Raw genomic sequence first — 144179 nt, forward strand, 5'->3', positions numbered from 1 at the left:
TACTAATTGCGTGGGAAATGCCTAAAATTTGCTGTCTCTAGATCTTATGGTTTCCGAGATATAGGTGATTATACGATCGGCGTGCCGTTCCAGAAAATCCCCATTATCAGGGGAGTACGGCAGAAATAATACAAACTTGCACAGCGTACACAAAAAAGACATCTTTCAGCAAAATTTAAAGTCTCTGAAATCCAGGTGTGCATACGGACGGATAGACGGACAGACAGACAGACATAGATCGATTCGTCTTGTCATGCTGATCAAGAATATATATAGTATACTTTGTGGGGTCTGCCACGCCTCCTCCTGCCTGTTACATTTTCACCTCCCGCAAAACTAATATACTCTTGTATATTTCATGTACAGAGTATTACTAAAAACAGTATAAGTTAATAATTCAGTAAATAAATAATAACAATATGATGGACTTTGTATTATTACAAGTATTAGTAGTTCAATTACCCCTCCTTCGCATTTCTTCAAACACTGCGCATTGCCGTCAAGGCAGAACGCACTTTTAATTAATTAACTGAGCAACAAAGTTATTTCAATGGCGAGTCACGCGTTGCAACAGTTGTTAGTCTGTTGATACGCGAGCCTTGCCACACAACGAGTTCGCCGCTCGGAATCATGGTGCACCACAAGCTGGTAATGTGGTTGAAAATCAGCTACTTTCATTTGGCCATGTTTGCACTGCTGCCGACGACGCTGAAGTTACGTAGCCCTCTTAGCAGGCGATTTTGGAGACGCGTCAGGGCGTCCCGAATATATGTGCTCTACAGTTTCTTCTGCACCTGCCTCGTCTTTATTGAGCTGCCGTTCCTGGTGCCCCACAATATTTTCACTGGCTACATGAGTCGTAATATTGTGCTGCAGTCCGGCTTTTTCGTAAATCTATCCATACGCATGTTGGGAATCTTGGGGTGCTATGGCTTCGTGTGGCTCTTCCGTTCCAGACTGTTGCAGCTATTTGGCGAACTGGCCGCCCATTGGCGCTTCTACGGACCCTTGTTGCAGCGACTGGTTGGGGCACGGGCACTTGAACACTTGGAGCTCTCGCTGGCAGCTCTAATGCGTCGCAAGCTGGGCGTTATCTATGGCCTGCTTGCGGCCTCCGCCTATGTGCAGTATATCTTGATCCCGGCCGCAACAGGTGCGAACTTTGTAGCGATGTGTATGACCCTATCGCACATGGTTCTGCTCAATGTGGCCTCAATAGGCTTCTACACGATACTGTTGCTTCTCTATCATCAGTTCGAGAGCGTGAATCTGGCGCTATTGCGGCTCTACGAGACTCTTTGTTGCTATGAGCGCAGTGGGAAGCTCTACTATTCGATGGAGGAGCAGCGTCGATGTCTTAACCACCTCCGTCGAACTGCTGACCTGCATTCTGATTGCTACTGCCTGGCACGTCGCTTCTTTTGCATGTATGACGTGCCAAATGCCACGCTTTTTCTTAACATGTTCTCCACAACTATTTACATTCTCTACCATGCTGTTCAGTTCTCCAACTCGACGATCAACCCCAGTATTTGGGGCATGCTTGCGGGTCAAACTCTGGTCACGCTCAACTTCTGGAATAGCTGCCTTTTAATGAACATGGTGGATGGGGTGCTTTGTGCGTGCAACGACACGGGCCAGCGCCTGAGGCAGTTCACCGATCTACAATTGTTCAGTAACGAATTTGAAAAGGAGGTGTGTGTGGCAACCTTAGTGATAAATAAATTCATACTAGATTGTTTTCGATTTCAGCTGCAGCGATTCGCCAGCAATGTGCGTGATCATCGACTGGTCTACAAGATATGTCGCTGTGTTGAGCTCAACAAGCCCGCCTGCCTGAGCTTTTTGTGTACGGCTCTACTCCAAGTCATTGTTTTGATGCAGTTCGATATGGGGCAGAAACGTTTCGCGCCCCCAAGTCCGAGCTCTATTCCAATGTTGCCGGTGCCTAAGCAGATCGGGAGCTAAAGCTGTATACTCATTCAACATCAATCGATCAGCTTATTCTATGAATTATTGGGCTTTGAGAATACAATTGCCAGTGAATTTGATTTTGCGAGTAAGATTGGAATTTAAAATCCTGAATCGAATTTCATTACCTTTCTATCTCGAATTGCTTAAGACTTTATGATTGAATTGGACAATTAATAGTTTCGGGTTGACAATAATTGGATCATCACCCCAGCGATGGTACACTGGATCTTCATTAGAGGATTGTGTGCAATTCTCCTGTACTTACCTGGCGGTATATCTTTGGTGATAGGTGAACTATAATTAAATGTACAAGTCCGTGCTGCACATATAAGCATGTGCATGAACTTATGGGCACACGTACATACTCGTACATATGTGTTATTGAATATATTTGGTATACGCGTAGTTTAAAAAAATTTGTAGTAAACTTAAAAATTGTAATTTGCACTCAAAAAAGTAATTATTAATTAATTAAATTAAATAAACTAGTGGAAATTCTCTGTACAATTTAAGAACATTTAAAAAGATTACACTTATGGCTTTAACTTCCATTACATTTGACCTATCGTGATGAAATGAGGACACATTAGCACTAAAGGGGTTTAATTCTCAATTTTGAGTTAAAAATTCCAAGAGGTACAAGAGTTATGGTAAATTATTATATTGTTAAACGTTTAGCGCTTCTTGCTAGGCAGAGCAAGGTACAATTTCTATATGACAACGATTACTTGTCAGCTGCGGACGATTACGCTGGGCATAGAATTGGATCAAAATTATTGCAATAACAACGGAATAGGACGAATTTTGAAACAGATGTAGAGAATTACTCGTATTTATTACATACCATTTTTGGTCAGTGTAACCGCAGCCGTTTCTGAAATACAGGCGTTCATCCAGACGGACATGGTTATATGGATTTCTCTCGTCATGCTGATTAAGAAGATACATTTGCTCTATTCCCAATAATAGTAGTATTACAGATCGCAAATATTGAATAAACACTCGCCCTTAGAGCAAAGGATGGTCTACCACAAACAACAAGTATAACAATAACGAGCTCAAAAAGTTGCTAACATGTTTTCCACACTGTTTAACCCGCTTTACTCCTTTGCTGAACACGAAGTTTTCCACAAATCTTTCTAGGCAAGTAAGCAAACGACACTATGGCCTCCTTTGTTTGCAAGGAAATTGAATCAAAATTAATAAACACAATGCCGCATTCATTGAAAGCCAGACCAAACAGCTGCCAGTCAATGCCTAGCTTAGCCATTAAATATGCCATTCAACCGACATCAAATGTACAAACTATCTGTCTGCTACAGCCAAACCCACCAAACCATTCAAATCGACCAAGCTGGCAGCCTAAAGCCTTCAAATCACCACCCGATTGCCAATATTTCCCAGCTGCTTTTTGTATTAATTCCAATTATACGCACGACTGGGGAATTTTCATTTGGGCTGAAAGGATTTGCCATCATTATAGACCGTGCCGTGCCGTGCGTCGCTCACATAATCAAAATACGTCTGCCTTTTCGCAATGGACATGAACACATTAGTCCCGTTCATGCTGTTGCTCTAGATCCCGGGCTATAATTGGACTAAGCATGTGTATCGATTGCAAAGTTTTGTCCGTGATCTGATGGCCGAGGGCTAGGGGTAGGCGTAGGGGAATCGCTTGGCAAATATGTATGGAACAAATGCGATTTCTTTGAAACTAATTAGCAACTATAATAGTTTATTTTCCATGGCTGACCCCGGCCTGCAGCACAGCTAATTAACCCTTTGGAGCTAGCCATAAACTAAATTAAAATTATGAAACTGCCAAAATTTATGTGCGTTGCAAAATGTGTCGTCGTCAGCAGCTTTGTGCATTGCACGTCGCCTGGTCAGGGGACAGCGGCTCACGCACGCAATATTGCACGCATGCTGGCATGTGGCGGCTTTCGACACAACTATACCGACTGCATGCAGGCAATGCAGGCCTGGCCAATGCATGCAGCTTAAAATGCAATTAATTTGTTACAAAGTTATGGCAATAGTTTTAGTTTTAGTTTTGGATACGGCCGCAAACAGTTTACAAAAATGCTCGAAATCCATTGCCCATCCCAACATAACTTTCTTTGCGGCTGCTGCACAGTTATCAGCACGATGCACACATACAGCCGCACGCACACACGCACACACGCACGCTCGCTCACACTCACACACATCAACACAATCTGGGTCAAGTAATTTTCAACACTTAAATAAACTTCTGCATACTGGGAAGCGGCTTGCGGCTTCGTCGGCTTCGTGGGCTTCGTGGGCTCCGTCGCTGCCAAATGCTCGGCCATTTTCTTTAGCACTCCTTTTTCTGGGTCATTTTCGAGGCTAGGAGCGTCACAACGCACAACGGAGTTGCCGCCTGTGCGCATAAATATAAATTGTATTGTTTCAAAAAGTTTTTCTACTGGGCTGACTGCCGAGTTTTGAGGGCAGCGGAAAAAGTAGTTAAAGTTTTGTTTTCGCCGGTAGTTTATTGCGTGATTTCCTCCGCTGCGGCAGCGAAGTTGATGATGTGGGTGACAAAGAGGGTGAGAGGGTGGTGGGTGAGAAGGTGGAGGGTGAGGGTGTAGTCTAGTGTGGACAGCGCTGTAAAATGTTGTTAAAATTTTCCACTGTGAGTGGCAAATGCTAACAGCCTGGGTTGTTCGCCATGCCTCACGTAGAGAGACAAAATTATCTAAACTGCGAGGGGAGTGTACGAACGAGTATGTGAAGCTAAAACTATTTTGCAATACAACTTGCTTGCTGGTTTTTGTGGTTTTCAAAAAGTTATAGCATGCTTCTAGGCGTCGCTAGTGAGTAAATTGTCCAAATTGTATTAGCAAATACGGTAAAACAATTTTGTTCAGACGACTACATACAAGTACAAGCGTATGTTCAACGCCTTAAGTTCACTATTGAGTCATGTATCCTTGCGGTTTTTGTCAAAGTTATAGTCAAAGCCACAAAAATAAATGCTGAGGCAGCATAAATAGCTACTACTAAAATAGTATTTCGTGACCGTGTATCTAATCTGATTGTGGCTCTATCAGCAAATGATTGTTTTTGTTTTTTTTTGTGGACCTAAACTAATATTGCCTTTACTTAGTACTTAAATACTTGCCTGCCTACAAATGAAAAGGAATAAAGGCATATTTTTAAGGGACAGCATAAATAAAACGAGCTCAAAAGCTAGTTCCGAAGCGCGGAAGTTTACACTTTTAAATATCATATAGTCAAATGTTTTTATAGCGGCTATATGATATCAATATTAAAAAGGTAAGAACCATAGTGTCTAAATAATTAAGTTGGTTTAATTATATCACTATGGAGGCCAGAAGGCAGAAAGGAAGAAATTTCTTAGACATACAAAACTCGTTCACCATTTAAAGAATCATGCTATTATAAATAAATTGGATAGACTATAATGTTTTTGCTTTATACCGATTTATGAATATGCTATATGATATGGCTTCATGATATGGTGATCTAGATGTGGTGATTTAGATGAAACATAATGAGGGACTATTAATATTCATATATTGTAAATACCAAGTTCTTTTATTTGGGATATAATAAAATAGTTCCCAACCGATCAGCCCATTGGTAGGTGTATAAAATAAACAGGCTATTTAAAATTTTCAATAAGTGTCTGTGTACATATTATGCTATTATGATTCAAATATGCAATTTAATTCAATTTGGGTACAGAGTATATAAATTGGGCATATATACAAACGTATATTAGAATATGTGATATAAGTATTGATATAATATGTATATAATATGTAATATCTATAACATAAAAGTTGAAATGCAGATATCACCAATGCATTATCAACACGGAGCAGAAGTTGGGCCGCAAGGCTTCCAATCACTCCGCATCCATGACTTTTTCCTGCCATTTATAATTGCATTTATAGTTACTTGGGCAAGATTGTCACGCCCGCGTGCGCCTCTAAAGTTTAATTAAACGTGCATGATTTATGACTTGTTGGTCACCCGCTGCCAACGGCTGCCAGATGCCAGCTACCATCTATCCAAATAGCAACCTGCAACGTGCAGACTTCTGACTGCAGACTGCAGTTTGCAACCGCAATTCCGATTCTAATGCTTTTATTTGGTCCCAACACGTTGTTGCCATGCTGCGTTCGTCGACGTTTTAGCTAGGTTTCTATTCTTGCCATAAAACCGAGGCACCTTTATGGGCGATGCAGCTACATATGTACACATATGTTTGTACACACGTAGGGTCTGTCCCACCTCCTATGTTTGCACTTCAACACACAACTTTTGAAGCAATATGCAGTTTTACACGCCTTGCTTTACTTGGCGCTGCGCTCAGTGGGGGAAAATTTCATTCTGGGCTTATTGTTTTAAATGCCGTTAAAGCTACATTTGCGCCCGGGCGAGTTCATCGAAGTTACATTTATCTCCGGCAGAGCATTCCATCCAAATCAAAACCACAGTCAATCCATGCGCAAATCCCAGAGCTTACGCCTAAATCAAACCAACCTACAAAACAAGCGAATGAGCAATCGCAATCTCATGCTCGACGCCGAAATCCATGGCGGCCGTGTCTAAAATATTCTATGATAATCAACTTTGATACATTTTCCGATGGGCCCGAGCCCACGCTTAAACGTCGCACTGCCTCGGAACGAAAATGCCGAAAATGATTGAGCAAAGCACAAACAAAAACCAAATCCGCAAAACAAGCGAAGCGAGCGAGCGAGTGGGCCAAGAAATATTCGCGTTACATAATACGGCACGTGTTGTGGGCCCTTTTTCATATTTTTATGCGAATAATGAAAATGGAAAAAGTTTGTGTTAAGCAACTCGCTCGCCCCTTTGATGAACTGCCGGATAATCGTGTCCTACTCCATGGGAGGTGGCTTAGTTGGATTTGGTCTAAGTGAGGCAGGGGAGGTTGGTGCAGGTGGCATCCAAGCTAGATGAGAAAAAAGCGACGAATAGGAGGAGGAGCAGTTGTTTAGTGCGAGTCCATCGTGCAATAAGACATTATTTCTTACGAGTTTAGATTGGAATGCGAAGTTAGGAAAAGTAACCCACATAACCGCTATTTTGCATTTTCTCTCAGATAACCATCATCGTAATGATTTTCATTTTGTGGTAGAAGCTGTGCATTTGTGAAATAAGTGGACGGAAGGGTCCTTAATCCGTTTTTGCTGCCTTAAATTATGTCTGCCCCTCTACCCTGTGCTATGCATAGGTATGTTGATGTACTCGTTTGAGTTCGAAGTAGTGGAGTTGAATTACTTCGCTACATCCTCTCCTTAATAGTAACTAATTGGGATCAAATTTTAAACAGATAGCTGGTACTATTTACCTTAGGAAGTTTGTTGTCTATATAGACGGAGAGAAAAAGGAAGCGAAATATGCATTTCTTTCATGCTGATGAAGCAAATAAATACTTTTTGTAATCGGAGATAGCTCCTTGCTTATTCTCCTAAGTCGTTAAGAACGAAAGTTAATACTTACACGTACTCTCTCACACCGTCCACATCCTGTACCCAAAGGCTATAAAAATGTACATATGTAGAAGGAGGCGTGGCAGACCCCAAAAAATATATATATTCTTCATCAGGGTTTTATTTTTATATTTTTTTGTATCCCCAGTTTTTTTATTTCATAAAAGCGTTCAAAGACACTGGAAAAGGACACCGAAAGATGCCGAGGACGTTTAACTGATAAAAGATAGACGTTTTTTAGAAGCATTGCATTTTCGTCATCTCACCAGGCTTACCTGGTGTGAAGGCCAAACGACATCTTTAAGTCAATCGCACATTTTGATAGCAATTGGGATGCCTTTGGATTGAAATTTTTCTAGTACCACGCTGTAGACATAGGAATAGCCTTAGCATATCTAAGCTTGTTCACTAAACTTGTTCTAATCGGATTAGCAAAGCTTCTCTCTATCTAATGCAACAGCTTTTAGACTTGCAATAATGCGATCACATCCAAACTGGGATGGTGCCCATATTCGGTAGCTTTACCACCAGGTCCAAGACAAGAGGAAGTACTTATCTCGTTCAGGTAAAAATACTTGCAGCCTCTTACGTTCATTTCAAGGTTGAGCATCAAACTCGTCGTATTCCTCCGGACTATCATGCAGAAGGAAGTTGGCGTTCCGTGCACGATAATGCGCCATCACATCGATCGATATTGGCATGCCATTTGTTACAATATTCGTCTTCTCGGAAAAATGCATTTGCGACGAAGGAAAAACATTATGTAGAAGCTATCTTAAAGACATGTATGAACATCCTGAATTTTTTATATTTTACAAAATCGCACTGAAATAAAAACGCACTCAAATTTGCATTTCACCGGAAATATGTGTCTTTAATTTAGATATCGCAACCCCAATTCCGAACTGTAAGACCACACTTTCGTAAAGTTGATAGTGTTTTTAGTTTCGCAGTAGATTTTGTACCATTTGTCAAAAAAAGCGGGTCTGCCAATGGTTTTAATGATCAGTTTGGATTTTGTGACTTTTCTAAAATTATTTCTCTCAATTTTACCTCAATTTGGTTCGAATTTCCGGAAGTCATTAGTAAAATAACATTTTAACAACACTATATAAAGGACAAAAGAAAAACCGCAATGCATTTTTCTAACTCATATCCTAATATATTATTACTGGGAACATTGTTTGACAGCCGGCCTTAAAGGTTGTGATAACTTAAAAGCTATTAAAAGTTCAAATCGTTCCGAAAATATGAATGCAAATATATGAGTTGTTGCACATTGCAGAATATCGTAGTCATAATCCCTTTTCAAACTGGTCCGTACACAAATAAATGCATAATACCATAATTTTTTTTTTGTAAAATAAATTTACCATTTAACATGAGCAATTAATGTGGCAAAGCCGCAAATAAAACCGCTTAATTACGTGACTCGCAGCAGCAACAAAAACGCAGATGAAAGTTTGCATGACATGCAATGAAATGAAATAATAATATGGTTAATAAAACCGAGGCCGCCATGCCATTGCTGGCATCGGTGGCATCAGATTCATGTACACTGCGGCTGGGACGTGGACGCGACCTCGGGCCAATTATCGCACTTGCCTCGTCGCTAATTAAAATGCAATTATTTGCTTTAAACAACTACAACAACGTAATCCCAATGACAGGCATTTTATTTGCAATATACACGTACGAGTATTGATGGAAGAGTAACAGAGTTCCGTAAACCTAAGCCTCCACAATGGACTGCTGTTGCTCTTCCTCGTCATCGTCCTCGGCGGTGATGTGGACCCGGGGCGCCACAAAGCTGGGACGCGCCTGTGCAAGCGGGCGCACAGCACGCGGACTTTGTGGTAAAGGGGGAGCCGTATATTGATTTCCATTGGCGGCTGCAATGCGTCCGGCCTCCTCCACAAAATCGCCTATGATCTGCCAGAGCGGCACGCGTTCACTAATGCCGCGGGCGTTAGCCTGCATCAAGGCAGCGGTGGTAATTAGCGTAAAGTTAAGAATGCCTGCATTGAAAATGTGGAGCCATCCAAGGACCTGTAGCTGGCTCTCTGCGGCCTGATTGAAGACCTGCATTGGAAATGACAAGGGCTGAGGCAACGCATGCGCAGCCGAGGACATCAGCATGGTCACAGATGGGCGCATGTTTCCGTTAAAGTCACGCTTCTGTGGCAGCTTTAGGGACTGCAAGGCTAACGGGGTGCTGGAGCTGGCCTGCAATGCCGAAGCACTTTGCTTGGGCCCTGCTTGAATAAGATGTCATATTTCACAATTGGAATGCAATGTTTTCCATCCCCCGCCCCTTCACCTACCTTGCTGATCGGCGGCTTCGCGAGCCAGACGCTGCTCTGCGCGCTTGACCCAGCCACGAACTGTGGACTCGGGTACGCCCAGCTCCCGGGAAATGCCGGCCTTAGTCTCGCCGTTACGTATGCGGGCAATGGCTCGTTCCTTGTCGTCCAAGGAAACCTGAACGCGAGGACGCTTTCCACGAGGCACTGCCGTCTTCTCCATAGTCTTGAGAATGATGAGCGCTTTGAGAATTAAGCTGGAGCAAAGAATTGATTGCTGTTTTGAAAATCGCTGAAATGTTTCGAAAATTTGACTCGCGTTGCTTTGTGTCTGCTTTGCTTTATACACAGAATCGGGTTTATTTCTGACAGTCCGTTTTGGGGCAACGTCGTTACGAGTGAGCGCTTGGCCAGCTGACATATAAATCGACGTTTTCTTCACGCTTTCCCTCTATTAGCCTGCTCTTCTTCTTGCCATATTGCATACACTCGTACACCTCCTGGATAATAGCGCTGCCAACTTTGCGCGAATAATGACGGACTTTTCTGCATTCTTATTTGGTTTATCATATTTTTTATTTGAATTCTTTCATTTCTCTTTATTTTACATTTAATTTTGACGTACACTAAAATATGTGTCCTAATTATTCATTTAAATTTTCCTTGTGGGGTATTTTCTTTTTCTTTGGCATGGAAGCGGCATTAGGCTCCTACGAGGGACTGTACCGGGGTACAGTTTGTTAGGACGTCCCAATAAGTAATTAAATTAAAAGCTAAATAAATAAGTGGAAGACTTCAAATTCAAGATGAATTAAAGAGAGATTTTACAATTTTCGATTATGGTTCCGAGTGATTCGTGTATCGTTAAAGCGTTATCGTTATTTCCCTGGAAAGCTTAAAAGACTTTAAAATACGTAAGTATAACATTCCACAAAATGATAATGATACGGATTTTTTTTAAAATAAATGTAGCGGTTTCAATTCGAACGATTGGCACTGAAGGAGTACTATCTCAATAGCAATTCTAAGCTGCCGCTATGGTATAAACTGATTTACCAACTAAGAACTTGCCGCCTGGCCCAAAAAAGCTAAAAGTAGACACTGTTAGTTTAATTACAAGTAAGTTAGTTCGATACTAGCCGTTCAACTGGGCTCCTTATCCAATCCCTTGCTCGCTCCCATGCCAGTTCTGCACATCTTACAGTTTACAACTAAACGACTTATGTGCTATATTTCCATTAACCTTTACAATTTCATTTGGGTTTTTGCATCGAGTATCGTATTTGAATTTTCATGCCAACGATTTGTTTGTTTTCGTTCCTGCCAACATTTTACATATGTACTTTCTAGTTTTTTTGGAATTTTATTTCTCATATTGTTTATGTACTAGATAAAACTATGTGCAAAAAATATATAATATATATATGTATGTATTACATTGTATATCGTACATTATATACATATACATTTTTATTTATGTATGTACTTGTATATATGTTTGGATTTGTTTGACAATCTGCCAATAATAATAATCGTAACTAATAATACCAGCAACAATTGTACGAGTATTTGTGTATACGTATTCATTTTTTCTTTGTGTCACTTGAGTTTTAATTTCAATTGTATTTTGTTCATTTATGCGTACGTATGTCTACCTTAATTAATATCTAGTGTCCTTTTATCAACGTTTTGCGTTTTTTTTTTTTTTTGTTTGTTTTTTACTTCTTTTAACAATTATCACGTGACAATTTTACGTTTTAATTAAATATTCAGGGCAGTATTTGTTGGTGTGTGTGTTTTTTAAACATTTATATGGTTTCCTTATATTATAGTACAGTTATTATTTTTAAATTAGTCAAATATTCATATCAGTATGTACTTGTATGTATACATGTACACGTATATAGTATGTACGAGTATGTCACGTAGGGTTTTGAGCATATAATCGGAGCTTGGAAAACTACTTACATATAAAGTGTGTGACCACATATTTTTTTTAGAGTTAGTCAAAAGAATATAACATTTCTTCTCTAGTCGCCCTTGACATAGGAGTCTGAGATTATTTCCAGAAAGCTGGTAGCAATATCTCAAGTAAAAATTGCGAAAGGACTCAACATGTCTCTAGTAGTCCTCTTGCAAGTGATGTCGCTGATGCTTCGGCGTCCCACGGCACATCCGCTTCAATATGGCAAAGAGCAGGGCGAACATGAGGCACAGACCCAGCGCCATGAGCGCCAACTTGCCATAAGGCAGTTCGGTGAGATCGCGACGCAGGCAAATCTCCGGCGACTCGTCATGCAGTACCAACTGACGATACTGCGAGGCCTGATGCAGCAGGCCGAGCTGTTCCAGATTCCACTCAATGTGCCGCGTTAGTTGGGCTAGCGTCGACGAGTGCGTCACATTTGGACAATTCGCGATGCCGTTGCACAGCAGATGGCGCGGGATGCAGACGTTTGTGGCGCCCGGACACCTAAAGTCGCAGCCATCCTGCAACAGCGACGCGGCCAGACTACCATCGGGATTGCGTGGCAAGTGGAACAACTCGGTCCACACCAATCGAAAGAGGTTCTTGCCCGGCTGCCCATCTCCTGTGTACTGTATCAGTACTGGCAGCGGATCCTGATCGGCGCCTGTAGCTCCCAGTTCGGCAGTGGTTAGTATGGGAAGATCGCGCGCCAACGAAATGTTCTCCGGACAAACGACAAAACGAGGCTCCAGGCGTCCGGCCAAATAAACTTCGATCTTGGCGCTCTCACAAGTGCGATCCCCAAAGCGGGCCTTTTCCAGATTCAGCCAAAGATCACGCTGAGCCGCCACCTTCAGCTCCCAGATGCACTTCTCGCGTCGATAATAATGCTCTGGTGGCGCCATCGGACCCGCTACCATAGCAAGCGCCTTCTTATAGGGAAAGATCAGCTCACCGTCTGGCGAGGGGCCTAGTGTGATTGGTCCGCAGAGTGGTCCGTGTGCGAACTCATAAGTTGCCTCGAACAGGGGGTTGGGGTTCTTGAAGTAGGAGGTAATGGCATGCTGACCCTGTACAATCATCTCCAGATTCATTTGATCCGCTGACGAAATTACGCGCACGGCTCTTGGAATGTTGTCGCAAAAGCATGCCAAGTTGTTTTGGAACTTATCCCGCTCCTCCCAAATGACCAGCTTGTCCACACGCTCCTCATGGCAGCGCGTGCAGGCGTTGCTGTTATATGGCAGCTCCTTGAAGGACACGGAATTCACCTCGATAATAGCACGGGCGTACAGACGTCTATCGGTTACGAACTTATATTGACAACGCACATCGCTGCCACCCGTCCGTTTGAAGATAAGCGAGTTGAGAGGGGAGCGAAGACGACCACCAGTATGCTTCCAGGCGTACATCACCTCGTCGCAGAGGGTATTTGGGACTGGATCGCCAAAGCGAGTGTTGTTAAAGAAATCGTAGTGGGCCCAATAGTAGAGCGAGCTGCCACTGTAGCTTCCAGTCTTCGAGTCGAACTGTACGTATAAGGAGGGGCTGGTGCTCACAAAGTCCACCTTCTCCATGGGACGAGAGAAGGTATCGCAGAAGGTCTTGATTATGCGCGCTGGGTCGGGATGATCCGAGTCGTATATGGTCAGCGATTCTCCGCAGTCGCCTTCGTACTTCAGAATGGGTGACTCGATGCGATTGATGCGGAAGCTGTCAAAAAAAAAAAAAAAAAAAAAAAAATGGAAGAAAGGAATGTAGAAAGGTCTCGTTAGTTCGTTCATAGTCGAAGCCTAATGAAATTCCAGTGAAAATGTTTTTGGCTTTTTGCCAGCCTGTAGGTTTTGGCAGCCACAGGCGGCGCCTTGAACTTTACGGCCAACTGGAACCTCTCCCCTGGCGTCGAGTGCAATTTAATAAAAACGGTGAGGCTGCCACATTGAAAATGCACAAGCCAGCCAACAGCAAACAGGTAAATCTCACTTTTCACTCGCACACGTAGCCTCGTTACAATTTCGGCGCGATGTGAGGTGCATTTTTTGGTTGCCCAACGCCATCCACGCGCTGCCTTATAGGCCATCGTGGGGACTACATGGCTAAAAATTTGTGGCAAATTACATGGTAAAATTATTTTTGGCAGACTCGTTGAAAATCACAAATTACACAAGTCGCTCGTTTGTTACACTCGTATTGGATCCCTCCATCGCGGTGTTGCTTATGTCGTGCAAATATTTACGGGATATTGCTTTGAAGTTGACCCTTAGGAAGTGATGAATTTATTGAACATTTTTCGATGGGTTAAAGACCTGACTGCTGTTGGTATTCAAGTTCCCGCTAACATACCCATACTTTTAACGTACTTTAATGTTTATGATGGTTAAATTCCTTTGATTTCGTTTTTGTTGGAAAACTGAGACCAAACCCCACAGGCGAACCCTAAAAGTATGCTGCAATTTATATCCAATTTCATGACTTTCTTTGGTGTAATTAACCGGTAAAGGAATACTGGAATTTGGAAACACTGGGAACACTGACATTGTAAACGAAACACAATCCGAAGATGTGGCGACAGTCTGTGTGTCCGTCTATCTGTTTAAACTATACACATGACCAAATTTGATAACCAGCTTCGATAAGGGACAAGTTTAACTTTTTTTCTGATGTTTTGCAACTGTAGTGATTTTTCAACTCATGGAATTTGATAGGAAAATTTTAAATTACATTCATTTGCGCTTATGTTAGGTTATGCTGTTGCTGCTGCTTCGGAAAAACTTCTTACTGTGCGTTATTAAAGAAGTAAATATTATGTTATATATTATATTTGGTTAATTTTTAAAATACGAAATTTGCACTAAAAACCGCAAAGACAAAAACTGAAAATATATTAAAGTTCTAATTACGCCTGAAATTAGGAGTATCGTAGAGTTTTAAATTTTTAAGCCTTCTTAGAAGGTAAGAGATTAAATTTGTTCCTTGACTTAATACCCGATTACCGTAAAGCAAGCATGCTAAAACATTTTGAATACAAAAATATAAGTCCATGCCTATTGTATAGTAATTCTTAGCAAAGATAATAAAGACATATGAAATAGCAAAAAGTTGGTGGAAAATTTTGAAAATATTATTAGTATATTAGTTTAACAAAAACTGATCTGTCTCTACAATAATGCTAAAATTATATTTAATCAAATGTAAATGAAAAACTATGCAAAGATATTATCTTAACTTCAAAATGATCTTTTTTTTGCAACTGTTTTCACAACTGTGGTGCAGTTGTTATGTGCTCGCCCTTATATGTATGTATTAATGGGCAGCACGTATCCTCTATTGCAAAACTTTTGCAATTATACTTCAGCTGCGGCGTCAGCGTCAGACGCCAAAACTAACGTGGCCCACAAAATTATTTACGGTACAGTCGCAGCCCTAAGCATTTCATAAAATTACATTTGTGCTGTCGCTGCCCCCAAAAATATGACATAATACAGCATTTTATTAACCCAAACTAACTTTTGCAACAAAAATAAAAACAACAAGGAAAACAAATCGGCGCTACCAACGCGATGGCGATGGCGATGGCAGCACAATTTCATTTCATTTTTTATTCGCGTTCCACTCAGCTACAACTTTTTTCTGTTCGCCTTCTGCGACTGTTCCATACACCCATATACCCGTGTGTGTGTGTATATGTGTACCTACTATTCCATGTGTGTGTGTGTGTGTATGTAGAACAGCGCAGTTGATTCTACGTGCCCATACTGTTATTCACGTATTCGCAGAGGAAAAGTAAGCCTGACGCCTAGCGGCATGTCCTCATAATCCGTTTGTAGCCTAGTTATGTGCTGACTCAGTGGGAGTGTATTAAGAGAGAAACGAATGGCAGGGAAAGGAAAGTGAAGGGAAGCGAAGCGAATCGAAGGGAAAAGGGGGCATCCAAAAATACAAGTATGCAATGGCTGTCGCAGTTGTCTGCCAGTTACTGTCGATTGGCGACGTCAGCCTTCCAGATCCTGCCCGTCAGTTTATTTGCCTCATAAATGGCTGATGTGCAGCTAGAAGGCATCTTGTGCATAGTAAATTGTGGGGTATAGTTTATTATATATACGAGTAGTGCACGCCACATACACACACAGACACACATATACATATATAGTTGGTTGTATTTGAAAAGGTATGCGGCGCTTTAAATTATCTTGGACTTAGTGCTGGCCTAGCACTTTAAGCTGCGCCTCGGGCCAAACAACATCTGGTCAGCTTGTACGCTTGGCAGAGAAGAAAAAATTTAAGAAAATGTTGCCACTAAAAGCCCAGCCGTAAAAAGTATTGTGGAGCAAAAAGCGGGAAACATGACATGTTACTTAAATGAGCAACTTTGTTGGAAACAATGTCGACAGCGTCTAGACGGCAGAGCCAGGCAACGTCTCACACACGCCGGCTATGCTGGAGAGCTGGAGAGCTGGAGATGGTAATAGAGATGGTGCTGGTGGCAGAGGGAGATGAAGAAGACGAGAAGGTAAACGCAAACAGACAGCTGGATAGACGGACAGAGAGCCAGACAGACAGATAGACAGACAGACAGACAGGCAGGCAGGCAGGCAGGCAGGACGAACAGAACGGAACAGAACAGAGTGGAGCAAGCGACTGCAATTGTTGTCGTGGGCGTTACAGATACAACAGCAACAACATCAACAACTTGAGTGAAGTTGGCAGCAAACAACAACACCAACAACAAGTACAATAACAATGAAACAAAGACAAAACTTGCACAGAAGTACAACATTTTCGAGTTTGCCATTGCATTTTTCGTCTACTTTGAACTTTAGAAAGCGTCTAACGTCTAACGCCCCCCTCTCTTGGCTCCACAAGTCCTCCCGGTGCATGTGTACTGATGCATTTGTGCACTGTAATCACGCAATCATGTTCCCCACTTCTGAACTCTTAATGGCAATCGGTGTAAACGTGCGCACAAGTTGCCAACTCTGTTGGCCACTGCCAGGATTGTGGCTGTCGGGGCTTACGGGGCTGACGGGACGGCTGGGTGGGAGCGCAGCAGAAGCAAGGAGCTGCGGGAAGGTTGTCTCGTTTTGTAGGTGGACATAAATATTTATCTTTTGGCAAAAAGTTGCCTGATATTTTCTATGTAGCCATAGTTTTCTTTTCCACTTTTCGAACAAAACTTGGCCAATGTTGTGCAACATTTTCTGCATAAATTATAAGAAACGAACGTTGAGCAAGTGCTCTACATTTTAAAGGGGACGGACTTTACAGAGATATGGTGTACAAAAATTTACAAGAGCACACTTCAAACTTCTCAAGTTGAAATAAAAAAGAGAAGAGCAGAATGCTCGAGTCGCGCGGGCTCAACTGTTTAATAAATAATATATGTTTTCAGTTTAATTTTTTAAAATTAATTAATTAAAATGAAAAAAAATTCACAAGTTTGTGTCAAAGAAGCAACAACAACAGCAACTACATGCATAAAATGAGAAGATAATACATTTATGGCTACAACTTCCTTTAGAACTAACCTATCACTATGAAACTTGACCTAGGTATAAATAAGCACTGTCAGTGTGTAAATATTTAATTTAAATACAAATTTCAATATGAAGAGTGTAATGGAAAATCAGTAATAATGGTGGAGGGGTGCACGTAAAACACATAAACTTCTCTTTCCTCAGACCCAGGAGTATACTAACAGTTGAGGGCAGTTCAACCTGTTAATAAAACGTACGAATATATGATAACTTTTAATTTTTTCTAATCCAATGCAATACCTAATATATTGCAAGCAATATGGGAATCCATTTTTAACTACCAGTATATAAACAAATATTGTGTTTTGCAATCCCTAAGAAATTTGCGGATTTTCGCATTTGAACCTGTTTTCGTTTTAGTCTCCATCAATGGATTCTAGCTCTCAGAACTTTTTGCCGCCTACATAAAACTTGTTTACTCAAACAAATCACCATAAAAATGTGCGCCAGTCAGCCAAACAGTTGAACCACAACAGCGTAATAAAGTTGCCATGTATATGCGCCTTGGAATATGCAGCACAATACTGCGTCTGTGCCACAAAAGTTGAGACTCACTCACAAACAGCAAGTAGGACCCGGCATTGGCCCGACTGTCGAAGCTAGTGTTGGTGGCGGCGATGGCGTAGAAGGTAAAAAATATAAAAAACAACTTCAACTCGACACGTTAAATTAAAATGTCACATAAATCTTTGCGTGAAATTTCATTAAAATACGCTTACAGCATCAGCCGGGCTGAAGAGCTGTGAGAATGGAAATGGAATGCAAGTCCTTAGTCCAGCAAAAACTTTGCACTTAAAGGCGGAGGCAGAGGCATAGACAGAGTTAGAGGCAGAGGAAGACTCGGATCGCCCCGACCCTTTCCCCGACTAACCAACGACCGAGCCAATGCTTTTTGTCAGACAATTTACAATATTAAAATGGTTCATGGCAGGATGCCGGACTGTTGTCCTTTATGCAAAACTAAACAATAAGCACAGACAAAAGCTGGGCTCAAAACTGTAAGTAACACAAGCAGAAGCCGAACAAAAGATTTATGGAGAAGTGGGGGTGGGGAAACGGGAGTGTGAGAGTGTTTGGGTCATACAATGCCTAATGCTCACCTCGGGAAATACAAGCGCACAATTTCACCGACGCGTCCTTTGATGTGATAGCTGCAGGATGTATTTGGTGGATACCAGTGCGCTATGCTCAGAAAAATGCCCTCGCTGGCGCTGCTGTCCTTCAGCGAATCGGAGCTGAGTAGCCAATCGCACACGCCGTGCTTGATGCCGGCCGTTTCCACATGACCTGGCCAATTGCCAACATTGAAATGGAAGCCGGTATTGAGTAAAGGACCCGCGGGCGATGTAACGAACTCCACGTACATGTATTGTGATGTGCCTGTGCATAAAAACAAATTTTTTGAGTAAAGCTGTGTAAAGCGCGAGGGAGGGGGGGTTAACATACGGCAGGCCTGTGGCACAATTGGCTTTCTCTACTCACCAATAATGCTGAATGGGAACTTGCCCAGGCCGCAGAACTTCCCTATAAGCGGTGAATGCTCATCGCGTCCATCATACACGGCCAGCCAATCGTAGGGACAATGTTCGTTGCCCGAGCCGATGGGACGTATCGGACAGGTCATGACGTTTTCGCATCTGCAATAAAGTTTAATGAATTCAAATGAAAAATGCTGCACAAGTTTCCGCTTTAATGTTCGCGGCCTGTCGTTTCATTTATTTGAAGCGGCCAAAAGGTAAATTCAAATGTCGACAATAAAAACGAACAATTAAAAGGCGCGCGCATCGTAAAAAACTCAAGTGTAAAAATCCAGACGAATGGCGTCTAAAATTGAATGAATGGGTCCATGAGTTCATAGGCGAAGAGAATGGAGCAGTCTGAAGTGGTGATCAGGGACGTACTTGCTGACTGAACAGCTGAAAAGGGTGAATACAAATTCCGGATTTAAAAATATGATGCCATCATCCTGGATCATCACAAAGTTATAATAAGTAATTTATTGCTTCTTAAAGGCACGTCGCTATCCCATTCATCAAATTTCAACAAACCTCTTACCGCACATACCCGTAGCTGTGAATTTGAGCCGCTGGACTGGCTAAAAAACAATCCCCCGACGCGTCTGAGATTAACTTAAAAGATTTATATTTCAATATTTTAAATTAATTAGGTATATTCATTTTATTTTTGTAGTTTTGATTTAATTTTTCCCGTTGTGTTTATTACTATTATTTCATTTTTATTTAATTTCTACCACTCTATTTTTCGTTACAACTTTTCTCTGACTATTCTGGGCATAGCCTTTGAGCAAATAAAACCCAACAAATCGGATTCTTTATTAAAAATTGATGCAATTTTAAATGCTCTTCTGCTTTTTATTTTTCTTCATAAGTTATCTGTTGTTTGAATTTTTAGATGAATAAATGAACAAAATAATGCTGTTCTAAGTTCTGAATAAAAAGGGGAATCGAAAGAAATATAATCTCTTCCTTTCCAAGCCTGAGCAGGTACAGTATGCCAATGTTAGTGACTCTAGTTCTTATACTTGCATTCATACAGACAGACAGTTGGACTTGTCTAGGACGAATTGTTTTGTCAACTGATGAAGATTCCATTTACGTCTCCTTTTGATTCACAATAACAAATACTTGTATCGTTTGGATCGCAATTAATTAAGGTTGCAATGAATCGAATAAGTTTACCTTGTATTGGAAAGAAAAACTAAAGGCACATTATATCTGTACACCAGTTCTAATTGAACACACAAGATTCAATTAATTAAAGTAAAAAATTGCTGATGAGTTACAAAAATGGTGCACTTATCATTAATTAGCAAACGAACAGTGGATTCTTCCTGATGAAAGGAAGCTGCAAACATGAACGATAATTAATTGAATACTTAGCTGGGCTCATAATTAAATATGTGGAATTGTAATTGCCTAAGAAAACTAACTTCAAGAAGCAGCACAAATGCCTTTAAATTGACGCTTCTTTATTCTCCTACGTCCCTGTTCAGTATTTTTATATGTAAGAGTACATTGTGGTAGTGGGGAAAGGTTTGAAGTGTCTGCTTTGTAGTCCCTTCTAATTTCTTATGGCTAGAATTTTTTCTCCAAATCAGCGGTCTGGCTTGAACCAACGAAATGATGAATTGGACGCGAAGCAGCATTCTCTTATCCTTGACTGTGTGACCAGACAAAGAGTGACCTTTTGCAATTGTTTGTCCCTCCACTGTGGCTATTTGTGGTGGAGCGTTCTTTTAACGAATGCGAATACAATTTGCTTTAAAAGCAGACAAACAAGCGACTGATGGGGATCGAGCAGACATCTAGCCTGGGGGCGCAGTTCAAAAGGCAAATAAAATTCCTTTCACCTGTGCACGCGCCCGTGTGAACTTTCTAATTGAAAGCCAACTTTGGCAATTAAGTTTCGGACTTTAATCAAATACAAATGGACAACTGCATCGAGACATACTACACATGCTTGTACATCAGAGTCTGGACTTGATGAAAACGATTCGATTTGAAATTGCAATAAAAATACAATTTTAATTGACATTTTATTGAGTCTGCGAGCAAGCCGAAAAACTTGCAAAAAACTTTGTCGAGCAGGCCAAGTTTGTATCTGATAGGTGGTAGTATGTCCATCGGTTAGTCTGTGAGTGAATCACTCAGTCACAGAGTTGCTTCTTTTCAGTCAATTTAATCACTTTGTCAGCAAGTTGGGATCGTATAATGTCTAGGCACTGCCGCTCATGGTTCAATCCTAATCTAACTTATTGATAATAAATGCGCAGGGCGAAAAGTTTATTATTTTTTTCTACTCACATTACTTTACTTTTTGTGCTTGCCCCAGAAAAACTTGCAAAAACTTTTGGCCAACAGACATATCAAAAATAACTGACTGGTAATAATTTCGGCATATTAAAAAACTTTTTTCTCGATGACTTTTGCATTTATTTGGCCCAGGCAAAGGCAAAGGCAACGCTACCCAAAAGTTTCGATGAAGTTTGTTGTGTGTATTCTGGTGTTTGTTGGGGTTTCCAAACTGCTGTGCTGGCAAAATATTTGCTCTGGTACAAGCTACAAGGCACAGAAAATTAGAAAAATGTTTTGGAAAACTGCCTGAGAGTAGGGGGAAAGTAAAGCGAGCTGAGCTCGCAATAAAATGAAGTGATTTATACGACGCACACAGGTTTGAAATTGTAACACAAGTTAATGCTAAGTTAGCGCATACTCGAACATACTAGCATAAGTGGACTGCTTAACGGAGTTGGAAGGCATTTTACCATTTGATATTATGAATATTTTAGTTATTAATCATTTACATTAAAAACATTGTTAACAGACTTCGATTTCTCAGGAAATTTGAATCGGACGACGAATAGCGACATTAAACGCATCCTACAGGAATATCGAACTTTTGAGAAATAATGTCATTTCAAAATTAGAGTAAAGGTTTGTTCCGTGAAAAACTTCCTTAATTACATATGTATGTATATTTGCTGATTTCCAATTTATTAGTCAATTCATTAATATACATATGTCACCTTTAAAAAAGTCTCTGTAAAATTTTTGATTCCCAGAACCCAATTTAAAAATCATGTTTCGTAGAATTACGAGTGCTTTTTAATAGTATTCATGATTGTTTCCTAGTTTTGAATCATAAATCTGTAAAGACCAGGCAACGATTATGATTTATTATTTGCGTAAATCGACTGCCATCTCCACCAGCGGCTTTACGCCGTCCGCCAACCTGACGCGTTTGTGAGGCTTGATAACCACAAGCGATATATTAAGAGACTTGTCTACACTCATCATAGCACCTGCGTTATCATATTCTCCACAATAATTAACAGCGGAGAAGACAGTGATCAGTTGACGCTTTGCAAAGAATTCATAGCCATCCTCAGCAACTTGATGAGCCCTACAAACTAGGTCCAGAGAATGCCGCGATAGGAAATTCTGTACAATATCGGGACCAAATTTGAAGCTGACTCCACGGTCACTGTGCGCCCAGCCTGTGATGGCTCCATCGGGATCCGACCAAAGCAGGTCGCACAATAGACCGGCCCCTCTTACTTCTGCAGGGCGCTTTAATTTTCGTATGTCTTCCATTTCGTAGAGCACCGGGCTCAGACCACCATGGCAACAGAAGATCTTACCGTCAATGAGGGCCGCCACGGGCAGGCAGTTGTAGCAGTCAACGAATGCCTTCCACAGCCGTACGGTAAAGCGACGCTTACACTCGTCGTAGAACCCGTAGTGCTGATTGATGGAGGCGGATTCGTGGTTTCCCCGCAGTAGGAACACATTTTGCGGATACCTCACTCGCAAGGCTAGTAGAAACGTCATTGTCTCCACGCCATTTGGGCCACGATCCACGTAGTCCCCCAAAAATAAAAAGCTCTTGTTGGGTGGGTAGCCGGACATTTGAAAGTAGCGCAGTAAATCCCCGAATTGTCCGTGAATGTCACCGACCACGTTGACCGGTGCATTCACTTCTAGGAGCATGGGCTCGTTCATAAGGGCTTCTCGTGCTAAATCCAACAAAGCAAACATATCCATTTCAGGAATCATATCATAAGGTTTGTTTTGTTTCCAGAGCCTTAGCTTGTTTATCATATCTTCTATTTGTGTTACCAACATTGCCAAGAAAGCTTGAACAATTTAAGACTATTATAAAATAAACATCTGAACTACATAAGGAATAAGAAATAAAATAACTATGACACTAAATTCACAAAATTTCCTGATAAAAGGAAGACTGAATAAGAAAGCATTCTTTCTTAGATGTATTTATGTTCATGCAAAAGATACTCAAAATAAATTTACTGATAAAGAAACTTGTCACCAATAATAATATTAGTATATGTCAGTTGACAAGAACCAAATAGGGTGTTTTTCTTCTAGGCTGTTACTTATTTAATCACAATAGTGGCAGAAGCACCAGAACATGGTGTGAGCGCTTTACTAAAATATTAAAGCTTACTTTTAGAGTGTGAATGTGTATCAAAAATGCTGCAAGTAGTAGTGTGGCTCATTGTTCCTCATAAATTGGTCTAAGTAATGCTGTGAGTTGCAGTCTAAGTCTAGCCGTTAAGATATTTTCCGCGCCAAAAGTTCTAACTTGGAGTTAATATTTCCCTAAAAGTTTGCAGTTATTTATCGTTTGGAGACACCCAAGGAAAGAATCATCACATTACTCCAACAGCGTTGTATTTTTTATTGGTAACGCCTTTCCTGGCAACAGGAAGCTCCTTCTCCGTCTCCCAGAGCTTAAAGTAAACTAAACGCCTATCGCGTCCTGCTTCTTTGTGACGACATCCTGTGGCGGTCACCAGGGCGTCGTTACAATCGTGATGTTGCTGCTTTGGCTGAATTCGATTATGCTATTGAAGCTGCATACTTGTATAAGCATATGTCTCTAGTTATATTGTTTTTATTTCATTTTTTTTATTTATAGATATCAATTTTTTAAATTTTACTTCCTAAATACATTTAAGTAATTCGAGATATTTTGAAGGCTTGAAGGTTACTGTGGCATTAGTAATAATTTTGTATTTGTCTATAAGAACTAACTTTAGATCATGAATAACATAACGGAGTAAAAATACTTATAGTACGTGCTTGATTTGCTTGTACGAACGTTGGCAGTAGGAATCACAGACCTTAGTACCTAGCCGCTAATATCTAGAGAAGTACATACGTAACATTCAAACGGGGTTTGTGAAACCCGAAATAAAAGTGAAGCAGGTGAAGTATACCAGTAGCTTTCTGATCCCACCGATTTCAATGCATTAACTGGTGGAGCACTTAAAGCTACATATAAAACAGGTAATCGAAAGTGGAATTATCTAACCATTTATGTTTCAATAATATTAAAAAATCTGCGATGTTAATGCCCTGAACATGAACTGTGGCAGCCTCCAGAAAGTACATATTATACACTTATATATTCTTAATTAGTATGACAAGATGATTCGATTTAGCCATGTCTGTCTCAAAGACTTTGGGAGCTAGAGACACAATTACACACAGATGCCTTATATGTGTAGGCAGTAAAAGTTTCACCCCTCCACAGAGACTAAAGGAACTAGCGACACATTATTTTGAACACAGATACTTGTAGATTACCTTAAGCGTGTACGCTGTAAAAAATGTATCTCAAAATGTTGTTCGTTATCCCAATATTCCTACTATCAGTAATTTTCCATAACTCCGACAGTTCTTGGCATTTTTACCCAACATTTAGCAATTAGTTCCGGTTAAAGCTTATGTGTCCGTATGTTAAGAAAGGTTTACCAATAACTGTAATATCTGACTGCTTTCAGCCGCTGTTGCCGCTCAACTCTCTACTGCACACATACGACTACTCACACAGAGACACGCATAAGCACACGCAATACCTACGTAAATGTGCAGTTATATACCTTTCACACGGTATTTCAAAGAAGGACTTATCATATGCTCCTTCTCTTTTTTACTGACTTTGAAAGGCAGCATTTAGCACATGATATCGTAAGAGGCCCAGTCCGCTTGTAAGATCAATCACAGCACAAATATATTGGGAGTCTTTAAGTGTTTGTTGTTCACACCCACACACTCACACTTTTACACTTGTACTGTATAGACTTGGAACATCTGGCCCTCACAACAGCTGACAAATACAATTTACAATTCCAGCCATGACGGCAGGCGCAGGCACAGGCACAGGCACAGGCACAGGCACTTGATGACCTTTCACAAATGCTGAGGCTGCGTCTGTGGCTAGGACTACGGTCAGGTCGTAACATTTGCACAGCTATTGCCATTTTCTGCCTTATCACTGTTGGATGGGGATGCCATCCCCATTAGCTCTGGCACCCTGCGACGCTGAGCAGCTTTCTTTTTGCCCTTTTAAAGTGCTCAAATTACGCCACAGAAACAGCTCAGCAGTGGCCTCTTAACACTTCTGCAGGGAATGGCAGGAGAGTCCAGGCACTTACTCACTGTCAGTCAGTTTACGGTTGCAAATGGGCGGACAGAACCAAAAGTATCTTAAAGTTGTTTGATGTGCAAATTCCAGTCAGCATATTTCACTTTCCTCCCTTTTCCCTTTAATGCTCATTTCCCATTCCCGCCTGCTGCCCGCTTGAATCTCTTTGTGCATTTGCGCGTACACATCAATGTCCGCCAACTTTGAATTAGATAAGCAACATTCAATTTATTTTTATAGATTCAATTTGAATATTTACCTTTTGAGGTAGAAGGACTGGAATTCTGCTCAGACACTCTGCTGTCAAAGCCGGCTCTTTTCAAAGTGGCAACCAGTTCGTGTAAATGTCCTGAATAGCCTTTGGGTCGGCTTTGGGTCTGGGATTGCGCAAGCCTGACAATCATCCCAGCATGTATATTAATTTGCAAGTCCAGGTCCGTCTCAGCGAAAATGAGTTAAGTGAATGGCACACGCCTTATTAAAAGGCACGGGTTGCACATTTCCCTAGTCTTAGCAAACCAGCATAACGAACTCATTAATAATTTGAGTTGAGGTCGGGTAACTTCTATTAGCACCAGGATTGCCTCAAAACTTAAATGGTTTTTGTGTTCTTTATTGGGTGAATGCAAGGCAGATATGCCAGAGAGGCATTTGTGCCTTTTCCTTTTTGAGGTACGATATATACTCGTATGACCATACCAACAAGTGTCGTGTGTGTTATTTATAACTTGTACACAAGCGATAAATGGGAAATTGTCTTTTCTCCTTCTTGCTTACGCTGAAAAACTGTTCATTCTTTCATTGTCTCAAATGAAACCTTCACAAATCAGCTATCAACCTAAATGCAAAGCTGGAGTTGAATAGGCCGAACCCTTAGATACCCTGACTCCACTTCTAAAAGAAAAATAAATTTAAAATATTTTTTAAACAAGAGAGAACGCTACAGTCGAGCAAGACCGACAGTGTAATACCCTGTATTCCGGTAAACTTCCGTCACTGAGTTATATGCGCCCATAGCAGAAGCAAAAAGAGGAAGAAGAAGAGCGAACTTGTTGCTGCAGTTGGTGGGGGTTGTACTGGCGAGAATTTGTTTCGTTAATAACTTTTCTTAGAATTGACCGAATTGGATGCAATTTCAAATAACAACAGATAATTATATATAAATGATGTGTGCACGGTTTGGTTTAGGTAGCATTTGAAATGTGGACGCTATTGACGAAATTCTGTAGCGGGGGAAGGGGGGAAAATTCCAAAAAATAAAATAAACTCGTCCTTTCTCGGACCTGGATACCAACTTTGGTTATTCTAGCTTTTATAGTTTCTGAGATCCTTGCGTTCATTCAGACGGACGGACGGACGAACATGTCTAGATCGATTTCTTTCGTCATGGTGATTCAGAATATATATACTTTATGGGGCCGGAGATGCTTCCTTCCGCATGTACATACTTTGCACAAATCTAATATACCCTTTTTACCCTACGGGTACAGGGTATAATAATGTTCTAATATCCTCTAATTAAAAGGGTATGTAACACACAGATACATCTATAAATATATTTATGTTCAGTATGAGAAGACGAGTCGATATATCCATGTCCATAACACACAATAGCTGCGGTCAGAGCATTATCACAGATTACACTTTTGGCTATACGCTTTTATCAAATGATTTATCGGGATGGAACTTAACATGAAGATACATGAGCACGTGTCAAAGTGTAGGAAAGATTACACTTTAGTCTTCCTTTGAAGTAAGGCTATTAAAATAAAACATAACATGGTTAAATACGCACTAAAAGAATGCGATTGCAAAATATGACCAAAACAGCTAGAATAACCGGAGCTTTAATGAAACTTCTTTAGCGGGTGAATGGGGACTCGACGAAAAACGGGCACATGCCCTTCTTTGGATAAAGATAAACCTAGAAAAACATTTGGAAAATTCACATAGTTTTCATATTTTCGCTACACTTGTATTCAAGGGTGAACGTAGATTTTTCCAAAAGGGGGTTGGGAGCCAAATGAAAATTTTGATTAAATAATGCATGATGCATTTAAAAAATAGTTTATGCATATGGTCAATAAAAAACTTCAACAAATCTAACTCAGTTCCATTTTAGGGCGAAATATGCGCCATAATACTGAATGTATGGTCGACATCATATGGCGAAATTCATATTCAAATGATGCTTTTTAATAAACGAGGTCCGTCGAAAAAAAACCGTAAACTTCTTATTTAGAAGAACGAAGAGATGTACATCAGCACGTCCAAGTTCACCTTCTCATAATACTGAATAACAGATTACCTTTGGGTACAGAGCATAAAAGGTAGTAATTTTGCTGAGCACATACGTCATTAAGGAACTTCCTATTGTGCATTAACAAATCCTTTTAAATTGTTGCTTTAATGATTTCTTGTTGTGGTACAAAAGGGTAAATCAGTTTTGTGCTATCTCGTAGTGATTTGGCCGCGACATACTCTCAGGCCGATGTAGGTGAATTATATTTGTACGAATTAGAATCTCCACAGCATGTGACAAGTTTTTATTAGCTCAATCTAACTCTGCCTACTGACTAATTTCTTAAAGGGTAAATACTTCACTATTCACATGAATTGAAAACAATTTAGTAAGACCTTTATTTAATTACCGAGACTTAGTCTGTCTTTAATATACAAATTTCCAAAACAACTTGTATACATAAAGTTCATTGCATAATTAACTTCCCGATCCTGCTTATCAAATATAAAGTGTGTCGGCAACAGGGTCCGTCTTTCCCAAAAGCATTCATTCAAATTTGTGGAAAGTGCGAATATTTGAAATTACTATTATTTCGATGTTTTAATTACTTTAGTTCAGTCCTTCGCAAGCCTTCCACATAAATGAAGATATGTATTCTGAAGTAACGCAGATGTTGAACTTGTGTGTGTCATGAGGCCTCAATTCCTCATTACTTGCTGTCAGTTTTCAAGCAATGTTCCAACATAAGCAAATAGATAATGTTTACTTACTCAATTTTCTTGGATGAATTCATATTGAACTTGTCAATATGGTCATGTTTCATCATATTGTTCCATAAATATTGTTATTAGGTTTTTAAAGCTTACGTAGCTAAATACATAGTCAAATGAAAGTCTAACATTAATTTCTTTTTATTCCTCGCTTTCCATTTTTAGATTTGATTGCTATCCAACCCAAAGCAGTGCCTTTATCAGTATACTTGTATAGTCGTATACACTCTACTTTCTATATTCAGCACATAACCTGGTCGTGCTGGGAGGCATGCCGTAGAGTACGGACAAACATTAAAGAACACAAATACTTGCTGTGTCTGTCATTCTTGTGCTCTCCCCCAATACTGCCAATCAGACTAATTCCCAACTCATCTAATGCTGCACCTTTGAAAGCCAGACAATTTCATCATTTTCGCATTAATAATACAAAACAGCAACGAACGGCAACTCTTCCATTTCTCCAACTCAGCCAAAACATAATCCCTTAGTCCAATTCAATGCAGAGGGAGACAAAGAGAAGGCTGATGCCACCAGCGCCATCGAGAACATTGAGGACGAGGTCTGTGTGACATGTCGCCAACGTTTTGGCTGGAAATTGGTGCCAATTTTTCCAGCGTACTGTCAAATTGTCATTGTCAGCATGCCAAATGCATTGCTGCACTAACAGCAGCTACAACAAATTCGACAGCAACCCAAAATAAAGAAAAAATATATGTATCCCTATATAAAAAAAAAATGGTTCAGTCGCCATCGCTGCATTCAAATGGCAAACGTGCCAAAATGACAAATTGCTGGGTGTTAACTTGGCGCTAATTTCTGTGTCTCTACGTTATATAAAAGCAATTTGCATCGCATGTTTCTATGCTACATGGTTTATGCTTTTTGCTCCATACTATGTCCTTTTAGATGCTCAGAGCATCGCTCTTGCCTCACCTTTGCCCGTCGACCGCAAACTGTTCGTTCTGCAGATATAATTTGATGTACGGCTGACGCGTATGCAATTTATAACGACAGTTGAGTGCACGTGGATATAGTCCAGGATAAGCAGGAGATTGTACGTAGCAGGTTTGGAGCCGACAATCGCGGTACTCGCGTTCGCAGTACGATCTGAAAAGAGGAAAGAACGGGAGATGTTGAGTTGGCGAAATGGAATTAAATTGCTTTTCGTAACAAAAATTAAATTAGTTTTTATATTGTTTGTGGTACGCCCAAAAAGTTGCCAATAATAAATGTCCTTTGTAGGCCTTAAACGAGCCATGAACCTCGCGTCCACCCAAAAATCAAAACGTTCTTTTCCCCTAGTCCGTAATCCGCCAAATTAATAGCTGGAATTGCCTGCAAGGCAGCAAAGTAGAAACAGAAACAACAAAAGCAGAAAATTGTGTTCACTGATTTGGAAATTTTTCTTTTCTCTTTCCTTTCCCCCCCCCCCCCCCCACCCCTTGCGAGACGTTATAAAATTGTTGTTAAATTACAATAACAACTGTAAGGGCCAGTCGAGCGTTAGGACCGGGCGTATAATTTTCAATTTGTTTAAGTAAAACAAACGCGCCTTGTGAGGCAAATCAGTCAGTTGGTTAGTTGCATAAATATGTATTATATATATTTGCCTTTCTGTTTGCACTTTGTTGGCATTTTCCTTTGTCGTTTTGCGCACTCAAATTTGCCTTTTCATTTGCGCTGCGGTTGGCTCGGATGAGCCCGATTGTGACCACAAATTAGCATAAAAATCATCATTGGATGGCCATGGTTGTGTAAATACAAGTTAAATGGATAGTGCAGCTGTTTAAAATGTACGACTATGTATCAAATTAGGAATGCTCGAACAAAACAATATTGTAATTTGGAAAAGGGAATATTGCATTGTTGTTTTATGTATTTAAATCAAGCGTTTGTAATTTCTAATTGACTTAAATAATTATTATTTAAATTTGACAAATTGGATGATTATAATGATTGGAACAGTTCTGAGATCTGATCTGGCTGTTGTGGATTCTGTCAAAGGCTGCAACTACTATCAAAAGTTCAAAGCTATATTTTTACTCGTATTCTTATGCATGTGCTTATAATATGTGCTTTATTACCCAAGCTTGTCTTTTAAAAGTATGTTGGCCTAACCTGTAAACTCCTTAATGGGGACTTCAGTTCGACTGCAAGCATTGAACCCAACAGAAATCCGATGCATCGGATGACAACAGTATGGCTACCCCTTTTTCTGGATGTTAAAAAAAAAATCGAAAAAAATGCTTGGGTGGGCTTTTGGCTATCTGGTGGTGGTGGCTTATGATAAAACATTTTAAAATACCACTACAACGAAACAAGCTTTTCCAGAAAACAACCACAAATACCCGATGCTAAAAACCAAACGTCGATGAACGTAAAAAATCTTTTACAAAAATTCATCTATTCTTTTTTTTCACACTCAACATGTTGGTAAAAGAATGATAAACCACAACAGCTTTAGCTTTTTGTCAATAAATGGAATTTTTGTGCAAATATGGAAAATTGGACGAGGTAGAATCTTAGTGCCGTAGACAAACAAAATCGAATTTCTGACCGCCTTACGCTTCCTCTAGCGTAGCCGAATTGCATTGCTCTGACATTAACAAATATATTTAAGATGTTTTTATAAAAATCAACAACATAAATTTACTTTATATTACAAATCGACAGACATATTGAACTTCAAAACTTCACCAATTTAGTTTCTGAATTGAATTACTTATTAAGTACTTTGTTTGGAATCGAATAAAAAGGGTCCTTAGGACAGATCTTAAATAAAGAATAAAGATTTAAAAAAAAAATTAAACACAACATTTTTTGATGCAACAACATTACCATATCATATTACTTCATATTGGATCTTTAGCTCAGCTATCGGCAACGACTTTTGTTCCTTTTAGCTTGACTTGCCATTACTCACATAGCGCTCCTTTACGAACATAACTTTCAAATTAACATATCATCATTCACAGATGGTTGTGATGCAAAACTTAGTGTCATGTCAGCCATAAACTTTAACATCGGTTGCAAATTAAAACTGCCTAGTCAAAAGTTTTGGCAGCTCACAGACTGCGCGCATATGCACAACAAATGGCTCCAATAAATGCCGCACACAGCCTATATGCCCCAGCTCCAGCCTAAGCACTCCCCCGCACACGCCCTCGCCCAATTTTTGCCCTGCAAGCAATGCTGTAAACTTGCAACTTATTTTATTAAGATAAAAGTTAGACGTCAAATCAAATAAAATTTAATGTCTGCAAAGTTTTATTCGCCTCCTTTTTTCGCTGAGAATCGTTTGCCAAAAGAGCTGGCTGGTGTTCTGTGCCTGCTCATTTTACGCGAGTTTATTGTGTTGCGCTGTCTCTACTTGCTTTCCTCTCGTGCTCCTTGCTCCGAACGAATTGTAATTCAATTTTATGCGACCTTCTGGAGGGGACCGCTTGCCGCAGCCATCTTACCACCCTTGCCGCCACCCTTGCCCGCCTTACAGCGCTTTCATGCGCATTTTACATTCCGCTCAAAGCCTGCTCGCATATGATTATGAAATGTCAGCGCGCGGCACGAGCGCCGGGGCATGCCACTTGGAAATTGCCAAAGACGCCGATGCCGATGCCGATGCGAATGGAGGCCCGCAAAAACCACTCAAGTTGCGTGCAACATAATAAAATTAAATTAACGCGTCGCTGGCTACAAAGTAGTAACTGTCTGTCTGTCGGTCGGCAGGGCTGTCCTTGAGGACCCCACCCCCACCTTCCCAAGTCCTCAGCCCACTCATCCGCAGGGGCAACATAAAAGACGCACAAAGGCGCTAAACATTATCGATAAGCCGTAGAAGGCGGTCGAAGGAGCTGTTGTCAATGGCTCAGCTTGAGCTCGACCAGTTGCCATCTCATTTGTGGAGTCTGGGATTGGGCGTTCGTTCTCTTGTCACGCTTGTTGTTTTGCACATTGCGTATACGCACCCTTGCACAACTTCACCGCGACGATTTGGATATAATTCCGGATGTTGGCCATAACGCAAATAGACTTCGGTTTGTTGTTCGGCACGTGAATCGAATGTGAAGTAAGTCTGCAAAGATAAACAAGAAGGAAGGCAAAGGGATATGAGTAAACAACATTTTATTGTATAATTTAAAGCAAGCACGCACACACAGAAAAGCCCTTTTCAACATCACATAATTTTATCATTCCCATTCAATCGGAATATTAATTTTTACATACTGCGGGCACGACTGTGATTTAAATTAGTAAACAAAGCAGTTTAAAATTATCTTCGATTTAATGCTTAACCTCTGAATATATAATAACAACAATATAGATACAGTTACAAATGCTTAAAAAGGATACACAGATTGAAAGTTTTGGAAGTGAAAAATTGATATAATTTATATGTAGAATTCAATACCCTATACAAAAAAAAAACCAGTTTAATTTCTCATATTAGAGTTAGTTGATTCTTGCCAAGTTATATTGTGCTCAAATTAATCCAAAATAATACAAGTATATAGAACAATTGCTTCAAAGATAATGAAACACCGATCTCATAGAGCCAGCTTTTTTCGGTGCATACTTAAGCACCTCTGTGTCGCCGGCTGCGGCTAAGCTCGTTACCACTGGGGCTGCAGTTGATGAATTTTGCCAATTTCCTGCCTTGTAAAAACAAAGCGTCCAGCAACACTGGAGACAGCGGCGTGTACGCACTCGTCCACGCCACGCATACGCCTCCACCCACCTACCATCTCACCACCTCAGATTCGGCGCTGCCTTGCCGTGTTTTGCCAGTTCCTGGGCCTTGCCGCACCGTCGCGATCACGTCATGCATGAAAATGTGCACTGTCATTCATGGCATGGCCACATCAGTGAATTAGTGTGTGTGAGAATGCGTGAGCTGCACGGCGCACAAGACAATCAGGTCTGCTCCCGATTCCGAATCCATTTCGGAATCACAACCTCAGCGCCTTATTTGGCTTATAGCGGCAAAAGAAAACGTTCACATAAACCACTCAATAATGAAGATTCTTTTCATTAATATATTTTTAATAATTATGTAAAAGAGAAGGAGGCGTGACAGACCCCACAGAGTAATGTTCTTAATCAGTACGACAAGGCAAGTCGATGTTGAAATGTCCGTCTATCCATATATCTGCCTGTATGAAAGCAAGAATCTCAGATTCTATAAGAGCTAGAATTACCAAACTTCGTATAGAGATTTTCGGAATTTCAAGAAAGGAGACTCCATCGTTATACATAATTCTTGAATTTTGTATGTTAAGTTTGTTCATGATATGCCAAATGTTAGGAAAGTTATAGCTATAAATAAAATCTCGGCCCTAGCTCTGCCCACAGCTGTTGTTGTAAATGTATGCTATTGAAACCGTTCATAAATAGCTGTACATAGTTGTACATAAATATTTTGGGAACTTTGCTTTCTTGTTTTTTTCTTGTGAGACGGTAAGTTTTAAAAATGAATCTCTTGTTATTTTCTAATATTGAATTAAAAATTAAGTTTAGTTCTTATTGATTGAGATTTTAATAAGCATTATGGTTATCACTTTTCAGAACTTTTTTGAGTTTCCCCACTGAAACAGGATCTTTAAAATTCAACAACTCTGACATTCCGCTACTGCTACAAAAATACCATTAATTACGATGAAATTTGTTATTTAATATAGTAACGAATTCTAAGTTTTTTAAATTTTTTTATTGTGAAATGTGAATATTAGTGCCAGATTAGATATGAACATGTTCCTCTGCTTTTCTATCCATATATATAGTAAATAAGTGTATGTACCTAGGCCTAATAAATTAGTTGTTCATGTATTTTATCTATTTCCATAAGCTAGTTTTCCCCTCGAATGTGCAAATTGATATCGAATTGGAAATGGCGAGCATCCCTGATTGTGGTTTCTACCCCGCCCACCACCTGTTTGCCAATGCGTCTCGCTCCCACAATGCGTAAATGCCTGACTGGTTGCTCCTCTGGCTGTCAGCCTGCCTGCCTGGCCGTGCTCATCAACGCTAATGACGTGCTGCAGTGGCATCGTAGGCTCAACAGTGTTGTTGCCGTGCAATTGCTGCGACTCCCTATTAAGCCCAATTGGAAATTGGGTTTGTAGAGCACGGGATATTGGCAGCAGAGTTGCGTTGATTGATACATGCGTGAATAAATACGAACGTAATAAAGATTGGACAAGCGTTTTTGTCGCATTGAACGCTAAAACGACTCTCAAGTAGTCTCACAGCAATGTGCACAATAAATGTGTTTATGTTTGGCATAAAAGCTTGGTAGTGAAAATAAATTGAGTTGGATTACTATTTTAATTATGTTAAATCATATTTATCTCGTTGAACTTAATTGCATAAAAATTAAATACGTTTCACATTATAAATAAACAGTTTTGACTGAAAGCATTCTTAAATTAAATTATTTGGTATGTACATGAAGAGAAAATAAATATTAGAAAATAGTGAGCACACAAATGTTAGCGGCTGTTATGGTAAAAAAATCTTCCTGTCCATAATGAATGAATAAATTAAATTTTCAAAAAAGTGAAACAATACTTTCGGTATGAAAAGAAATGTGAGCAATAAAAGCACAAAGAAACACCATTAATGACACACAATGAGAACGCAATTTATTTAGAAATTAAAATAATAAATTTTGCTTTCAAAATTCAATTGTGTCCACAATCTGATCTAAATTTTAACACAATAAAGTTAATTTTAAACAAATTGTTCGCCCACACATTGTTGGGCAGCGAAAGGTTCTACAAAGGGTAAAAGTTTTTGGTTTGAACATATTGAATTGGCTTATATTTTTGAAACACTTTTTATACAGGTATTGAATTTAAATTATCATCCCAAAGAAGCTTATTATCAATTTTAAAAAATCACAAGATTAATCTAAGCATTACTCGTAAATTATGTGGCTCTTATGAAATAAAAGTTGTCAGAGGAGTCATTGTTTGTTATCTACATTTTCTGAAGAAAATGAACGACTTTTCTCAATACTTTTTGAAATATCCAGTGGAACTGACTTCTGCATTGACGGCCCATTTCCAAGGGGGTCGTCAATCGCTGTTCGTGTGTGTGTTTCCGTGCGTGCGTGAGCATGAGCGTAATGCACATGTCAATATTAAATGCGTTACCGGCGTCAATGACGTTAGCGCCACTTAACGATGTGAACAATGGTGGCGTGTCGGGCGACATCGGCAGGGCAGGGCAGGGCAGGCAGGAACAGGCAGATGGTACAAGCGGAACGTGTTACGTTTGTTTGCGCTTGCACGGGTATGCCTCTCTAGGACCCAACCACCCAGCCACCCAACCACCCAGCCACCCAATCACCCAACCGCCCAACTGCCCTGACCCTCAGCCGTACCTATGTATCTCGTTACGAGCATGTGACTTTAAATGCATCGCATATTTCCAACCATGATGACAATGATGATGACGATGGTGATGGCGATGTGGATGAGCATGAGGATGATGTCCTTGACGGCATCGCCACTGCCTGGCACTGATGTGGATGTTGTTGCAATGCAGTAATGCGTATTCACCCGCCTTATCACAATGGCTAGCATTGTTAATATTCTGGCAAATTTGTGATCGAATAAATTAAAAATCAGTCAGCATAACGGGACAGCCGCTGTCGCATTGATTTTTGACGGCAATTGATTGTTGCATCCCCCCCTGGCCGGCCTCAATCTCCACCTACTACACAGCTTTTACAATTTGGGAAATTGTTTTTGATTTATTCGGCCATTTGCCAACATGATTTTACGTTATATTAATGCGGGAATTGTTTTTGTTGCAGCTGTCAAAAGTTGGTTTTGTTGTAGGTTCTCATTATATACTATATTGTATATTCCAAGTTATTGCATGCCAGAGTCAGTGATAGCTCTATTATTTTTATTTATTACAGAGCGGAAATAAGTCACCCGTCGGTCATCCCCTCGCCCTTCATCCTCCCACTGCAGCTGCTGCAACCCATTTGCCGACGTACTCGAGCAAAATACGAGTAAGTGGCAAAATTTTTGCGCATTACAAAAAACAACAGCGGTACAAAAAAAGAAGGAAAATGTTGAAAAATCTGCGTGGAAAAACAAAACAACAAAAAAATAAGAAAAACAAAGAGCGTGCCCAACTTTAGCAACTGGCAGCTATGGCAACGGCGTCAACGGCAGTGGCAGTGGCAACGGGCAAGTTTTTCATAAATATTTATGACTCCATTAAGGTGTGCATAAGACACTCTGGGGGGTGCCGCGCCACGCCAGCGAAGTCGTCTACAGACTACTCGTGTGCATGAGTGTACTTGTATATGAAGTAGTCCCATTCACTGCTTTAGTTTGTTGTATTTGTGCTCTGCGCTTAAAGCGGGACTGCAGCCGGAAAACTGGCATGGAGTTAAACTAAATCAGAACACCGTTTAGCGTATTTCTAAATGCTGGAGTCGGCTGCGGCGAAAACTGAAAACCACACAAGTTACGGCAGTGGGTATTGAGAAATAGATATAGGGTATACTTGCAAGAAGTATTCCATTTTCGTTACTTGTTCTAGATTTTCGCCTGTACTTTATATACTCGTATGTGTGAACACAGTGGTTGCTGGCAGCTTGAAACGCTTCTCACATGATGTAGGTGTAAATTATTTTTCAGAAAATAAAAAGGAGAAATGGAAGAAGTTTATTGATTGCTTTTATTGTTAAATATTTTCAAATATTAGCCTAATATTTTAATTCTCTTTTATTACAAGGCTTCATAAAAGAATCACTCGTATGAATTTTTAAATATGTATGTTTCATAAAATTTTAATTAAAAAATGTTGCGATCTTGTTTATTGTCTCGAGATCACCATTTAATCTTGTGCAGCAAAATACGATAAAGTTCATTTTTTAATTATGTTCTTTTTCATTTTGATTGTTTAAAATTATTTTGCTCAATTTCTTATTGATTGCTTATAAAATAGTTACTGAGAGAGAGAGATAAAAGAGTAGTAATTCGGCGATCATGAGAAATGGGTAAAACCAATATTTTCCAGCTGATTTTTTCCTTTGATTCAATACTTAAGAAAAATGCATAATTCTCTTAGTTATCCAAAATTCATTTATCTAAACACAACCACTTCAATTAATTTTGGCGCAGCCTTTCCAGGCACTTAAAACTGTCTCTCCTTTGGACCAGAAATTTAAAATTGTTTTGTGTCTAGTGTATCAGAAATTATTGATTTCGGAAGTGTTTTTTAAAATAATCTCAAAATCGTTTTTAGCTTTTTATGAACTCACATGCTGCACTAAAAGTTCAGCACCGCTCTTGACAAAAATCAGAGAAATTGCGACAACAACAAAAACAACAAACACGACAACGGGAAAAATACGAACTATATGCAGCTCTAAATAGAATTCAACTTTTGAAAAGCATTGCGCATAAAGTGCAATGGCGGAACTTTATTTTGGGGTTATGGGGAGGTGATTCCGATGACGTTGGCGGCATGGAGTCGCTGAGTAAACAAGGGCAGAGAACCAATAGAGCCGCACACACACACACACACACACACGCACAAACACACAGACACACCGACATGCTAACGAACAGACAGACAGTCAAATGCATACTATACTCGTATAAAGTATACGTACGTAGAGACATATGGACTGACTGACAGCAGACGCGGCCACTGAACAAAACGCCAGCGCTCGTCGCGACAAACAGACCGTGGGGCTTACCCCCCTCTGCCTACACCTACTCCCACACCTACACCCATCCCAACTGCCATGAAGCAGAAGGATTGGGCCAGCCAGCGAACACTTGAATAATGCATGCATGCAAAAAATTCTATACATATATATACTTGTATGTATACATACAAGTATAAGCACGGGTATGTGCTCTCGTGTGTGGACGGTCGCTTGTTTGTGCGATACTAAGTGCGAAAGTGAGTTGCATAGATGCAGGAGGAGTTAAGCATAGAGCAAGTGGTCGAGAGCTGGCAGCCGGCAGCCGGCAGCCAACAGTGCACGGGTCAGAGCAGACGAAGAAAAACGAAATAAAGTAAGAGCCGACAGCACAAGGGAGAGAAAAAGAGCGGCAGGCGAGGCAAGCGAGCGACACCAGCGTCGCCATCGACGCCAACGAACCCACCGACGACGATGACAGCGAAGACTTGTGTGTTGTAATATTTTCTTTAAATTATGTGATAAATATAAATTCATATACACGTATAGTACATGTGTGTCCATGTATGTGAGCGCCCTGTCTGGGTGCGGATGCGTGGGTGTGCGGGTGTGTGTATGAGTGTGTGTGTGTGTGTGTGTGTGTGTGTGTGTGTGTGTGTGTGTGTAGGTGACTGCATGACGCATAGATCAAGATCGGAGCTGGCGGCGAAGCCTTAGCTGCACCATGGAGCTGGGTACTTGTTTATTAGGGTAAGTGCGTTGCTGGCGCTTCTGCAACTTAGACATGCTATTTGCTGTTGTTGCAGTAATTGGAATTCTCTGGAGTTTGTTTATGAATAAGTGGAATTTACGTGCTTCTCACACCTGCAGCTGTTGATACACTCCTACACCCGCATGTATATGAAATTGCACTTATGTATGTATATAATTTTATGAATGTGCTCACGAATAAAGGTAGTAATGCGGGATGGGGCGAATCTAATTCAAAAGTCTTTATGCTTAATCAGAAATTCGCAGATATTTTAATTGAAAATGCGCGAAATTGGCTACGAGTATGTATTTATTTGAATACCGTTTCATAGTTTTTGCGTTCAAGAAACATAAACATCCTCATAGTTAATGGCATCTGAAATATGTACATTTGTGAAATTTCTAATCTAATGTCCACCTACTCTAGGCAGTAAATATGGAAGGCTGTATTTGAGAAAAATAGCTTAATAGCCCAAGCACACTTACATTATACAGTCATTTCGATCAAAGTCATCTTTTACAAGTTACTTACTTGTAAGATTAGAAACGTTTCAAAGCAATATCCTGATAAAGTCGCCATATTGTACATACATATAACTTGGTTATTTTAATCTTCTAAAATAATAAATGTATTTCAAATTCGACACTTAAACTTACAAAAAAAAAAACGAGTCAATTGTTAAAACTTAAATTAAGCTAGATAATATTTTACAGTCGGCACATTGTGTTTACGAAATACTGAGGGAAAATATTCATTCAGAAATTAGCTGTGAAGATCTTTCTGCAGATGCTCGAGCATAAGCGGTTCACTAATCTCTTTTATTTTAAACTAACATTTCAATGCCACTCACCTGATCCGTAAAATTATCCGTGTGGAACAGGACCTTTACATAACTAGTTTCGCTGATGAAGGTCTGCGGCTGCTCAGCCTCGCCACAAAACATGCCGGGCTCGCGGCGGTTGGAGACGTCCGTCTTCGCATTGCCGTCAACAATCTGCAACAAAGATGACCAAAGTTGGGCCATAAGTAAAGTCATGTGATAAATAAGACAAAGGACGCAAGTGATGTGCATAAATTGTCTACAAGACGTGGAAGACATGACATTTTGATGCCCATGTCCATATCCATATGGCCATGCATGCGTATGTTGGCGCTCCGCGGCTATAAAGCTGTCAGATGGCACATAAGTCATCATTTAGGCGCACACACTTTAACAAAGTGGCACTGGGTGGTGCCATGTTGAAGGCCTTGGCTTCTGCCACCCATAAACGTAATTTGATTGCCTGTCTGCTATAAATCAGTTGCACAAACATACATATTTGTACGCACCTGCAAAAAGCCGCCCTCGCAGTGTGTCGCATTTAGGAGTTGGCCAACTTTGAACTTCTTGAAGCGCAGTCGGAGAACGAAGTCGCGCGGCGCACCTTTGAGCGTGCGAAAGCGGTACCAGCAGGTGAGCGGCCGGCCCAGATTTTGATGGCTAACCTCCGGTGAGCTTATGTCCTCAAAAATGTCCACCGTCTTATTGCAGTGATCCTTGGATATGTCTGAAGAGCTGCCGCCTCCGCCGCCCCCGCCTCCACTGCCACCGCTACCACTGCCACCTAAAAAAAAACAAAAATACAAACGTGAATGTTTTTGTTGTTCTTATTAAGGTAGAAAGTCAGCTGAAGTCAAGTTATTAAGGGCGAAGGCATCGGGCACACATATTTAAGCAACACGTACTTTACGGCCAACGAACACGGCATTAACTTAGCCAACTTAAGGGTAGTCTTGCAGGAGCTAGTAACAAGAGTGCCCATCTTTTTAGACATTCAAAAAAGAAGGGAACAAACATACTCCACTGGATCCGTTTTTTAAAGCTATTTATTTATTACTTTTAAGTGTAATATGCTCGCTTAGTGTAATCAGTACCACAAGGTGTGACTAAAATATATTTTTTGTTCGAAAATATGCCGCCGAAAGACAATAATGTTTCACACCCACAAATCTTTAAAAATGTTTAATACATAGTAAGTACTTTCGATTCTCGATTTTATATCATTTGTGGTTGTTGGATACACTGTATTGTTGTAATAACCTTCTTCTTTCTGAGAATGCTTAACATATATTCAATAACGCATATTAAATTTAGATTAGGAAAAAATTATTTGTCCACCCGTTTGAAAACATAATATTATTGCTCCCTAAATGGTGGAACCCTAAGAAAGCCCACTTGAAATCACAATAATCACACTGGGCACCAAAAGTTGAACATTTTTTACAAAAGAATTAAAATCCGGGTTGATAAAACCCTAGGCCAAGCTGAAAGGGAATAAACAGAAACTAGAAAATAAATTATGATGGCAACGATCGTGTGGCTGCTGATGCTCACATCTGCACAATGTCCTGCTTATTGTGTTGCTCTATGTGCTACACAATTGCTCAGTGTTTACATTCTGCTCATGAGCATTATCAGCACACATTCTCCCATTGCTGAGTGGTGAGTGATCGCATTCCTCTGATGCCCATGAGCAACTTCGAGCATCAGTACAGAAATGGCCAGACTTCGAACGCTGACCAAAGAAAATGTCCACATACTAATCTGATAACCATTTAACTCTGGCTCTAAAAAACGGCTATCGCCTCACAAATTATTTTCCTCAAATAAAAGATCTTAATTGCAGCTCATATCTTTCTTTCAGATATTGGAAAATTAAATTTAAAGACAGCTTAGCTATTTCTAAGCTCATTTCTAAGCTTTTTGTGTATTATATTTTGGGTAATGGAATTACAACTCAAGGTTTTCTTCAAAAATCGAATTGAAGTCAAATAGTTGGGAAGCAAATATGTTTTGAGAGCTCTATAGCGCTAATCGCTTTATTTATGCCATTATCCTTTTTAAATATCAAGTCATAAATTAAAAGAAAACTGTTTTATACGTATTTCAATCTTTAGCTATCCAACAAATTTTATTTTATTTATTTTATTTATTTTTTTTATTTTTTTTTTTTAAATAATAGGAAGTATTTCGGTGTGATATTAAAAACAATTAACCTAAGCTTGCAGAGTATTTAAGTCTGATTTACTTTAAACAATCTAACAAAATTCTTTTCACTAATGTTGCCTTAGATCTGAATTAAATGCTGCGATTAAATAATAAACACCTAGTCAGAAAGCCAAAAAATAATGGTCAACATCTGGAGAAAACACTGAAATACTAAAGACTTTGTGTGATATGAAAACGGTCACCTTGACGGCTACACAGGCACAGGACGGGGCGCTGAAATTCATTGTGCTTAATTTATTCGGCGAATGCATAAATGACAAAAGGACATTGTGCTGAATTTGTAATTCAAGTCTGGCTGTCGACGCCCCCCAAAATGCAAAAGACGCAGACGTAGACGATGTTTGAGACGACTAGGACGACTGTGGCCACGGCCCTGACTGTGGCAAAGTGCGTCCTTTTAGTTGCCGTCGCTGTCAGCGTCCTAGTCCTCGTCTTCGTCTTCGTCTTCGCCTTAGTCGTAACTCGGCAAAATTCAACGCGCGTAAAATTTTGAGCACGCAGTCAAGCAGTCGTGTGTTCGTAGATATGTGTGTGCCGGTTTTTATGAGGGTGTGTGTGCCTTTATATAAATTACCCGAAACGCAGTAGAACTCTGGCAATGTTAGGTAAAGCAAAAATGTCCTAGCTCCTCCTGCTCCTTTTGATACCAATTTTGCTATGACGATTGCTTTATTTTCGCAGCGCGCAACTTTTTAATCATGGGTTGAACCAAAGAATTTTGTCTTTCTTGGCTTGGCATTTCTTTTGTCTTTTGGCACAGAATGCAAACAAACCGTTACGTGACCAACATTTTTTCTCTCTTATTTTCTTTTGCATTCCCCTGATTGTTTTGCTCGCTCTTTCTCGCTTTTAGTTGCTATCTGTTTGCCTTGTCTGATTTTGTATTAAGTTGGAAATTAGTCCTGATTTGTGACGGCCTGCAATATCCAGTTATGAATATGTATGCAAGGCAGCATTGGTTTTTATTATTTATGGTTTTACATAATTGAATGTTAAAACAATAATGAAATTATAGAAAAATGAAGAAAGCACGAAGCTCGCAATTTTTGCACATTTTATAGACAATATGTGTCCTGCAGCCTTTCTCTTAACCATAATGACTCTGCTTCTCATATGGTCGATGGTAAACTTTTAAGTTTTTACCGGTTTTAATATCGTGTACCCAAAGGGTCAAGGTTTATCATCTCTTATGTTAAGTTTTATCATGATAGCTTAAATCAGAAGGATGTTATAGTGTATGTAAGTGTAATAAGTGTAATCTCTGTAGCTGCTGTTGTTTATTCTGCATTGGATCAACTATGTACTGTACACAAACACGCGGAAAGATACGCATAGACACAGATAGGTATAACATTCAGGTAAATGCATTACTATATATTGAAACAGAATTTATTTTAAACTTTATTTTTAAAGTATAAAAAAATGTTAGCATTCCTTTCTTATTACTACTTGGTGCGATCCACCTTTATAATCTTTATAGTTGGCTTGGTTAAAATTAGTTACTAAAAAAATATTTGTTTTAGTAACAAAAAAAATTATATAATTCGCAGTAAAGTTATAAATGCTACAAAACTACACCTCAAAGCCTTGTGATTTCAAAATATCGGAAAAGATTCTTAAGAACAATACAACTTTTATCAGATATAAACAAAAAGAATATTGTACTTAGAAACGTCAATTTAGTCAAATTAATATTAGGCCTCGGTGTTTTTAAAATAATCGTACATTATTCCAATCTACTACGATATCGCCACTTTTATAACTATATAATAAGTATGGTGAAAGCTCATCCACCCATTACAACCTACCCGTATTTACTCAAATTAATTAGCGGAAATTTCTTTTCTGTTGCTGTTGCTGTTCAAGACACAAAGTAAATTGCAAAATGGTCCACGGACTCAGCATCGAGCCGCCCTCACACACCTGCCCAGCATTAATTACAAATCAGGCTGACTTTGACTTTGGCTTATTTGCTTTTGACAGCGCATCATGACTGAATTGAGTCCCAAGCAGTTGGACTGGCATCCGTATCAGTACCTTACGTATTATACATATAATGAATCGCTGATAAATTAAACAGATTTATTACACGGCGCCTCCTCTGACTCTGCCGGCTCCCACCCTAGGTTTCCCTTTGCTTGACAAAATGTTGCCAAATGGAAACCGACTTATAAGAAAAGTGCGCAGTTTTCCCCGCCGTACAACTCTGTAGCTACCCTGCCCTGCCACTGCCCCTGCCCCTGCCGCCACCAGCACACACCCACGACGTTGTTGTTCTGCTCGAGCGCGTGCTGCGTTTGCGGTTTAGACGATGTTGTGGTTACGGCGGAGTAGCGGTTGTTTGCGGCTGCCTGTGAGGCTGGAGGGGAAGTGGGCGCTAGAGATGGACTGAGAGCGTGGGTGAGGCTGTTCTTGACAAGAGCCTGCAGCTAAGCTTAGTGTGTTTGCCAAATTTTGAGTGGAGCCCGTATCGATTTGCAAAAGAGTCCTTTGAAATAAATCCTATGGCAAAATTTGAGCATCTTTTGGATCAATTAAAATACTTATAAAAGTCAAAGCACCTTCTTTAATGAGTGTAACTTTGAAGCTTATGCTGATTAAATTGGAAATTTAATTAGGCAAACGCAAAATCTTTTATGCTTTATGCTTTCAAAGTCGTTTGAGCTTGCTTCGTGATGCTTTAAAGTTTTGTCTATCACACGCGGTACCAAAATACACGTACATAAGGAGGAATATCAATTCAGAATCAAATTGCATATCCTTTTCTATCGTATCTTTACTTATGTATGACCGAAAAGCAAGCGCTTTTTATTGAAGGGCTTTTATTTTATAGATTTAACATTATTACTTCCACAATTATAATTTGCCGCAATACCTGGTGAATTAAGTATCTATTCTCCGGCCCCTTATTTTTATAACAAACAAGCAGAAGACTTACACATATACGTAAACAGTTAAAAGGTAAACTAGATTAGTTGGGAGGCAGACCCCAGATAGTATATAAGTATAATCAGGATAGTCCGTCTATCTAAAAGAATGCAAGGATCACAGAAATTTTTAACAGTAGATGTATCAAACTGGATTTCTAAGCTCTTTTAGGAACATATGTTAAGAACAAATTTACATGGAACGACTCGTCATGTTATGGTAATCATGAATATCGTAAATGTATACTTTACAGGCTGTGGAATGCCTTATTTTGTATAATCAGGATAGTCCGTCTATCTCAAAGAAAGCAAGGATCACAGAAATTTTTAACAGTAGGTGTATCAAACTGGATTTCTAAGTTCTTTTAGGAACATATGTTAAGAACAAATTTACATGGAACGACTCGTCATGTTATGGTAATCATGAATATCGTAAATGTATACTTTACAGGCTGTGGAATGCCTTATTTTGGTTATTTTACAAATTAAACAATTTCAGGATTCTGCGCAAGATATAATCAAATGTTAATAATAAATTATATTATGTATTACCATGAGCCGGACATAGGGTATATAGTAATTCTAGCATTCGCATCGTTTTTTCTTTAATATGTAAACTATCATATTGATATCGCAAACATTTTGCGTCACGTTTGCGAAATTGGTGCCATTTTTCGGGTTTTCAAGAGGCACTCTTTCTGCGGATATAGTTTTCGTTCAACGGACTAAGCTGGAATAATATAATATAATATATTGTCAGCAGAATTGTAATAAGTAAAAGCATTATGTAGTGTGCTATGGAACCTATTTAATTGTTATACAACTTCTTGAGACTATCATTAATATTCTTCATTATCGGATGAAGCTGCATTGTGCCTCTCCCCACCCTATTTTTAAACGTAATCTACCAACAACATATCGGTAATACCCATTATAGTTGGCTTGGCTCAACCGTTCGGCAGTCGTGATTTACGGTTTCTAAAGAACTTGCAGACAAGCGCAACTGGTTAGATGTACATGGTAGGCCTCCTAACTATGAATCCATTCATCCGTAACCTCTGCTAACACTTACTGCACGCACGCACACACATACACAAAGAAACAACTATTGTCACAGGCATAGCTGATGCCCACCGAACGAGTTAAGAGTGCATTGAAAACGAAAACAAGATAGCCAATATAGTTTAGCTGCAAAGTGGAAGGATGGTCCTTCCAATCCCTGTCCCCCCAAATGCGCCTATTTGCTGAATGCGAATCGATTAGACGCGCTTGCTGCTTTTGAATGGCGGCGCCTATCAGTGGACCAGCAGGCCAGACAGGCACCCTTACATATGTTGTGTGTGGGGTTTTGGGGGCCTCTTGACCTACGTAACACACAAGCGCAGAGTGAAAGTCAAAGTCAAGCAGAAAAATTGTGCGAGCATCGCAGAATATAAAGTCGACTTGTCCTCTGAATATTTTTGAATAAAACAAGCGCGACGAGCTGCCACAGCCCCCGACTTCATTTTCTCAGTCTTACCATCATCCGCCCTCCTCTCATACTTGTACACATGTTGATATATTGTCAACAGACGCATGTCGCATTTGTCTTGGCTTTGTTTTTGTCCCCAGGGCCCCAGCCACTGGCATACATATTTGCATAGCTCTTGTACATGTATCCCTTTTTTTGATATAGGTTGACAAGTATCTACGCAGTCAGCCTTCGATTCCTCCCTTTTAGCACTCCGTGCCAACATTCATTGGGATCTTCAGCAAGCATGAAAATCGATTATGAAAATCGTTTGTTGAAATTTTTCACGCATCCCTTTTGGGCTGTTTTTCCTGTTGCTGTTGTTGTAGGCTTAAATTGTCGCCTCGTAGATTTTTGCAAAAATATTTTAATAGAATTTCGTGCCTAAGCGATTCCAACTATTTGAGCTGCCGAGCAGCTGAGCTGTTGCTGCCGCTATGTACGTGCGAGGACCCACAGTTAAGATTGATGTTTAATGTGTCCGTTGCTTCCTTCCTTCATTTTTATGGCTTTTGCCGCTTACTGCAATTCAATTTACATATACGACTATGTATGTGTATATACTTGCATGTAGTACGAGTACTATATGTACGAGTATAACGAGCGATAGAAAGAGAAAACGAGTTTGGTGCGGACTGAGACTCACTTAACACTGACTTTGGTTGTTGGCTGGTGTGGGTTGTGTGGGTTGCGTGGGTTTTCTGTGGGTGCGCACAGTTTGGTTTGTTGCCCTTCACAAAACCCAAAATTGAAATTGACTTATTCAAATAAGTGATTTAACAGCATGTGCCTTTCAACAACAACAACAACAACAAAAACAACACGCAGCATCAACAGCTTGGACATGCCGAGTATGTTTATGTACATACATGTAAAATCGAGAATTAGCATATACTTGTATGTAGGTATTGACCGACGGCAGCATGGCAACTTGTTAAAAGGAGATTCATGTGCCCCATTTACAAAATGTTATTTAATACTGCGGAATAGTGTCATATTTGCGATAAAATATGAAGGCATTTATACAGAATTTGTAACGCTTAAAACACGATTAACCTTTCGGTAGCTGGAACGTTCCAGGCTTAAAGCGAAAGACGTCATCAGCGAAGAAATGAAGAAATATCTAATAGATAGATATATAGAAAAATGTCCGATTTCTGTGATACTAATATTTTTAAATAACTATATTTACTATATTTAACTATATTTTGCCTTACATCTTTGCACATTTGTTTGTCTACATTTTACCGTACGAAACGAGTAAACACTCTAAGCCGGGTTGGCCGCGTACAGTCAAGTAAATTTAGTTTTAGTAGTAGTAGTTTTTTCAGCAGCGGGAACGAATACTATAATTATTTCTGGAATTAAAGTTGAAGTTAATGGAAAGATGATTGCTTGTTTCGCCTGCACTAAATAATCGCTGCCGCCTGGACAGTTCTCCCGCACAAAAGTAATGGACTATAAGTTACATATACGACTGAAGATAAACATCATCTTGTATGTCTTTCTTGCACCAACGGATAGTTGGTGTAACTTGAAATCGCGTGGGACATACGCTAAGCAAAATACATAGAATAAAACGCATACAGAACTCATTATATTGTTGGAAAAGGTACAGCAACATCCTGTCGAAAAAACTAATTAAATCGCCCCTTTGAGCAAAAATATATGACATTGATGGCAAAGGCCAAATTAATTTTTAAAATTAATATAAGGCGCAATATTTTGACATATTCACAGCTTTCGACGATTTTGATTTATGATTAAATGTTGAATTAAAATGTGACATAGGAGTATATGCTTCTTGCGGTTTGTTGTCAATACGAAATGACACATAGGAAATGAAATTGAGAAATTGCAAAGGGCTTTTTTTATATGTACAAGTATATACTCGTAGTTACATTGAATACAACCCGATTTGTTATAAAAAGAAATAAAACGAAATGAACGAATATCATTGCGGGAAGTGAATAAACTCTTTTCACGATCCCAGAAACAAAAGTTATTATTAGCACGGCTAAAAAAAAGTCTGTTATATAAAACTCCTGTAACTTCTATAACTTATAAATTCTAGGTCACCCAGCATTCTTCAACATTTTTTCAATAAATGCCTTTTGTGTACCTTTTGCTCACATTAAAATATCCTGAGACTTTTTAAAAGAGTAGTACATACATTGCGAAATATCATCGGCAATGGCCCGAATCTGAGATCATTTGTACTCGCACTCAAGGCACTTGGACAGCAGTTGCAGCCAAAAAGCCAAATGAATATAAATGACTTAACGCTTTAAATACTAATGGGCAGCAAATTTTCTTATCGCAAACAAACACAAGCACTTGCCAACGTTATTCCATTCACTTTTTATCTTATTTTGGCCAGGGCCTTAAGCGAGAAAGCAAAGCGAAAACTTTTAACAAGACAATTTGTTAACGGTCTGTATTGCCGCTCGGCCATCCGTATCCGTCCGGTCGGCTCTCAACTGTCGTTGATAGATTAACTGTAACGGTGATGGATCATTTACTTAAATTATTAAAATTGCCTACTCAAATTTCAGACACATACAAACATACTCACCCAAGCACCAAACAAATACACAATTTACTTCACTGCCCACTCGCCAGAATGATTGACTGATTGACTGACTGGCTGACTGTCTGAACTGTTTGAACAGCTTCAACTGCCTGCCCATATTGAAAGGTATAAAAATTGGTAAGAGCAACAAAATCGGCTAGAAAATATATGCGAAAGCAGACGTCAGCAATAACAACGGCAACAACAACTAAAAGTGATGGCCGCTTCAGCAACTTGTTTCGTTGTTTTATGTTTCCCTCCTTTTTTGTAATAATTTTATCAACATGAAAATCCATTAAAAAGTTTTCCGTTGTGCAGTTTGGCCAAATTTCCCTGCCGAAATGTTTGCGGCAGTTTCTGCGTTCGAGTATTGGCGGCTTACTTTGACCCTGGCTGTGGCCGCCTGCCTGTGGGCGTGGCAATACTGACTGCCGGTCAATTTATGCTGCGATGCGTAAAAGTTTTTTTTATAGATTTTGTTTGCCAAAGCCAATGTTTTATATTGCGGCCTTACACTTTTTGCTGATTTTTGGATTTTATGCTGTGCGAAAAAAAAACGTTTTTATGCGACAAATAAAAGAAAATGTTGTGAAAAACTGGACCGTCGCGCTGTGGGGCCTTCTGGCTTGTTTCGTTGCAAAAATCATATTTCGACACGAAAATAATGACTGAAACAAATTTAGTTTCAAAGAGAATATCAAGGAATTTGTTGCCGGTACAATATTTGCATAAGAAAACTGCCAAGTTTTATATTTTTTACATAAAAAAAATATGTATACTATATATATGTACTATATATGATCTATTTCTCTTAAAATAGTGTTGTGTTTGTAGTTATTCATTTGATCTTACATTTGATCTCAACATTTTGCTGTACAACTTTTTTCCAATTTATTAAGTTATTATTGACTTTTTAAAAAACTGGTAAGGTAAGGGACATGAATAGCTCTCTCGTAATAAAGAAAAGCTGATGTTAATTTATTTTGGTTTTGCCTTATTGGTATAGTTATTTAAACTAATGCGTTATTTGCTATTTCAATTCATGGCTGAAATGTTCAGCGCCTTTGAAAATATCATTACTTTTGCCGATATTATGATTTATTTCTTGAAGGCATTCCCTTCCATCCTTCTTTCCAACATTGATTTCATTAAAATATTTTGCTGCACAAAAATGTGGACAATATATTCATTTACGTACGTAATATATGACTAGAAGATCCAACCAAAACGACTTTTGCTAATGTACTATAAGTTTATGAATTAGTGGAGCGACAAACATGAACGGGTCGAAAAATTGCAAATTAAACTACCTAAAATTCTACATTTTACACATCATTTGAGTTGTACATACAATATTAATTATCCGTCAAGTAGGATTTCTTATGGACAATTTTGTAAACAAAATGCATAAAGGAATCTTTTTAAAGACAATAAAAGCTAGTATAGCGAGTCTATCAGCAATGCATTTTTCTTCCTTTATGCGCCATTTTTTGCGAAGCTGCCACCCATTGTTTGGTCTAGAAGCCAAAGTCGGAATATGGGCACAATTTTATTGAATTGTCCGCCAATGTTGTAAAATACCCTAATAATATATGTAGTAGTTTGAAAAACAAATTTCCTAGATAACTAACTACAAATGCAAAAGGCATATTTTTATGAACTAATGAATACAACTAATTCACCTAGGAATACTAATGAAAACAACAATGATTTGTCACATCATTTAGCTAATATTATACCTGAAAGATTCAGTATATGCATAAAATTGAGTATATCGTTGCAAACCTTAAACAAGGGTGAACGTATAATATATGCATTATCTCGCATTTCCCAAAGTATAATTCCGATTTCTTTGAGATATTCGATACTTCAATTCATATTACCGACAGTGTTTTTGTCACATATTTGGGCCTAAGGCCCCACAGTGCGTCGCCCGCATTAGTCAAATGAAGCCATTTGACTCGTCGTTTTCTATCTGTCGCTCTCGACGCCTGTCCGGCGGGCATGTTGTGCAAATGAAGGGTTCAAAAGGAAGCTAAAATTGATTTGTTGGATTGGCCAGTGCTTCCTTCAGACTTTTTCTTTTTTAGTTAAACAAACTAGAAACATAACATAACTCCCATATCAACAAAAAAAATACCTGCGGAGCACTCTATCACAAGTAAAGGCGCCACACATTCTCCATCAAAGTTTTTATTGATGAATTTAATAAAGGATTTTAATGAATTGAAGCTATTGCCATGTTGACAGCTGAGACTATTTATGCCCACTTAATGCTGTAGATAAAGCTATAATTTTAATCGTTCAAGTTACAATTTAAAAGTAAGTAAAATTCGTCTTTAAATGCTCAGCGACCGTTGCTTCGACATGATTTTCTTAATGCATCACAATCATTGTGCTTTTCCCGATTCATGTCTTAATTGAACGCGTCATCCATTGGTATTTATTCTTTTCTCCAACACAATTCTGTGGCATAGGTTACATATTTATTTTGTAAAATGAATCTATTTTCTACTCAGTTTTTTAATTCTCTTCTTGGCGTTCGTAATTTAAATTTTACCGCCGATTCGCTCTTCTACTCATATAAAATCAAGGAAGTTTAGTCCCCTCAAAGAAATCCATTATGCGAATTAAAGGGATATAAAGGTCATTTAATAACTTTAACTGATCAGAACTATGAAGGGTAATATGACTTTTTATCACATATAGTTTTATTGTTTACTGTGAGTAGTCTGGTCGATAAAGCAAAAGGAAACTTCACAAATTTTGTAGAACAACAACAACAACATAAAAATCAGTATAAAAATCAAGAGTGAAATACTCTGTGCCCAAACAAACTTCCGGAGCTGCAGCAAAAAGAAGGAGAAGAAAAGAGAACCCCCTCCTAAAGTTTGTGGTCATAGTACTGGCCTGAAATTGTTTCGCCAATAACTTTTCTGAGAATTAACCGATTTGGATGAAATATAATTAATTACGTGTGCAAAGTTTGGTTTACGAATTTTTGTGACTATTGGCAGTATTGACGAAGTTCTGTAGTAGGGGGAGGTGGGGAAATCAGAAAAATAAATAAATAAGCTCATGTTGACTGGGAACCAAACGCTTAGACAACGTGGGTTCAGCAGTTTACGAAATCCAGGCTTTCATCCAGATAGACGGACAGACGGAATATACTCTGTGTACCTTTCGGGGTGTACTTTAGGGTGTAAAAACTAAGTATCACTGCAAGCTAAAAGATATAAAATTTATATAACAAAGCCATCAAATAAAAACATTTACTATTGAATTTCTTCTTCTTACAGAAATGCATGTGTATATGGGATTATCAAAACAATATAAATATACTTACAATGAATACAACGCTTAGACCAAAGTTAGTCACATAATAACCGATTTATACCAGCTTAAGCTGCATGCCACAGTACATTTGGGAATGTGGGAATAAACGAAGCATTTTTCATTTTCTGCCCAGGACGAAATCTATATATATTATCATGTGTTGCAACTTTGCAAACATACACAAACATTTGCAAATAAACGTGCAAAGCTTTTAACAAGCACAAATTACATTATAAATATCAGCGTCGTCCAAAACAAAAACACAACATCTCGGACCTTGCCTTTGAGTTGGGCAAGCTATCAGAGATTAATTGCAAGGCATTGGGAAAAATTCGATACGCCATCATTTTGAGGTACCAGAAAAAACAACAACAAACACGATATTCATTGAAAAGGGCCGAAGGAAAGGTTTAAGGGAGGGAGACAGGCGGATGCTAAGCTAAGCACCAAATCAATCTTTTGACCTTGACCATTCCTACAAGTATGTACATAAACATGCTTATGTTTGTAGCTATGAATGCCCCATCGAATGCTCAAAGAGCCATGAAATGGTCAAACCACATCTTCTGCCAACCTCAGCCTCACGTCGCCCATTGGGCCTGCAATTAAAGTGCTCAAAATGAATTTATACACAAATCCATAAATTATACCTCCGACCTGGCCACACACATACACACACACACACCCCACCTTCACCGCTACCATCACCCTCGCCCTCGGGCATTAGGCACGATTTTATGTCTGTACATTTGTAGTCTTCATTCATTTCATTTAAGTTAATTAGATTCAATAATTTTGAGGCCTAAAGCGTCTACAGGCTGCTCGAAATGGCCGCTCCGTGCCCAAAATGCCTAAATAGGCAACATAAATTGAGATTTATATGAGGCCATTGGTGGATGGCTCGCCGCCTGTTCTTGGGAGTGTGCCTGTTCCTGTGCCAGTGCCTGTGCCAGTTCCAGTTCCAATGCCCACGTCTAAGTCTGTGTCTATGTCTGTGTCAATACTTGTAGCTCGGCAGCAATTGAAATTTGCCAATTTCGTAGATTTTATGCTGGTACTAAAAATGAAAATTTAATATCCCATAAAAGGACAAATATCTGTTATATAATGTATATTTTTCGCTGACTTTTTTCGTCTGCACTCGCCGGCGGAAATAAAAAAAAGAGAGAAAAAATTGCCCGTATTAAGCGCTGCGGAAATTGTTTCATCAATTTGTTAATAAAACGCACAGCGACACAAAAACACACACACACACACACATACACAGACAGGCATGCAGGAGCACGCACACTCATACGCAAACGTTTGACTTAATAAAATAAATTGTATAAATTGAAGTCTGTCATTTGGAGATTCCCAAGTGGGAGAGCAACCCTAGCAGCAGCGACTGCTGGCAGATGGACTGACAGACAAACAGACAGGCATACAACAAGGCAGGCAGACAGGCAGGCACATAAAACATAACAAATTGCATGAAATTTACGTGAGGCATGTGTGCTCGCCTGTACTCCTACTCTCGACTCCTGCCCAAGTCGAAAAATTGTAATGCATGACGTCGACTCACATATGAGTACATCAAATTTGTGGCAACTTTAGGTCCAAATGCGAGGCAACGCAAGACAATCAGAACCAGGCCAAGACGAGTTGCCGTTACCGCTACGCTGATCTACGTGTCTGCGGGGGTATGACATACATTCAAGTATGCGTACCTATTAAGATGTATATATGTATGTGTGTATGGTGTGTATGTTTGTATGTCTGACAAACATGTCGGCGACATGCTGCCAGCTGGAATCGTGAGCCTAGAGCGACATATGAGATTCTACATATAACAGTTTGTTGACACAGTTGTTGTTGAAAGTTCGTGGACAATGTATCTCAAACCGAGTGACAAGAAGCGATGCAATCAAAGATATAGCCATATGGCCGCCATATAGTATAATAGTAAATACTATAGTTTAATAGTAAATACTAACTAACGTATTGATTTAATAAATATATAATTCAAAGTAAATAAATAATTTTTTTATGCACCTTAGCTGATCTGCTAAAATATTCAGATATTCGATTTGCATTTAAGACTCAAAGCTGGGATAAAATGAAACTGATCGGCGATCAACGCACAAGTTCCCTTTCACGGTATAGCTGAGCAGCAGACAAGTTGACAAATTCGGTTGTCAAATTGTGCAGTTTTCAATTCTAGAAGTTACTGAATATTTGTACATACATACATGGTATGTACACCTAGCACTCGCTTAACACGGGGGTCACGTTTCTTGAAAATGTCTTGTTAAGCGAAATCGTGTTAAACGAGCCATGTACTCCATACAAAATAAGGGTTACGTTCCTAGATTTTGTCAAATGCATAAAAAATAGGCTTACGAATTAAATTTATTAGTTTTAAAAACATAAAAAGGTTTATTCAAATGGCAAAAGTTTTCAAAAGTAAAACGAGAACACATACTTGTACATATGTATGTATGAATTAAAATGAAATGAAAGTTCATTTGGCGGCATTTATAATCAGAGCAGTTTTATATAATTTTTTATAGTTTAGTGGCTCCTAAAGCTTCATAGCTTTTGCTGCCATTGTAGAAAGTGCAATTTCTTAAGCGATGGCTAGGTGTATTTAATTTACTATATGTCTGTATATACTAAAGTAATTAGCTATTAGATAGTTCCTATAAAAACTTTTCTGGCATTGAGCCTGGAAAGACGGAGAAGACCTGCAAGTATATGTACAACAAATGCATTTATACTTGTAAGCAATTCATAGCCCAGCAAAGAGCCCGGGAAGATCTGCTTGTATTACATACATACATACATACATACATACATATATAAAAATCTAAAAATCTAAAAAAAATAGTTTTCTTGTATGTTTAAAAAATGTTGGCTTCAAATATTTATTTGAATAATAAAACAAATAACATAACAATTTATTGAGCTGGAGACCATTTATTATTACTTTTATTTATTATTTTACTTTTTTAAAACCTCAGAAGCTATCCTCGATGTTTTTTAGTATTTACAAGTATGAACAATTTTTCATGTTATTCTTCCTTCTTGTGTACATTCGATGTTTTTTAGTATTTATGAACTATTTTTCATGTTAGTCCTCGTACTTGTGTACATTCTTTTCGAAGTCACTATACGGGTATGCCACGATTTCTGTTCGTTTTTTACGTAAAGACAATAAAACTTATTGTAGACAATTTAAGAGACAAAAACAACAATAACAACAAGAGCCGAAAAGAAAAAACAATGAGCACACATGCTCACGTGAAGATAAAAATAACGGGGGAAAATGACAAAAGTAACAAAAACAACAGCGAAACAACCACAGCCATAGCCCCTATGTGAGTTCGCAATTTAATACACAGATAAACAGAAGCACACTCACACTAACATAATCGTTAGTATAGTATGTATATGTATACGGGTGCATGTATGTGTACATAAATATAAATGGAGACAAGCATGACAAAATTTTCTCACGAGCAACTGGAGATAGTCGAGAGACGCAACGAAACTAAGCAATCCCTCATTATTTCTCTCTCTCTCTCTCTTTTTATTTTGAGAAAGTCAATCCCTTTCCAAGCCTACGTCCACCATACAGATCAGGAGACATGCATACGTATGTATAGTGTGTACATAAATATGTATGTGTTTATATGTATGCTTAGCGGGTGAATGACATGCGTCTGTTACGCGCATGGATGCCACATCATCATCATCGGGGTTGTCCCTGCCAAAGCCGTGGCTGATGATTTTGTTGTTGCTGCGTGATTATGTTGATAAATGCATGTTGTTATGTTTTGGGGCCAGATACATTTACATACTCGTACATGTACAAAAGCGGCACAAAGTGAATGCAATTTGCCGCAATTGTAAAACGCATGATATGCGTACAACGTGCTGGCAGGAAGTAGCGCAGCAAACAGAATTCAGCATACAGAACGCAGCAGGTAGCAGCCAGCCTTGTTTGTGGAGCTCTTGAGGGTGAAGGGAAGACAACATCTGCTTCAAAGCCTGCACCGTTGAACAGTCATAAATATTTACCCAACACTTAATGCGGCCCACACATTAATGGAATCAATTTAAAATGTCGCATTTCGTATTTAGGCCATCCAACGGCGCGTATACTTAATGGGCTCAAGCGGTAGGTAAACATAGCTGAGTGAGTCATATGCATAAGTTATGTCATTTTTTAATAATAGAGTTTATTTTAACGTTTCAAAACGATTGAAATGTATTTCGGGGGTCCACAATGAGCATAAAGAATATATACCCTTCGTACGCCAAACTTGATGTCTCTCCGTCGATTGAAAATCACAAGGATCTTGGTAAGCTATCTGTCACAGTGGCAGCACTATTATCGTATTGATGCATAAAAAACGATGCACTGACTGGCGGTATTTTTGTACCATGTTAAGCCGTTTGTTCATTCCATGAATGGAGACATTTGATTACATGCCTCATTTCTTTATCAATGGAGTAAAACGATCTTTGGAAAATTCATTTGGCTCATTTGTTTTGATTTAACACATAGGAGATAGTACACAAATAAGAAGAAATAAGGACTGGGTAAGCCGATTTTGATGATGATTCTTTTGTTATTTGAAAACTGTAGAAAACAATATGAGTTATAAATTTGCATTATGTACAAGTATGTACACGACAACCGATTTCAAAGATTCTTTTTTTATTGGAAAGGATGTACTTCACAGGTAGTTTGATAAGAGGAGGGCGATCTCAATTCGGGTGTATATTTGATTGTTGCCTCAGAAGTGTCGACTGAGTGAACTGATTTTGATGATTGTTTGTATTTAAAAGCTGATGCTTCCCCTACAGTGCCATTTCAATTTGTTTTAGTTCTGACAATACCTTAAAAATAAGTACATTTAGCCCAAATAGCTCAAAATTCTATTCCTGAAAAGGATGCTGTAACTTCAGAATCATCCTCAAAACATTAAATCACTTTAAGTGCCAGAAAATTGCATTCACTGTATTAGACTTCTACTTTTTGATTACTTAGCCAGTCACTCAAATATAATTTATTCCAAATTGCACACTCAGAAGATAGTGGCCAATCGTTAAAATCTAGTTGTATTACTTATATAATGAACAGAAGGATAGATTTCAGACCATTTGGTCATGGAGGAAACTATTTTATATTGTAGTAGATAATGAATAGTTTATAGTTTCTGTACATTTTTAATACAAATGCCAATATAAATCGAGAAGAGATAAACTTTAAAACTTGGTATACATTTAAAAAATTTCATTTAATATTTGTTGTGTCATTTTTGCAAACTTGATATTTAATACGTAATTAATATTACTAAAAACTTTTTTAAAGAAACTCTAGTAAGAATATGAACTTCTTTATCTATGGATAGAATCTGGCGTGCGATCGCAACCTCAAATATACATCAGTTTGCAAAGTTGACGCGTTTCAAACAAACTTTTCCTGCCATTGGCAGCAGTAAGCCAAAGTAAGACCACTCAGACCGAGAATAAACTTTCAGCTTAATACGAGTACAAGCCAAACACAATTTATGCATTTTAATTGCTGTTTCGCCACTGGTAGCCGCAGCCCCCTCGACCACATGCTGGTTTTTAAGATTACGCAGACTTTCAGCACTTGAAAGACTAATAAAAGAAAATCCCCTTCTGCCTCTCATTGTTACGATCTTTATTTTCGTTGTAACCGTGCGTGTGAAAGAAATAATAAATTTTCATTAAAATTTAATTAAAAAACTTATTTTTGCGCAACATTTTAACGGAGTCAAGGCAAACAGACAGCAAGTCCTTGCCTTGGTGTTGCTGTTCGGCTTGGCAGCGACGGCGTGTAATAAACAAGTTAAAAAGTCTAACCATAATTTGGTTTTGCAAATATAAAAATAAACAATAACGAGAACAACAAGAAGGCTGCCAGTTATGTTAGACGTCGAGGCGCCCATAAATTCATGCCACAACATATGTTGCTCTTGAACTTTATGAGCAGCTCCAAGGATCCGGTTGCGCGGCCAGCTATTGCCTTGCGTCCTCTCCTCGTTTTACTTTTGTTTACAGTTTATGAAAGTTCTTTTTGTGCTGAGTAGCTTCCTCAATTGCGGCTTTGTGGCATGGCACATAGTTAAGAAAGCGGCAGCCCTGCCAAAGTCAAAATGCAGCCCAAGACGTGCCGTCTGCCCGCCCTGCAGCGGAGTTTGGGGCCCCGGGCTAGACAAAACTTTTTCTTACACTCAATTACAATACAAAAGTTTGACAGGAAATTACTGCAAGAAAGCTTGAGTGCTGCAAAAGCTGTTAGCTGGCTATATGGATAGTAGTTGGCAGAGCCGACAAAAGAATTGCACTTATGACTGAGCTTATCCATAAATTGTCAACTTAATAAGCGGTTATGCCATAGAAAAAAGCAATATAATGTGCCATCTTAGTGGAAATTTTCAGGACACTTGAACAAATCTAATACAAAAGTTATTCAGTAAAACTTCCGTTGAAGCTTTTAATTTATAATTACTCTCTGTATTCCAGCTCCGCTCATTTCCATTAACAACTGGCACTCTATAGTTCCCCGTATTTCAATTATCTTTAATTAGTTTACTGCAATTTATTTCCTGTTTTGAATGAAGCATACGACAAAAGACACTAGACAAGTTCAATTTTCAATACCTTTGCAGTTTTATTTAATTTTATTTTTATTACGAAATATTATCTTGTATACATGTTTCAATTACAGGAAATTAAAATATTTTATAAAAACAATAATTTGAACATTTTGTTGGCAAAGAATTACTCAGAGTGTTAACGAATTAATTGGTTAAACAGATTGCAAATAACAGACTGCTAGTTAATAAAAAAGAAATTAAGATACTCGTTAATTAATAGGTGCTTCAAAGTGAATGGTCCTGGACCGTAAAAGCAGGAGAAAATATTTATCAATGCATCAATTGCTCATGTAAAAATAATGCTTCAAAAAAAATCTGATAACTAAATAAATTTCAAAGCAAATGCACTCGAGTTAGTGAGCCGCAAAAAATACAATAAATCGCATTAATAAAGCTCAACGTGACATAATCAGTTAAATAAATATATATTCGGAGCATGCATGCATTGTGTGCACACTTTTGCATCCATTCATTGCAATGCACAATACGTTATTTGTTTTAACAAATTGCTGAAAATCAAAGCGTACATACGTGTATATAAGAAATACATGGATAAATTTATTGCATTTGAATTTGTCGCCATTTTGTCGCTTTTATACGTAAAACAAACAATAAAATTAAAACGAAGCATGTAAAAAGCGTCAAAGTAAAAAGTAAAAAAAAACTTCTCAAATTGTCGCCTATAAACAAAACGATTCATGTTTAACAATTACAGTAACACCAACAGTATTTTTCCAGCATGTATATTTCAGTTGGATATACATATGTATTATAGTATACTATTTTACAAAAAATAAATAACAGATGCAGCTTAAAAAATGCATGTGCATGAAAATGCAATTCATTCTGCCTTTCCCAGCAGCATCAAAACAGCACGTCCCCAAATGAAAAACATCGCATACTGTAAATGTGCTTTTCGTGCTTGAAAACGCATTGCCGTGCTTAAGGTGTGTAAATAAATACAAATGCACACACACTATGCATACTCATCCATACATATGCATACGAGTATACCAGTATTTTGGATGTCCGAGCCGGTGTTATATTTTCAGCGGACATGCAAAATCACAGCAGAGCAAAAATGAAAAGTGAAAATCTGTGACATGCAGCCAAACGAAATTGAAAATTAATTGAATTTTCTTGACGTGTGCAAAAACCAAAGTAAAAAGCTCAGGGCGTACGCGATGAGCAGCTAAAATGTTATTGTAGGACGTGAAATTTAATTACGGCTCGGTATTAATAATAAAGCATATTAAAGTTAATCATGCATTTTTTTGTAATTCTACTATTAAAAATTGGCCAAGAGCATTATTTTCCGGGTAGGCTGTCACTAAATTGGACGTTAACTAAACTGCCGCGAGACCACATTCCTTCTCCCAATTCTTTTCCAATTACATTTCTATAACTTCAGGACTTTAAACTTCAAGATATGATATGATTTGTTGGATGTGCTTAGAACAATGCTATATTTGGACCTTCGAGCTATCTGGAGCGAATCTTTAAGCGTTCTGCTATTCCTTAATTAATATTTTTCTACATAGTTGCATCATCTATATCTATATATGTGCAATATACTATATTAATTAGCTTCTCATTATGGCTTCATAAAAAGTTGGTCAACTATGAATAATCTGTGAGGATGCAAACACTTATCTCTACTCCGATTTGATTAAAGTATCAATTCTATCGAGTTGGATTTCCCATGTTTTGCCGAACATTTTCCCGAACCGAACAAATTTAAGCATGGATGCCAATAGGAAAAACATTCGGTATATTGGAAATTTGCGATATTTTGTTTTTGGCCCCGATGCTGTCTTAGCTAATTATCAACTTTTATTTCAACGATTCTGTTCCACAAATTTCTATTGCGTCCTGACGCCGAAATCGCGGGAATAATTTTCATGCCCGTAGCGTCGCTTAAAACTTAACTAAACTACGTATTTGAAGCTGAAACTTTTCTACTAAACAAAGTTCTTAAACAGCATTTGGCAATCATTTGTTGAAAGAAAGAGTACTACCAAGTGTAAAGATCAAGCTGTTTAGAGCTACGGTACGCTGTATGCAGCACATAAGGATACAATTTATGTAGCCGAAGAATACGAATTATGCAGTTCACATTGAAACGGGATTATAGATACATTAAGCATTGTGAACTCATGTCATATGTATTTCATTTCTTATCGAATTCCATATGTACAAAATGCGAATTCATGGTAGTCGAAATTATCGCAATATTTCTACAGAGAGATCCAAGTCAATTCTTGGAAAAATGGCAATTCCTGGCCAACGAATATTGTCTCGCTTTGAAGTTATCAGCCTCTGGGTTTTAGCGCAAAATAAAATATTAATCTAGAATAGAAAGTTGCGGCTGAGTAGCCACATAGAGACATATGTTTATGGATTGATAAGCAATAACAAGGTGTAATTGTGGTTGATATGTAACTTAAAAATGTGAGTAAAAAAATCGATAAATACTGGATATATGGAAAATCACTAATAGAGGGCGAATGGAGGGGTGTACAACATAAAAAACATCTAGTAGGAGGAGATAGCCAACTAATTTTCGATTAATAAAATGTAAAAACGAACGAATTTTTAGCTTTAAAACCAACTCGTATATGCGACTCTCATGGCCAACGATTTGGTTTCTGGAGAAGTTCCAGGCAATCAGGTGAATTAGCCGGTATAGTTCATGGTAATTGTCGGCGGTTAACTGACGAGTCGGTATATATCATGTTGATTGAGTTCTACTATATTTTTACTATTCATTAATTTATAACAGTGCAACATTTTTTCTAACTTTAAATGTTTATAATATGTAGAAATAAAGATTCTAACACTACCAAAATATTGCGCACCCCACATCTTGATTATAATTAAAATTCCATAAAATAGCACAATATCTACCAACCGTTTTCAAATTTTAAATTGGTTTATTAGAAAGATGAACGAATACAAGTATTTTTGTGAGAACAACAAACTTTATTAAGATAAATACTTATTTTTGGTTTCTGCTTTAATCTATTGTATTTGCCACTTCAATAAACAATTTCGGCTTTAAGATTCATTTGGCATGGTGTTTGCAACAGTGCGTATACTTATTAGCCGGCACAGCTCCGGCGGAAAGTTCATCCTTATCTCAGGCGCACTCAACTCATCCCGCCAATCCTTCACACACTGAAACGGCCACATGAATTTGGAAACATTTCCAACTAGTTACATAATTGTGAGCGCGCTGCTGCTGCAAAATTTGTGCCGAACTTCATCAAAATTCCAATTAGCGCTTACACTCAATTACAAGATGAAGGCAGCATCGGCAGCCACGACAGAGGTCGCCACGCCTTCTCAGCCCACAGCACACAGCACTTTAACACACGCTAAAGACAAAACAAATACAGCCACAAAACTGTGAGTACATTAAAACTTTTGCGAAATTACGCAGGCTGTTGAAGTTTGTGGGAGTGGTGGCAGCTTACTGGGGAAGGGGAAAGGGGGGAGGGGGGCATTGACGGTGCAAATAGAAATACAAAACAAAAACAAATACAAATACAACGCCGTCAGTCAGAGGCGGACGCGACCGCAGCCCTTTGCCTCAAAGCCATAAAACTTTTGATGGGAAACGCGCGCCATTTTAAAGGCTTTCTAAATAAAGGAAAAAATACATTTTCCTTTATTTTACACATTTTTCTCATGCCATAATATTTTCATAAAGCAAAAACAAAGTTAGGAATTGACAAAGCAAACAAAACAGGGGGAGACACAAAGTGAATGGTGTGTGTGTATGTGTGTGGAAGCAGCATTCATTGATGCTATGCCAGCCCCAGGATATTGAAATTGTGTGTAATTACGTATACACAAACACACACGCATACACGTATACAAGGATACAGTGATACAGACAAAGCAAGCACTGCCAGGAGTTTGTAATTGTTGCGCGAACCACATGAAACAATTTCAGTGGCAAATGTGAGACGACTGTGTGGAAGTGGGAGTTTACGTATTTGTGTGTGTGTCTTGTTGCTTTTGTTGTTGCTAAGCCGTACCCTCACACACACAAACACACACACTAACAGAGCCATATAGCCAACAGGGAAATTACCACAGGCCCTGAAGCAATGGCTGTGGCAGCTCATATGATTTCATCAACGTAATACGATAAATTTCATAATGAAACGACGCGTAATTGATGTCTATGTCTGAATATTTGAGACTGCGAGAGTATGGGTGGATGTGTGTGTGTGTGGGGCCCGTTGATTACGCATAATTTTGGGCTTAGCTCCGCGTCCATGGTCGAAAAAAGAAGAAAATCAGGGGACTATATTTCTTTGCTTTTAGCCAATTATGAGAGTTTCTTACGCCTGCGTAAGCGACCCGTGGGCGCTTAATTTAATGAGCTGCGCGACGTGCAGACAAGGTCTGTGCTAAGCGGACAAGTTATCAGGATGACAGGACGCCCTGCAAACCATACATATCTCACAATTTCAGCATGTTGCTAGAAATTAGCGCGTTCTCATGGCCATTAAGTGCCCTTATCGTAGGTTGTTCCGAAAATAGCTCAAAAAAATAAAAAGATTAAGGCAAAATTTAAATTGCTGCCATGAATGATGTTTTGCATCAACAACTACAAAATAATTCGTATATTTTTTATTTAAATACTTGCTGCTAAGTAAATAACGTCAACTACTATAATAGTACGAAAATAGCTTCATTAAACTAAACTTATTAGTAAATACGAACATACTATGAGCTCACAAAACATGACTTTTAATTCGTAGTCATTTAATTTGTTTTACAAATCGAAGGAAATTAGTTCGGTTAGAGTAAAAAATGCTTCTCTTCAAGAAAGGAATCATCACAGTAAATATTTTTTGTGTTATTTGGGAAATTCGTTGGCTTCTGTTTTATAATTCTCTGCTGATTTACGCTTCTAATCTATTATATTATGTATTATGATTAAATATATAATACATAATATATAATAAAATTGAACTGAATTTCTTAGTCTTCACCTTCTCTCTTTCATAATGTCGGTGGCGCTCATTTACACTCCACTGACTGCCAATTAGACTCCGGCGTGAAATGATTCATCCATTGTCAAAGACTGCTCAAAATAATCAATTCGTTTGGTCGATTGTGAACTCGCGCTGCACCAACTTTGAACAGAGCCTTCGCATAACCAAATATTCATTCACGATATGTCCAACACGTTCCTTTGATATTTTTAGGGTCTCAACTATCTCAATCAACTTCACTTTATCCGGAATTATTTTCTGGACTTTTTAGATGTTTCTACCGCTAATAGTCTTCTTGGGGCGTCCTTTGCGTGCATCGTCCTCGGTGCTCATTTCGCCTCGTTCAAACTTAGCAAGCCACTTCTCAAGATTTGGTTTTCCTGGTTCAGAGTGCGAATAATGTTTATCAATGCTTTGCTTGAATAGTATTTTATTTCGCCAAAAAGCAATCATTAACACACGAAATTCCTTTTTATCAATTCCTTCAAAGTAACAAAAGTAGCTTCACTCAAAATATCATAACTCACAAACCAATAGTACGACACCTTTCTAATTTATACACATGTCTTGTGAAGGTTAAGGATAACTAAAAATCATATGGATTTAATACTAGTAACGACATATTATTTAACATAAGATTTTATTCGTTGATACACAATGTTAAATAATTTTTTACCTATAGAGCAGTGATCTATTTTGTAATATGGGAATTTACAGAAAGAAAATATTTTCCTTTACTCAATTTTTAAACTGCAACCCATATAAGCCAAAAATGATGTAATGTAATGTAATGCGTGCATTACTTTTTTTGACGAAGCTCTGTTTACAATACGCGAAACTTCGTTGCATTTTAATTTTACATTCAGAAAACTTTTTCTCACTATACTCTATATTATGGTCGTATGAATTACAATTTTCAATCATATTACATACATAAAAACCGTTACAAAAGTCAACTAGTTCTGCATACTGTTGGCCAGTGCAGCAGCAATTTGTCTAATATCCTGCAGCCTAATTCAAAAACGTAAACAACAACAACAACAACTGCAATAGCACCATTCAGACATAGGGAGATGGATATTTCAATGGCAAAAAGTTGTATAAAATTCAATTTTTTAGCTGCTGTTCCTGCAAACTTTTCCCTCAGCAAATGGGCAAAAAATCTCCGACGAACTACTCGTACAGAGCTTTGCCCACCTGCTCTATCCGACCACCCAACTGAAGAGGCTTTTAAATACAACTGCAACAAGCGGTAGTTCATATGAACTCTTGGCTCTTCTTGCTGTTGTTCCTGGAGTTACTGGTGTTGTTTTTGTTTTCTGTTTCCTTGGTTTACAAAAGAAAACATTTGTGGGCGTCGTCTACTTGACTACAACGACGACAACATCGCCTGCTGCATAAAATGCAGCCATAGCCATAGTCATAGCCCAAGCCATAGGTCTGGAAGTCATAGAGCTTCGAGGCGTAGCCCACTGTTTACGGGCACTGAGCATAAAGCAAAAGAAAGCCTGAAAGTTGGACGAACAGCATTTTTATTATGTCACACAAGTGCTTCCCATAATACACAACTTCCTGGTTTCAGTGAAAAGCAACAAGGCCTACTACACTAACACAACCTCTCACTTCATAGAGAGCGTGTCTTTGTGTGTTTAACTGCAACAAACCTCTATACATACTATATACACGTATATATTCGAGTACGAGTACGCTTCTCTGCCCTTCTTTGCGTTTGTTTACACAACTTTTTTCAGTTATCTGTTGTGCACGCTGGCGTATGCGCAATATTTGAACTAAAGCTGCCAATGCAACGCCTAGCAGCAGCCTAATAGAATGTTCCACGTATTGGATTGTGTAAATATTTGTCTGCAGTTGTTTGAGTTTTGCCAAAAAATCTGAATTTACCATTACATTGCATATAGTTTCGCTTTATTTTCGAGCACTAGCGCAATTTTACAATCTGCTCAAATCTATTTGCTTATAAATTTACATAAAAATGGTTCAATGAACATACATATATACATATACGAGTATGTAAATATGTACAATATGTGAGTGTAATGCCATCACGAAAATTATGTTTGCCTTTCATGAATGGTGACTAAATGGGGTTTAAAAAACTGCAAATGTAAGCGAATCGCGCTGAACCCGAATTGGAACAGGGTATTATGAAATTGTTCAGTTTTTCAAATAATCAAAAAAGACGTAGCAGACCTAAAAAAGATAAATATGGCGACGTATCAGCATAGTCCTTCTTGAAACTAAATCTAACATTCGAGCATAAATGAGCATTGGACTACAAGTCGATATATGTCTAACTATTTTAAAATGGATGGCGAATTTAATCAAAATACTTCCGAGAATCGTCCATCAAAAAATGGTTGACAACAAAAACGTAATAGTTTTCAACGAAGAAAACTAAATTCAGAGGTGATGATTATTGGTAAGACTTAAAAAAAATTAATGCAAGTTCAATATTACTTCTCAATCTTTGTTAGCGGTAGGATGTTTTTGCTGACCTTTAGTTCCATGAATCTTCTGTGAACCGTTTTTTTCGGTTATGCGCTGAAGTTAAGAACTAAGTTTAGTGAAACTATTACCCCACTTTGAGATTTTCGACTGCATACTTTAAGCTAGTCATCCAAATTTGTGTATCAGTGAAAATATCAATTTTTTATCTGAAATCTAACTACGGTACAAGGCTCTAAAAATACAAATAATATTATTCCCGGCATCAGCTTAAGGTCGTCCTCATTATTTTTATTAAATAATTGTAATAAAATTCTTAATTCATGATTTTTTTGAACAACTGATATTGAATACTTAATTTAGAAAACTCAATATTTTCTGAAAGCTTTTCAGTAAGACTGCAGCTTCTGTGGATGGATTTAACAAACTGCTTTAATGTTCCGAACTAACCCCTTCTGCATTTGCATAGTAAAGTAAAAGATGTGTAGCCAATGCTAATTGAAATTTCTGTGCTTCCAACTAACGCGAAACAGCGAGACAGCAGGGTTACATCAAATGGTAATAGAGCGCGGGGGTGCATAGCAAAATATTTCAATTTCCCTTTACAATTGGAGTGGTTGCATACTTTTAGGGCGCTTCCTTTGCAGTTTCTGCCTACTTTAACTTCCTCCATTGTTTGCCGACTTTCACACGCACATACACGTACAGCAGCCAATTCATACACATGCTCTCACTTTATGCAATCAACTTGAAGCTGCCACTCCCCTCTTCAAACTGCATTCCAATAGCAAAGCCCACAACACAGGCACAGAGCGGAGCCTTCGCACCAATTAAACTAGAGAGCAGAAAACGCGGACACGCGTTTTTCATTTCACGTAGTTCAAGGACTCGAACAAGCGCGCTTACACACACATACACACATACCATCTAACTGGCTTCCCAGCATATGCATTTGCATTCCAAAAGTGTAACACGGCCCAGAAATTAAACAAACAAACGCTTCGTGCAGCACAGAATGATTAATCGATGGGCATATGAAATATCCTAGAGACCGTGTTCAGATTTAAAGCGAATTCAATATTGAGCTTGATCTTTCGAATTGCACTAACGAAATCGGATATCAAAATGTTTAATATTAATAACATTGACATTTTCATTCTTGTTATCAAGGTCTAAGAAACACAACTACCCGACTACTCTGAGAAACACATTTTCAAAATCTGTGGATACATACACGCTGTACCTGAATTCTACAAGAGTATATAAAGTTTGTGCAAAGTGAAATATTTAACACGCAGCACGAGGCGGCACAAAGTACATTCATATGTACATATCTAAGGTCTGCGAAATAAGTCACCTTATGAAAATATATTTCCAGGGTTAAAACAAAAATCTTCGAGATTTTAAAATGATAGTTTTTTTTTAGCTTTTTAAAATGGTAGTTTTAATTCAGTTTATAAATATTGAAGGAAATTATATGAAACATTTTTTACATAAAATGAAACTTTTTTCGAATGTAATAATTGACCTGAACAAAATCAAAAAACTATATTTATATTTCAATAAGCTGGTGTTTTTAGCGTTAATTTCCTAGATATGTCCTCCTTTAAATTAATTACTCTAATTATACGATTTGACATTGAATTAACCATGTTTTGCAGAAGTGATCCAATTGTTCCAATTTGATCCAAATTGTCTGCTTTCATATTACTGTTTTAGGCAATATAATTAGTTGAAAGCAACCTATGCAAAAAATTAAATGAAAATCATTATTGGTAAAGCTGTGGCAATACGTTGTAAGCTTGATAAGGTGACTAATTTCGCAGACTTTATATTCTTGATCAACATTATAAGCCGAGTCGATTTAGTCTCCACACCTGTACCCAAGAAACTATAAGAGCTAGTATGTATGTGTAGGCAGTGCACATACTTACATGAAGTCGTATTAATTTCGATCAGAAGAAATCATAAAAGCCAAGGCAAAAGAAATAGCTGCATAGGTCGCGAAATCAAACGGATGATTAGTGAAATGGCGCAAACGACATAAATTACATTAAAGTGTCTGTATATCTGTGCAAACATATATATAACATATAATTTTTGAATTTAAAATAATGGGCCGACGTACACTTTTTCTGCTTTTAATCACACTTTGTTGGGCAAATTTAAGTTCCACAACCATTTAAGAGGCTTAGACGTAACAATTTGTACTAAATGTATGCAATTTTTAAGGCATATAAATCATTATTTATATGTATATCCACAAACGACGCTTTACATACTTCTGGAAACTATTTCATTTCATACTCAAGTAGAAACATGCACACACTAATCCAACATACCTTTACGACCATTTTAATGGCACGTACCGAACAGCTGGCAGAATTTTCAAATGAAATTGTTCCTTCCACGGCGCCACACACATACAGGCATGGCATTGTGTTTGTGTGTGTTTTGTGATGCAGCAAAAATTGTATTATGAACGTCTGAACATTTGAAACTTATTGTGCAATTTTTGTGGTTGCCGTTTTGGCAATGGCCAAGGAATTGCATTTACAAAATATTTCGTCCACTTTGAATTCCCGCTGCAAATTCCATTTGCCGAATTTGCGTTTCTATGCATTAGTCTGGCCTGTCTGCAGCGTGCAAAAGGAAATTTCATGAGACTTCAATTCAATTTTCCTGTCAGAAATGGCTTAAAAGATATTTTTTGATCTTTGAGCTGAACATCTGCCATCCAGAACATTTTTCAGATGGCACAATTATGCAATTAAACCATTTGGACGAAATGGTCCAGTTCGTAAAGGTAACATCAAAATCAGTAAAGAAAGTCCTGCTAGAACAGGCGGAGGCCAAAGCGAAAATGGCCAAGGTGAGTGCCAGTCGTCCTGGCTGGCAAATGATGTGTGTGCACAAGAATTGTGCGCTTTTTAACTTTAAATACCCGCGAGCGTGCAAATCTTTTTCATAAATTCACAGGAGGCCCCGAACGATCGCAGACTGCTGGCTGGCTGGCAGGCTGGCAGGCTGACTGGTTGGCTGCAGAATGCTTACTACCTTGCCTTACCCCTACGAACCAACTAACAGGAAGCACATTGCAGTGCCGTTAACAAAAAGTGCAGCGCGGTTAAATTCAAACTGACGGTCCAATTAAGTATAATGTCCTTGCAAGGATAACGTTAAGTGGCGCGTGAAATTACATTAATCATTGAAGGGATTTACATGCAACAGCAAGCGCTGCAATGTTGCTGAGCCTGAGCGCCATACTTACGAGTACATACAAATAAGCACCCGTTCACACATACATACATACATACACATGTACGTGTGTGTATGTATGCATGCAGATGGCCTCGATAAAACGCGGCCTTCTCAGAACGGAGCACACTGCACTTTTGGTAAGGCGCTGACAGAATGAGCTTACCTTGTACTTTCAGTTCGCACTCAGTTGGCGTGAGTGTGTGTGTGTGTGTGTGTGCCTATATTTATAGTATGTGTGTGGGAGAGACTAAGGAAGAGCTTTGAAGTATTCAGAAGATAAACACGAGTCACTAAGTCCTGATGCACGGGCATTAAGTGTAGCAGTTAAGCACTTTAGTTGCAGAATTTAAAAGACGTGCATAATCAAATGTGAATATTGGGAAATGTGCTTGCTATGCATTTCTTTTATAAGTTTAACCGAAATGACTTACTCATCCTTTAGTATTAAGGGATTGTTCGTATATACTTTTCAATTCGATTTTACTTTTTTCATAAAGAATGTACCCTAGGACTGCATTAAAGCCACTGCTGAAAATGAAAACAAACCTGAAAATAGATAAAGAAAATACAGGTGATTAATTATTTGTGCATAATTTAACTTAAAGGGAAATTATATTAGAGAGTAATAATAGTTTATATTTTATCATTATAAGCACTTACTGGGAATAAAAATCAATTCTAGCAAGGGAGTGGGGTAAAGAGTAAGATTCATAAATACACTCTTACTCCGTGCACATCTAGCTTCTATAGTCTCTGAGATTTGGGTGTTCATACGAACGAAGGTTTCGAAAATAGCCATAGAAAATGCCAAGGATGTGCGGGGTGCATAAAAAAACAACTTGCACATTTTTATGCTACTAGCTCCTATAGTCTCTTACATCTAAGTGTTCACATGGGCAGATAGACATAGAGGCTAACTAGACTCGTCTTGTCATCCCGATCAAGATTATATGCATTTTATTGCGTCGGCAATGCTTCCTTCTGCCTGTTACATTTTTAACTTTGCTCCAACCTAATGTACATACTTTTAAACCATTAAGGCGCAGACCTTAAAAAGTTATATTATTTAAGAAACATTTTTACAATACAACATAATTCTCACGCATGCAAACTTATATGTTTTCCTTTAAAAGTGATTAAGTGAAAGTATTGGTTAAGCCATCAAGGCATAGCATTGATATATATTTGTTGACAATTTATCAAATTTAAAGTTGTCTTATTTGAATAGAACTAACCCAATATCATTATTAGTATGTAGAAAATTGCAACAAGTTATACATTTTCATGCTTGCTGTCCGTACTCAAAAAATGTTTTAAATTATTTATTTTATTTACAAAAAAACCCTCAAAATATGACAAATTTCTATCCCGGTTTTGATGGTTTGTACTAAACATTTTCAATGAGAAAAAGCCAAAAATTGCCGTTTGAAACACTCACAAACCAGATGCAGATTTGTGCATTTTCAAGTGCAAGGGAAATACTTAATCGTACATGTGAACAGAACTTATAGTTTTTAATTCTTTTCGTTTCTATTTTGATGTATTTATAGTAATGTACCTGTACCTGCACTTTTCTAGTTCGGAATCAATACTCTAATCACTTAGGAAAGATGCGAATACAAATCGCAATGTCGATCTGTCTGTCGGTCTATGAATCTCTCTACGCACTCGTGTGTATGTATATAATATGTATAATATGAGTGGTAACAACTGCAGGCACCAGTATTATGTGCTGACCTGGTCTGGTCTGGAGCGGACTGCAACTCGCTTTCTATTTTGATGCTAGCATCAGTGTGTGGGAGAAAGCGTTGATGCATGCTAGCATAAGCGATTCAAAGAGCAGGATACAGTGCAGCAGACGGTGTACATACGGTAGACAGGTCAAAGACTAAACAAAGTTCACATGCCAACAAGGAGGCAACTCCTGTAGTCGATTACAGCGCAAATTTGCACAGTTTTCTGTCATTTTAATGGAGAACTTGCGGCAAGGACACGAAAGTGTATAAACACACACTAACACACCCAAATGCTGACCGAACACTCACTATCCTTTTGGCAATGCCAAAAAATGACTTTTGCCTTTTTGCGGTGCGCTGGTCAATGCCAGCACCAAGAACAACACGAGCATGGACATGAAAACAGACAAGTTTATCTAAATTGCCATACAGCTGCAGTCCTAAGCTGTGGACTGTGGGTTGTGGGTTGTGGGCTGTCTATTCACTCGCTCACCCACCTGACCTACGACTCTTCGGTTGTCCCAACTTTTCGCTCTAGTTGAGCCAGCTCCTTGGCTATCCGCTTCCCCCTTTGCACATCGGCTTAAAGTTGATTTGGGTCAATGCTGTTTGTTTTTATGACTACGAGTTTATTTTTCTGATACGGTCGTAGAAATAACGCAAAACTAATTGGTTTGTTAATTAAAAATTGCTGAAACGAATTTTTGTCTATTGGTATTTCTTTTCACAATGCGAATATATCTATTATCTATCAAATTTTCTCAGATGTGCTCACTCGTCTCTTTGTGATTTTCGTCTTTGGAATTCTTTTGTTTAAAATCAACAAATAAATGAATTATCAAGCTCTTGCTTACCCACAAAGACAGCATTTATTTTTTTACAATTTCAAAGTTTTCAAAATGAACTACCATTTTCCAATACATGACATTAAGCCACACAGGCTTTTTGATTTGATTGTATGTTGGCCTATCGTACACTTTATAATAATCTTATTTTTCACATTCACATAGTATGTATACTCGTACATACATATACTTGTATTGACATGCGGTTTTTATTGCTTTTAAAAAAAATTATTTCTTTTGGGAATTAGAGTGAAGTTTAAGGTTTAAGGTTTGAAATCCACCTTTTGAATATAAGCCAACTATTGTTGGCCCCAAAAGGCAGCTTATTTTTAGCCACAGCCATAGAGTGAGGCCCATCTGTTCCGCCAGGAAAACAAATCCGAAGACGTTCACAAGCTCAGTTTCCACTGAGGGGATACGACGCCAAGAATCGACAAAGGCAATGGAAAAAGCCGAAAATACCCCAGGCATCATTACACGGGGACAGTCATTCAAGGCCATGTTTATGAAATAACAAAATAGTGTATTTGTGTTGATTTTTGTCCCACCTTAGCAAATACTTACAAAAGATATAATAGCTTGATGACAACGACAAGTTTTTAGTCGAGTGCTATTTTTAGGGTATTCTTGATCAGCATGACAAGACGAGTCGACATAGCAGTGTTCAAGGAAAAAGAAGAGAGAACCGTCTCCTCCAGTTTGTGGGCGAAATTGCTTTAAAAATAACATTTCTTATATTTAGATGAAACTAAAAACATAAGTAGAGCAGTATACATATAAGAGGAATTGGTTCACCATTTTGGAATGATTTGGTTCAACTTTATACTGCACACATGGTCACATACAGCATACTTAATGTATGGATTAACATTATTGTGCAGATATAGACCCTTTACATGAGATCGAATAACAAAGGAGGAGAAAACGATGAAAAACTTGATTCTTAATAATGTTAATTTCTATAATTATAATACAGATATGTACAGAGCATTTCAAAGTAGAAAAAGTTTTCCAGTAGTTTCCTTTTTATCGTTCGAGTCCAGTGTATAAAAAGCACTTTGTTTCTTTACTCTTTACTGAAAAGTGTAAGGGTGTATTAGTTTTTGTATGTTAGTTTGAAGTTACCAAGCAACTGCATTTCATATGTAAAACATGCATATAATTGTAGGATCGACACGAGGAATGTCAGTCTCTCTGCTCATCAGCCTGTCTGTTTTCATTACCAGTCTTACAGCTATCGCGTGGAAATCTTGCACGAATAAAATATCTATACCAAACATGTCGGATCACTGTTTTTCATTGACATATAATCGATATGACTTAGACAGATTAGTTCAAGATTATTAAAACCACGTTGCATACTAAGAGTGGGAGTTTGGTTTTCCAGCTCCTATACCTTTCGAAATATTTAGGTTCAAAGCGACGAATCGAAAATCGGGCAAAAGGACATGGTTTCATTGCTTAGTTTCATTTAAGGAACGAATCCTTCTTCAAGAATATTGTATTTAAAAGGATAGTTAATTTTATTGCATGTTTTTAATTCATTATTTTAATTTAGATTCTCAGCTGAACTTCTTGACCTACAATGCACGCTTTTCTTTTCAACTGCAATGTACAACAATATGAATCAACTATTCTGAGGTGCTCAAATGGCTTTGTTGGCCATATTTATTTTCGATCGTTCTCAGCTAAATTGAATACAATCCTATGTAATAGCTTTAACTTTCCGATACATAGTCGTATACCGGTCGTACAACAAAAATGTTTGACCCCACGTACTATCTTCAAATGACAAATAACATTTTTCTGCTAGCCCTGCCCTTTTGGAAGGCCACCCACAGAGCACTAAAAAGCTCGTAACAGCAGCCAAAGTATTTGGCTGAAAGGCAAAGCAAAAACCTTTTACTCCCATTCTAGGTAGCCAATTTGAATAGATGAGATTAGCAGGAACTGAGGAGCCCAAGGGGTCACCCACTGCCCCATCTGCTTGGCACTTAGCATTGTCTGGCAGCCAGCAAATGTTTTGTTTGGCAGGTGAACGCGCCAAAAATAACTGTTAATTCAAATGCAAGAGCAGCGTCAACGGGCAAAACTGATACGTGCCAATGGACTCGACGCCAAATGTCAATGCAAACAAAACGGGTTCCCAGTACGTACCGGTATGCATGTACAAACATACATACAAGCATACATATGTACTATAGTATATGCATGTAGGATTGTCTGTACAGTCGTCAGTGGGTTTGGCAGCTATAGAGGCTGCAGCCAGGTAGGTGCTTCCATCTACCGCTCGACTACCGCCAGTGTAACAGGGGGAGTATTGAGTACTGAGTCTGCCACAGTTGTCTTTTCCGCATGTGGCTTGATTAGATATTGTTGCCGTTTCCATCGCCATCGCCGCACCGTTCTTATTCCCAGGACCGTTGCTTCGATTTGCCAGCACGTGAAGCTATTAGACTGTCACTACAATATGCCATTGAATTTTCATTGGCAACAGCTTCAAAGGATCGGACATGTTTGCCCACATTTGCATATTTGTTTTGAGCTTCATGGCACAGTTCCCCGTTGAAAAGTCACCGAAGGTACATACATACATACTCGTATGTGTGTGAGTCCTGAAACACATTTCTTTCTTGTTCCTTTTTGGGTTACGCCCTGCTGAAAGCGATGCAAATTGACATGTAAACCTACTCAGATGGGGTAACTTCACACCAAATGTAACTTTAAATGCATTATGTTAATCTGAAGTTTAAAGAGATGCAAATTAAATATGATTTCCGCAGCATTACAAGTATAAAGGGTGGGACCAAAACTTCCTTCAAAAGACTTCCAACATCAGCAAAATACTTTACGTGTTTTTGCAATATGAGATTCGTATTTAATCAAATCTTTCCCAATAAAAGATTCCAAATTTGAAAAAAAATACTTCGCATCGAGTTTTCGTTTTAAAAACAACGCTTTTTCTCATCCGTACACTTTTTGTTTTCTTTTTCACTTAATCTTTCTAATATTACGATAAGGGATTGTTGTCAATAAATGAAGTGAACTGAAAATGGGAGCAACGGCGAACAACCACAGAGTCAGAGATAACAACATAAAGATCAGCAAAATACAAATTTATTGTTATACCTGTACCCGTAGAGTAAAAAGGGTTTATTAGGTTTATGCAAAGTATGAAAAGGGCAGAAGAATTCGAGAGAAATCGATCTAGACATGCGATTCGTCTGCCCATCCGTCTGCCCGTCCGTCTGGATGAATGCTTGCATTACGGAAACGGCTATATACAATTATCTATTTTGTTTCCAATTTCATCCAAATCGGTCAGTTGAGTTCAGTACTACTACGCTCTCAATCTGAACCATCAAGTTAACTCTTCTTCTTCTTTTTCTTCTACTTCTATAAACATATTCTTTATCAAGACAAGTCAATTGAGCAAGAACAACAAATCTTTGTATCTAGGTTTTCCTAAGCCCTAGACAGATCAAGTTTCTTTTTTTCTTTGAACTGTTTCAGCACTTTTCTTGCTCATCAGACCTTTTTTCCCCTAAGGCTTCGTAAGAAACCATTTAGCATGTGAATAATTTTTTGAAGGTTGAACGGGTGGGAGCCCCGCCGGGAGAAGTGCGTTGACTTAGAAAAAGACTACGCTGACAAAACTAAAATTTGTTTAAAATGTTGTATCATTGGCACGATAGACCGGAAGATGGACATGTCTAAATCGATTTTTCTTCTCATGCTAATCATCTTTGTATCATACATACGTGTACACTAAGCTCTGGTTATTTTGTTAGCCGCTGTATAAATATTTAGTCACTTCATAGCAACGCTGTCTACTTTTACAAATCGGCTTAGCCATGTCCGTCCATTTCTATAAAACCTCTGGTCGACTAAAATTCATCAGAAAATCTTTCGTCCTGCAGTGGAAAGCCTCCATTTTTCATTTACTGTCGAAAATTGTACAATTTAAAATCCTGAGTTCGCTTCACAGCATTCCTACCATTAAACCAATTACGTAGTTCTTCATATCTTGTTGCATTGAAAGCAGTGTCGGGCATGTCTGATAATATCGGCACCAATGAATTGTCAACTGGACAAGTAATGCCTGCAACTGTAACTACAGCAGTTGTGTGTGTGTGTGTGTGTGTATGTGCAGTGGTGTCAACATCAAATGTCTATATAAATTGCACTTGATTGGTTCGATTCCATTTGCCAACAATAGCATAAATTTAAAGTGAGTCCAAGCCAAGTTCGTAGCGAATGACCACCTGGCGTTTGCCATTTGTTTGTGCGGATATTTGCATTATGATTTATTTGCACTTCCCTGCTGGTCTCTTGAATATTATTATTTTTGGTTTTTATTCTCTCCTTATTTATTTAAAAAATTGTAAAATCTGTGCGTATTTGTGGGAGTGTCCGACCTCCCCGATCATTTACAAAAATTGCCTGAGAGTATTATTTTGTTTGTCGAAGCCATAAAATGTAATGCAAACATATTTGTTTTGTTTCTGCTGGGATTTGCCTGCCGAGACTTTTACCGACCAGCGGAAGTTGTAGACATGCATAAGCGGCTTTTGGGCATTTAAAGTTGCACAACTGGGCCACTCGCAAATTTTATATGTGAGTGTACTTCTGTCTGGGTGTGTGTTTGTTTTAAGTTTTGACCAGTCTAAGCTTTTAATAAGAAACTGCAGCATTCGCATTTAAATTGCTGCTGGTAGTCTCATGGAAATGTTTAACACAAAACGTTTGGCAACAAGTTAGATAAGCCCTGAAACTAACAACTGTTGCAACAAAGTGAACCTGCACAGCTCAGTAGTGCAAAATAATCTGTTACATCCATGAATACATACATACACTTCCTCAGTCATTGGCACAGTTTTCAAATAAACAATATTCAAAATATTAGTCCATCATCGCATATATGTATACTCATAGACTTTAGTTAACTATTTATTTAATTACTTATTTTTTGTTTGCAACGACAAATGATGGCACAGACACAAAACTTAGCTCAATAGTTTTAAAGCTAATAGTGGAGTAGCGTTTAAAACAGAATGGATCCACCTCATTTTAGTGATTTTGAATATATGAATATCAGATATGATATATACTCTTCCGTATAGGTCTTATAAACTTGCTCACCAAGAAAAACATTACGTCTCACTTTTTAGTGAACGGTATAAAAATGTATAAGTATAGATTCGCTAAAAATTGTTCTTGGAACTAACCGAATTGGATGAAATAATTGCATAGCATTATTAACATATGACGTTTGAGTAATTTGTTCTATATAGCTTTGGAGTTGTGGACAGAATTAGCGAAATTCCGTAGCTTTAGGGAGAGGGAAAATGTAAAATTAAAGGACAATCTGCACACAATATTTGAACGGTTCAGTTGATTCCGCAATCCAAGAACATGGACCGACGGACAGGTATTGATATCCGTTCAATTATGCTATGTATATAGAATCTTTATGTAGTCGGTGAAGATTTTTTCTTTACACTTCGGGTTCATAGCTCTCATTAAAACAACAACTTTCTCAGATAACATAGGAGTATGTAGTAGTAGTAGTAGTAGTAGTAGTAGTAGTAGTAGTAGTAGTAGTAGTAGTAAAGGTAAAATGAGGCCTACATGAATCGAATCACGAATTGGATATTATTTGGCCCACTGTTCGAAGTCGGCACTTAACTAACTAATTAATATTAATGCGCAGTGAATGCTAATTACACCACCACATGCGAACAGGACCAAAGGACCAAAGTAAAATAAAATAATACAAAATAAAACAGGGAAGAATCGTGCAGTCAAGGAAGTCCGACATTAAAATACTCTCCACATTGTATGCGTTATTTGCGTTATAGTGCTAGAGAAAAATTAGGTCTCAGAATTAACCCATAATAGATAACATTAGAAATGGAAACTTAGAAATACATATAAATAAAGAATGTGAAATGAAGCTTATTAAACTTTGAAATTTTTGACGGATGTGGGGAAACCAAAAATAAAATAAACCAATGTTGCCTGCGATTAGGTCCACATACAAAGTTCGGTTAATGTAGGTTCAACCGTTTTCCAAAACCAGACGTTAATCCAGACAGACGGACAGTCGAAGGGGCATAACGAGATCGATTTATCTAACTACGGTGATTAAAAATTCATGTATAAGCCTTATGAAGCCGGAGAGGCTTTCATAAGCCAAATATACCCTTTTTAGCCATCGGGTAGAGGGTATCAAACGCGACAGAAAAGTATTTTGCACACAATCATATAAAACGTGGCCCATAAGAAATACACTCAACACATGAATAATACGTATAGAACAACAACCACAACGGAGACAAAAGCAAATGGAAAAAGTTTTCAGCTCCGTCTGCATTGAAATGCACGCAAATTGAAATGATGGGCCAGTCAACGGCTGCCGAGGATGCCAAGCCTGGCCAAAAGACGAAAGCCGAACCGGCAGAGGCGCAGGCACGTGTTGGCCATTTCAAAATGTAAACGTCAGCGAGTCCATCAGTCAGTCAGCTGGCGAGTGAGTCTGTGTGTGTGTGTGTGTATGTCTGAATGCTGGTTGCTGAGCCCAGCGTCCACTCGCTTATTTGCTTATTCATAAGCAAACATTAACTTAATTTCCAAAGCCTCTGCGCGAGTATATGTATATAGTAGTATACTATATATATGTATGTACGTATGTATGCGTCGTTCGTGTGAGTTGCAAAAAGTATTCGCGAAATGTGATTATCAGCAGTGGGAAATGGCAACAGCTGCGCTTAATAAAGCAACTCACCATGTGTGTTGGGGTATAGTAGTATGTGTGTGGCCGCTTAAAATATATAAAATGAAGGCGAAAAAAATCAGCAACAACTATGAAAACACAAACAACAGCAGCAACAAAAAATGTGCAAATCGTGCAAACAAGTTCATAAAAAATTTCACTAGCTGTTATCGACTTGTTGTTGTTGCTGTTGTTCCCGCTGTTCCTGCTCTTCATGGTCGGGGCTCACATTAAATGCTACTATAACTGAAAATGTGGAAAAATGCAGTAAGCTCTCAACGATGTTCCGCAGCATTGATTGTGCATTAACGATGGGCATTAAGGGTGTCCACAAAATAAGCGATTTAAAGTACTTTGTCAATTCAAATAATAATGGATTTTTATGTACAAAATATATGACAAATTATTGCTCTCTTGCAGCAAAAACAAGAGCTCATTCAAATGAAATGAAATGGTTTTATTATGATACAAATAAATGCATATTGTTAAATTAATATATTTACAACAACAAGTTGTAGTTGTATTTTATTAAAAACTTTATACCTAAATGGTACTTTCTAGAAATTTTAAAAACAAAATAGGAATTTTTGAGATCATCACTATGTAACACAGTAGGGCAAATTTAAAGTTAAACCTAGCTTTTCGACCACTTCGAAATTCTGTGATCAGTTCGGACTAGTTCGTACAAAATTAATATAAAATTGTAAAATAAATTAGATGAAGCTCAATACTCTAGCTTTAATAAGTAAACAGTCCTCGTAAATTGCTTTAGAAGAAATACTATGCTGAAAATAAGAAATATTATTTACGAGACTGATTTTAATCCGATTTAAAATAAATATTTTCAAAATAAAATTCTATACCACAGAATAGAAATCAAGAGATATATCTATGATTCCTTAGTGTTAACTAAAGCAAAAAAAAGATGTGATGATATGAAGCATCTAATGGTCAACTTATTTACGAATTATGTGGACATAGAAGAAAAGTCCGAATGTATTCGTAAAAAAGATTTCTAAAAATTGCAAGTAATATAAAAATAAAAATTAAGTAACAAATCTATTTTAATTGAACTGTATTAAAAATCAAATATATATATAACATAGCTCCGTTTTCACTATCTTTAATGCACATAGGATCAAAACGTTGTCATAAACCAACATTTAACTTATAATGATATAAAATAATTGTTGAAAATACCCTAATTAAATATATATTTGATCTTTTTTTTAATATGCTCTTAATTTGTTTCTGTATTTTTACATGCTCTTCACTTAACACTTGGCAACATCCAAACTAAATGTTGTGAATGATTTTAACTTTTATGTAATATTTTAAATATCTATGAACAGTCGTAAATTCTGGTTCATCTTGAAGTTTTATGTAATTAATAATCATATCTACACTTAATGCCAAAAAAAGTCACTTTTAAACGTATATTAAAGTTGCATGCCCTTGTTGCCAATCGTCGTCGCGCATGCAAAGTAGCAGTGGCAACTGAAAAAGATTCACATCGTGGCGTGCAACAGCAATGAGAGCCGGGACAACGGCAATGCGTCAGTCAAACAAATAAACAATATCAACAACACTCAGAAGCGAAGCGTTGGAAAAATGGAAAACAAAATTTGTTGGGCAAACAGCAGCGCGCAATGCAAACGACTCTGTTCCTATATAAATTTATAAACGAAACACACGCACACAGTCACACAAACAAACACGTATGCTTACATGTATAAATACGTACGTCAGTCTCTCATTCTGTCTGTCTGTCTGCCTCTGTGCCAGTGTATGTGTGTGTGTGTATGTGTATGTGTGTGTTTAAGGATAAAGCACAAAGTTTACACTCACTCATCCACCATGCTGCACATTGAGGCCATTTTGTTAATATTTAATATCAAATAAAGGCCGATGCGGCGGCCGTCGGCCAACGCGCACAAAATGGTGCAAATGGCGCCGTTGGCAATGGCAAGCTGAAAATTGTGAGTGAGTTTTGAATAAAAATGTTACCAGCACAGATGCCCACGTCAGTTTCAACGCCCCTGCTTGCCAAAAATCCATCAACAGCGACGCTGACCGTATGCGAAGGACATGGCGTATGAACAGTGTACGGCACTTAGCCAATGACGTGTGTGTATATGTAGGTATGTATATATATATATATATACTTGTATATATAGTTGTGTGTGTGTATTCATCTATACGCCGACTTTACGTAGAGTACGTGTCTTAAACTATGTCCATTTATTTTCTTGTTCTGGTACGTTAATACCCAATTACTGTGCAAATTACTTCAAGTTTTTGCACCTCCGTGCAAGAACAAGAGTGTATGTGTAAGTGTACAGTATGTGTGTGAACTATATGTTGCTAAGTTTCCTTTTTTGTGGCAACTTTTTGGTAAATTTGAGTGCCGTTAAAGTTCAGTATTGCCGTTTACCCACTGCCCTCCAGGTGTCGTTGCTCTGCAGTTGTGTGAGCGCTTAAAGCCTTTTTAATAAGCCACACCATTCGCTTAAAGTTTTTACATCATTGGCACAAATTGTGGCAAATTATTATTAGCATCAAAAGGACAAACACTGCAAACAAGTTAACCAATATGAGCTACGAAAAAAGCAAATATCAACTGCTCGATTTTAACCAGCGGCTATTCAATCACCACTTCTGCCACAGTTGAAATTTTTTTATTTTCAAAGATATTGGAACTATGCATCCATCATATTGAAAATGTTTTTGTCATTACTGTAAAAAATTTTTTATAATAAACGAAATATGTAGTACGAACCTACTTGTATCAAGAAATACAGTTTATGGCCATTGTAGAATAAAGTTATTATTTTAAGACAAAGTAAAGCATACAAGCTTCTGAACTCGTTTAACTCTTAACTTCTGTGTTAATTTTCCCTATAGTTGCCATCGAATTTTTGCATGAAAGCTAATTTTTTTGTTACTACTTTTTTCCTTTTCAAGTATAAGCGTTGTTATGTAATTTTTTACTGTAATGTGATGTTTACAGATGTTGTTAACTTAGCTAAGGTTCGTATGATTATTTTTAACAAGTTGACATTTTTGAGTAAAAAGGATGGCGACACTGCAGTTGGCAGGAATTGTCAGAGTCAGTTCGTGAGCAATTCACATGTACATTACAAGGCACTCAACTACAACCCTGTGTAGAATTCAAAGAATACAAAAGAATACAAAGAATAAAGTATATAAATAATAAACCTAAATAAAGTTAAATGAAGTATGCATATCGAGGAATATTGTGGATAACGAGAGCCAAATTGAGTCAATCGGGCTGGATTCATAATAAAATTACAGATATGTGTTTGATTAGTTAGACTATTACTTTATTATATACTAAATAAGCTGGTCGTTACGCAGTAGTAAGTTTGCGAGACAAATTTTTTTATTAGATTTAAATGTTATAGCCAATATAGGTAGTATTTAAGATTAATAGATCCTTGAAACATATACTTTCACTCATACAGAAAAGGAGGGATCTTTCATGTTGGCTCTTTGTTCGAAGCTCATTTTCGCACCGATAACACAAACATGCTGACACTTAAAACGCAATAACTTCACTTCCAATTGATGTAATGTCATGAACAATCGATAAAGATAGCAAAATCTAACGCACTAGTCGACATATAGATAGCGCCACCAGGGGCGCTAGATTCAAAAAGTCCTGTTTACTTTGGAACACACCTTGTATAATTTTTTAATAAGTAAAAGGGCTTCAGCACAGTGTAAAGAATAGGTTTCAGTCCTCAGCCGTAAAATCGCCTATTGTCCATACTTGATTTGTTATTTTCGACTTTAATTCATAGTAAAACATACATTATTAATAATACTTTGCACACATATAAAAATAGAAAATGTGGAGTAATCCTTATATCGTACAATTCTTTGAATATAAACACTAGTTGATCCAAAAATTCATACAATTTTATTAAAAGAAAATTCCAGAAAAGTTCTCTACGCAGAAAGACTCCATGAGACACAGTCGCGTAAACGCAAACTCGGCGGACTCATCCAAATTATATCATGCGTCTCAAATTTTTCTTTTTGCCCTTAACTAAATGGTAAATAGCCCACAAATGGAACAATAACAAAAAACTTATGCGCGCACATGCATACAAGTATATAGTATATTTTTAAATTTGGACAAAATGTATCTGTAATATGCCATGGGCAGCTGGGGCAGCAACAAACTGGCATGTGGCTCACAGAAATGCAAAACAGCGCCGAGCTGCGACACCGGACGAGATTACAGCCAGCGCCCAAAGGAGCGCCAACTTTTACTTTGACATATCGCGCGCAAAATAACAACAACAACAACAATAGCAAATAAAGCTGCACACACAACAACACAATAACACCATTGGAGTCGGAGCCACAGTCAAAGCCCTCCACATGCCTTTCAAAACGGTATTCGTTTCGGTTGTTTTTTGTGCGCTTTGCCTTGCTTTGCTTGCCTTTGGCTGCCGCAGGCACTTGAAATGCATATGGCTAAATGTATGACTACGAGTGTGTGTGTGTTTTTTTTTTTTTTTTTTATAGCTATACGAGCTAAAGGCTGGGTAATCTTCGAAAGATATTGGTAGCCCGAGCTACCAATATGCACGATTCGCATGTGAGACAAGACTTACTCTTTGGCTTGCTCGCGCCTACGTACTAAACCCCCATCCTTATCCGTGTGTGTGTGTGTGTGTGTGTGTGTGTGTGTGAGTGCGCACTTTTAAACTACAACAAAAAATAGCTGCATACGCGCAACTAAATACAGACAAGCACACACGCATAAACACTCATACGCTCACTTGCCCTGCGCCTTTTGGCACACATTTCTCGCTGGTATTTTCTTTTGAAAGCAAAATTCCTTTCAAAAAAATCAACTCAGCGCCCAAAGTAAAAGTCGTAAAAGCGCAATTTCCTTTCAGATTTTTGCATCAAATTTTTTCTATAATACTCGTTGCAAGTCGTTGAAGCTAGAAGTGTCGATGGTTAAGTGGAGAAGACCATCATGCTAGCGCTGATATCGTTTATTCCCGCCAAGAGGTAATACCACGAGGATTTGTGTGGATCTGACGCACAGTTGGTCAACATCTCCCATGTATAGCTGGATTTTAATTCCCTAGACATCCAGTAGATTAAGCATGAAAGAATACAATTTTATACAAATAAATATTTTGTTCCAAAAAATCGTTTATTAAATTTTAATACGGGATCGGAGATGCTTTCTTCTGCCTGCTACATACTTTGCACAAGCCTACAGGTACAAGGTATAATAACATTCCCTTATGTAATAAATATATAAACTGATTGCCGGTAGTGTTGATTCTCCTTTCCTATAAGGTCGTCTTTATTTCTCACTTCCATCTTGTAGATGTACAACTGATTATGCATTATGCATTATGCTAAGCATAATGATTTTTTTCACCTGCTCTCAATCGAACTGTCTCTTCCTTTAATAAAAGCCTCTCTTTTCAGCCATATCCGCAATCTCTGACCAGGAACGGCTGTGAGACGTAGCAAAGCTTTCATATTCTTTTTAAAATTAGATTTTAATTAATTCTATGCTTCTTCTCTCTGTTTATTTTTTCTTTTTATATCTGTATCTATTGACGCCTCCGACCACACTTGGCTGTGAGACGGGGCACTGCTAGCCGAAAGGCAAATAATATTTACCCACCGGGTTGGAGATCTAATTGGATATTATTGTAATTTGATTAGATTTCTCGTACTTGACTTTTCTAGCTTATAAGATGTCTTTTGTAATTTTTGTATTTTGTTGACATAAATATAAATAAATAAATATTAGACATAACAGCACTCCCGTCCAAAAACGAAGAAACCGAATGTGTTAAACAAAGACAAAATCGGATCGAAGCAAAAACATGGACGAGGATCTATGTATTGCACTAGCTTATGAAAACCAAGAACCGTTCAATAGATATAGCTGTTGAAGTTTAAGCGATGTCTGCGCCTGGATAGAGAAAATATAATTGGCATATTAAATTTCTTTTATGAACAATATTTATACTTTAAAGAATTTGTTGCATTAGAAATTCAATTTAAGAAGCTAACAAGTTGCCCTACATAAGAGTACGCACAAGACAATAATTTTGCCTCAATTTTGCAATTTATTTATTATTTCGCATAACCCAAAATTCCATTTATTTGTACAAGTGCTTGTTGAAATTTTCCACGCGCCCAAGCTGCACAAAAAACAAAACCATCTGACACTATAATAACAACAAAAGACAACAACAATCGCAGCTACAAGAACAACAACACGACAAGAACAACAACACGACAAGAGCAACAAAAACGACCAATGCCATGCTCAAAAATTTACGGGTATTTGGGGAATTTTACGCTTTTCCAACTGCTACAGAAGCAGGAGTAGCATTAAATGCTTACATGTTGATTTAACAGAGCAGGCCAAGCTTCATCCGTATTCTCCATCTCTCCTCTCCTTTTCTTATCCTTCTCCATCCTCGTCCAACCGCCTGCTCTCTTATTTGCAACTCCTCATACTACTTTGCATGCACTTTGCCTTGTTGCTTGTTTATTTCAGCTTCTTCGTTCTTGCCTTTTTGTTTCGACGCCAAGTTTTGTTGGCTTGCCTATGCTGTTGCTGTTGTTGTTGTTGTTGGTATTGTTGTTTTTGTTATTTTTGTTGCTGGTGCCTTTGCTGCAGCTTTGGCTTGCAAATCTTTGTTTATTTGCAGCTAAAATGCAAGGATTTATTGTAATTTTATACACAAGGCAAGCAGGATTTTGCAAGCGGCAAACAAATTGTTGCAAAATATGGCCAAGCACGAGACGCTCATAAACATTTCGCGCCATGTTGCCCAGATCTGTGTGTTAAAGCACAAATAAACCAACAAATGTAAAATGTTTAATGAGAAGCTACACAAATTGGATGGATTCACATACGAGTGCATGCAATAGATTAATTGGCAACACACATAATTTGATTTTTATGCACTGCACCCGAATTTCGAAAAGGCATAAATATTTAGATCGATATCAATATACCTTAACAATACATATCATATATTTTTATATAAATACATTTCATTTAACCTTATTCTTATTTGTTCCATTTTTAAAATATAACGCAATATTCAAAAGATTCATAATTTCAAATTCAAATGTTTTTTTATATTTTCATTTAGTTGTTCTTTCGAAAGCGTGTTTGAATACTAAATCTAAAATGCGTTTCACTGCACATTATTTTTATGTTTTTTGGTAAGTCGTCCACTATCGCCAATTGCATTATATGTCTTTGAGATAACATGGTTTAATGGAGGGACCATTTTAAAAGCTGCACCAAAAAGTAGATTTTTCAAAATATAGCCTTTTTAACACTAAACGCGACTCTTTTGAACTTAATGGCGGAGACGAAGGTAAGAAAAATTGAATTACTAATGTTAAAGCGTCGATGGGAAGATTCTTAGTTCTTGTGAACGCTGCTGCTAAAGGAATAACCTTTCTATACAAGTTGGACTTTATAAGACCAGCAGCGTAGCTCTGATTTGGTTGCATAAAAGCGCTTCACTTAAAAGGTTGGCTAGACAACCCAGCTTTGGGGTAGCTTAGCTGACACCTCGCCATATGTAAATGACTTGCTTATCAAATAAGCATCGGGGGTATTTTTTCCCCAGAACAATGCCACTGCACGCGCCATGCGTGTGAAACAACACAACTGTGCGTATGCGCAATTTTCACATTGTTTCAATATTACGTATACGCAGCGAAGTGGGTAGAATGGTGGTAGCTTTTATGTGTATCAGAGCACGGCACGCAGTTGGTTGTTGGCGTTTATTTTGTTGTTGTTGTTGTTCTTATCATTGTTGCTGTTGTTGTGGCTGCTGCCATTGCCGCCAGCATTCGCAAGTATGCAAAAGTAATGTGAGAAAATTAAATTTTTCGTGGTTCTGCCAAATGTCTGTGTGGGTGTGGGAATGTTCGAGTATATCTCGTGGATACACACACGTTTTACAGCTGCTACAAGGCATGTTGCTTGGCATTAAAATAAAACCTAATTTAATTGCCGCTTTCAATGCATAAGTCTGCTCATATTGTTGCAGGCTAACTATTCGTTTATTTTTCTCTTAAAAATAGTTAATTAAATTTTAGACATCTGCAGCCTCCTAATTGAATGTATGGGCAAACTTATTATTACTGGAATTTGAGCTTGTAATTTATGTTTAGGATAGGTTTTTGGTTTGTGTCCGTAAAATTGCGTGATCGTGTTTGACAATTAAGTGTGGAAACTGCATAAGGCTTAGTATTACTGGATTCCTTTGCTTTCCTTTGTCACAGGTAACAAAAAAAAATAATAACATCGGTCCTGCAAGTTTCCTTAACCCGAAAATATAAGATAAGATATTGAAAAATGATAAGTACAAACCAGTAAAAAATTTAATGCCAATTACTTTCAAATTTGTTTTTCATTATTTACTAGTGTCCCGACCCGGCTTCACACGGGTAGCATGTTGGTTCTGAGTTCACATTAATTTGACCTAACCGACAAATATAAGACAGTTTGTGTAATTAACAATAACACCGAAAGGCGTAATTTCAAACCATGAATTACTTGCCTTACTTACAATAATTTCGAATCGCCTGATTCTGCAATAAGAAATTTTAATGGATCTGGTGATTAAGATTTTGTTTTAATTAAAAATAATTTCGAATCGTCTGATTCTGCAATAAGAAATTTTAATGGATCTGGTGATACAGATTTGTTGAACTTCATTTATAATTTTTTAAATTCACTGCTACAAGTACAAAATTAAGTATGGATACACTCGGCTTAATGTAATTCATTGATGGGATCTGTAGTCAATTGTGCAATCGTATAGAAACGCTGCACGATTTAAGCCAACACTTACAATATTTCTTCTTGCGCGTCGAAGATTATCTCGTCGTTGATCTGTGAGATTAGCTGTACGATTTCTCCTTTCTAATCTACCCGTTTCACGGGCTGGCTCTGTTTGCTCTTATGTTTGAGAAGAATGAAACAGGGCCCTATTTTGTGCCACACCAATGCGGCGCTCTTCTCGTGCAATGTTTTTAATAGTTATTCTGGACGGATACAAATACAACAAATCAAAAACCATAGAAATCGGTCCAGCCGTTCCCGACTTATAAGTGTTCGAACAGACACGACTCTGCTCTATATATATACAAGTATAAGATAGATAGAAGATGAATTAGAAATTCACTCAAATTTCAGTAACTAAAATACAAGTTTCAGTAAGTAATATAATTTGACTGATCAAATAACTCTTTAAATAGTCCAATGGCTATAGCGAAAAAATGCAAAGAATTGTTATCAAATGAGAACGCTGTCCTTTAATCTCAACTTGCACATTCATTTTGCTTTTGCTAGCCACACAATACAGAATACACGTACATCCATACATTCGTTCAAAAGCAACCATCAAAGTGCTCCTCAATTGCATGTCAGTGTCCACTCAGTGCCAGGCACGTAGTCTGAAAACTCACAAAACCACAAAAGCAACATGCACTGAAATTGCAAATGTCAATAATGATGGAAGCATAGAACTTTGATGAGTTGACTAATTGACTCATTTTAACTACAAAGCACAAAGCACGACAGAAATTGCAAGTCCAACTGACAGCGGAAATGACGAGTAACGAAGAAGTCAAGCAATATAGTATGATGATAAGGTAAGGGAGCATACACCATCGATCTGTATATATTCATAAAAAGCAAAAGCTTAAAATAAAACATTTTCCTTTTTGTATTATTAGTGTGGTTTTTTGCCCTCATTAGGAAATGTGTGATTCCAACATGTGGCTCTTTAGCAATTACATTTATTTTTGTTTATGCAGTTTAGAGTAGATTTAATAATTATACTTATGTATATGAAGCTTGCAGTTTCGCTAAGACGTTTTTGGGCCAAACAGGGTTGGGATTACAAATAATAACACAAAATAAATCTAATTATAAATAATTGCACAAAGTATTATTCCAATAGAAATAATATATAAAAAAAATTAATTGTTTTTCCTCATTCAACGATAAAACCATTAATTAACGTATATATATAGTAATAGAAAAGAATGGGGAAAATACTCCTACCATTCCAAAAATATAAAATAAATTCTTCTTGCCAAGGAACTAAGAGAGTCTTCAGACCAAGTTTGGTTCATATGGGCTGTCGGTAGCGAATCCAGATCGTTTTATGTCCTCATTTTGATTAAGAATATATAAAATATATGATAGAAAATGCTTCTTTCTACCTGTCACATACTCGTCCTCGTTCACAAACGTAATGCCTCTATTTGCCCTTCTGGTCCAGACTACATAAAAAGAATGCTAAGATTTGGACAGGAGTGATGGTTCGTAAAAGAGGAGAGACAGAGAGAGAGCAACACTACAACACTATTGAAAATAATTCATTGAAAAAGTTCATAATTAATTGCCAAGGTCTTCTTTTTCGATTCATGGTAGTAGATTTGGCAATGCGGGTATAGTGATCAGTCACGAAGAATGAGCTCATTTCACAACACCAATTATGATAATCATGCACAGATTCCTAAGGATAGTATATTCATTTAGTTAATAATTCAAAAATCTTTTTATAAAACATTTGTTTCTATTAGGACACACAGTTGAAATCAGATGGAGAATAAGAAGGACACTTGAATTGAAAAAGTTCTACCACTGCCTGCTCCAACTGAAACAATTTGAAATATTTCGCATTATGCTATATTACTTACTGTAATGTCAAAAAACTTGTATATTTTGCAATGTTTTGTTGTTAATTATTCTGTGAGGTTATCATAGCTTTCTTGTCGAAAATAATTTGTTTGCTAAAAGGGTATTTTTTATTTATTTTATTTTTCAAAAATCATAAATGTAACTTACAAAATAACCTGAATTAAATCAGTTAGTTTGCTATGTGGATTTCTCAAAAACGTGATGTGCTCTTTAATTTTTATATGACCCTCACATTTCTCTTTATAAACACTTATGTAGGATTTCAAAAATATATCAGAAATAAAAGGGACTTAAGCAAGATCTCTTCTTACGTTACTCGACATTATAAGGTATTGGCATATTATTTATTTAGCTGTAGCTCAACAAAGAGGCAAAATCGATATTTCACTTGAGTTACCTGTTTTACTAAGTACCTTCAAAATCAACATTTTTAATATGACACAAAAGATCGGAAGGTGTGAAAAGCATGGCTTGTATAAATGCAAGATGGAGGGAAACATTTTTTTAATAAAATTCATTCAGTGCCTCATAAAATATCTGTGCATATACTATTTGTTAAACAAAGCTTTTTCTACTAAGAGCTAAGAATGTGTATGTGGGCTTCATCACAATTACAAACAAAAACAGGGAATCACTTTTTATTGTGCGCTCCGTGAAAAATTGTAGTAAATTCCTCTTTTTCAATTATTTCGCGTATAGTGCGTTAAAAAAAAAAAAAAAAAAAAAAAAAAAAATCACCCGGAAACCTAGTTTCACCTTGGCTTTTTGGCAATCGTTTAGTATCCTTATTTTCTTGGATTCCAATCAACAATTAATCTGCTGTATGGGGCTGCTCTGCTGACGTATACACGTCATCGAAGCAGAGACAGCCCAGAATTTTTCTTCTTTGCTTGTTTTTGCAAGTCATCTTATCTCACGTAAATGAATGCTGATGAAGACTCGGCCGCTCTCGGAGCAGCTGAGGAAGTAGTCAATAAGCTGCCGAAGTACGTGGAGATGAGAAAAATTTCTGGTAAATCACCTTCGGAGCTGAGAGCAAAAATAACCAAGGACTTGCATATGTCAATGGGAAAACCATACTTAAAGCCGTCAAGCTCAACCAGTAACTGGATTGCCTCAACCACTTGTACATCGACTACAAGTACCCTAACGTTCTCTGTGGTGAACTCTCAATCAATGTATACTACAGTAGCGACATCAAATGGCAGTTTGTGCTCCACACCCGCCGTTGTGAGTACACCGGCTTCAATCACAAACTTAGTTGCAAATCCAACTCTGGACAAATTTTGCTCGTTTCAAATGTCAGTACCCGGTATTAATAGGAAGCGGAAAGGAGCCGTCGAGTCACTAAAATCGGCTCAAAAAAATAAGCCAACTCCTGTCAATACAACCCAGGGACAACGAACTGCGTCCTCCTCTCCGGCAGCGCTTCAAAATAATAGATTTGCAGCCCTTTCGGAAGAAGCTGATTCCATTATGGAAATGGAAGAGCCAGATTCCGAAGATCCATCGAGCCAGCAAAATGAAGCCAGCCGTTTCCAGCAGGGAAGTAGTATTCCTAAGCCTCCTGCTATATGTGTGCCACAAGTTAACAAATTGGATAAGCTGGAGGTGGCGCTCAATTCTGCTGTCTCCCCTGACGATTACGACATACGCACATCGAAATCTGGGATCTCGCGTATTTATACGAAGAATTCGAATGCGTTTCGTGCAATAATCAAATTATTGTCCAATCAAAATTGTCAATTCTGGCACCACCAGTTGAAGGAGAACAAACCCTGCAGATTGGTGCTCAGAGATATTCATCCCAATGTACCCAGGCAATTAATAGAGCGCACCTTTACCGACAAGGGCTTTACAGTTTTGAATATATATTGCCCCAGAAAACCGGACTGGCGTAACATTCAAATTAATGAGGAGGATGGTGAGGACATAAATAATGTCAAAACAAGACAAAATATGTTTTACGTTAACCTCCAGAACGCACCCAACGTTGCTGAGGCACTAAAAATAACTCAAATTGGTAGACACAGGGTTACAATATCAAAGGCCAAACAGAGTAAAGAGCTGGTACAATGCTTCAGATGCCAAGATTTCGGGCACACGAGGAACTATTGCCTTAAAAAGCCGGTTTGCGGTAAATGCTCGGGGGACCATGATACTGGCTCAAAATCATGTAACCTGAATGATAATGGGGAATTTATATGCGCTAATTGCGGCGAAGACCACATGTCGAGCTTCAGAGGCTGCAAGGTAAGAATTGATCTAGCCAAAAAACTTAAGCCAGCTGTGAGGTTGCCGAGAGATGGTCTAGTCATCGGTAGCAATAGGAGTTACCCAAACAACCAAGGCAATAAAGTACAGTTCATCTCAAGCTCTGCTGTTAAGAGTGGCTTCTCTTACGCTGATGCAGCAAGGCCAATTGAAGGAAAGCGTACCATCGCGCCAACAAACCAAAACTCGCCCCGGGCACACATTTCCGCTGAAGATTGGCATCTAAACAATAAATTTAGTATGCTGGAAAAGGCGATTTTTGATCTAAACGCAAGAATGGATCAAATGTATAAGCTCATTCAGGAAAATATGGATTCCAATAGAGCCTTCCGTGACTTGGTACAAAAACTAATATCCAAATGTTAAATCCGCTGTTAAAAATCGGATTATGGAACGCACGGGGCCTGGTCAAAAACAATGATGAACTCAGGCTTTTCCTAAGTTCAAACTTGATCGATATCATGTTAATAACCGAAACGCATATGTGTCCTGGCTTGAACGCATATTTGCCAGGATACGACCAGTACTACGCTAATCATCCCAGTGGCACCGCTAAAAGTGGTTCTGCAGTCATCATTAGATCAAGTATCGCTCATTCACAGAATGAGCCAATTCTAAAAACAAGCATCCAAGCGGCCAGCGTAACTATACCGACGAATGGTGGAAGCATCAAAGTCTCCTCCCTATATCTTCCTCCCAATGAAGCTTGGTGCAGGGCCGACTTTGATCTATTGCTTGCAACCTTAGGAGATAAGTTTATTGTAGGCGGTGATTTTAATGCAAAACACCAATGGTGGGGTAATTCCAGATCTTGCAGGCGAGGAAGGTGTTTGCAAGAGGCCATAGCTAGTACTACTTGCCAAGTTCTTGCTACTGGAGAGCCAACTTTCTACTCTTACAACACACGGCTTAACCCCTCTGCACTAGACTTCTTTATTGTCAACAGGATTGCCCTAAACAGACTCACCGTTGAAACAAAATATGAGCTCGCATCGGATCACCTTCCAGTAGTAGCGACGCTACATCATGCACCGCAATATAATCCCAAGAGGGAATATATTCTACCACCTGGCTCCCGTATTGATGTTTTTAAAGCCGATCTCGAAAGAAGAATTAACCTGAACGTCGAAATTAACAGCCCAGAGGATATCGAAGACGCGATATCAATCCTCATGAAGAACATTTCACTGGCTGCGTCTTCTGCTGCACCGAAAACTTTACGCTTGCCAACCCAACATAGTCAAGCTAGTCTACCACCAACGGCTGCTGCGCTCTTAAGCCTGAAAAGAAGAGTCAGGAAAGAATATGCAAGAACTGGAGATACTCGCATTCATCAAATCTACAAAAGACTGTCCAATCGACTGCAAAAAGAGCTTGCTAAAATCAGACAAGGCAGAATTGATGACATATTGGAAAGTGCTGGTCCAGATGCATCATTTAATTACTCGCTCTGGAAGCTTACGAGGCGATTCAAGAGGCTGGTCATCCCTAAGACTCCAATTAAGGATCCTTCAGGTGGATGGAGCTATTCCAGTCAGCAGAAAGCTGAAATCTTTGCAAACAGCCTAGAGGAAAGATTTAAGCCTTTTGACTTTACATCAGCAGATAGGCGAAGGGTAGTCGAGCTTAGGCTGGAGATGCCATTCCAAATGGCCTTGCCTGCAAGCCCAGTTACACTGCAAGAAGTGGTACAGCAGATAAAAAATCTAAAGGTCAAAAAAGCGCCTGGAGAAGACCTTTTAGACAACAGGACGCTGAAACTGCTCCCCACAAGGGCTCTGCTGTATATTGTTTTGCTCATGAATAACATACTCAGGCTGAGGCACTTTCCAAACTGCTGGAAAATGGCGCTAATTACGATGATTCCAAAGCCAGAGAAACAGCATACTGAAGTAGATGGATATAGGCCGATTAGTCTGCTACCTGCCCTCGGGAAGATGATGGAACGCGTGATTCTGGACCGGATTCTCCAGCTCGAAGCCGTGACGCGCAGAATTCCAAAATGGCAATTTGGATTTCGAAGAAGTCACGGAACACCGGAACAGCTCCACCGTGTGGTCAACTTCGCCCTGGAAGCCATGGAGCAAAAGATGTACTCAGTGGCTGTGTTTATGGATATTAAACAAGCTTTTGATAGAGTGTGGCATGATGGTCTCCTCTGCAAATTGAAAGGCATACTAACTCCTCAATTGTTTCAACTCATCGAAAGCTTTCTAAGGGACAGAAGCTTCAGAGTTGCTGTTGATGGAGTGAAATCCACGAGGCGCTCAATTTGTGCAGGAGTGCCCCAAGGCAGTGTTCTCGGTCCTACCCTGTATACATTATTTACTGCTGATATGCCTGCACCGCAAGAGATCCTTGGAGTAGACGAGAATGACGCACTAATAGCTACTTACGCAGACGACACTGCGGTGCTTACCAGATGCAGAGATATCGATGTAGCTTCGGAAGCCTTACAGCAGTATGTAAGTAGTTTCGAGAAGTGGGCTCTGAATTGGAACATTGGTATCAACGCCAGCAAGTGTGCGAATGTCACATTTACAACAAGGCCGTCGTCATGCGGAGATATCACAATGTTGGGGTCCACGCTCAGTCATACAAATTCGCACAAATATCTTGGTGTCATTCTGGACAGAAGGCTCAACTTCAGCAAGCATACAACAATGGTCAAGCGATCGGTCATGGCAAAAGCCGGAAAGATGGCATGGCTGCTTGCACCCTGCAACAAGCTGTCTCTGCACAGTAAGGTGACAGTATACAAGTCCATATTAAGTCCAATATGGAAGTATGCGCTACCAATTTATGGCATTGCCGCTGCATCGAACCTAAATAAAATAAGAGTTGCGCAAGCTAAAATACTCAGAAAAATATGCAACGCTCCCTGGTATATGCGCACTAGGGACATCGAAAGAGACTTATGTGTCCCCAAGGTTGGCGATGTCATTCAAATGCACGCAAGCAATTACGAGAAGCGACTCGGCAGTCACCCCAACGCACTAGCGAGGCGGCTCCTGTCCAAACCTAAGAAGAGAAGATTGAAGAAGTGCCATCCAAAGGATCTCCCCACAAGATCCCTTGTATAAAATATATAATATATATCATAAAATATAATTTCATTTCTAATGTAAAACATTGTAAATATTGTATATATGTACATAGATATAAGTGCGTCCTATAGATGCTTACTATAGACAACTTTTGTATTCCCTAACTTTCAACTAGCTTAAGCTGCCATATTGGTAGTAGAAAACTAGTTTAATAAATTGTATATATGTAAAAAAAAAAAAAAAAAACAGGGAAAACATTCAACGTTGTGCGAAAAAGCAATAGAGTATGCAAGGGAGCCTAAAATATGCAACAATTTAATTTAGCATTCGTTAATTTTGTTTGCATTGTACATTGAAGTAGAAGAAATTATGCACCAGGCACGTTGAGGCTCTCCGACTCTCTGAGCTTGTGTATGCATGTAAATAAAATTGTTGCCGGAAAGAGCGGAAATTCTAATGTAAATTTCATGGCAACACATAACCAAATTTGTGCACTAAGATGAAAATGTTTATGCTAGGAGTTGAGGCGTAGCAAGCATGCCTAGAACTTGGCTACAATTTAAGCAATTGATGTACATGTGTGTGTGTACTGCTATACATATATGAATGAGGCTGTGTAGCGGAAATACTTGGCATGCCTCATTGAAGCTCGTTAGCTGACTTATGCCATGAGCGGTGCTAAGACGGCTTGCTCTGAAATGCGGTTGTCTTGGAGCTCATGTTGACAGCTCATGGCGGCACTTTCAATTGAAATAAATCTTTACACAAAATTTACCAATTTGTTGTCATAGACATGCATATAGTATATACGAAAGTACATGTATATACAAACACGCCCATTAGCCATTACACACATCATGCACGCCATTGCGTCTGTCTCGTTGTCCTTTCCATTGGATGTTGACGCCGTTGTTGTTGGCATTGTCAATACTTGAGATTTTTTACAGCTCATTCGTATAGCCAGCGTTTACTTTGCCTTTTATCTGGCTCTCTTCCTTGCGCTCAAGTGCTTCAAGTGCAGATTAGCACGATTTTGCAGCTTATGGTCGCGTCCTAGCTATCATTCTGCTTATTTTTTCGGAGCGATAAAAGAGTTTTACTGCCTACTTTTAGGGCACATTTGACGCATTGTTACGGCTGGCTGGCATTAGGGCGTGAGCAATGATTGGGGATTTTCACGCGATTATGCATATGATAGTAACAAGGTACGTCTATGTGGCTTGAAAATAGAAAATGCCGAAAGTTTATTGCTTTTAAGGATTTAATATGCACACTAAAGATTTAATGGATTTTACTAAGTTCATTCATAGAAAATAAACAAAAAAATCTATCAATCAATTCAACATTGTTTGTCAGTGCTCATACATGGGCATGTATTATTGACTGGCAGAAAATATGATACTTTTGAAAGACAATCCCCTCAACTAGAAGAATATACGGATTGGTTAAAAGACCAATAGCAGAGGAATGTAGATATATATAGGCAGACGAGACACTTACCAAAGTCACTAATGTTCTTTCTTAAATTAGAATGGGATCACCGAATAAAAAGAAGTGGGAAATAATTTATCTAAAATCTGATACTTGTCAAATTAAGTATACATTTAAAATATATATATTCAGACTATATAATTTCATCAAATCTTGACAAAAATTATGGCATTTATTTTCTTAGTATTGCAAGCATTTTAGATACCATTGTTGTATTAAAGCTTGAAATATTTTGCAGTTCTTAATGTTTACAATGATGACAATATCTTCTTATCTATCTCCTTATTATATCAGCTGCCTACACTTGTCAAAATTAAAAATAAACATAAATATTTTTATATTTTTTGAATAATAAGCTTTGTATTTATATATAATTGTAAATTACGAAAATTATATTAGTATCTCTCAGAATACTGTTTTTTCATATAAAAAGAAAGATTAGTGTCTGAGTATGAAAGTTTCATCTTTTATGGAAACGTAAGATAATTATATTTAATTCAGTTCATGGTTTTGCATGTACATACAAACTTATAAAGCTTGATTCGCTGAAAGTAAAGTGGCAGCAAAAAAACTTTCTCCAATGCTCCCTAAAAGTAGGCTACAATATTTTTTCCTCATATTTCAATGCCTGTCGGCGCAACAAAAAGACGCAAAGCTTTCGGCATTTATGGTAATTTCTTAATTTCAACACACTGAATGCGTCGACAGACTACCCCCGGACATCCCCCTTTCCTTCCACAAACAAGCGACAATGTAAAAATTAGGCTAATGGCCGCCTTTGTCAGCAATAGGCAGGAAAAAGTTGTTGGCATAATATAAAAAAGAAATCATTTGCACCTTAAAAATGCGCATGGACACGCACACGTGCGCAGGAGGAGAGTGAGAGAGCAGAAAGCTGACCGAAGCAATCAACGACACTAACTCACACACACGCACACCTACTATACTATATACTTGAATACACTCGTATGTATGTGTAATTTGGCACATAGAGAAATGCGAAGCAAACAAATTAGAACACACACGAGTGCATTGGCCACAAGAATAATTTGACAAAGCTGAGCAAGGGCAAGAGGCAAGGAGCGACTGTTCTGACTTGGCAAGTGATAGAGAAGGAAAATATGCAGACAACTGCTATGCATGTCATCAGCTAAACTTTTGCGAAACGTGTGGAAGGCGGCATAATAATAATTGAGTAGTCAAAGTAAGTAAGACTAAGGTGAAGGAAGTTTCCAGAGCCTCCGGGCAACGATAAATGTGCTAGAAATGCAAAATAAATGTGCCACACAGAGCGCAAAGAAATGAGTGAGCGCAGCATTGGCCATTACAAACAGACAGACAGACAGACGAGGCGTATACGCAATTTAAGCCGCTTAAAGCCGCCAAGCAGAAATATAAACCGAAACGAAATCTGTCGCACAAGCCGGGCGGACCAAACTTCACAACTGCTAAGCTGCACGCACGGCGCCTGCCATGAAATATCCAAGACCTCCGGAGGTTGGAGCGAAAGACAGCAGACAACGCAAAAAGTCCTTGAGCACGAAAAAACATTTCGCATTTGCCCATCCTTATCTTCATTCCCGACCCATATGCCTGGCCCAAGCATACTCAACGCTTAAGTGCGTTGGCGCCGACGTCGCAGTTGCAGTCGCAGTCACAGCTGGCGTCAATGTCGATGTCATGTCGCTGATGTCGACAAGTTGATGTTGAGGCGCGCGGCCAGCGGCTGAGCCTGAGCTGCTGACGGAGGAGTCAAGTGTCGGGCTCCACGGATAGAACAAGTAACTGTAGTCGCTAAAGTTCCACGAATTGTTACCGCCACACAAACACATATTCCCACACAGAGCGGCGGATAGACAGGCAGCAAGTTAAGTGGCGTAAAGCATGTACTTAATCGCTTAAAGCATTCGAATTTGAAATTGAATATCGTAAAGGATATGCATGCGCGCGATGCTTGGGAACAAAAGTGCATGAGCAGCATTCACCGTATATGGATCTTATAACATAAAATGTTCGATCAACGACCAAATAGACGTGTCTGTCTTCCTGTTCGTCCGCTCGTCGCTCCGGTTGAACACATTGTACCCACAGCGACCACACTTGGAGCGTATCACAATTCCTTGACAACGCAAAACTTTTATACTTTTCAGCATTTTCCTTCCTCTTTTCCTTTTTAAAAACTAAATAGCCAAAATGTCAAATAGTCTGCAGAATTGTACAGATTGTGTAAAGTGTTTAACTACTTTATTTTAAAAATAATATGGGGAATCAACCTATTTTAAAACACAAAAAATTGAAAGAGTCGATCACGCTAGATCTGACCAAAGGATACTCAATGTATATATTTTTTACATTTTATCTCAAAATATGTGTCAATTCGTAGTAAATAGGTTTACTTGATAAATTAATTGGGACGGGCGCAGCTGATCGAATGAGCGCCATTATTAAGTAAAGATATTCAGTAGCATTCAAATTCATCGTTCGTTGACAACTATGTCAGTACATTACTTACCAGATGGTATAGAACCGGACACGTCCATCCGTTTGTTGTTTATTGTTGTTTATATTAACACGTTCTACATTGTCAATCAATCCATTTTGAGAAAAGTTCAATATTTGCAAGTTTAGTGTAAGCGAATAAAAAATGCAGTGAAGAGCTAATATTTTAACGGTATAAAACACTCCAGTTATATTTGAAGTGTTACACAAAAGGAATATTTGATATTTAAATTCTTAAATAGGTATTTTAAAGCGACAACTAAAATTATTATTAGCACTTTCATGAAGAAATGATTGGGTTGGTTGATTTGAAGTCCGAAGCATGACAGTTATTTGCAAATATGGAAAATGTAACAGGTAAATGCACCTGTTTCAGATTTTTCACCACACAAGACCACGCCAGTTAGTGTTTTAAAATACAAATAATTTTTTTTTAGTAATTGCCAGAACCCCCCAACATAAGTACTATACTATTGTGGTTAAATGGATTTTGTTATGAAAGCAATTAGGCTAAAGAGGCAAAGAAGCTCTTCACAATCAAAACATAAAATGTTTTTCCCAGTTTTATTTGTTTATCGAATAAACTAAAAGCACCCAGTGTTATAACTTATAACACTTGCAGAATATTTCACTTAAAGCAAGTAATTGTATTTAATTGTATGCATGGAAAAAGCGTTCCAAAGTAAACATGGCTCTTTAAAAATAAGAAAAATCAACAGCAACAACAACAAGCAAAATCATATTTTAAAAAAAAAAATCCCCTTGGCAAATGCATTTTTCCGAGAAAGCAAAAGTCGTACGATGCCAAATCGGGCAATTGATTATTGAAATGAGATTTTTTTCTGAAAATAACGCAAGTGTCGATCGATGAAAAATAAAAGATAAATTTCTGCACTAACAGTTTGGCCGGTTGGCGCATTTTTTCTGTATCGTAAAATCAAATCAACATTGTCTTCACTTTTGACTTCTTCAAACAAGATATTTCGGGTTCTATTCGGGACTCTGGCACCTTATTTCGGGATCATATTGAAAACGCCACGTTTCATTGCTACTCACGATGTCGTAAAGGGTATTTGTGTCCTTTTTTTTCTTTATGATGTCCTTCATAAGTATATTGAATTTTCAGCAACTTTGTCGCCAATTCACACACTTTTTTGTAGCCTAAGCGATCGGACAAAAGGCGATATATTTATTGAAGAGAAAATCTCAATTTCATCACGACTATTTTTAACCTACGAAAAAATCAATCACCACCATAAACTTGGTCCAACAATTAAATCGTTTCGATAAAAGATTTATCAAGCTTAACACAAAAAACTTCGTATTAGTAAATGGTAAACTTTACTCGATTTGTGTGCTACTTTGTGAGAGATAACTCCCCTTCCAGTAGAGCAAATGTCATGAACATTTATTGGAACTCGCAAACGATGTCCATATGTACATTCTGGCCGGTTGGCAGTCACATATCCTGCCATTTTTAGGAAGCTCCTTATATGATATACATATACATTAATGCAGACATTTAGCAAGTTATTTTGAACATTTTGTCTAATTAAAACGTTGTTTAATAAAGGCATATACTTAAGGCCTGAGTGGGATGAGAAATATTCAAAGAAAAAAGTTGATTGTCGTTCGAAATCGTAGCACTCAATGCTCAGGCGGCATTAAGAATGTATGACATTTTGACAATTGATGGACGCCCCCATGACAGCAAAGTCAGCGGAGTCAAAGAATCGATAACATAAAATATGCATTTATTCCATATGCACAGACAGAGCAGTTGGAGAGTAGGGGACCAGGAGAGCTGAAGGCGCCAGAGGAATGGACTGTCAATCTGTAATTTGCTTTTATCAAGTTGATTTGATTTGAAGTGTATTTGCCTTTGTGGGTGGCGGCGAGCAGTGCAAAATTGCAGACGCGAGCAAAACCATACAATAAGGTACAGCAAATTAGCACAGAAATCAATTATTTATAATGTAATTGTCGTTGTTTGCATGACGCTGTTTACGAGTCATACATACTTATGTATGTATAGTCAAACTATATATACATTTATACTTGTATATAGTTAACATAGAATCTATATAGAGTGTGGGCAAGGATGTGCGTGCAACTACTCGTATTTGCTGTGGCTAATTAAAGTTCAACATATTTGGGCTTGTGTAGTTTTTATTTTGAGTGTCTCTAATTGAAATTGACACGGGCGTGGCATTTAATTTGCTTGCGTGCGCACTTAATTATTCGACAGAGATAGCAGGCCTGGAAGCTTGTTTGTCACATGCCGATTGGTTTACACAACTTTGTATAAATTTCGAAACCCATTTTACGACATGTTATTCTACTTGATCCTTTGGCTCCTGCCCTTGCTGCCTCACACAGCATGTGGTTTCACTGTAACCGTCGATGCTCATGAAACCGTTTGCTTCTTTGACATGGCACACGTCAACGACAAGCTTAGCATTAGTTTTGAGGTGATGGAGGGCGGCTTTCTAGACATTGCAGTTCGCATTACTGGTCCCAACGAGGACGTGCTCTACCAGGCCAACAAGGAAACAACCGGCATCTACACCTTTACGGCCATTCAAAATGGCAGTCATACTCTATGCTTCGACAATCGACGCTCCACTCTGACGCCCAAGATCGTCATGTTCCAGTTGAAGGTAATCCGCGCCCTGTCCTACTACATTGATCCCTCATTGCGCCACGACGATGTCATGGAGCAGGTTATGGTCCAGGAAATGGTCAATATTCTGTCTGGCAAGATGCTTGCAGTAAAGCAGGAGCAGGAATACATGCACGTGCGCTACACTGGACACCAGGGGGTCAGCGAAAACACACACTTTCGGGTCGTGGCCTGGTCCATGCTGGGACCCACGATGCTCTTGCTCATGACCGTCGTAGAGGTTTACTATCTGAAACGTTTCTTTGAGGTACGGCGTATAGTCTAGTTACTAATATTAGCTGATGCTTCCTTAAAATAAATCGTTTTTAAAAGAAATGCTTGTAAAAAGTGTACGACCTTTTATAACTAATATTTCATTTGTTCATTCATTATACTTTTATGAATTAGCTTTTAATTAATTCTATGGTCTTTTTTCTAAGTTTTAATTTTTTATAAAAATGTTTGTTTGTTTGTATATGCTGAGATAGCTTAAAAAAAATGAAATTCGGTATTTATCGGACTTAACCAATAATTGATTAATACTCAATGGATGACAGTTGCTCGCGTTTGCAAGTATTTAATAAAAAGATTGCTCCACCTTAATCCGTACCTTTTAGCCATTGATGACCACAATATTAAAAACTGATCAAATATGTATTATCCCTTATTTAATTAGTGGAACACCATCCCATCCTTTATGTGTATAAATGCATGGAATTCAAGGAGTATTAAGGCACGAAAGACCAGGAGTTGCGTTAAAGTCCCTTTGTGTTAAGCTTTTGAAGAAACTCTATCAGAATATCAGGCTATAAGACATTCGCTTGTTAACTGAATTTTATTTCAATTGCTTTATGTTCTGATTTATTTGCTTATAACTGCCAACAGTAACATATCTCCCTACTGACGGGAGATCTGCCAAAGATTAAGATTTTCACTCCAACATTCAAAAATGGATGAATTACCTGTTTTAAAATAGATTTAATATACTCAGATAAATACTTGATAATACTTCAGAATTTAATTTTCATTAAGAAGCTGGTATAACAGGAAGTTTCCATTGATTAATCGACGAAATATAACTATTTTGTTAGAGTTATGCATCATTCAAATCCGCTAGTACACTAAATTATTATGTTATTAAGAAGTTGCCAAGACAATAGATTGGAAAAGTGCGCAGACACTGCTCATATTAGTTGCACTTTTACTGTTGTAACGACTTTAAAGTCTGATGCTATTGACTAACTTCACAACCAATGTTATTGTGTCTTTAAACAATACCGTGGTTTTCTCTTCGAAGAATTGACCCTCTTAAGTTCGCGTCAAAAGACACGCTTCTATGTTGGTTTTCAATTCTTTATTGGCAAATTGGTACGACAACTTTAAAATACATAAAATTAAGCAAAAGTAAATGCTAACACCGACTCAAAAGTAAAAACTGACACACACAAAAATTGAGCGAACCTCAAAAACTCAGCACAAAATTCTACGTGCTGTCAACAGATGCCGATTCGCCTCTCCGGCCCTCCCCCGCCATCATTGTTTTGTGGACTTTATTTGCGCGCTGCGCCTTTGGCTGCTGGTTGGATTGCTGCCTCGTTGGCTGCCTGACTGCCTCACTGCCTCCGTGCTTGACTGCCCGGGTCTGTGAACTTTTGCTTTCATTTTACGCCAGGGAGCAATATTGTGCCATAGATGGCAGCTGGCAAGCCGCGTTGCTTCTCTTTTTAGCTGGCAACTTAGTTGCTCATCTTTGCTGTAACCAAGGCAAGGAGTTTACTTTGGGCCACCCACAGACGCATACAAACACTTACACACAACAACGTGCTTCATTTTATTATATGGGAAAAAAAGTTACTTCTTTAGTGTATATAGTATAGAAAAAAACCTGACGCGACATTGTCGTAAATACAAGGCGAAAACTTTTGTTTGTATGTACGAGAACCCCACTACAAGTTTCTCGGTGTATATGACAATGCAAGGAGACAAAAAATTGTGAATGAATATGATAAGTTTTGGCATTTGTGCTGAAGTTCCTGCTGCTGCTACGGCATGACATCATAAATTTTTCCTAATCCAATGTGGGCACAGTTTATAGGTGAAATGAACTTTATAGATACTTGAGCGTCAACTTCCAGATACTTGTGGGCTAGCTAAAGTTTTATGAGCTGTGGAGCATATAAAATGCGTAACCAATTGTAGCAGCCGACATGATACAGTATTTGGAAAGGTTCAGTGATTGCGAGGCAAACAACCTCGAACTTACTATTGGCAGTATATTACTAGAAGTTCAATGATGAATCCACCTTTTTCAAACAGAGTTGTGTCATTTTCTATTTTGCTAAACGACGGGCAATTGATGAGACTTCAAAAATAAAGTTTAGCCAAGTACCTACTATATTCTCCTGCATGCATACTTGCTTTACATTTCGATGAACAAGAATATGTTCACCACCTGCTCTGTCCTTTTACTTTATAAGCCAGCTTGAATTGTACAAATTAGTCCTTATTATTGCTTTGCGTTACTTTGAGGCATAAAGTGAACATTAAACAATATAAGTAAATACGGTAAACGACCACAAAGTATATTAAGTTAGAATAAATTCAAATGAATTAAAGAATATTTGTTTCAGTCCATAATTTTTCTATGTTGAAATATTGTAATTCATAAACATACACCTCCTAAATAAATTATGATCTACATGGATACAACCACTCATCTGAACATTTTAATCAAGCAAGCACTCTTTTTGGTATTCCATATATATTCAATCTAAAATATTATTTTACAACAAACTCTCCTTGTGTCCATTCTCCAGCCAAACACAAAAGTCCTTTTTGGAGAATATGACTTCCCATTTAACAGAATTTGATAGATATTTGAAAGCCGTTATATCAAACTTTCGCATTTTATTTCCTGTCCATTAACTCGTATGAATGAGAAGGATATTATCTTTAGATTTCGAGAAAAATAATTATTGAATATGTAAACATTTTTATTATTTTTTCTATATGTTACTGCTATAAAGAATTGCATCTTGTTTTTCAGAAATCATTATTTGTATTCTTTCATTATAAGTTTTCTATAACATATAATATTTTTTCATTATTATTTTTATTCCTCTTGCTGGGAAAATTGGACTTTGTAACATATACCATAGCCTTTAGTTACAATTTTTTAATTACAGCATGGTATATTAAATTACAAGTATTCCTAACCTAATAACAGCATTCTCTCATAGGCGAAATTTTTTAATTATTATTAATTATTATTATTATGAGGCAAATTAACTCCAATACCAAATTTTAGCTTTGGATTAAAGAAAATATAGGAGCAAATTAAAGTTGCTTTGTCTTTAAAAGAAAACGTAAGAAATCCATGTTTTCCAATCTTAAATTAAATTTTATAGCTATGCCTTGACAGTGTCGATGTTTATGTTATAAAAGAGTAATAAAGAAATTTAAACGTTTTTGGCAATGCAGTTCATTGATGGACAGAATGAAGGGTAGATAATTAGTTTGCTGTTATTTAATCTTGTCCTTAAATTGATACGTAACTATACTGCTCTTTATTTTAACATAAGCACAAAATTAGTATTTCAGAAACACCTCCTGCCATTTGAAATTCAATTAACTTTTTATTGCTAATAAGTTATACCAAAAAGAATATTGTGCAGAAAGCAATTTACTTTCACCTTTTCGCATCCCCATCTAATAATAATGTTCCATTTTTTCCTAACACTCATTTTATTTCACATTTACATTTTAGTGGCCTCAATTACGGATTCCTCATCCCACCATAATTGCATCACTTGCACAGACCATAACCAGGCAACGCAATCGCCAGACTTTCGCGCCTGCCTCCAAAGCAATTCAATTTTCCATTATGTCATTTTCTAGGAAAGGAAGCAACAACCCAGGAGGGCACAAGCTTAACCCATAGCTCTAAGAAATGTCTTGTCAGAAGGGTGAGCGTTGCAATGTTAATACATTTTCCGCCGCGGAATGTCAGTAAAGGAAACTGGAGCTGTCATCGACAAGTTAGCTAGCAATGCGTATACGCAATATCTATGTGACTTTTTCATAAACATAACGCGTAAATACACTATATACTTGTACGACTGCACAGAAAATGCAGACTAAAGTATCTGGATTTGTCAGTTCCACAGCAAATGTTTCTAAATGTGAGTTGGCACTGATTTTGCCGATCAGAATTGCAAGTCCAAGCAATTTTTTTGAGCCTTCATATGAGATTAATGGAGCCAGCTGTTATTTGATATCAATCAGTTTCTACTTAGAGGATCAAAAAAATTAATATATATGTATGTTTGGCTACCGTAAGTAGCTTCAAAACACCACCAAATACCACAGCAATTCATCCAAAAATTCATTTACTATTTTCCTGGTACAACTTCACAAATACTCTTCTATTTGGGAATAATTACAGATAATACTTGTAAGCTCAATATTAAACACACATTATTAATAAACACTCAACAATGGATTAAGTCCAACAATCTTTCACATGATGCAAACTGTGGATAATAATATAAAGCTCTAAAAAATATAGGTTCATATATGCTTCATCTTTATTAATTTATTTATTATTTTTTAATTTTAATTTTTAATTTTTTTAATTAATTTAATTTATTAATGTAGGGTAAACGTATTCTTCAAACGTTCTTTAAGCTCAACTTGAACAGCAGCCTAAATTTAAATATTTTTGCGAACTTATTTTCCAAAGATTGTTTTCATATCATAGAAGAAATAACATTATCCTGTTATAGCGACTCATTTCAAAAGCTTATTTACCTTTTAATGGTTGAAGAATAAGCTCCAAAGAGTTTAATATTAAATGCATTATTTATAAAAAAAAAGCTAGAATGCGCAGAATATTCTAAAAGGAACAATAGAAATTAAAATATTAAAATCCCTTAATTCTGAGACGATGACATTTTTCAAGCTCAATAACTTCAATGGTAATAAAATAAACTCATAGCTTTAGAAAAAGTTGAAAGCTAACCCTATTTCTATTGAGAACTCACTAGTGCTGAAGCCCTGCATGACATTTATTTGCAATTTTCTTCCCTTAAACTGCTATGACTCACCTCGTTTCTGGGGCGTCTGAATTGATGGCGATGGCACCGAATGAGATTGGCCCACGAGCAGGAGCAGCAAGGCAAACAGCAGCAAGCCCAGACATCCTCTATTGTTGGTTTTACTTTTCTTATTGTTCTTCATGTTGACGGCGATTGTTGATCTCTGGCTTTGATTATATCCCAATGATTTCATGTTCATCATGCTCCTGCACTTTGAACTTTAACACATATTACACTTAATATGCACCACTTTTATATATTTTATTATATCGTTATGAGCTTTTTGTTGCAATGAATTTTCTATATTGATATTGATTGTTTCATTTATTGGCGCATGTTTTGCATTTTTATTATCATTTGAATTATTGCATTTCATGGAATGCCTTAATGCGTTTTTGTTTCTCTTGTTATTATTGTGTTGTTCTTTATGGTCTTTTCCTGCTGCACAATATATTATTTTATGGTATTTGAGTGCATATGTGTGTGTCTGTGTGTTTGTGTAACAAAAAGAAAAGCAATGCATTGCAATGGAATGGAATTGTTGAAAAATTTTCAATATAAATTTTGTGCGGTTGTATACATGTTTTTTTCTTTTTTGCACTGCATACAGCTTAAATAGAGCAGGACATTTTATGCAATATTTGTTATTAATTAAAAACCAATTTACACATTAATTGGGTCAAATATTACGCATACGCCACGCATGATAATTGCCAGAACTAAGTTTTATAAATTAAGTAAGAAGCATAAGCCATAAAATATTTTCGCCAACATTTATTATCGGCCACAATTTCCCGCAAAAAGGTGAAATATGAAGGGAAAATAAAAATGTTATATGCCTTCGCATCATTCTTCATTAAAATTCTGACAAGTCAAGGACTTCGACGGCCACAATTTGGCACATTTTTCGTTTCCACATTTCCCGCTGAAATTGGCAACGGATGCCAAGCAAGTGACTTGTCCCCAAATGGAAACCCGCAAACACATAGAAAAACAAAGGAAAGTAACAGAAGCGGCCAAAGTCAACAGCAGGCTCCTGCATGAGGAATGTGCGCTCTAGAGCTTGAAAAATTGCAGCAATTAGTGCGTTTGGAGGTCAACGTGTGCTCCGCTGATATATGGGACACCATTTTTGGTTGAATATTTGATGTCACTTTCATTTTTGTGTCATTTATTCCACCATGTAGAGTATGTATATTGGTCAGAGGTTATGCAGCAAAAAGAGGCACAGATGAGTTTCGCGAAAAAAAGTGCAAGTTAGAAACATGGAACTTGGTATATTTTAGGAATAAATGAACATATTTCAACACTTAGAAAAGTTCATATTCTACCCACCAAAATTATATCCGACTATTCTACAGCTATGATAGCGAAAACAAATTATAAGAAATGTTGTGATATATCTTTCATTAAAGTAGTTGTTCAGGAAGTACGAAAACGAAATATACTTTATTTAACGCCAGTTTTCATTAATTTATTAATTTGCCGTGCCATTTGCTAATAATATACTATTGAAACTGAAAGTCGGTTGCATAATTTTTCGCATTTAATGTCTACTAGACAAAATAACCATGGGAAACTTGAAAATTATAATCATGTTTACATTCTAATGTGAATGAAAATATATGTTTTTTTATATTTGTATGAGTATTAGCACTGTCTTAAAGTTTTTATCAGTGTATTGAATACAGTTTCATATGCAATTTATTCATTTATATATCACAACGAAGCACAATAAACTGCACATATCACTGAAAGGGCAGATATCACCAGTTCCCTCGATTAATTCCTGGTCTTTCTTCTGTACTTTTGAAGTACGAGTATCATTCTTATGTGTTACACACGGCACCACAGCACACACATGACACAATTTACGGCAATCGCTTGTTCAATATTTCAAAAGACGCTTCACTTTTATTGCACCACTAGGCTGGCGAATTATTTATGCAAGAGTTGGGGGCAGCTGTAACAACCGAAACCTTAAAACAACAGCAACAACAGAAAATAATATAAAAACAGGCAAGAGGCTAAAACTGTAGCAGCAATAAAAATCAAAACCCTGCACATTGGCCTGCATATGGCGCAAAAAATAAAAAGGAAAAACATCAACAACAACAGCAGCGCAAGGCAGCCAAATGAAACACAAACAAAGCGTGGATGAAGTGGCCGAAGGGGTTGTAGGTCGCTGTTGTGAGTTTGGGTGTGAAGGATACGATTGACGGATGTAGCACGCGCACCTTTTCTTATTTTTATTGGCCGCTGTTGCCGCTGTTGGCTGGCACTTTATAAAAAATCACGTAGCCGCCGCGTAGTTGCCAGAAAATAAAAAAGAAGAGACGCTGCTGGGCAAAGCAGAGGACACTCACTCAGTCGCCCTTTCACAACACAAAAGCCTTTTACAAAGTTGCACACCGTTGGCGTTTTTATTAAAATTTAATTTTAACGAGCGCGCGACACACGGCGGGCGGAATTATTACACAATGCGACTTACAATCAAAATTTTTTGGTCTTTGCACAAACGCGAAAGTCGTGCACACAAACGGAGACAGAACCGACGATGTTATCCTGCAGCCGTTTGCAAACAAACTGAGTGTGTGGTACAAAGCGCGCGACGTTTTAATAGCACTGCCAACTGAGAGCAAGCAACAATGGCAACCACACGACCCACGAGCAGCGACGAGAACTTTGAGCTTCGGCTTGCCACGGCAAACTGAAGCAGGCTCGCCAAAAGAATCGTCTTCGCAGCATAAAAGCTTCAACTGTGAATGAAAGTGACGTCGAGTTCTCACCTTTACTACGAGCGAAACGGTAACATTTATCTAACCATCAAAGCTCTGCTCACAATTTAAGCCGTCTCTCTCTCTCTCTCCTTGCGCTCTCACTGCCAACATATGGCGTTTGTTTACGCGCCACCAGCTGTTCGCAATATTGACACAGTAGCACGTGCTCCTCTGTACTACAAAGTACCGCAGCGTTGACGTAAGCTGCATTATATAATCTTGTACGCAGGTGTTGCATCAAGTTCGTAGGTCTTTTACATATGTACATATATTTTTGTAACAATGTATATCATTATAATTCTCATGAACACATGTCGCTCAGAAATGTTGCACGTCAAACATTTTTCTTAAAAACAAGAAAGGAATACTAAAGTCCAGCATAAATACCCTGTACCATCCCACAAAAAAAAAGTATTAAAAAAATTTAATTAACTAATTAAATTAAATATAAAATTAAATATTTACATCAGAATCGGTTCTATTCGTGTTGGTGTACTTGTACATATGTATGTGTGCATGTCAAAGCAGCAACAAATACAGCTGCGGCAAGTGGGCCTGGTTATATGGCTATAACTTTCTTTCTAATCAACCTATCATAATTAAACTTGGTATACGGATATATAATCATTAACTGGAGGTGACTACCAAATTTTTTTCAAAATTCCAAGAATTACGGGAGTTATAGAAAATCTTGAATAGATTGGGGGGGTTGAGTGGGGGATGCATCCGAAAAATTGAACAAAGTCGTCCTTTCTCGGTTTTAGGAGAATCTGGATACCAACTTTGGTTATTCTAGCTCTTATACTTTCGGAGATCCTTGCGTTCATACGGACAGACAGACGGACATGGCTATATCGACTCGACTTGTCATGCTGATCAAGAATATATATACTTTGTGGGGTCTACCACGCCTCCTTCTGTATGTACCATGTACACTCGCACAAAACTAATATACCTTTTACCCTTAGGGTACTTAAACTTAAACTTAACTTAATTCTACTTAAGAGCTATCTAGGCGAAGTTTGACAGAAAGAGAAAAAGGAAAATATTTGATTGTCAGTCCGGCCAGTTATGCCTCACATACAAGTGACTCACATATTTTGATAGGATTTAGAGAGAATTCTGTTGTGAGTAAATGAAAAAGATCATTTTACGAGTAATAAGAACAAATGACACGAAAACGATTGTGCACAGCGTAGTCAGTTGTGCATCTAGACAAGATGGATGGAAAATAATGCCTTGTTGGTCTACAAGGAACTGAAAAGTTAGGGCGACCTAAGAGAGTAGAGGAGTGATCTTCATTTAAATTACATTCAGAGAAATGGGAATTCGTTTCTGGGGCTTAAATTTGAATGACATTAGAAGCGCCCAAAATACTAGATTAAAGTCATTTTAACCTCCATCTGCTGGAATGCTGAGCCAGTAAATGGGTTGTAGTGCCGAAAGCCTCATGGCTTTTCACTAACTGTCATTGGTACGTCCACGATTTCACGCTGCACCATGATTTAAATCTAGAGACCATGAAAGGTTAATAGTTACACTAGCCAGGCACCTCCTTGTCGCTGGTTTTAATCTACTGGTTTTAATCTACTGTAATACCGATGTCGTATCGACGTTTCGAATAACTATTAATAAATATATATTGTAAAATCATATCGCTGTCCCATTAATAAATATAATTAATCTTTTATTCACGAATATCCATTGCCTGCAGGCAGGTTAAGTGGCAGACATTACCAGTGAATAAAGATCAAAATCAAATTGAAACATCAACACAACCTGCAACAAATAGCGGCAAAAGCGGAAATTAATTAATAAAACTACATAGTTGTTGTTCAGTTATGGAGTTATGGAAAATCGCTAAATGCGGAAGGGCAAAGGAGGGAAATTCCGAAATACAGATTTTCTGCGTATCAGGCATCCTGGACTAAAATTTTGTGTATCAGGGTCTTATAGTCTCCGGGACATTATTATGGATTATACGACCGGCGCACAGTGGGGCCTTCTGACATTTTTCTTTGCAAAAATCGTATCTCTCTCATATACAAGTATTACCGAAAGCGTTCATAGGGCATGTGTACGAAATTGTGGGTCTCTATTGTAGTCTCTGGGACCCAGGTGTTCATACGGGCGGACAGACGGTGTATTCCAAAGTAAACAGGACTTTAAAAAAAAACAGAATAAATGGTTTTTTCAGCAAAATCAATTTATTTTATTCAAAATAGTCTCCTCTTGCTTCACCTTCAGCTTTTTGCACGATCCCAAAGCATGTCGAACGAGTGTTTTAGCTCGTTGGCCGGTATGGCCGCCAGTATGCCGGTGCAAGCCTTTTGAATGGCCTCTACGTCCGCATAACGCTTTCCTTTCATGGGCAAATGCGTTTTTCCGAAAAGGTAGAAGTCGTACGGTGCCATATCAGGTGAATACGGCGAGTGGTTAATGGTTAAAATGTGATTTTTGGTTAAATAATCGGTCACATGCGTCGATCGATGAGACAATTTTTGGTCGTCAGTCAATTTGTGCGGAACAAACCGTGCACACACCTTTCGTAAGCCCAAATGTTCGGCCAAAATGCAATAAATCGATGTTTTGGATATGTTCAATTCAATTTCCATCAATTTCGGCTGATTTTTGATGAATTCACGCACAGTTTCGATGGAATTTTCGGTGTTCACTAATTTTGATTGGCCCACATGTTGATCGTCATTTATGTCCTCACGACCACTTTGAAAACGTTGAAACCACTCGTGCACTCTGCTACGGGATAGGCAATCATCGCCATAAACTTGTTCCATCAATTTAAACGTTTCGGTAAAAGTTTTACCAATTTTAAAACAAAATTTCATGGTGACTCTTTGTTCGAAGCTCATTTTCGCACCGATAACACAAACATACTTACACTTAAAACGCAATAACTTCACTTCTAATCGATAAAATGTCATGAAATTCACTCACTGGACAATCGATAAAGATAGCAGATTCTAACGCACCAGTCGACATATAGATAGCGCCACTAGGGGCCGCTACATTCAAAAAGTCCTGTTTACTTTCGAACGCAACTTGTACAAGTTTAGTATTTAAGCTAACATTGGAGACTAAGCGTGGTGTGCAGTCTTTTCTTTTTTAGACATTTACTGCAGATCATATATATCCTTATTATTTTATATAGCTGCCCTGGAACCGATCAGTGGAATCACTCCTAAAGCCAAAAACCCTACTGTTTAAATGGACTTGAATTCGAATTTGGCATTAATACCATTTGTGCTATTTATATACCATTTATTGAGTTCCAGTAAAATCTACACACTATATTTAATCTATTTTAGTTGAGGGACTAACCAACTCTTACTATTTTCAGAATGCACAACAAAAGCTCCTGTCAGAGCATGCGCCGAATTTCTGCTGATTATCCTTTAAATTTGTGGTGTAAGTACAGGCTTTAATGGCAAGTTTTGCAAAATTTTGAGAGGGAAACAAGAGTCAAAGCAGCACATCTTTAACGGACAAGTGAGGGTGCATTTCAAAAAGCATGAGCTCGGGGTGATGGAAAAGTCTACGTGATCAAAAATATATGTTGCTTCTATTATCTTGTCTACCACGCCACCTTTTGGTTATTACACAGCCTGACCAAATTCATAACTTGCTTTTGCCCTTCTGTTCCAGGAAATAAAAAGGGCTTTCAAAAGAATAACGTTTTGTGAATAATTAATACAATTAGCTTATGTATGTTTTAGTGAGTTTCCTTACTAAACTTCGTTGTACCCAGAGCCCGGCAATCAGCTCCTGCTTTTTCCTTAGCTGGCATCAAATGGAAAAAATAAATATATACATATAGCATTTTTCGTTTTATACAGTTCGACTCTTGGGGACCTTGGTCGATGAACTAGCGCACAAGTCAATGCCTTGGTTCAATTTCCGGTGACAACGCCCCAAACTTCAAACTGTCCTACGATCTTTGCATGCCAATTAGACATCATACAACGTCACGATTCGCCATGCTTCCTTAGCTCTAGTTCACAAAATTACTTGAATTTTACCTTAAAATGAAAGTAGAAAAAACTGTAGCCAACTTTCTTATCAGTAACTGCCGCCTTAGTTTCTCATTTCCTGCCTAATATCTTTGGAGAGCGGCAGTCTGGACGACCTGCACAGGTCGCAGGTGTCAAAAACAGCGCCAAATGTTGCCGCCAAATGTTTTTTCGTTTCGTTTTATGTTTTGACACCGTGCGCAAAAGTTTTCAGCGCTCATCCCCAAGCAACCACCGCCCCCTCTCCCTCTCCCTCCCCCGCCCTCACCCGCTACACACCAGCGTCCTTGCACCGCTCATTGCCTTTTCAAACTGACACAACTCTGCGCTGTTTCCATTGCCATTGCCGTTGACATTTATAAGTATATACTACATACATATACTAAGTATGTGTGTGTGTGTATGTGCGTAAATGGTTCCCGTTGCCTTGTTGATGCTGTTGCTGGGTTTCCCGTTATTGTTATTGTTGCTTCTGCTCTTGCTCCTTCGCGTTACTGTCGCTGGGCTTCATATCATTTCGTGCAGTGCAGGGCAATCTTTTTTTGAAGGCTTTTATTTAATTTTCTTTTGTGCCTTCGACTCATATAAATTTTGGCATAAAGTTTATGCTTTCATAAAGCAAAGTGCTGCCATTTTGTTTACGTTTTTATATTTATTACAAGTATGAGTAGAATTTTACGGTGGATTCGCGCATAATTCAAGGAAATGGGAAACAGAAGCTTTTTGTTGAATATGTTGACCAATAATCTAAAATAATAACCTTCGAGATTCTAAATAACGATTTTTGAATTGAATCAAAAATGTGTGCCATGGGAAGTTCGGAAGAGTTTAAGGAAACTCTTCGACTCTTTGTCCATTAAGGGAGTTTTCACTGCATTTCTTGTTTTCACTTTTTATCGGAACAGCAGGACCCCTTTTTGATGAGTATGACACGACGATTCGATCTAGCTATGTCCATCACCTCTTTCATCTGTTCTTCTGTATGATCATAAGGGTCGTCAAAAGTCTTGTATTCATATACCCCTAATATTCTCCGTTAAGCAAAAGTTTGTGTTTTTTTCCTCCAACGCTACCTACCAACCCAAACCCATAGCTCCAGTAACTCGTGAAGCTTACTGGAAATTAGCAGTTACATCCGGTAGGTGCTTATGTGTCCATATTTTAAGTTTAACAGTGATCGGTCAGTTTTCAAAGAAGTTGTAGCCGTAACACCTGCTCAAGCTCTGCCCCCGCAAGCTCTATTTAAATGTATGCTTTTATAACTGTACATATTTAAAAACCCCATTCATATGTACGTGTCATATAGATTCAGTTCATTGGTTTTATTAAAAAAAAAAGTTGAAAAAAAATTATAAAATTGTTCCTTGCTTATATTATTATATTATAAAATTGTTCAAGCTTCGCGCATTTCCGCTTTTGCGAATGAACTTTGCGAAAAAAATACACCAATAACTGAGCCCCAAGACCACCAAGCTAGTCGTACATTGAACATTTTTCAAAAGAATTCTTCAGAGGTGAAACACATGAAATAAATTGGAAATAATTTTGAGAGAAACTAATCCACAACGACAACATGGGCCTCCATTGCACAATTCTGGGGAATCTTACTGTTTTGTGTGAATTTTTATTCGGCGGCCATTCAGCCATACATCTGACGAAACCTGATGGTTAATGGCGAACGGTATCCGGCCATTATGACTTACTCTCTTCGGCCTTAATTGAATGACATGATTCTGGGCGTTAAACGTGTTACTGCAATAAAGATTTACATCATATCAAAGATTTCCATATCATCAAACACAACTGCTTATATTCAATTTTTAAGTTCAGACATCTTTAATGAAGACACCAGTACAACAGTCTAAGCTTTTCAACAACACAAAAAGAAAGGTGCAAAGAGCTCATAAAATTAGCCAGATGCCATAAAATATTTTTCAGTGCAACCAAATTGAACCTGTGCACTGACGCACAATGTATCGTAGAACTGACCTAATTGGATGAAATAAAAAACTACTTAAATTACGTGTGGAAAGTTTTATTTATGTTGATTCGACCTTGTGGACAGTATTAATGAAATTCCAAAGCGGGGGAGCAATAAAAATGTATCCTCGTGCTATCCTTTCTTCCCTTCGGATATGGCGTATCAAAAATGATTTCTATAAATACGAGGAAATTAATATGTTATGATAACAAAAAAAAATTAATTACAATTATCGTTACCGCAGGCGCATTTTATGTTTACAGTGCAAAACAACAACATCGAAATATAACCCACAATTAAAAAACAATTAGCACAACAACAACTTTCCGACACCCCTCTCCGGCTTTGATTTATGTATGGTAGTATGCTGGTGAATTGAAATTTTAAGCCTGGGGCGAAAATCAAAGCGAAGTCTTCACGCTTACGCCGTGACGGGCTGCTGGCAATTCAATTGAACACATAATAAATAATTATGCAGACATTTTCATTTGTTTTGTATATTTTGTAATTAAACAGAAACTCACACACACAAACACAAACATAAACACACAAGTCCAATATTTGCACGCATTATTTCATATGCTTTCCCAAGCCACCGCACCACACCACACCTCCGAATCGGCCACAACACCTGCAGCGTTTGCTTCCCTCCTTTGCGTCGCTTAAACATCTGGAGTATTTGTTCTGAGCAAACAAATGAATTTTATTCCTGAAAGCCTTCTTTCCACCTGCCGTACGGCTTTCTTTAAATATTTGAATGGAAAATTATTTCACACATACTCGTGCAAAGGTGGCATGTAATAATTTGGCATCACACCCACCTTGGCACCCGGGTCTTACCAAAGACAAACAAAAGTCTGGCTAGGCTCGCAACTCGAAAGCCGCGTGGGTGGCTCGGTTGAAAGGTACGCATGCCTACCAGCCATTCCCATTTCCACAACCACTACCGCCCTTCCGCACTTCCGCCCCAACACAACCACATTGAAGCTTGTGCTCCCTGTCGCCGCCGGCCTCGATTGTCTCCCAACCGCAGTCAGGCGTGGCCGCTTTTAATTAAATTCAAATTTGATTTATTGCTAGTTTCTTATTGGATTTCAATATTCATTGTCCCCATTGTTGTGACTTTCATTTGTCCTTTGTGGGGCGTGGCAGCAGTAATTACCAAAAGCTTTGGTTCATTTGCTGGTTGAGAATAGGCCGTTAGTAAACGAATTGATAAATTGGATATCCAGATCGGACCTATTTTAAAATACAAACAGTAGTACCTATGTAATCGAATATCCTTAGCACTAACCATATTTTTCTTACGTTAATAGTAATGCTCTTCGATTCGACGAATGGGCTTTTAAGAACACAAACAGGGAGGACTGTTAGAGTCAGACGGGTCCAACTCATGCATAAATACTCCCAACCCACAATATATATTTTATTTAACTTTTAAATATAATTTATAAATAAAATAAAATACACAATTATACCTCATACATAGAGACAGACGGTTTCATTGTATTTCATTTCATAATTCCACATCAAGGTAGTGCTATGTTTGTCTATGCAGTACAGAGTTGAAACAAAGCAGCAACAAAAACCACAGGTGCTGGCAGAATTTAAAGGGCAGAGATTACATTTGTGCCTATAAGTACGAGAAAAAGAGATAGAGCTAAATAACATATCATGATTAAACCGAACATAAGAGGATAAGAGCACAACATACGCACCAACCGGATGTAATTGCCAGAGTGAATTCCGAGAATTAAGGGAAAACTACCACTCAGTGGGAGAGGGAGGGATTTATCAAAGAAGAAACACAAACTTGGACTAGAAGCATCTGGTTACTCTAGCTCTTATACTGTCTGACATCCTTGCGCTACATCGGACTTGTCTTGTCATCCTGATAAAGAATCTACACAGGTCAAAATAATAAATCGTCCACTTTAAAAATAAAACTTGTTTTTTAAAGAGTATAATTCCAAATAGACAGTTGAAGGAATATACTTTTGCTATGTATGTATGTTTAATCATTGAAATTTATTTGCAAATTGTATTATACTTGTATTTTATACCATTTAGGAACAATTTCCGTGAGAATAAAGAAAGATCAAATTTGAATTGTTTTTTTTTTTTATCTTCTATATGACCTGTTTAGAAATAAATTTCCAGCGCTGTGATCATTTTTTGACAGCTTCTAGAAATATTAGCACAAAGCATCTTACCCGATTAGACCTGCGAAAATTAATTATTAATTACCATTTGAAAGATTTATCGCAAAGGGACATTTCCAAAAAAGTTTAAAAAAAACCCTCGAAGAACAATTTAGGCAATAACAAAGATTAAAAAATGAGGGTTTGGTAAAATATAAAGGCGCAGAAGATGCGAATGCCACATCCAAACGTTGCTTTTTGCTGCAAATTTAATCTAATCGCCAAACAATCGCCGTTGAAATAGCCAAAAAAAAGTTGGTTTGCATTTCAATGTTGACGTCACAGGACAATCCATAAAAAATTTCATACATAAACAACAAATACCTTCCATCGCCAAGAAAAACTAATTAATACGTCTGATTTTCACCAAAGAGTATGTTAACATACATATAAGACAATTTTCAATGTAATTTCAAACATGTATCTCAAAAGTATACAGATTTTTGACCTATGTATCTATGTGTTCCTAAAAATATGATGCAAAATTGCATATGGACTATTTAAAATGTTGATCTGTGTATATACTTTTTGGGGTCCCCATGCCTTGTTCCATGTATTCCATTCATTCGCATTACTAGTATAAACAGAAAAGGCCAGCCTACTTAGCTCATCATTACTTATCTTAGTACTTACATATTTATATAATCAAATCTAATACATTTTTTGTCTGAATACATCTATAAATCTAATTTTGTCCCTCCTCTATTATATTTCTCTCTCTCTCTAACACCCCCTCCACCTTCTGTCATTGATTCTCCTTCAGCCTCTTCATCCATTTTCTAGCGCCCTTCTTACTTACCATTTCTCGTCCCTTAGCTATTCCCATGTGTCTACCTCAACGACCGTCAAATTCACGCCCCAGTGCGACCATTTTTCTAAGTACTCGTGAATACTCGCTGGCTCAACGATGGCCATAAAAATGCCACAATATAGAGCACATTGTGCCATTTAATCTAACTAAATGTATATAAAAATCTCGACGCACACTTTCTCGCTACAATTTAATTACAATTCCACAAAAGAGCCAAAGCGCATTAGAGCGCGTCACTGGGGTATTGAATTACAGCAACATTAAAACGGGCGAAAATAGAAAAACGAACTGAAGCACTGGGATTTTTTGTAATGCAAAAAAGTTACCATATAAAATCCACCACAGAAAACAATGCACAAATCCTATTTGAGAACGCCGCATGCAATTAAAAGGAGGCGGTCGACAGGAGGGACCAGTACTAACCAGGAGACAGTTGGCAATGGGCAGCTGGTTGCAGGATGTGCGATGTGGAGTGTGTGATGTGGAGTGTGGAGTGTGGGGCCAGTGCAACGGCCACACATGCGAACAAGTGCCACTAAGCCGGAAGTACACAAATCGCATGAAAAAGGACGACAGGACGTTGACTGAGTTGGGGCAGCAAAAAGTGGCATGGTGTAAAACATAAAAAGTAAACAGCGACACTGATTCAAAAATGTATTCAAAATGCGCGCCAGAAGTATCAAAAAATGGGAGGAAAGGATTTGGCGAGGGTCCTTGTTTGGTATTTTTTGTAAGCCGCATTACAAGTGCAGTGCAGCCGCGTCAGGATTACAAGCGACAGTGCAGCTGTGGCCGGCTGTGCTGGACTGCGCTGATTGGATAGATGTGGGGCATCGAGGCCATGCCATCGTGGGCAGACATGCGAGTAAACAAGCGACTTTGCTGCAGCTTTGTGTGTTATCGAGTCCAGTGCAGGATTTGAAAAGGGTGTGCACATCTGATTGTCATTGAAAATTTATGCAGTGTGGCTGATAATTGAAATGGGAGCTAGAGCATACAGAACAGAACGATGCAACCATTAATCTTTCCAATAGATACAAGTAGCTACACTCATAAATGAAGAGCATACATACATATATACGTTTTGACATAAATAAGTTTTCATCCTTGAGTTTACTTGAAATAAGTACGAGTCAATCGTATATATGTATAAGCCGATCATTAATCTTTCAAAAGCAATTAGACAATTTGTATTCCCCGCATCGTCAAATATATCTATTTGTATGACAAATTATAGCTTAAATACCCCGGAGTATACTTCGATTGTTTAATTGATTCAAACTAATAAGGTGGTCAGCTGATTCCACAACTTACACTTAAGGCAACGACAATTAAAAAGATGTTATATTTTATAATAATTATAATAAGCCTAAAGGCAAATAAGTGTTTGAGAATGATTTATTAGAGCACAGCGACGATTGAAAAATTCGCCCGAATATTCATAAAATATGAAAAATATAGTATAACAAACTTTCCGATATATTCAGAAAAGAACAAATTTTGTATGCAACAAATTTTTTAGTCAGATCGTTCCTATGGTAGAAGTATAATATTCGAATTTCAAACAAATTAAAGACTTTTGTTGAGCCACCAACATTTTATATTGACAGCTGTTTTAAAAACTATAGCCAAGACTTGCTTTCTACAAAATAAACAAGTTGACAAATCTTCACGGGCAACTACTAAGAATATTGTGGGTGGTCTGACTGACTGCTTCGCCAAAAACAACAAAAAGCTAAATCGAATTAATTGTGTACCAATGCTGAAAAGCATTAAATGTTAACTACACAGGTGGGAAAATGTAGAGCGCTGTAAAATTACAATGTTAATAAGAGCAAAAGGGCGCTATAGACGCTGCCGTATTACATTGTGTTGCATTCGCAGATCAGTCGCTGCTATGAGAGTCAGAGCGCTGCCGAATTACAATTTTAATTAGAGCAAGAGAGCGCTGCAGACACTGCCAAATTACATTATGTTGTCACAGTGATTTTTGATGCAAACCATAATGTGTTATGAATTTACGTTATCAACTTAAGGCAAACAGAGCACTAAAACTTAACTAGACAGGTGGGAAAATGGAGAGTTGGAAGGCCCTAAGGCCCTGCAGTGCAGCTGCATTTGCAGATCAGCCGCTGCAAAGAGAGCAAGAGTGCTGCCAAATTACAATGTTAATTGGAGCAAAAGGGCGCTACAGACGCTGCACAATTACATTATGTTGCATTTGCAGATCATTCACTGCAATGAAAGCAGGAGCGGTGTCAAATTACAATGTTAATTAGAGCAAAAGGGCGCTACAGACGCTGCACAATTACATTATGTTGCATTTGCAGATCAGTCGCTGCTAGAGCGATGCCAAATTACAATGTTAATTAGAGCAAGAGAGCGCTGCAGACAGTGCCAAATTATATTATGTTGTCACAGTGATTTTTAATGCAAACCATAATGTGTTATGAATTTACGTTATCAACTTAAGGCAAACAGAGCACTAAAACTAAACTACACAGGTGGGAAAATGTAGAGTTGGAAAGCCCTAAGGCCCTGCAATGCAGCTGCATTTGCAGATCAGCCGCTGCAATAAAATAGCAGAAATTAAATAAAATAGTAAGGCTTACGGTTAGTGGGTCATGTTCAAGTTAGAATAAAGTTGTATTAGAAGACACTATGAAGTATCTTTACAGGCAAAGTTAAACTTTTTAGCTTGCTTAAAATTATTTAAAATTCTCAAACAATACTTTATCGTGAAATATATATTTAGGTCTAGCCTAACAATACGCAAAATTTGATTGTAAACTAGAACTAACTCATTTCGAAATTGGCAAGTGCAATGCGTCTACACACACTACACGATACTTATATTAAAACAGTTACAACTCAGAATTTAATGATCTCACGCGTTTATTTATTTTCCAAAACACTTTAAAAAAGTAACTTTCATTTAACATACAACAAATCAAGGAAATGTTTTAACGCAAGCTGATTGAAAATTTATATGAGTTTATATAAATTATTTAAACAAAGAAATATGGGACGCTTGCTTTTAATTTTATCTTTAATATCGAAAATGACGAAACGATACGGCGGCGATTGTGCTTTTATTTGGTTCTATTTTGCAACTGACTTCAAATTAGGCTTACATGCTAAACTAAGCCTAAGGCGGCGAAAAAAGGGCGCGAGGCGACGTCCGCAAACGGCCGCTCTCGCGCTCTCTTTTCGCCCTAAACTAAAATTCAAATAATTCTCTTAAACTATCTTAATCTGAAGCAGCATCTGCGCCAACACCGGCCCCCTTGGAGGGACATCGTCCTTCAACGGGCAATGGCGCCAGCCGATGAATAGCCCTCCGTAGATTGCCACTACTCGTGGCGACGTCGGCCACCCGCACCTTCCCGTCTGTCCCGGCGTGAGTTGTGGTGACCCTGCCAAGTATCCACTTTTGTGGCGGCACGTTGTCTTCGGCCACCACGACGAGTTGTCCCACGACGACGTTGGGTTCCTCCTGGAACCACTTCGCTCGCACCTGGAGGCTCGAAATGTACTCCCGGGACCATCGCTGCCAAAACCTGTGCTTGAGACACGAGGCATTGCGCCATCGCCTTAAGCAGGTTTGGCTGTCGATGTCCGGGAGCGGTGGAGCTGGAGTCGCCAGAAGAGGCCGCCCGATCAGAAAGTGGCCCGGGGTTAGCGCCTCGCCGTCGCTGGGGTCCGCGCTGAGTGGTCCCAGTGGCCGAGAGTTCAGCACGGCCTCGACGCTCGCCAGGAGTGTTCCGAGCTCTTCTGCGGTCAGGAGCGCATTGCCCACCGTCCGTAGGAACAGGTGCTTTGCAGACTTGACACCTGCCTCCCATAGACCGCCGAAGTGAGGCGCTCTGGGTGGTATGTACGCAAACTCGCATCCTTTTCTTGATGCGAATTCGCGTACGCCTTCCGCCTCCTTCTCCCATCTTGCTCGGAACTCCTGCAGCTTCCTGTCGGCTCCCACGAAGTTCGTTGCGTTGTCGCAGTAAACTTTGCGAGGGACGCCTCTCCTGCCGACGAACCTTTCAAAAGCCAAGAGAAAAGCATCAGTGGTTAGATCTGATACAAGCTCTAAGTGAACCGCTTTCGAGGCAAAACAAACGAAAAGAGCCACGTACGACTTATACGGTGGCTTGCCACGGATGCGGAGCGTTGTGCTTATAGGGCCACAAAAATCAACACCACATACTTCGAACGGGTGGAACGGCTGGAGCCTGTCTGCCGGAAGATTTCCCATTACTTGGGAGGCCAACCGGGGCTTCCATTTGAAGCAGAGGATGCACGAACGTACTGTTCGGCGACACACTTCCTGAGCGTTAACCAGCCAAACTCGCTCACCAAGCAGGCTCACCAGCGATCTAGGGCCAGCATGGCAATTTGACACATGCAAATAAGATACGTACGATCTTATGAATTGCGACTTTTTAGAAAGCAACAACGGAAACTTGGCTTCATACGGGATAGGAGCATTTAATCATCTTCCCCCCACTCTCAGCAAGGAAAACAAGAAACCGTCTTCTCTAAACTCATGTAGAAATGGACTCAGACGCTGTAAGTTAGCGTTAAGTGTTCTCTTTTTTCGAACCTTGTCGATTTCGTCACCGAACTCATTGTTCTGGATGACTTGAACAATTTTGTTGAATACCAAGTTGAGTTCGCTTGGCTTGGCTATAGGATCAAAGGGCTTCGAGACTTTTCTGCACCTTTGTATAAATCGAAAAACCCAAACGAACACCCTCAGCAATTTTGAATGTGACGAGTAGCTTTCGATAACTTCGAGAATATAATTGGCTTGCCGATCTGCGAGTAAAACTACAGCAGACTTACGAATTTCTAGGGCAGCTGAATTTTTAGGCGGCTCGAAGTGAGCATTCACAGGCCAATTTTCTTCCGATTCCATGAGGAAGGGTGGCCCTGTAAACCAAATGGAGCTACGCAACTCGTCTACATTACATCCTCTGGACACGATGTCTGCTGGGTTGGATTTCGTTGGGACATGTCGCCACGTTGCATTCTCGGACCACTCTTGGATTTGAGAAACCCTGTTTGAAACGAAAACTGACCATGCCGACGGATGCGACTTGATCCAGTGGAGCGTTATTTCCGAGTCAGTCCACATAACTATCTTGTCTATTGGAGAATTAAGCAACGGGCGGACTTGACGAAAAAGATCTGCGAGAAGGTGAGCTGCACACAGCTCAAGACGAGGCAAAGTTTTCGTCTTGAGTGGAGCTACTTTGGATTTTGAGGTCAAAAGTGACACTTTCCAACCATTCGCAGTCGAAACACGAACATAAATACAGGCGCCATAAGCTCGCATTGAGGCATCGGCGAACGCATGTATTTGAATGGGTGACTGCGTATATGTATGGACGAATCTAGGGACTTGAATACCGCTGAGGTTCAACAAATTCTGCTTAAATGAGTCCCAAACTGTATGAAGATTCTCAGGGATGGATTCGTCCCAATCTAGTTTTTGTAGCCACAAATCTTGCAGCAACATTTTTGCTTTGGTGATCAGCGGGCAAAGAAGGCCCAGAGGATCGAAAAGCCTGGCAGTCACCGATAATATGTTCCGTTTTGTCGAGCGGAGATCTAGGAAGGAATTTTCCAACTGGAACTGAAATACATCTTCCTTCGGCAACCACATAACGCCGAGCGTTTTGGTTGGGTCTGAGTCGACTGTGGCTACTGGAATAACTGTGCTATCAAATGCGGACAGTTCCGAGCAGTTCGAAAACCACTTTGCCAATTCGAAGCCTGCACTTTGAAGAACGTGCGACACTTCTGCTCGAAGCTTTTTTAGCTGTTCAACGCTTTCAGCACCAGTTAACATATCGTCGACATAAAAGTCGCTCCGAATAACTTCAGCAGCTGTTGGATGTGAGGAACGGACCATTTCACTCAGCCTTGTTAAACACCGCACCGCCAAGAACGGAGCTGGCGACGTGCCATATGTTACAGTGTTTAACCTGAAGATTTTCAAAGACTCAGACGGATCTCTTCGCCACACTATGAGCTGATAGTTTCTATCTGCTTCGTGCACCATCACCTGACGGTACATTTTTTTAATGTCTGCCGCTAAGGCGAACTTTCGCAAACGAAAACGAAGCAGCGTAGAATAAAGCTCCTCCTGAATTGTTGGACCGACCATTAAGGTATCATTCAACGCAATCTGAGTGGACGTGCGGCAAGAGGCATCGAAAACGACACGTAACTTGGTCGACGTGCTTTGAGGCCGCAGGACACACTGATGCGGAATAAAATAGTGTGGAGTATCTGGAATTTTGTTGTCCGTTGAGGACATGTGACCGAGCGAAACATACTCGTCCATAAATTCCAGATACATGCTTTTCATTTGAGGGTCTTTTGACAACCTCCTTTCAAGCGACAAAAAACGACGTTTCGCAATTTCATACGATGAGCCAAGATTTTTTGGGTCAGATTTAAAAGGTAACCGTACCTGAAATCGACCAGACGACAAGATTTTTGTATTATCAACAAAGTGTTGTTCACAAAGCTGTTGCTCAGGTGAGAGAACTTTCGAATTATTAGGCAAGTCCTCAATGGACCAAAACTTTTGTATCGTTGAGTCTATCGAAAGTAATTGTTCTTCTTGGCAACTTAAATTCACTGCTCCTTCTATACTCGTTGTAGGTTGAGTAGAGCATCTGCCTGACACTATCCAGCCGAGAAGCGTTTTTTGTAATGTGGGAGCCTCAGGGCCTTGCTTTATTTGGCCTACCGACAATAAGTCGAAGAATGACTCTGCTCCAATTAGCATATCAATTTTTTGCGGCTTATGGAATTGAGGATCGGCCAATTGAATATTTTTGGGGACCCTCCACCCGCTGGTGTTCACCGCTTGATCGGGATGATAACCAGAAATCGATCCCAAGATCCAAAAATCTGCGGAAAACTCGCTACAATTGACACGCGACTTCACCACTGTATGAATTCTTTTCTTGGCACGCGCATTGGTGTCTCCAATGCCGCGCAAGACCATACACGTATCCTCTCGTCTGAGCTGTAGCTTTTGAGCTAGATCCTCAGTCACAAAGTTGACTTGTGACCCAGAATCTAACAATGCTCTTGCTAAAACGAAATCGCCACTTTTCGTTTTAACGCTCACGACTGCTGTTGCAAGAACCACTCTATCCGAAGCAGTCGCATGCATGGCATGCGAAGTGGAAGAGCTATCTTGAAGATGTGGTGGCTGAGAGGGTGGTGGTAACGCAAGATTTGTGCTAGCAGTATAAATATGTAGCAGTGTGTGATGAGAACGTTGGCACACGCTACATTTCTTTGCCTTACACTTCGCTACTGTGTGGCCTCGTCGGAGACAGTTTATGCACAAAGGCGCACCTTTAGCGAAGTCAAACCTTTGCTGCACTGACAAGGCAATATATGCCTGGCAATTGCCAATCGAATGGTCAGCTGAATTGCAAAATTGACAAAGGTTATTCTGTTCGTTTTTGGCAGCAACGAACGAATGATTTATCCTACTAGCATTTTTTACTTTTTGAGTCTGAGTGTTATTGTTCGACTGGCTGCCCTTCGCTTGAGCTTTACTAGCTTCTTCAGCAACAATATGCTGGTAGCGTCTGTTAAGAGCAGTCTCACAATCTCGCCATAGTGGGAGCGTTGTGTAGTCGAGCTGCTCTTCCCACTTCTTTTTTGTGGTAGGATCGACTTTGCCCATAACTAAATAAATTAAAATGGCATTAGTGATTTTCTTGTCGTCACCAATTGACAGAAGTGAGTCATAGGTGGCCGACACTGTGTCGATCAGGCTTCTCAAAGCTGACGCAGATGGCTGGGAAATCTTTTGCAGATTGAAAAGTGTCGATATGTTATCGAAAAATATTAGGCAGTCATTATCGTACACCCGCTTTAGACTTTCAAGGGCTTTGCTATAATTGTCTTCCGTCACTTGGAAGGCGCGAACTGTGCCTAAAGCGTCACCAGCCAAACATGATATTAAGTGATTGAATTTTTCAATATCATGCAGTGTGTCATCATTGTGAACAAAAGTTTCAAAAAGACTCATGAAATTTTTAAATTCAGAATGCTTGCCGCTAAAAGTTGGAAGAGCGACCGCTGGCAATCGACACCTTGGCTTTTTTGAAGTAGGCGGTGCAATACCGTTTGCCGAACTTGAATTGTCGATGCTTTTTCTTCTTAGTTTTTCCAGCTGGCCTTTTAATAAGGATTTGGTCATAATGCAAGTTTCTTCCAACTCTTCACGGTAGTCATCTTCTGTATCTTTTGCTTCAATTTTGCTTTGCAATATATTTGCAGTTTCTATATGAGTTGTTAGAAGCTCTAACCTGCATTCTAACTCGATTGGCTCTAACGAAATCGAGCCTTCTTTTAATTGCCGTTGCATACGACATATACTCCTCATACAGCCCTCGCGCTTCCTTTTAAGTTCTTCGATCAAGTCCTTACTCATATTAATTTAAAGTTTTAAACTTGATCGAACGAAAATTGTCGAGTGACAAACGAGAAATCGAAAATAATATGCTGTTCTCAGCAAGTGTAGGGGAGCGCAACAGATGGTCGTCTAGCAGTGCGAACGAAAACGAGAAGAACTGCAGTTGACTGACCGTCGAAGGCAATACTTTTGGAAGCAGCAGCGAAAGTGGCGACAAACGAAAAGAATAATTCTAATACAAATGCCTTGTGTGCGTTAGCAGAACAGCTAATTCTTATGCATGTATTATGCGAAGCGCAGGCAAACAAAAAATGCAGCAGCTTAAGCGCGAACACGACAGCAATGTATTAGCTATGTTATGTATGCGAGTATGTCGGTATATATTTACATATGTAATAACGACAACGGCGAATTTGATGAGAACAACGAGAGCAAGCAACAAACGAAAACTGCCGACGGTTGGCTGAGATTGACGTGGGGGGGATGCCGTATGTAAAAGTGGCTATGTATATTTATGTATGTATGTATGTATAATAAAATCAAACGACAATAAATTGGCACTTTAAATAATTGCCTATAGCGGTTCACTTTTATTTAATATTAGTACGACATGCGATTTATATTTGTGTTAATTATGCTCAACTATCTACCGTATTATATTATGGTCACGTATGTGCCAAAGGTTGAAAGTTGAAGGCCGAAATAAGCAATTCGCTGGTTAAATTCCACTTTCAAACTTTAGCACAGTACCTGTGAAGTCGACTTTGGCTCAGGAACTTCCCTTTGGTCGACTTGACTCATCCTCCAATAATCCAGTTGACGTGACAGCAACACACACACTCCCCAGTGCAGCAACAACAACACGACCGACGCGGTTCCGCACAAATTAAAGTTTTTAATTTAAAAAAAACAAGCAAGTCCCTGCTCGGGCGCCAATGAAAATTTATATTATTTTATATAAATTATTAAAAACAAAGAAAGAATGGGACGCTTGCTTTTAACTTTTTAATGCGGAAAATGCGAACGATTTGGCGACAATTGTGCTTTTATTTGGTTCTATTTTGCAACTGACTTCAAATTAGGCTTACATGCTAAACTAAGCCTAAGGCGGCGAAAAAAGGGCGCGAGGCGACGTCCGCAAACGGCCGCTCTCGCGCTCTCTTTTCGCCCTAAACTAAAATTCAAATAATTCTCTTAAACTATCTTAATCTGAAGCAGCATCTGCGCCAACACTGATAATCGTACTCAGTTATTTCGTTATTGTGTCTTAAAATTTACTTCGCAATTAATTAAGCTTGCTTTTCATTTTATCGTCCATTTAAGTACGTCGTTATGGCATCAACAACCTTATGAAGCATTGCCGCAGCCATTATCGTCATCATCATGGACATCGTCAATATTATTACAAAAAGTTTCATTCTCTTAATGGCCAACAACAACATTCGCCTTCGCGTCGGTCTGGTCCTGATATAATAACCATTTAACCACAGCCAGCAATTTTCAACCTCATAAATTATATTTCAATAAATTGTGTAACATTTTCGACGTTGACTTTTTCGCGTTACTTTCGCTTAATTATGTAAATTTTGTCATTGCCTTCTGAACGACAGCGCATAATTATATACACGATGCGATATGCCGCGCTTCTCAATCGAGGTCAGCTTATACCCATGAGAGTGTCATGAACTCATCAATAATTATAGCAAAATGTATCTGCATCTTTATTTTACGAAGCTCGAGTGAAAATTGTGTGGGATCGAGCCCTACCCAATGGGTCTACCATGGCCCACGCCATGGCCTCAATACGTCATACCAAATGGAATAAAAAATAACACAATAATTGAATTGATTTTGGAGCACCAGCACCCAATGCGCTTAGCAGATTTTCCAATGCGGCTGCCATCAATTCTTCTCCTGTTTCGCTGCTGGTTCTAAAGGGTGTGAGCGAAATGAAAATTGAAAATTGAATATTTCCGGCGACACGATGTTGTTGCTTCTGCAATGTGCTTTGTTTCGCATGTTTCCCTCTGCTTGGCTCTTGCTGCAATCTTGCACAGCAGCCATCGAAAATTGCAATGTTGAGGTAAAAAATGTTGTCCTGCGGTGAGGAAATATGGTTGGTAGTCAGCGGAAAACGAGGAAAAATAAGCCAAGCGCCTTTTGTGCTTTTGACTTAAGTTCTTTGTCCGGCAGATGACAACGAAACGGAGGTAGTGGGACCGCTTCCACCTTAAAAAGTGTTTAAGAAAGTCTCTTCAGAATTTCTGGTAGACCGATTTTTTTCGAGCATTACATTAAATATGAATAAGGCTAGCCACCGATAAATGGTAATGGTAATCTTTATCAAATAAGCCTTTAATAATATGTCAACTCTTTCCAAAGTACCAATTACTAAAATGACCAGTGGAATACAAAAGTGCATTCAAGAAAAAACTCTGCTAAGCTGCTACAACTTACAAACGAACCACAGAAATCGTAACGGTCATTTGTGAAATGAAAATGATTTTGTAACGTACTTTTTCTTATTACACATGTACTATATATCAAATTTGATAATAGCATAACTGACTTAAAAAAAGAAAAACTACTTCAAAATGGTCTCATTTCAATTTGGCCCAGTTCTGACAATGGCATCCATGCGAAAACTACCTTAAACATACCTCATTTAGTTCAAATAGCTGAAAATTGTGTTCCTGAACTGGATGCTATTAACTCAAAACCATCCCCGAAACTTTTTATACCCTGTACCCAAAGGGTACAAGGGTATATTAGTTTTGTGCGAGTGTACATGTAACACACAGAAGGAGGCGTGGCAGGCCCCACAAAGTATATATTTTCTTGGTCAGCATGACAAGCCGAGTCGATATAGCCATGTCCGTCTGCCCGCCTGTCTGTCCGTCTGTCTGTCCGTCTGTCTGTCCGTCTGTCTGTCCGTCTGTCTGTCCGTCTGTGTGTCCGTCTGTCTGTCCGTCTGTCTGTCCGTCTGTCTGTCCGTCTGTCTGTCCGTCTGTGTGTCCGTCTGTCTGTCCGTCTGTCTGTCCGTCTGTCTGTCCGTCTGTCTGTCCGTCTATCTGTATGAACGCAAGGATCTCAGAAACTATAAAAGCTAGAATAACCAAAGTAGGCATCGAGATTCCTAGGTCAGAGAAAGGATGAGTTTATTTTAATTTTTGGAATTTTCCCCCCTTCCCCCGCTACAGAATTTCGTGAATAGCGTCCACATTTCAAATGCTACCTAAACCAAACTTTGCACACATAATTTATAATTATCTACTGTTGTTTAAATTAAATTAAAATTTTATTCAATTCTGTCGATTCTAAGAAAAGTTATTAGCAAAACAAATTCTCGCCAGTACAACCCCCACAAACTGCAGCAACAAGTTCGCTCTTCGTCTTCCTCTTTTTGCTGCTGCTATGGGCGCATATAACTCAGTGACGGAAGTTTACCTGGGTACAGGGTATTACACTGTCGGGCTTGCTCGACTGTAGCGTTGTTTTTGTTTGTTAAAATTTAACTTGTTTATTGACTTGTTTTAATCTTCACTGGGAACATGTAATCGTGTATTGTTTTGGTGTGTTAGTTTGTTACACACTATACGGTGCTCATGGTTCGGTGAATTTAAATTGCGATGTTTGCTATTCTATTTGTCCGTCCGTCTGCATGTTTTAATCGCTACTTTTTCAAAAGTTTAAAGCTACGTTGTAGAAATTTTGTCCTACATGTTGGTAAGACAATTTCTAAGACAGCTATAAGACAATATGAACATGACTTGTCCACAGGGCCTTATCATTTCTTAGCATGCCTCAAGAAATTAGGCTCTCTTTACCATATAGCTGTAATATGAAAGATTGGCGCAAACAAAAAAATGTATTTCATTTGAAGGACTGTATTGAGGGCTGAACCATTTAATATTATTCATTTTATCCATAAGATCGCTCTTACTGTGGAAAAATTCATCAAGCTTACTTCCACTTTATTAACGGACCAATTTAGTCTATATTTTCTCATTCTACCTCTGAGGTTGAATAATTGCACATAAAAAATTACGAAAACAACCCACACTTGTATAAATATAGTACATACGTACTCGTATTCATACCACCTCAGTCCTATAACTATAGTATGTACGTGTATGTGCCCTGGCTGAGGGAGAGACTGTGTATTCATTCCCCAGCAGAAAAATCTTTCGCTCACTACTTTTATAAATTACCTTTTCAACTAATTTTGCACTTGAAGCACTCAGTGTCAGTGGCAGAAAGGTAGGGAAGCAGGGTATGAGCAGGGTATGCCAGGATGGAGGCAACAGACGCGTAAAACCGCGCACTCTCACAGTCGGCAGCAAACATAATGCCAAATGGCAGTCAAAGGAGCAACGACAGACAATGCTAGCAACACAATCGCACTCATACACAGTCGTCACACACACACACACACACACCCACCCACATTCACAATAGCATGGCGTATCGTGCAAGTTCTTGATTTAAAACACCAGCCAAAAGTTTATCAAGTTGACATCTGAGCACCGCTCAGGGCCTTCGCTATCCTGGCAATGGCTGTGTGCCATCCATCAACATAGGCATTCATTGTTTTTGCCACTTCGCACACGGCTCGCCGGCAACTTAAAGCTGTTGATTAAAGTCAGGCACATGCTCATACAATATGCAAAGATCATGACTGCTATGAGACAAGTGCTTGTTTTAATTAAAATTTTAATTTAATTTTTTTATAAGCCTTCAACCATGGCGGGCGCCCATAGCAACACACACTCTCACACAGTCGCACACGTAAGCCAACACATCAAGTGCCCGAAATGGGAAATCTGCTGTGAACACTTGACACAGCATCAGGAGAAACATATTTGGTTTGTATACTATATAGCAAACAGGGTCCAACAAGCAAAGAGCTGTTGTCATTGCAAACTACATAAGTGAAAAATTACACATACGCACTGTGGTGGCTGTGAAAAAATAAAAACAGCACAGCTTACTATATGGAAGTATACAAGTACTATACTATATATGCATACCACCGTTGGTTTTGTCCGTTGGCAACATAAGTGTTGAAGTTTCTGTGTTTGTAGATATATTATACTCATTAACACTATGTTATTGTTGGTTTTTGGCAGATATTGGCAGATATTCTGCAAATATTTGTGTATATTAAAAAAATGCTCTGCGGCTACGTTTACAATATTTCCATATGATATTTAATGGCGCCATTATATAAAAAAATTTTAATTTGTCTAATTATAATTATGTCTACATTAATAATATAATTGTATAATTTGAAAAAAGTTCCTTCCTACCTACTATATGTACAGTTTGTGCATAAATTTAATAATTTATCAAAATGAGAGTAAAGCGGTAATGGAGGTGAAAGCTAATCTACTTGTAGGTGTTATTTAATTCAATAGGAGCGATCTGAAAAGTTAACCCCGCTTAACTGAGTGATACAACGATAATTTAATACTGATTTTACTGATTTTGCATTTGGTTACCATTCTTAAGCCACAGCTCAATTTTATTCCATATAATTGTCATGGAAACAATAAAAATTTCAGCTCATTTTAAATCAAATCGTTTCTATGACAGCTCCCAATCTGAGGGGCGGACCTCGCGATTTGGATTCGTCTTGCCATGCCTATCAAATGTAAACTTCTATTCTTCCTTCTGAGAGTTACAAAACAATAAATCTTTAAACGTGTGTGTGTGTGTGTGTGTGTGTGTGTGTGTGTGTTTTTTTTTTTTTTTTTTTATAGCTATACGAGCTAAAGGCTGGGTAATCTTCGAAAGATATTGGTAGCCCGAGCTACCAATATGCACGATTCGCATGTGAGACAAGACTTACTCTTTGGCTTGCTCGCGCCTACGTACTAAACCCCCATCCTTATCCGTATCCTCCAGACCATGTGTTCCCCCCGGTACCGCCGTCAAGCATGACTTCAGGGGGTGGTGATTCAGCGAGTGCTGATCTCTAGGGTTGCAGCTCTTTCTTTTTCTGCCATCCTTTGTAGCTTTATGACTTCTCTGGCGAAGTCGCACACATGGGTCCAGTTTTCGATGGATGCCAGCATCAGGTTTACTACCGTACTATGTGTAACCTGCGCCCCTACTACCCTTTCTAGGTGGTTCCGCTGGCGGTCGTATCGCGAACAGTGGAAGAACACGTGTTCTACATCTTCTATGCAACTTGCACATTCCGGGCAAGTGTTGTTGTTGTCATGCTTGTATTTGTGCAGGTATGCGCGAAAACAGCCATGTCCTGTTAGCAGCTGGGCCAAATAGTAGTTGACCTGCCCATGTCTCCTTTCGATCCACTCCTTTATGTTTCCTAACAGCTTGTGTGTCCATCTTCCTTTGGTGGATGTGTCCCAGCGGTGTTGCCATGTTGCCATCGCCTCATCACTTAGCCTCCGGGAGTATGTTACGCCGGTTCTTCTGCCAAGGTACCTCTGCTTTTCTGCCTCTGCCAGCAGCTCTAGCGGTGGCATTCCTGCGATTACTATTGCTGCTTCCGTTGATACAGTACGGAACGAGAAAGATACCCTAAGGGCACACCTTCGGTAGGCTGAGAGCAGGTGCTTCTTATATGAAGTTTTAGCCATTGCTTCAGACCAGATGGGCGCTGCGTATAGGGCTACTGATGTGACTACATTCATCAATAGTAACCTTCTGTCTTGCCTCGGTCCACCAAGGTTGGGCATTATTCGTGCTAGGGCATTGCTTACTCCAGCACACCGTCCTCCAACATATTTGAGGTGCTCCTTGTAGTTGAGTCTGTTGTCTATCATGACTCCCAGGTACTTGATTGCTGCTTTTGAGGTGATCTGTTCATTCCCTACTTCTATTGTTATGAACTCTACTTTTTTCCTGCTGCTTACAAGTAGCACCTCTGTCTTGTGGTCAGCTAGTTTGAGTCCTATGCTTGCTATCCAGCTCCTAGCTATTGCTACAGTTTTGTTACACATTCTTGTCAGTATGTCAAGGTGTTTTCCCGTCACTACTATTGCTATATCGTCCGCGAACCCAGTGATTTCTGCCCTCTTGGGCAGTTCCAGCCTAAGTATGCCATCATACATTATGTTCCATAGTATTGGGCCTAACACTGATCCCTGTGGTACACCCGCTGTCACGGCATAATGCTTTCTGCCTTCGTCTGTGTCGTACAGGAGCACTCTGTCGTTAAGGTAGTCCCTAATGATCTCTACTAGGTACTTTGGTACATTTTTCCCATCAAGTGCTGCAAGAATGACATCCCAGTCTGCTGAGTTAAAGGCATTTTTCACGTCCAGCGTGATAATGGCGCAGTACTCTTTTTCTCCCTCGAGCCACCGCACTCCTTTAATGGCGTCTTTCGCTGTGTGTATAACTGCTGCTATCGCATCTACTGTGGAGCGGGCTTTGCGGAAGCCATATTGTCGGTCTGAGAGGCCATCTCCTTCCAGTGCTTCGTCCAGTCTTCTGCTAATTATTTTTTCCAGTAGTTTGCCGGCAGTGTCAATCATGCAGAGCGGCCGGTAGCCTGAAGCGTCCTGGGCGCTATTTCCTTTTGGGATTAGCACCAGTCTTTGCTTCTTCCAGATCCGGGGGAATTTCCTCTCCTTAATGCATGCGTCGAAGGTCTCTCTGAATAGTTCAGCTTCGTGTTCGATAGCCGTCCTGAGGGCAATGTTTGGGACTCCATCCACTCCAGGTGCTTTCTTTAGTTTTAGTCCTCTGCTCGCCGCCTCTAATTCTTCAAGAGTGACACCTGGGATGTGTGTGTGTGTGTGTGTGTGTGTGTGTGTGTGTGTGTGTGTGTGTGTGTGTGTGTGTGTGTATACAGACATTCATACGCATCAAAGACAGTCGCTGTGTGACAGTCAAGCACTTGACGTTGATGTTGATGCAGAGGCGGCTTTAGTTGCTCCAAGCGATAAGCATAATGATGTGTTAGCCGTGTGACTGTGACTGACAGCAATTGAGAGTGGCAGTGGATGTACGAGTGTACGAGTGTGCGAGTGTAAGGAAGCAGTGTGGCAGATGAGCAGTGTCGTGGCCGCACTTGTTGGTATAATGAGTTAGTTACTTAGCCCGATGTAAAGTTTGTCTGCTACACCCGCAAAGAAAATCACAGAAAATCAACGCTCGGCCACAAAGCGTAATGAGTAAATGAAATGCCAGGCACTTGCCAGTTGAGAACAACAACACCCATAAGAAGAATCATGAGGGAAAATGAAGTCATTTCTATGCCGGCTGCGCTGTCTTTCTATTTATTTTTCACAATTTAGCATTTTAATAGCTGTCATGAAGGAGAAGACGCAACTAACATTCTCCGCATACATACATATACACATACATCTGTATATATACATACTTGTATGTGCATGAACTGAAACTGAAGCATCCACAAGCAGTACAAGCCACACACACAGATACGTCGTTCCAATGCCTCAACATGCTCATCCTTACGCCCGAGCAGCTTCAACTGGCCGACTTCCGCTTTTTCTATTGCCAGACTCGTTGCCTGCTGCGCATGCATGTGTAAATTTAAAATAAGCACCTCATTAAATTGAAAAATATCCACAATTTGCCGGACATTATGGTATTTTTAATATATAGCATACACATCTAAGGTTACGGTCCGCCACTCCCGATCTGTATTCTGTGCTCCGAGTCTCTGTGTCTCAGTGCACTAAGTTGCAGCGCCTGCTGGCCTACAAATTGTTTAATTTGTGACAGCAAACGGCAGACTTTAACACTTGGCTCTACTTTCCGGCAAAGTGAGATAAATTTGCAGTGTTGAAACAATTTTAAGCTGCTTTATTAATGCATTTCCATGACTTGAATTGCACTTTTTCAACTTTTTAGCCATAGCACTACAGTGGAAATTTGTGAGTGTAAATTCAATTTGCATTCACAAGTTTTATTTATACCTTCTGACTTTGTAGTTCAACGCCTATTTAAGTAAATCACTCTGAATTAGCTAACTAACTACAATTACTTTTCCAATAAAGAGTTTTTAATATAAAATATTTGTATACCCTGTAGGCGAGCGGTAAACAGGGTATATTAGGTTTGTGCAAAGTATGTAACGGGCAGCATCTCCAACCCCATAAAATATATATGAATACAACTGTCTGACCCGACGTCTTAGCCCACATCGATCACACATGGAATGTAGACTTATATCTCCTTATATCCATACAATACGAATTTATATTAATTATTTTGATTCCCCATCCGCTACAGCATTTTGTCAATACTCCCCATTTTTCAAAATTTACATCAAACTTTGCACACGTAATTTATATATTCTATATTTTGGTGCCCAATTTAAACCAATCAGTCAATTCTGAGAAAGAATTTCACTCCAAAAAAGCAAAAAATGCCATTAAAAATTGGCGACAAGATATGAGGTTATATTCACTTCTTTTTTTATAATTAGTTAAGAATATAACTGAATGCATATTATAATCACAGCTTGTGGAACTTTCCTGTATGGTTTCATATTAGTCACAGAAAGGTATCATTTTCAATTAGATTTTTAAAGGAAACAATCCATTTTCATTTAATTTCCATTCATTTTAGAAATGATTTATCTATAAATTTCATATTGGGAAATCGTTTGATTTAAAATGGATACAAATTCATAGTTAAATTATCATTTTACTGCCACTGTAAATCGTTGCCTCCACATAATGCAGAGAAAGTCATTTGTGCAAAAATCCTGTGTGTACATTTTTTATTCATATACGAGTATATACATATATGTTGGTATGGGTAAGCGAGTGCAGGATGCAAGTATTTGTATCAATGCATCGATAAACTGTACGCCGCGACCCACCAATAACAACAACAAGAAGAACATCAACAGCTATAAGGGCACCAACAAGCCACAGTGAAACGGGCAGGGAAACCAACCAGGCCAGACAGCCAGTCAACCAACCAGCTAGCCAACCAGGCAAGCAACCAACCATCGAGCCAGCTACCCAACGATTCAAAGCCCAGACGAGCTCTTTGCATTTACTCATATGCATTATTGAGCATTAACCTCATTTCACGCAGTCAATTTACGGCATTAAATTCTCGGTTGTGTTGCCAGTTGACTTTTGACGTTACCGACATGGATATAAAGAAATTACATTTATACACACACTACATACATACACACATACATACATACATACATACATGCATATACTTGCATTGTGGCACTAGAGCTTAATGAGCTGATGGCTTGCCGCGATAAATGACATGGGAACACCGATTTCGAATTAACTTTAAGGATGCTTTTCTAGGTCAATAGGAAAGGCAAACCATTCAGTTTTCAAACAAACTTCAAACACGGAAGGGCAGCATCTCTTTTGTCAGACTATTGAGCAGAGCAGTGCAACAATTAACGTGCAGGACGCCATGAAATAGACAACGATATTGAAAACACTTAAGCTAGGCAACTATACTATATAAGCTCATAAAAACAACAAGACCAGTACAAATAAAGCAAAGCAAAAGCTTCCCGAGAGTCCAAAGAAGACAAAAACTAAAGTGCAAAGCCTTAAAAGAAATATGTAAAGACATAAAACGAGCGCAAGGTGGATGCCGTGAATTAAGTGTGGACCACAAGATGGTGGAGCAGAGCAGTTACCTTGGCAGCGCTCAGGAAGCTTCTTTACTTTTTCCTTTGTCCCATTGCTGCCATTGTAATTGGATAATTAAAGAAATGCCTGGGCAGGAGGAGGGCCTGATACGAAAAGGCGAAGAGATGGACAAACATGTGGCATACGTTGTTCGTGAGTCCAAGGCCAAGTGTGTGTGTGAGCAGGCTATTAAAAGCATCTAAACGTTTACTAAAAATAGTAGTTTGCTCGTATTTTACTTGCTCCTTGGCTGTGTCTTTTAGCACAGTTTAAGTAGCCCAAACAGCTGCTACTTCTGCTGCATGTGTTGCCAACAACAATAGCTTCACACACACACACACACACACACACATACACACAAACACGTACTCGTAACTACCCGTATACGTGTATTGCAAGGCATAAAGAACGAAGAAAATTGTAGCATGCACACAGGCGCGCCCGCTAAAGAAGTGCTCGCCATAAGCAGCTTTTGTATTGTCTTACTTCATTTGTTACCGAGCACGATAAGTATTTAATAGTGTGTGCTCCAGGCATATAGAGTCGACGGCTGGGAGGAGCAAAAAACACAAAGCAATGGCGGCGATAAGCGAGTACTAGATTCTATGCTGCCCAACAAAGCACAAGGGCAGCGCTTCTCCTGAGATAGATACATACACACACACACACCCACACACATACTTCCACGATTCTGTATGTTTGAGTGTATGTACTACTTCATGCCCGTTTCGTGTGGTTTTTATTTTTATCAAAAACCGCACGGCTATTTGGGTAAGTAAGCGGTTTTTTTGTGCTCTTGCTTTCGTTGCTCCCGTTAGTTAAAAGTTGCTGTCAACTAAGTGAAAAGTGGACAAATGATGAAGAGAAGAGGAGAAAGAGAACAAAAGCGATTGGTAAAAAAAAAACAGTTATTTCTTCATTGTAGCGAATTGCTGATTAATTTAACAGGGTTCTTTTGATCCATTATTTTTATAAGGAAAGTAGACATCTAACTATTGCTGAATGAGAAAATGGCGTCTACAACAGATTTATTTAATTATTTATTTCATTAAACTGAACAAAACTACGGAATAAAAAAGCCTATAGAAATTTTAGAAATATCTAATAACAAATCCAACTCGGTGGGGGAATTTCAGTTGCCATCGGCCAGCTGTGCCCCGATTCACAGCAGAGGATAGCCAGAGACGTTATTAGACCTAACAAAAAGCAAATGAAGATGAAGAAATAACAATAAAAATTATGATTACATTAATTTAACAAATTAAAATACTTAAATAATAAAAGATAAAATGTAATTAAAAGCTAAATGTGCAGAATCACTGACTCGTTGGGGTTATGACTGGTTACTGAACGACGACAATAAACTGTTCAGATCTATGGCCAGATGAGCTCGGTTCGAGAAAAAAAAGACCGAACCTCTCTGAATCTGAGCATTAAGCTAAAGAAGAAATTTCGTTTTACTTTTAAATATTTATTGGTTATTGTCAAGCTGTGAGCTATGGCCCATGAATCCTTATCAGTCGAAGGATTTTAGTTATATTGATAGCTTTGGATCTAATGTCACAGACATTAATTTATTTATTTTCTTGTAGTATATAATTCCCTATAGGTATTCTTTAGTATTTTACAAAAAAATTTTAATTGTAAGCAATGTTAGATAGCCAACTTGAAGAATTAATTAACAAACTGAAAATCTGGAAACACACCCACAAACACCACGAAATGATTCCTGAAATGGATATGTACGCATTGCTGGAATTGGCACGAGACGCCCTTCTCGCCGAACCCATGCTCCTCGACGTACATGCACCGGTCAATGTGATCGGAGACATTCACGGCCAGTTTGCGGATTTACTGCGCTACTTTCATATGTCGGGCTTCCCACCTACTAAAAATTATTTATTTTTGGGGGATTACGTGGATCGGGGAAAATATGGCGTGGAAACGCTGACGTTCTTGCTAGCCCTAAGGGTTAGGTTTCCCAAAAATGTGTTTTTGTTGCGCGGAAACCACGAGTCTGCCTCCATTAACCAGCACTATGGTTTTTATGATGAGTGCAAAAGGCGATTTACGGTGAGGCTGTGGAAAGCATTTGTGGACTGTTACAACTGCCTGCCTGTTGCTGCCATCATTGGTAAGAGAATATTCTGTTGCCATGGCGGACTAAGCCCTGTCCTCTACGACATGGAAGACATACGCCAATTGAAGCGACCCACTGAGGTAAAGAGCTCCGGTCTTATGTGTGATCTGCTCTGGTCGGATCCGGACGCAGCTGTCACAGGGTGGGCGCATAGTGAACGCGGTGTGAGCTTCAAATTCGGCCCCGATGTGGTCCAGCATTTCCTACACCGTCATTCACTGGACCTCGTTTGTCGCGCTCACCAAGTTGTCGAGGATGGCTATGAGTTCTTTGCAAAGCGCCAACTGGTCACCGTCTTCTCTGCCGTTAACTATTGTGGAGAGTACGACAATGCGGGTGCTATGATGAGCGTTGATGAGGCCCTTAATATTTCGCTGGTGGTAATGAAGCCACACAAACGCGTTAAGGTGTCAGAAGGTGGCAAACCGCTCATAGAGAAGGCAATCGATTTGCATGTATAGCAAATAATAAGTATGTAGTACGCCTGTGTGGAATGCTCCTCTCAATAAAGCTAAATAGCTTTTGAAACATTATTCTGCCTCACTTTTCTTATGTGATCGTTCGTTTTTTAGAAAATATTGTTCTTTTACAGCTCTAACTCCAAATTTGAAGAACATGATTTTTGTGCTCTGTACATAAAATGTACAAGAGCATGACGAGACGAGTCGATCTAGCCCTGTCTGTCTGTCCGTCCGTCTGTCCGTCCGTCTGTCCGTCCGTCTGTCCGTCCGTCCGTCTGTCCGTCCGTATGAACACGCGGATCTCAGAGACTATAAGAGATAGAGACACCAAAGATGCCTTATGTATGTACGCTATACGAGTTTGTTTTATTTTCCCTCCCTCTGTCCGTCCGTCCGTCCGTCTGTCCGTCCGTCTGTATGAGCGCAAGGATCTCAGGAGCTACAAGAGCTAGAATAACCAAACTCGGCATCCAGATTCCCATGAGCCCTAGGCAGGTCAAGTTCATTTTTTTATTCTGATACACCCCCCCCCCCCCCCCCCACCACTAACCCGCAATTCGTGTTTTTTTTCATAACTCCCGTAGTTTTTGGAATTTTGAACTAAACTTAGGTAGCTACATCCCGTTAGTGATTATGTGTCTGTATGCCAAGTTCAAACATGATAGGTCAATTCTGAAGCAAGTTATAGCCATAAATAAAATCGCTGCCCATGCTCTGCTTGTAGTGCTGCCGGCAACGCTGCCTGCAGCTGTTGTTGTTGTTGCTGCTTGGGTTCAACTTTGTGCTGCATACATACACGCAAATAAACACGCAGAGACACGATTCTGATGTAAATGTATGCTGTTGAAACTGTACATGAACATGTCTTTAATTTAATTAATATACCTTTTTTTAATTATTAAAAATTAATTTTTTCATTTTTTTCTTTTTGGTGGGAGGTACAGGGTATTTAAGAGTTGAGCTTCCTCGACTTTAGCATTCTTTTCTTGTTTTTTTTAATTTCTATAATTATTCTAAACATATGTACAGAGTATTTTAAAGTCGGGACAAGTCGACTTAAGCTTTTTTACTTGTTTTCATTTAAAAAACCGTTCCAGTTTTCTTATAAAAGACATTTTCCACAGGATTCCAGTTTCCTTTCTTTTTCTTCACTCAGGGCACATTTACTCTGTGTGTAATTTAAACTGAAACTATTGCTATTACTATGAATCAAATTCTACATTTATACAATACTTTAGAAAATTTTATATGAGGTTGTATAGATCAGGGAGTCTAAGCTAAACAAATTTGTAATAAGAATAAAGCGATAAATATACCCTGTACCCAACGGGTACAAGGGTATATTAGTTTTGTGCGAGTGTACATGTAACACACAGAAGGAGGCGTGGCAGACCCCACAAAGTATATATATTCTTGATCAGCATGACAAGCCGAGTCGATATAGCCATGTTCGCCTGTCTGTCCGTCTGTCTGTATGAACGCAAGGATCTCAGAAAGTATAAGAGCTACAATAACTAAACTTGGACGAGTTTGTTCATTTTTCCCGATGCACCCCCCACTCCCCCCCCACCCCCACCCCCCCTATTAACGATTCTCTATAACTCCCGTAATTCTTAGAATTTTATACTAAAATTAGGCTAACCCATCCAGTTAGTAATTATATATCCGTATACCAAGTTTCATTATGATAGGTTGATCATAAAGAAAGTTATAGCCATATAACCAGGCCCAATGCACACATACATACATATGTACAAGTACACAAACACGCATAGACACGATTCTAATGTAGATTTAAATGTAAATGTATGTATGCATGTATGGAATATTTTATATTTAATTTAGTTAATTAATTTAATTAAATTAATTAATTTATTAAATTAAATTAATTATTTTTTTGTGGGGTGGTACAGGGTATTTAAGAGTTGAGCCTGCTCGACTTTAGCATTCCTTTCTTGTTTTATTTCTAGCTAACATGCAGGTTCAAGTCACGCAATTAAATGCTTTTTATTTCTGACCTTTCCTCAGGAGGTGGACAAAACTTCATAAAATATAATATACAAATTTTCAAAAATTTATTTTTATGAAAAAAACAAAATTCTCTTTAGAATTTATTTATAGCTTTTCATTATTTATTTCATTTGGTTAAAAGAATAAACTTATTTTATACAAAATTAAAATTCTAACAAATTGAAATTAAATCAATATATTACAGCTTTCAATTTTATTTATTCCGGACAATTATATAATCTTTAAATCCAATTTCATTTAATTTATGTACGAGAATGTAATCGAAACAGAGTCTCATGACTAATGGTTTTGAGAAATTAGAGCTCGACGTGGAAAGTTGTTGGTATGAAATGTTGCTTTTTTATTAAATCGACTTAAAAATGTGTTTTAAATTTAAAAACCTTCATTCACCATTTTTGGCTGTTTTATTTGATTTATTTGATATATTGTTGAAGTCTACGTTTTAAATTTTGCCCGATTGAATGCAAATCGTATCAAAATGGCTAGCGTAATATTTTAAAAGTACACCGATACTTGTAAGCCTACGATAGGGTTTATAAATAAATAAATAAATACAATTTTACCTTCACCAGTTTTTAATTATAGCAATCAATTTTCTCCAGAGACAGACTCGTGAATGTGTATTGCGGCGTGCAACGAGATGATGAAGAACATCCAAAACAGGCATGAAACATGTACAGTGTGACGATACTCCGAAATATGATGTTGAGCTTCGCTTAACAAAAATTTGATGGACAGCTCCTAATCGTATCAGTGCTCATCCTTACGTATTTATTTAAGTTAACTCGGTCCTCTCAGGTTTAGGTGTATATGCAGAGTATTATGTTGTCTAAAGACATAACTTACACGCTGATATCAATGCATTTAACAGAGCAGTGTTAGTAATTTTTTTTCTCACTTTTTTCTCTTTAAAATTAGCTTTTAGGTAATTCTAAGCTTCTTCTCTCTGTTTAGTTTTTCTTTTTTATACCGGTAGATCTATCTACGCCTCTGACCACACTTGTCTTTGAGACGGGGAACAGCTAGCCGAAGAGCAAATAATATTCCCCCACCGGGTCGGAGGCGTTAATTAGATATTATTGTAAATTTGTAACATGATTTTTATAATTTTTATATATATGTCGACAGTCAATGTTTGTTGACATAAATAAATAAATAATCAAGCACCTATTCGATGCCAATAAAAGGAGGTAATGGGAAAGAAAGCTTCAAAACCACTACAACTCAGTGGCACAGCAAGGCAAGCTAGTTTATTTATATTTGTTAACTGATTTTTAAATTGGCAATGCGAAATTAAGCTTTGGACAATGTTGCTTGTTTATAACTTTAATATATTTGTTAAGCTGCTTATGTCTAACGTTCCACTCTAGCGAGTGCATGAAATTCTACATTCCATTCTCCAAGTTGTGGATGGTGAAAATAACAGCATTCTCCTTAACAGTAACTGCTTTATGTGCTAATGGCAGCCATTGCATGCAAGCACCCACACAGACACACACGCACATTTTCCACACACACACACTTGCGCAAACACTTCAATTTTAGTTGTACTTATCAGCGTGTCTGATATGGCGCCCCATAAGGCAGCAGGCTGCGGTCATTTCGGCCACCCTTTTGTTACGTTTTGTTGGGTTTTATGTGTTTGCGTGGCAACAGAAGTTGCTTCCGTTATAGGGGAATACTATACTCGTGCATATATAGTATAGTATGCTTGTAGGGACGAGAGTGTGTACGAGTATGTGTGAGGGTGTGCGAGGGGGGATGCAAGTTAAATGCCAGCAAGTTAAATGACCAATTAAGATGTCTGTTGACCTCTTTCGCGTTGTTGATATTATTGTTGCTAGTGAGATTTTAATGTGCTGATAATTTCGAAGCGCAAAGTTAAAGCCAAAATAACCAGTGCTGCCAACTTGGCAAGCACTCAAAATATTTACCTTAAAGAAATGGCTAGAACAGGACCAGCAACACA

General features: G+C 38.5%; 6 protein-coding genes across 6 annotated transcripts; 3 read left to right on the forward strand and 3 right to left on the reverse strand.

Annotated features, from left to right (window-relative positions):
- Nucleotides 1-630: 630 nt before the first annotated feature.
- On the forward strand, nt 631-1968 carry LOC115624900 (putative gustatory receptor 58b). The gene is made up of 2 exons (XM_030519749.1): nt 631-1695; nt 1753-1968. Exons 1-2 carry the CDS (start codon nt 631-633, stop codon nt 1966-1968), a joined length of 1281 nt encoding a protein of 426 aa, XP_030375609.1.
- A 7253-nt stretch (nt 1969-9221) lies between these two features.
- Nucleotides 9222-10016, reverse strand: LOC115624901. The gene is given in 1 exon segment (XM_030519750.1): nt 9222-10016. A coding segment is annotated over 1 exon segment (795 nt).
- Nucleotides 10017-11553: 1537 nt separating this feature from the next.
- LOC115624902 lies at nt 11554-106845 on the reverse strand. The gene is made up of 8 exons (XM_030519751.1): nt 106713-106845; nt 40039-40313; nt 39560-39703; nt 32251-32357; nt 29219-29392; nt 18779-18933; nt 18397-18676; nt 11554-13475 (listed from the first exon to the last, which is right to left on the reverse strand). Exons 1-8 carry the CDS (start codon nt 106843-106845, stop codon nt 11915-11917), a joined length of 2829 nt encoding a protein of 942 aa, XP_030375611.1. The 3' UTR covers nt 11554-11914.
- Nucleotides 21899-22952, reverse strand: LOC115624826 (serine/threonine-protein phosphatase PP1-like). Its single transcript, XM_030519672.1, has one exon. It carries the CDS (start codon nt 22939-22941, stop codon nt 21994-21996), a length of 948 nt encoding a protein of 315 aa, XP_030375532.1. The 5' UTR covers nt 22942-22952; the 3' UTR covers nt 21899-21993.
- On the forward strand, nt 101240-101943 carry LOC115624827 (transmembrane emp24 domain-containing protein 2). Its single transcript, XM_030519673.1, has one exon. The coding sequence runs from the start codon at nt 101276-101278 to the stop codon at nt 101891-101893; it is 618 nt and encodes a 205-aa protein (XP_030375533.1). The 5' UTR covers nt 101240-101275; the 3' UTR covers nt 101894-101943.
- Nucleotides 106846-139157: 32312 nt separating the features above from the next.
- On the forward strand, nt 139158-140251 carry LOC115624992 (serine/threonine-protein phosphatase PP1-like). The gene has a single exon (XM_030519864.1). The coding sequence runs from the start codon at nt 139229-139231 to the stop codon at nt 140177-140179; it is 951 nt and encodes a 316-aa protein (XP_030375724.1). The 5' UTR covers nt 139158-139228; the 3' UTR covers nt 140180-140251.
- The last annotated feature ends 3928 nt before the right edge of the window (nt 140252-144179 follow it).

This window comes from Scaptodrosophila lebanonensis, unplaced genomic scaffold (assembly GCF_003285725.1).
Source record: "Scaptodrosophila lebanonensis strain 11010-0011.00,11010-0021.00 unplaced genomic scaffold, SlebRS2 tig00000061-arrow-pilon, whole genome shotgun sequence".
Taxonomy (NCBI): domain Eukaryota; kingdom Metazoa; phylum Arthropoda; class Insecta; order Diptera; family Drosophilidae; genus Scaptodrosophila; species Scaptodrosophila lebanonensis.

Coding starts and splice junctions, on each gene's coding strand:
- LOC115624827 (XM_030519673.1), top strand. CDS start 101,276: ATGTTATTCTACTTGATCCTTTGGCTCCTGCCCTTGCTGCCTCACACA.
- LOC115624900 (XM_030519749.1), top strand. CDS start 631: ATGGTGCACCACAAGCTGGTAATGTGGTTGAAAATCAGCTACTTTCAT. Junction 1,696..1,752: donor GTAACGAATTTGAAAAGGAG/GTGTGTGTGGCA, acceptor TTTCGATTTCAG/CTGCAGCGATTCGCCAGCAA.
- LOC115624902 (XM_030519751.1), bottom strand. CDS start 106,845: ATGAAGAACAATAAGAAAAGTAAAACCAACAATAGAGGATGTCTGGGC. Junction 39,704..40,038: donor GCGAGGGCGGCTTTTTGCAG/GTGCGTACAAAT, acceptor TCTTTGTTGCAG/ATTGTTGACGGCAATGCGAA. Junction 29,393..32,250: donor CGCGGTGAAGTTGTGCAAGG/GTGCGTATACGC, acceptor TCCTCTTTTCAG/ATCGTACTGCGAACGCGAGT.
- LOC115624826 (XM_030519672.1), bottom strand. CDS start 22,941: ATGTTGGTAACACAAATAGAAGATATGATAAACAAGCTAAGGCTCTGG.
- LOC115624992 (XM_030519864.1), top strand. CDS start 139,229: ATGTTAGATAGCCAACTTGAAGAATTAATTAACAAACTGAAAATCTGG.